Source organism: Syngnathoides biaculeatus, chromosome 5 (genome assembly GCF_019802595.1).
Source record: "Syngnathoides biaculeatus isolate LvHL_M chromosome 5, ASM1980259v1, whole genome shotgun sequence".
Lineage (NCBI taxonomy): Eukaryota > Metazoa > Chordata > Actinopteri > Syngnathiformes > Syngnathidae > Syngnathoides > Syngnathoides biaculeatus.
The window spans coordinates 7,748,715-7,868,775 of record NC_084644.1 but is presented as its reverse complement, the minus strand read 5'-3'; the positions used below and the strand labels follow the sequence as shown (position 1 = coordinate 7,868,775).

Below are 120,061 nucleotides of genomic sequence, written 5' to 3'. Positions count from 1 at the left end.
GCCCCTAAAGGGACATTGAAAAAAAAAAAACAACAAAAAAAAAGGTTTCTCATTGCAATGAGAAAGTTACTCATTGCAATGAGTAACTTACTCATTGTAAGAGTTTCGAAAAATGGCTACCGATGGGTCGTAGCTTATTTACCTGCTAGCGGGCTCACACACACACACATACACACACATGCTCCTGAACGTTGATTGTATATTATTATGTTTATCCGCGTGAACGGATTGACGGGATTTTGAATTTCTGGCGTTTTCAGAGACCACCACCAGCAAGACCCACAACACTAAATCAAATATTGCATGATTTGCTTCACGTCGCAAGAGGAAGAAGGAAAAAAAAAAAGAAGAAGAAGAACTCGGCTTCTTACTCACCCTTGAGTTTCATTTGGTTGCCACAAAGCGGCTCATCTTTCTCCCCACGTTTACCAGATGAGATGTGGTCAAACCTTTTGCGGGATTAGAAGCTTTTCATATTTTGTAATTCTCTCCTGGTGGAAATATGGCAGAAGAAGTCAACTATGTGACAGTCAAGTTCAACTCTCACCGTGAGTGGTTTGCATTTCTTTTGGGGGTTAATTGAAAAGTTTTGATGATATAGAAACTACAGTTCATGAATTTCATGGACGTGATTTTCTATTTTATCTATCTATATTTATCTATCTATTTTAAGTACAAAGCATAATGTTTCAATTGAATTCACAGAAATCTGCTCACATTGAGGTTTTAGAACCATTTGGAGTTTTTTTTTATTAATTAAAAGGAAATATGGATTTACCAGTTATACTGATACAAAAATGACTTACATTATGGCTTCATAAATGACTTGAAAATGAATAAATACTCATACAGTGCTGCCCTGATATACAAGTTTAACTTCTCCCGATGCCTCACTCACTTGCATCTTGAATCAGCCACTGGAAGATCCCAAATGACATCTGTTCCTCCCCCAAGCAGCTCAAAAAAATCAAATAAAATGTAATAACCACCTGGGAGCAGTATAATACAGACGTAAAGAAGGAGAGTCTTAGCTGCTCAGTTCGATGCAGTAATATTAGCCGTCGTTTGCAGACGGTAAACAATATACCTTATGAATATTGTTTTATTTTAGTTTACGTGTGTTGTCGCACCATTTGTGTTATAACAGTGTAACCCCAATGTCATTTGTTAGCCACTTGATGCTGTTTTGCATTGTTTGTTAGCATTAAGTTAAACAGACATTCTTAAAGGTCCACTGTCATGAAATGCGTGATTTTTAGTATATTATTAATGGAAAAAAAGGCAGCCGGAATGGACCCATCCCTTTTTTTCACCACACAACATGATTTTGACGTGTGTGGCTTTTTGTAACTGGATTTGTTTTTGAAAAAGAAGCAGGAAGTGACGTAAAGGGCAGTAGCGCACTCAAGCGTTGTCGTATGTTTATATTTTTTACCTGCTGGAAGGTAGCTCATTGTTCCCTCGTGTTAGCCAAAGTGCCCGCTCGTTGCATTGCTGGATATTGCTCAAGCACTCGGGAGAATGGATTTATCCTTCATAAGTTGCCAAGAGACCCGGTTCGTCGTGAAAAATAGATCACGAGAGCTTCGTGGGTTCCAAATGGCAGGTAGGTGTGTATACAGCTACTAAAAAAAAAAAACAATCGTTTGGGGGGGAGACCACATAATCCGTCTCTCATAACATAGCAAAAGATCCGCGTACGTATGACAGGGGTGCTAAATGTGTCGATGTACCCATTTGCGCCGAGCACGGCTTCGGATGAGCCGCCGCGAAAGCCGTGCCTTGCCCGCCGCGATCACGGCTTCGGCCGGAGTGACTCATTCCAGCGCCGAGCCGGGGTGAATCATCGTGGCTCATCTCCGCCGCGCAGAGGCGGATTGGCCGCGGCGGCGTCGTCGATTGCGGGCGGCGTTGTTTTTATCACTGCCACGCGGAGGTGGATAGGTGGATATATAAAAATATGTCGATGTGTAGCTATACACTATATATTTTATTTAACACCTTTAAAATGTTTAGGAATGTCATACATTATATTTTAGGATGTATATATTTGATATTCTTTCCAGACCTGCCGAGCAACGGCGCCATCTACGAAGATGTGAGGAGCGACTTGGACAGGCGGGCACAGCGGGACTTCACCCAAGGTTTTTGGAAGCTTCCCGAAACTTTCTGAAACGCTGCCATTCACATTCCTCGTCCACTAAGTGGCTAGTTATGATTTACAAACGTACACATTTAATAATAATAATAATAACAAAAATAAAAAATGTATTTTCAGAAAAGTGCGGCGAAGTGGAGGAAATCTACGATGACGTGCGGATCAAGGAGTTACCACGCAGCCTGCTTCACGTGTTTCAAGGTTCTTGACTTTTTTTGTTGTTGGTGGTTTGTCAAGGTTACTCCAAGTGACAAAACAATCATTTATTCCCAAAAGTCATTTTTGTCGCAGCCACTTTGTAGCTATGATTTACCCTCAGAGGGCCATTATGGTGAAACCATACAAATCCTGAATTTCCTCATCATATTTACACATGAAATTGATGAACTAGTTTTGGAATCAGAAATCAAGGCTAAAGGGGTTTTCCAACTATTGTTGTTTGGTAACAAAAAAAAAATGCTTGCAATTTCTCAACGTTATCATTTATGATATATGACAATTTGAAATTTTGGTACAGATTTGAACAAGAAATCACGTAAGTCGATACACATGATTTGCCTCAACGGGCCACATGAAATCATATGGCGGGCCGGATCTGGCCCCGCGGCCTCGAGTTTGAAACCTGTGGTCTATTGTGTTGTGACATAGATTAAAAGTTAGCGCAAGGTCAAATCAAGTTCATCTGGAAAGATTAGAGTGCATTTTAGGTTCAACTTGAAATTTCCCCATCCCTAAATATTTGTGAGTTGTCCCACAAAAAAAAAAAGGTTTGGAAAACCGGTGCTTTTAAACAGGGGTGTCAAACTCATTTTTTTTAATCGCGGGTCATGTTGTAGTTACGTTTTCTCTCAGACTTCCATTATAACTGAAACCATGAAAATCTTCAATTGACCCATCATATTTACACATATTTCTCAACTAGGTTCGGAATCAGAAATCAAGGGTTTTGAGTTTTTCAACTATTGTTGATGTTTGGTAATACAAAAATGTTTGAAACATCTCAATGTCATCTTTTACGATATGTCGATTTGAAATTTTGGGACAGATTTGAACAAAAATCACGGACGCGTGATTTGCCTTCGTGGGCCGCATTAAAATCATGTGGCGGGCCGCATCTGGCCCCCGGGCCTCGTATTTGACACCTGTGCTTTAAAAGGTGGCCCTTCTCAAATCATGTTTGGTCCTCACATTTTTTTTATTTAAATGGTTGGACTGTCGATGTTTTGGATTTACGCATTTGTTTGGCATTCTCGCTAGAAAACGTGTCGAAAGTGTCGCGCCTCACGCCCGCCACCCTGGCGGCAGCCGCTCTGGGTGTCCTTTGCGTCATCCTCATGTCCGTCATCGTCGCCCTCGTCCTGCACCGTGAGTACCCCTCTGTTTTTTTTTTTCGTCCTACTGAAATCGTTTGCAATTGGCAATCCGTAACCGTCCATCCATCCGTTTTCTTAGCGAGTGCTGGCGCCTATGCTGGGCAGATATAAACAATAATTTGGACTCGCATTTGCACATACGGGCAATTTAGAGTCTTGAATTTACCTACCATGGCTGTTTTGGGGATGTGGGAGGAAACCGGAGAACCCGGAGAAAAGCCACACAGGCACAGGGAGGACAAGCAAACGCCACACAGGCGAGGCTGGGATTTGAACCTCAGTCCTCAGAACTGTGAGGCAGACAGTCTAGCTAGTCGATCACCGTGCCACCGGTTTTAGATTTAGTCTAGTTAGAGTTGGAAAAATACCAGAAAATCTTAGAGGACGAAAACTGCACTGTATTTAGTCGACTAAAATGTGAACTCTATAAATGGTATGATATAAACTTTCTGAAAGCAAGTGCATATTAACCCTCATACCATAAAGTTACTAATCAGAGCCCTTGTTGAGAACAAACGCAAACAGCAAAGGTTACCAAAATACCGTAATTCCCGGCCTACAGAGCGCACCATCTTATAAGCCTCACCCTGTACATTTGTAAAGGAAATACCATTTGGTACATACATAGGCTGCAGCTGTGTAAAAGCCGCAAGTGCCCACATTGAAACGAAGAAAGACGGTATACGGAGAGTTTAACGCTAGCACCGCCGTGCTAAAGCTAGCGCCACCGTGCTAACAAGGCCGGTCAAAAAAAAAAAACAAAAAAAAACATACTAGTAAAAATCACTGAGACACAGCAGTAACACGCTAGCGCAGCGTTCACAGGGCCGGACCGGTAAAAGTCACTTCCTCGGCACATATATTCCACCAGTCTCTAACCTTTTATGCTTGAGTGCCCTCATGCGGCCTTTAGAAAAAAATACACAAATTAGGGGCATCACCGCATAAACCGCAGGGTTGAAAGCGTGTGGGGAAAAAAAGTCGCGGCTTATAGGCCGGAAACTACGATAGTTGGAAAACCAGATTTATATTTACTAAATGATCGGTAATTATTTTTTTTTTTTGCAATACTCAAGTGTGCGTGGATTTCAGGATGACTGGCCTGTAAATATTTCTGTAAGTTGGTCGTGTTCCTGACTATTTAAAATGCATTCCGGGCCAAAGATAAGAATAGAAAACTATCGTTCATACAGTATCTACGTTGCTGTTCAAACTGGATATGATTAATAATGGTGGGGTGTGGGTGGGACTCCTTCTTTACCACATCATCCTAATAAGTCCTTGTCAACTCCTCCCACCCCTTCAAACAAAATTAGTTCTGATTGGTTCTTGTCTCTGGCAGACATTTCTCGCTTGTTTTGATTTGTTGACAAAAAATGTCATACATTTTTTCATCGGAACACATTTTTATGTAGCCGTCGTCTTGATTTGTTAGAAAAAAAAAGAGAGTTAACCAGAAATGTGATAAAACATTTTCATCAATCACATTCGTACTGTTTCAGTGATTCTTTTGGAAACCACTGGAGGGAGACTGTGTACCACAGTTGTAGAATCGCTGCTCTAACTCAACATATTTGTCTATGTTCAACATCTGGAGGGATTGTAGCAGCTAACGCGCTAACACAGATTTACTATAATGCGTATTACCAAACTTGTGGGTCACGTAATCCAAGTTCTAGTTTTTACATTAAAATACCTGAGATAGGCTCCAGCGCTCCCGCGACCCTTGTGAGGATAAGTGGCACGGATAATGGATGGATGGGTATTTAAAAAAAAAAAAAATCTGGCTTTTTTTTGCTGTTCATTTTTTTGCCATCAGATTTTACACAAACACAATAACCAATCACTTTTAATCCATGCATTGAATTTTTGACTCCCAATTAAAAATGGAAAGATGAAATGATAGACATATTGAAGAGGGCCAGTAAAGAAGTTTTCTCGCTCCAGTGAACAGCGTCACGGCCAAGCAGCGCCGGCAGAACGTCAACCTGACGGCTGAGAACGGGCACGTGCGGGCCCAGCTGGAGCGGTTGCAGGAACGAGCTCAGGGTCTGAGTTGGGAGCGGGACCAGCTCAACTGGACCGTGGGCCGGGTCCTCCAGTACGACAATTTCCCCGTCAAGGCCTTCTGTCCGAAAAGAGGTACTTCATGCCCGATAATTTTTTTTTTAACATTTGCCAAAATAATCATGTCGCTATTTTGGGGATTTAGATTTTTAATTGTCAATTTAAAAATGAAAAGAATGAAATGGTGGCCTCACGTTTCTGAGAACAGGGATTCAAATCCCGGGCCTCCCCGTGTGGAATTTGCATGTTCTCCCCTCGCCTACGTGGGTTTCCTCCGGGTGGGTACTCCGGTTTCCTCCCACATCCTAACAACATGCAACATTAATTGGACACTCTAAATTGCCCGTAGGTGTGATTATGAGTGCGACTGTTTGCCTCCACGTGCCCTGCGATTGGCTGGCGACCAGTTCAGGCCTCCTGCCCGACGACAGCTGGGATTGGCTCCAGCACTCCCCGCCACCCTCGTGTGGCTAAGCGGCTCTGATAATTAATGGATGAATGAAAAAGTCATCGTTTTTTTTTTTTTTCATTTTTTTTTCCTTATAGTTTTAAGCCTGTGCAAGGCGTGCATGGACGACTGGCTGCTGTTCGGTTCCAAGTGTTACTTGTTTATGAACTCACCTTACTTCAGCGGTTGGATGGACTGGGAGGACAGTTTTGATGACTGCAGCAAGAGGAATGCCCAACTGCTGCTCATTGAAAGCCGGGAAGAACAGGTGGGCATAACCGCTACGATACATTCCTTTCAATGACGGGGGTTTTAGTACACACCCCGTGGGATTCTGTAAAAATCTATTCTAATTTTATCGCGCTCATTAGCTAACGAGTTAGATTGTTACCAGAAGTAGCTCGCGAGAAGACTTGGCAAGTTAAATTTAGCTGACAAGCTAAGTAGCTAATTAGAAAGCTCAGGAAGCCAAATCCAGCGCAGTGACTCACGGGCAAAGTAGCTTGCTACATAACATGGGGAGTCAGATCTGCCCGGTTATCTTGTAAGACCAGTACTGTATTTATCTTCTGTACAAACCTTGGCAAGCCAAAACTAGCTCAGTACCTTGCAGCTTGTGTCTCAAGATCAGTTGAGCTAAGTAGCTAGCAAACTAGAAAACTTGGTCAGCCAAATATAGCCTAGCAGGTAGCACCTACACTAATGCGGCTTTCCAGCGCGTTGAATTTAATGTTGCCGCTAACTGCTGAATGCTGTATATTAAGTGCTATTCGGTGGTTGTTTCAGGAATTCATCACAAACCACACGAGGTACTTCAAAGATGACTTGCACGGCTACTGGATAGGCCTGAACAAGAGCGAACACTCGGAGAACTGGAAGTGGAACGACGGACGCAATCTCACTCTGGCGTGAGCAAACAAACACCAAAATCACAACAAAAATGTCAAGGGAGTATCAAATCAACCAAGTTGTTAGCTGGTCATCTTTCGAGTTAAATTAAGCCAAGTAGCAACTAGGAAACGTTGCAAATCAAATCTATCTCAGTAACTAGCTGTGAAATCCAACTCATGAGCTGCCTGGCTAGTTTACAAGCTAAGTAGCTCAGGAGAAACCTAGCTCAGGATCTACTGGGTTAGCTCGCAAGCTAGGTTGAGCAAACAAGAAAGCTGGCAAGCCAACACTAACAGACTAGAAACCTGATAAATGTAATTCTGTTGCTAGCTGGTAAACTTCCAAGCTCAGTCGCTCATGAGAACGCTCTATTGCTATATCCCTTAAGGTTTAGCTTGAAAATAAGTTGAGCTAGCTCTAAAGTGCTCAAGATAAATCTAGGCTAATAACTAGACAACATAAGAAACACTCATGGAAGACCAATAAACCAAACGACTAGATCTACCTACACGTTCAGCCATCTTGAGCAGCGATGTTTAATTAACTCCATTTTGTGTGGTGTACAGGTTCTGGAGAGATGAAATCTATACTATCAAGAACCGCTGCGCTCTGACGTCAAAGTCGCTGTCATCAACGTCGCTTGACAATTGGAGAAGAGTCAGCTGTTCCATGAAGAACAGATTCATCTGCCAAACCAATGTCTTCACCAAACCTGATCTACACTAATACATCACTTTCATACAAAACAAATACACACCCAATCTGTCCGTCAAGCTACTTGTGATAGCTAAGTGTAGCTAACGAGAATGCTCGCAAGACGCCTCTGGGTGGCTCATGAGCGCTCAGGCTAAGTGTAGCACAGGAACGATGTGGTAAGCTAACTTGCTAAGACTTGCGCATTAATAGTGAGATGGTTCCAAGCTAAGTTGAGGTAAGTAGCTCATGAGAAGACTTTCCAGGTAAACTTACCAAAATCTTAAATAATATAAATTATAGCAGGTGAGTTACTTAGCCAACAGGAAAAATTGGAAAGCCAAATCTATCGTAGTAGTTCCCAATTTAAATATGTACGGTAAGTAGAGCGCGCTCATTCAGTAGCGAGCTGGTTTGATGATGAGCTCAGGAGAAAGCATTGCAAATCGTAACTAGCTAGCAAGTGAGAAAGCTTTCAACCCAAATCTAGTTCAGCAGGTAGCAATCAAGTCGCTCACTAGCAAGTTTAGCAATTTGAATCTATTTTAATAGTTTGCTGATTAAGTAGTAAACTCGAAAATTGCTAGTTTAGTAGCTTGTGATTTAAATAACTTACAAAACATCCCTCCATCTGTTTTCCGTACCGCCTTTCCTGTAACGCGACAGCAGGCTAAGTAGCTCACTAAAATCTTGCCAAGCCAAATGTAGTTTATTTGATAAGGAAAGATTGACAAGTACAAAGTTTGGGTAGCTCACAAGCTACAGTGAGCTAACTAGCTTCCTTGCCAAGTACTGTAAGTCTAATCGGGTTATTACAGCTTGTTAGCAACTACACTAAAACGTGACTGGTTATGGACAGCTCGAAAAACAAACAATGAAAAACAAACAACTGACAAAGCAAGAAGCTTGCTTATTTATTATGCTATGAAATTAGCTTGGAGTGACATTTTTTTAGACAGTGTTGAGTAAGTAGTAAAGTTGAGCGTTTAGCAACCATGTTGCGCAAAAATGGAAATTAATTAGCGCAAGTCTGTGACACCATAGCGTCCAATATCATCGTTGGCTAAAGGCGAGAATAAAAAAAAAAAGTCAACATTTTAATAGATTGAGTTACATTTTAATAGCAAATACAGGGACCATGAAAGATAAGGACTTCAACAAAAAAGACGTCTTGTGTGTGCTTCATTTATCAACAGTCTTCAACACAATTTTTCAACTTCCTCTATTTACATCTCAAAAAGCGATTTTAGTTTCCAAGAAGTTAAGTTGCACAATCTGCCTTTGCGTCATGTCTTTCATTTACCAAATGTCAACTAAAATACCCTGAAGGCATCTGTGAGAATAAAGTATCCTGATGTTTTTCAAAAATTAATCACGTTTCAGGTTAAGAATATGTACAATGATGCGGCCCACCAACCATTTCAAGTATCCGTTGCATTAGTTTAATCGTTTTGTCCTAAAATTAATTAAAATGAATTTATGTTCTCCATTTTATCTCATTAAGTATTCAGTGGTTTTACTGTAATGTTAAAAAATAATAAAATAGTAAAATGTTTGTTTATAAATTAAAATACAATTATCCATACATTACAAATTAGATTTAAAGTATTATTTTAATATATGAAATAAATTATAATAGATCAGACCCGAGCTGTTTGCGGGGAGCAGGGACTGAGGCACACCACAAATAGTCAAAATCTACAAAGAATTTTCATTACTGTAAAATAAAAAAAAAAAATCTTGTCAGTAACTGCAGGATTGAGTTTAAAAAAAATAATCAGGGTTTCCACAATAATGCATGATAGGTCATAATTTACACATTACGGCCCTCACGACTGCATGTCCGCAATATACTGATGGAAGCAAAATTTTAAAATGTATTAATTTATTTTCAGGTATTAAAAAAAACATTTAAAACAACACTTTCAAAATGGAGTTCAACAGAATTTCAGCACCGTTTGTCTGCATTTTTGGGGTTGCTGCTCGGCCGCAAGCTTCCAGCGACATGCTAATTACATGTTCATTTGCAAGGTAAATAATGATTCCAAATGTAATTGATATTTAATTGTTTGCCGTGCTCATATCACACAGTGTGCAACGATACAGTCCATTTCTCGTTGTCGAGGACGAATGATGGGATGGACTTGAACGGCCGTCGAATAAGTCAGTTATCCTTTTATTGGCACAGAGGCTTTAGTCACTGAAGAAGAACAAAAGTTAGTCTTTGGACTTTTTCTTCTTCTTCTTTGGTGGAGGATGTGCTTGTGCTTCCTCGCTGACGTTTGAGTCCTTTTTGCTCTTTTTCCTTTTCTTTTCAAAGTGATGTCCTGAAACGAGTGCCTCCGATTCTCCCTGCTCTTCTTCTACTGCAACTTCCTCCTCTTTCTTCTTCTTCTTTTTTTTCTTCTTCTTCTTCTTCTTCTCCAGCAACAGAGCGCCGTCAAACTCTGGACTTTTCAACTCCGCCGTTTCGTTCTTCTGCTTCCTCTTCGGGGCCGCGTCACCGTTTTCTACCCATCTCACTTGCTCCTCCCTCTCGTTGCTCCTTTTCTTTTTCTTCTTTTTGAACTTGCCGTCGGAAGATTCAGAAAGAGCGCCGTTGAGTTCTTCAGTCTCGGATATCTTCTTTATTTTGAGCTCCTCTTCTCCCCGCTCGGCATCGGTCTTCTTCCCGTACTTGGCCATGAAGTCAGCCTCCTGCTGCTCCAGGCGGGCCAGCTTAGCGCTCATGGTCAAGCCATGTCTGGCTCCTCTGAGAAAATGAACAAAAAACAAAATGAGCATTTAAAATAAATTTGAGTCCTGAAGATGCGTTTCTACAAACGGACTAACTTGTGGGCAGTGCGTCCTCCACAAGCCTTCATCAGGTCGCGGTCAGACAACCTGGAAAGAATCGGAAAACACGTCAAAGGCATTCCTGGTAATAACTGTTTACTTTTTAATTCCATTGGTGAACATGTAGGTAAAGCATCAAATTGTTTTTCTAGTGTTTTGATTCTTATGCTCTGCATGAGAATTAATGCAAATTGAAATATTTGGATGTTTTAACTCTGCTGCTTTACAAACACATCAAAACAAAAACGAGTCCTCACTTGGTGGTGGAGGATAGATCCAGTTTGAAGTCTTCCTCCTGGTCCGAGCTGCTACTGCTGCTGTCGACCGGTGGTTCCGGCTGCAGCTGACCAGACAGCAGAGTGGCCGACTGAAAACGAGAAAGATTCGACCAGCTGCGTCTTTAGTCTGGAACTGTTGCTGGAAAACCTTCGATCATTTCACCTTGACAAAGGACCCGTAGAGTTTGCCTTTAGCCAGCAAGGCCTTTCTGGGCTTTTTGTTCGAAATCATGCCGTCGTCACCGTCCTCAGCCGTCTTCTTTAGCGAAATCCCATCCTGGATAAAACAAGGGTAATGCAACAGACCACTTCTCTTTATATTATGTACCCGTACTATGTTTTTGTGTTTTGTTTTGTTTTTTAAATACCGTAAAGCCTCAGTTCTCCAACGTCCCCGTTTTCGAAAAAAATAAGTTTTCGAACGAAAATTTCAAGATTTTTGCTTCTGTTTTCAAAAGAAAATCGGTACTCGAACGCCTCCCGACAAAACCCGGAAATAACATAATGCGCGCGGCCAGACCAGCTGACCCACGACGCGCTTTGTTGTGAATTCCCACGCCGCCGAAAAAAAAAAAAAAAAATAGAAATAACAAAAATGGGCGGGGCGCAAGCAGCTGACCCACCCGCGACACGTTTTTTTGTCTATTCCAACACGCCCCCCGAAAAAACCTGGAAATAACATCGCACGCAATTGACCCCCCCATGACGCATTTTGTTATTGTCAATTCAAACGTCTCCCAAAAAAAACAAAAAAACAGAAATGACATAATGTGCGCACCGCAACCAGCACACTTCTCTTATTCTGTAGTATTTAAATTATACGTGTATTTCTACTATGCAGTTTATCAGGAAAAGCTAAAAATAAATGCTTAAAAAACCCAAATTTTTTTTCAGGGTTGGAACGTATTATTTCTTTTTCCAATCATTGTAATGGGAAACATTGATTCGGTTTTTGAACAGATCACTTCTCGAACCGTTTTCTGGAACGGATTGTGGTCTAGAACCGAGGCATCGCTGTACCACACACCTGATGGGACTCCACCGTCAGACTGGATGAGGCCTTATTGAAGACGTGATCCCACCAGTTGAAGGTGAACTGCTCTCCTTCCTTATGGCCGACCTGACACGGCACACAAATGGGTCAATTGTCACTGAAAACAAACAAACAAACACAAACAAACTCCTCACCCCGCCTTTGTTAGATTTCACTTTGACCTTGATGGCTTCAGATATGCCATTCTCATTCCGACCCAGTCCTTTGCCTAAGGAGCAATAAAAACAAAATAAACGGTTTGCAGTGGTCGTGATACGATAGATTAAAATAATAATAATAAATAACCAGTAGACATCTGACCACGTTTCCACCCGTGACGTTTCATCTGCTGCTCGGCAAAACTCAAGCCGTGGCCCTTTTCCTGCACAACGTCCCCCATCTGAATGAAGCAAGGTTAGTTCATATTGCTTTCATTGATAAATGACTGGGAAAACACAACAACAAAGACGAACATCACATAACAATCATACAATGGAAACAATTTTAACACGACATTTTTATCAAAACAAAAGTTTCAGAGTATCCAGTTAAATCCACAAACACATTCGTCCCATTGAAATTGAGATAAAAAGAAAGTTGAAACCTTTTGAGAAGTGTCACGCGGCTTCAGTCGGAGGCTGACATGACACCGGAAGTGCGTCCGTGCACAGATATGAAGCGAACCCATACTAAAGTAACCAATGTGCCTACGTGGCGGCCATATTTGCAGGGGCGACTTTCCTATCACGGTAATGCACGGACATTGAAGTCAAATCGTTACTTGCGCAATTATCGATAGATTTATATGAGGTTTACTTTTTCGTCAGTGTCAAAGCACGTGCCATTAAATTTGAATTCCAAAATAAAACAACTCCCTCAATATTTCTTAGCCGTAAAAGGTTATTTCAGTTCTCTCGTTGTTGTGTTCATGTAGCCTCTATGTTTTTACTCAATGGTGCAAGTTTTAAGTCCGCAAATGTGACTTTGCTAAGGGAAAACCTATTCTGTTTTTATGAAATAAATTGTCCTATAATTAGTACTAATATCTGCGGCAAAAAAAGAAAGAAAGCTAGCTGTTTTAATTGATGCTTTAATTTAAAAAAAAATGCTAAAATGACATTTGTAACTCCTGGCATTTTTCATTTTTCATCCACCATTCTATTTTCTTCCGTTTATCAGAGAATCGGGTCACGGGGGCCGCAGATTAAAAACAGGAAAGCCCCAGATTGACCTTTCCCCAGCCACTCACACGTCACGTACTGTGAATGAATATTCTTTACCTATGTTACAAAACTACCCCCAAATGTTTTACTTTTGTTAATGTTTGTTTAAAGTCCTCCACGTGCATGTTAATTTCAAGAAGAAACGTGTCCATCTAAAATGCCAAAATGGGTTCGTGACGTCATGTCATGTCATTATCCAAGCTGCTTATCCTCACAAGGGTCGCAGGAAAGCTGGAGCCTATCCCAGCTAGCTTCGGGCGAAAGGCGGACTACACCCTGAACTGGTCGCCAGTCGGTCACATGGCAGATATCGACACCATCGCTAAGCGGGAATCCATCCCACGCTGCCCACACCAAAGGCAGGCGTGTGTACCACTACACCGTCAGTGACGGTTCGCCACGTGTTGTGTAAAAAAAAAAAACCCAAATCATCTGGAGCAGTTCAGAACCAACAATTTGCAAATAACAAAAGGTAAATAAAATACAAATACAAACATGGACGTATAAAGATAGAAATCTACATAGAGGGGGAACTCTGATTGCAGAAAACGACAACAATGTAACAACAAGAATATTGTTGCGTCCACATGCGCGTACTGAAAGAATCGCAGCCAAGAGAAACCGATCGACTGTTGCGAATTCATGGAATAAATATTGGATTAGAAATTGTTCCACAAGGATGTCCTCCGCCTTTGGCATGCATGCATACATGAGGTCTTAATCTGCAGGAGCACAACAGCTGCTTATCAAGGCCGAGGGAGGAAAGATGTCCAGCTGTTGTCGGGAAGCTCACTGACTGACTGGATGACTTTTGGTCTCACTGGAGCTGCTCGACGCACAGCTGACGCTCACGTCAGTATGTGAGAGAGAGAGACACACACACACACACACACACACCACACACACACACAGACATGTGTTTTTAATGATAAAAATATCACTCTAAAATTGTACTCCATAAAAACACACTGTAATGACAGAATTAAATGAAGCGTAAAGAATTGCACGTTTTTTTCCACTTTATTTATTGATTTTTTTTCATCGGACATTGTCCTGGTGGCTACCTGGGAGCAGTACAACACAGACATATGGATATAGACAGCGCTGGTCAAAACATCGCAGTGATCCACAATAATAATAGTGCCTACGTTACGAAGACTATATGCATGTGAGTATTGAGATATTTTCTGTCTACATGTGTTGCTGCACCATATCTAGACAGACAAAAGGACAAAGATGCCTGCCTCTATCTATCTATCTATCTATCTATCTATCTCTATCTATCTATCTATCTATCTATATCTATCTATCTATCTATCTATCTATCTATCTATCTATCTATCATCTATCTATCTATCTACTATCTATCTATCTATCTATCTATCTATCTATCTATCTCTATCTATCTATCTATCTATCTATCTATCTATCTATCTATCTATCTATCTATCATATACATGTTTACTTACGTACAGGTAAACATTCTTTATACTTCATTCTTTAACACAGAAAGCCTAATTGTTAGAAATGAAAAATAAAATGTGTCGAAAATACACAATTAAATGGAAACTAATCATGTTAAATATAATACAAAATATAATAAAATAATAGAAATATACAGTAAAATTAATACTGAAAAAATAATAAATACAACACAAAATGCAAAGTAATAGATAAAATAATATAACTATATTGTAACAGTATAAGATTATGTATTAATACCACTGGATTAAAATGGGTGTATTATTAATTTGATTTAGTTCACAAATTCATATATAATATTGCAAAAAAGTGAAAACGAATAAACATATTTTAAAATTTAAATGAAACTGAATGAGATAAATGGATTAAATAAAAAAAAACATTTATGTAAAAATCCTGAAAAGCAATCATTTTCAATTATTGTAGTAATATGTTTAACGAATAAAAGTACCATTCAAACATTTTCCAAGTCGCTTATACATTTTGAAATATTATTACATATAAATACAAAACAATAGTTAAAGAAATCTTTGAATCAACAAAAGGGAATTTCACTGTCTAAAATCACACTATCACACATCTAAAAAGAGTAAAAAAAAAACAACCATCTCTCCACCCTTCTCCCTCCCTCTGTCACAGTTTTTCCACTTTGCACAGTCTTGACGACCCTCCCCCCTTTTTCCTTTTTTTTTTTTTTTTTTGGGGGGGATGCCACACGACTCTTTCCTCTGTGGCTGCTTTCTTATTTTCCTCTCACTAAGTCCGCCGGAGCCTCTTTTTCCAACATCTCAACGCAACGTGTGGATCAACTTTTTATTATTATTATTATTATTATTACTGTGTAACAAAGGTGACATTTTATGTTTGGTTAGTTATCCTCGGAGGGGGGTCAGTGGAGACTTTGGAGTGCACTCGTACCCGGACGGGACCACCAGGCAACCAGCAGCGGGGAGGTGAGCACACGAAAGACTTTTTTTGTTGTTGTTGCTGTTGACTTGATGGGATGCCACTGGCTGTCAAAAAAGCACAAGACGCTCCATTTTTAACTGTCAGTGGCAGAGAAGTAATAATTTAACAGTGTTTAATATTTTTGTGCTTGTTGTTTGAGTCACACTGAGAGCTGTGTATAATATTTTGGGTATTTAATTTCACTAGAAGGCTCTGCTTTGGATTTAATTGGATTGTGTGCCTAATATTGTGCCAACTATGTGTATGTAAAAAATGTGAAAAACCACAGAATTATGGATAATGATGAATATATCACCACTATTCGTGAATATGATGGTTGTATTGTGGTAATGATAATTTACATACTGCTGGATATGCATCCGCGTGTATATATTTAACCCCCTTGTCATGTTGCTGGTCGAATTGATCCATTTAAAACTTGACAAATCTAGAAATAATATTTACGATAGCTTGACAGACAGACAGACAGACAGACAGACAGGCAGAGAGACCGACACACAAGCTGTCCTGTGAGGGAAATGAAATTGTCACAGCAGTACTAGTCACACTTCCATTTGTATTAATAGTAATAATGAATAGAAACAAGCCAAAAAGTCAAAAAGCAATACATGTTGAACACAAATGAAAGAAAAAGAAAATTACAAAATTAAAACGTTACATCTCAATATGTGGTTTAGTTATAGTTTATTTATGCCAAAGTGAAAGTTGTGTAATTTGTGCAAAAATGGAAGCATGATATTTTTGTGGTGCCATATACTGTCATGATGAATTATAATACAGTATTGTACACTTATCTGTATGAACATTGTGGAGTCATATTTGAGCAATAAGTGGAAATTGACAGGTAGAATTATTGAGAGGATGACATGAAGACAACAAAATAGGTCAGGAAAAATGACAACTGTTGAGCCAAAGGCTGTCGCCGGTGTAGTGATTCACATAGCCGGAATTCCCGCCGCTGGCCAGGATCAATTCCTGCTCAACGGCACTTCGATTGACAGCTGATCAGCGTTCACCTGCAGTCATCTGGCCCACGGCATAAACAAAATGGAAGATTTTGGGATGAAGCCGAAAAAAATGTCTGCGATCGTTTGCCGTGTTCTTCGTCGTCACACGGCGACAACCTGACAGAATCACGATCCTGTGGAAGTTCACATAAAAAAAAAGCAATATTTTTTGTAAAAAGCTGTAAATCAGTCATATTGTGATACTTGCCAGATCGCAAATTAATAAAAACATATATTAAATAAAATCTAAATGTAATGAGAATTGGGAATAACTGGTAAAGAGGTACTGGGTTCAATCCCGGCCCCGCCTGTGTGAAGTTTGCATCGTCTCCTCATGCCTGCGTGGGTTTCCTCCGGCCACTCCAGTTTCCTCCCACATCCCAAAAACATGCAAAATTAGTGGGACACGCTAAATTGCCCCTAGGTGTGATTGTGTCTATGTGCCCTGCGATTGGCTGGCAACCAGTTCAGGGTGTACCCTGCCTCCTGCCCGTTGACAGCTGGGATAGGCTCCTGGCATCCTCGTGAGGATAAGCGGCAAAGAACAACTTGACCCGCAATATAAAAGGATGTGACACAGACATAGGAAAGATCCTAACTTTAGCGTCCACTTTTCCATCGGTCTTTGATTGCTAGTTAGCACTTAGCAGGGTCATATTTTTAGCGCGTTCACCTGACACGCCCACACTAATTGAGAGCAGCGACAACAACTTCATTTTCCACCTCGTGTTATAAAGATGACTTTTTTTTCCCCATTGAAATTCACTCATTTTTGTGGCGTGTCAAACAAAAATAGAAGAAATTTGTTATTTTCCAGGGCGTTAAAAGATGGGAAATTTTGCTGCACGGTGCGGGGTAGTAGCACCACCTGCTGGAAGACTTGAAACGTAAACAAAAGATCGCCCCGCTCTCTGTTTTTCACTCATCCATCCATTTTCTTCGCCGCTTATGCTCACGAGGGTCGCAGGGAGAGTGCTGGAGCCTATCCCAGCCGTCAACAGGCAGGAGGCGGGGTACACCCTGAACTGGTCGCCAGCCAATCGCAGGGCACATCGAGACAAACAGCCCCGCACTCACAATCACACCTAGGGGCAATTTAGAGTGTCCAATTAATGTTGGATGTTTTTGGGATGTGGGAGGAAACCGGAGTGCCCGGAGGAAACCCACGCAGGCACGGGGAGAACATGCAAACTCCACACAGGCTGGGCCGGGATTGAACCCAGATCCTCAGAACTGTGAAGCCAACACTTTACCAGCTGATCTACCGTGCTGTCCGAAATCCCAACCTGTTTTTTGTAAACATCAAAGAGCAATTTGGTTTCAAAGCACCCAATATTCGTGTTTTCATTAACAAACCTGACGTGCATTTTTTTTTTGTAAACATCAAAGACAATTTAGTCATCAATGAACCTAACAGATGTGTTTTCATAAATATTGAAGAGATACTACATCTGTCATAAGTACATACAACTACGTACATATTTTTGGAAACACAAAAAACCGGGACCTTAGAACTGCGAGGCCAACGCTTTACCCGCGGCTCCACCGTGCCGCCCAATCTTTTTCAAATAGACATTTTTGGTCACCAGGAACAAATGTGTTTGTATGTGTACGTGTGTTGCGTTGCCCCCCCCCCCTCCCCCCAACTTTTTAAAAAGGGTCAAGGGGCCTTACATAAGCCAGCCCCTCACTCTTCTCCATGTGTGCGCGTCATAAATATGAAAGAGGAGCCAGGAAGAGGCTCAGAGACCACAGACTCCTTGTACTGTGGTGAGGGTCTTTCCTGGACTTGCTTACGTTGGCGTACGAGTGTGTGTGTGTGTGTGTGTGTGTTGCAGCCACACTGCAGACAATGCTCGTTAAAACTAACTCTGAAATCCGACACTTAAAATAAGCAAGAAATTAGAAGGGCCCCAAAAGGACGCCAAAGTTGAAATGCAAACTGACTTCATTTTGTGTTGTGGATTTTTTTGCGCAAATCTTACAAATTTCTTTTTTTTGGGGGGGGGTGTTGCTGACTTGCTTTTTTTTTTTTTTTTTGCATGTGAAAAACAAAACAGTCCCAAATCCGCAGTATGTCATGCTTGGCAGAACGCGCACGTGAACCGAGGGAACTTTTGCTGTTTTTCTTGAGCTTTTCTTCTCCCTCCTCCTCCTCTTCTTCATCCTCCCACCAGCTGCGTTCTGCTCCCTGTCGTCCATCTCGCGTTTATGAAATGCGCGCACGTTTCGACGCCGTCTTCCAGGTCCGCTTTTCAAAGCCAAACTCGGCTTGGCCGGCGTGACCGATGATGTCCGTTTGTTTTGCAGAGAAAAAAAAAAAAAAAGATGAAAAACCAGAACGTCACGTGTAAAGCGAAACACACAAATCAAAGTTTGGGTTTTGATGTTTCATTTGACCGCGTTTATCATTTGCCGCCCTGCAATCCTCCTCAACAGTTCCAGTTACATTCATTGCATCCGTGAAAAACTTATTTAATGGCCAATCATAAATTCTTGAAAGTAAACATGAACGTAGGACACAATCCATTTCAATGCAGTGCGTGAAAAATTTTGCTTTTGCAAATACGCTCACTTTTGACTGACACTGTTTCATTTTTACAAATATATATTTTTTTAAATTAATTTTTTTCATTGTGATTTATTTGGTCTTTTATTTGTATCGTAAACAATTTTTTTTCTATTAGTACGTGTATTTCTATTATTTGTTTGATTATTTCCTGCTCCACCATGCCGCCAGATTTTATATTATTTTTCTATTTATTTATGTATAGTTATTTAGTGGGCAGCACGGTGGATCAGCTGGAAAGTGTTGGCCCCACAGTTCTGAGGTCCTGGGTTTGATCCCGGCCCCACCTGTGTGGAGTTTGCATGTTCTCCCCGTTCTTGCGTGGGTTTTCTCCGGGCACTCCGTTTTCCTCCCACATCCCCCAAAACATGGATTAATTGGTGACTCTAAATTGTCCGTAGGTGTGTGTGTGACTGTCTCTAAATGCCCTGCGATTGCCTGGCAACCAGTTCAGGGTGTACCCCGCCTCCTGCCCGTTGACAGCTGGGATAGGCTCCCGCACTCCGCAGGACCCTCGTGAGGCTAAGCGGCTAAGAAAATGGATGGATAGTTATTTAGTTACAGTATCATCCTTTGGCACATTTTATCTATTCAAAAGGAGTATACAGCAGTAAAAACTCATCTGGTCCTTCCCCTTGTTCTTCATAAAATTTTGACTTATATCACATCAGTCTTTAACGTTTACCACGATTCATGTCACGATTCTATTGTTTGAAAAAAAAAAAAAAAAAAAAAAACATTTCTATTTTCCCTGAGAAAATTTGGAGGCTTTTTCAAACTCACAAAAGTTGGCAAGACACTCTTGCCGGTGGCTAGCAAATACTATCGCACCTCTTTTTGCGTTGATTTACTTTGTAAAGATATTCAATATCTCTCGAACCATAATGTTTAATTTTTAAAATCAAAATCACAGGTAATAAAGCAAAGGAATTGGAATACACTGACAATGACATTTCACATTCCGTTTTAATTTCCAAATCATTCAAATTCAAATTTCCGATCACTCACAGTTTTTCTTCCATTTGTTGTTGTTCTTGTAAAAAAGACAACCCTCCACTTTCCCAAGTGTGCCCCCCCGCGTCCTGATCCCAGGATGTCCTGCGTGTGTGTGTGTGTGTGTGTGTGTGTGTGTGTGTGTGTGCATGTGTGGCCGCCCCCGCTGGTCCCCCACCACTTCCTGTTGTGTCCCAACACTAAACACTATGGACGTGGTGCATGCAGCAGACACATCTCCAAAGCGGAAGACAGCCCCACTGCCGCTAATCCGTGCATCCAACAACATTGCAGCTCTGCTTATCTATCGACTTTGACATAACAGCGCTGACGTTTAATCCGTCTGAAGAACGGATGTTCGCCCATCCGAGCTGCCAGCTCACGGGCAGAGAAACTCTGTGTGGGGGTGGGATTATGTAAATTCGTCCACTAGTGACTTCTCAATGTCGCAGCATTCCGAAGGGATGCTCACGGACACGTAACTATTTGTATTGAGGTTTTTTTTTTTTTTATTTTACGCTACATGTCCCCTTTAAAGTAAAAGACAGCGTCTCCTGCGGGCGATGGAAAATACAGCAGTCTGGCGACCAACAAAAAACACGGGGGGGGGGGGGTTCACCTCGGGGGGAGCGCATGTGGCTCTTTTGCCTTTTGGAGTGGAGAAAATGAGCTTTTTGGCTTCCAGATTCTTCCTCAATGGGCCCCATCTGGACAAGGTGGGGGTGGGGTGAGTTTTTCGGGGCTCTGAAGTGATCAGCGTAATAATTTCAGCTTCTCCAGACACGGGCCGCGTACCACATGCCAGAGGTGCTGCGCTAAATCAACGGGCCCCGACGTTGAGCAGTTTTACTGGCCTAGGCTGGACTTCCTGTAAATGGCGAGTGAATAAAAAAAAACAAAAACAAACACAAGTGAGTAAGGTGAGCTCGTGATGCAAACTGCTCATGACGCTTAGACTAAAACGCTTCAAAAACCCTTTGACGATGGGGGGTCTAGTATAACAATTGCACGTTTGTATCTCTTCATCTCACATGTAAAACGATTTGGTTAAATACTTGAGTATTTGCTCTAGGAAAATAATACATTTTTACAAAAATACAAAAAAAAAAAAACCCCAAAAAACAACAACTACCACCAAGTATTCTAACATAAAATTTGTATCTTTTCATCTCACAAGTAAAACAAACAAACAAAATGAAGATTTGGTTAAATACTTGAGTATTTGCTCTAGGAAAATAATACATTTTTACAAAAAAAAAACCCCAAAAAACAGCAACTCCCACCAAGTATTCTAACATAAAATTTGTATCTTTTCATCTCACAAGTAAAACAAACAAACAAAAAAAAAAAGATTTGGTTCAATACTTGAGTATTTCCTCTCGGAAAATACTTTTTCCCAAAAATAAAACAAACAATACTTGAGTATTTGCTCTAGGAAAATATTACATTTTTACAAATAAAAATAAAAAAAAAAACAACAACAATTACCAAGTATATAAAATTTGTATCTTTTCATCTCACAAGTAAAACAAAGGGGGGGAAAAAACGATTTGGTTAAATACTTGAGTATTTGCTTGAGGAAAAGAATACATTTTTACACAAAAAAAAAAAAACCCAACAACTACCAAGTATTCTAACATAAAATCAACATAGTTATACACGTCGAGCTTGTCGAGCTTGTGCTACCTAATTTAACCACCCCCCACACCCCACACCCCAAAACCGTCTTATCCCATGTGTGTACTTTGCTAAAAAGAACATTGATGGCAAGCGTCGCTTCAAAGTGTGGACTTCACCAAGACGACAATGCAGCGAACGCGCAATATTTTCCAGCGCAGCGCATAGTAGCTAGCAGCTGCCATGCAGTCACTTCACAAGTGTCGTCTTAATTCGGAGCAGATGCGCGGCGGTTTTCCCTAAATTGCTTGCGCGGTCGTTTAGCCCCGACTTGAAGACTCGTATTCTAAAAGCCGTCGTATGGGAACCTCCTTCGGTGGCATTTCTCCCCCCCTCCACGCGTGTCCTCCATAAACTGTCGGCCCGACGCAAGCGCGAGAGGGCGGCGAGACGCTCGGTCGGCCCCCGGGACCCTCGGCGACGTGGAAAGGCCGCGCTCCATTGACAGCAAGCGTTCTGGAAGTTCGTCCAAGACTGCAGAATTGACTTTGATCATTTCGAAAACACGTCGTTTAGACTCACGACGGTCTTGGATGCTAGCAGAACGACTAAAACTTCGGCTTTGATGTTTTCAAAATACGTAGGTTTGTTGAGCTTCAAACTTGTCTTCGATGTTTCCAAAAACTGTAAATTCATTTTGACTCTAAATTGGATTGGATGCATACAAAAAAATGCTTGTTCGGTCTATCGCATTTTCTTTTTTAAATAGGTTAAATTGTAGCAGCACGGTGGTGGGGAAGCTGGAAAGCGTTGGCCTCACAGTTCAAAGGACCCGGGTTCAATCCCAGCCCTCCTTGTTTGGAGTTTGCGTGTTCTCCCCGTTTTCTCCGGGCACTCCGGCTTCCTCCCGCATTCCAAAAACATGCAAGATTTATTGGAGACTCTAAATTGCTCATAGGTGTGATTCTGAGTGCGGCTGTTGTCTGTTTCCATGTGCCCTGCGATTGGCTGGCGACCAGTTCAGGGTGTACCCCGCCTCCTGCCCGTTGACAGCTGGGAGAGGCTCCAGCACCCCTTTGAGGATAAGCGGGTAAGAAAATGGATGAATGTAACAAGTGTGTGGCAAAACCCTATAACAATTAATCAAAAAAATAGAAATACATATACTAAAAGAAAAAAAAATCATTTACAAAACAAATAAAAGACCAAAGAAATCACAATGAAAAAACTTCATTTTTAAAAAAATGCCCGCCTGCCCGTTGACAGCTGGGATAGCAACCCTTGTGAGGATAAGCATCTGAGAAAATGAATGGATAGATGGACGACTCTTGCGAGGATAGGCGGCTTTGAAAATGGATGGATAGATGGATGACCCTTGTGAGGATAGGCGGCTTTGAGAATGGATGGATGGAAAACCTGAATGTGTTTTTGTAAACATTATCTTTGTGAGTGCGACTGTTTGTCTCAATGTGCCCCCCGATTGGCTGGCGACCAATTCAGGGTGTACCCCGCCTGCTGCCCGCTGATGGCTGGGATACCAACTCTTGTGAGTATAAGCAGCTTTGAAAATGGATGGATGGAAAACCCAAATGTGTTTTTGTAAACATTATCATTGTGAGTGCGGCTGTTTGTCTGGATGTGCCCCGCCGTTGCCTGGCGACCAGTCCAGGGTGTACCCCGCCTCCTGCACGTTGACAGCTGGGATAGGCTCCAGCATTCCCCGGGACCCTCGTGAGGATAAGCGGCTAAGAAAATGGATGGATGGATGTTATTCGCTTGTTTTTGAGGATAGGGCCAAAGCCCTATCTAATATAAAGGAGTGCTTTGGTGTTGTTTTGTTACATCTCAAGCTTTAGCCATTGTATCACTTGTTTTGTTTTGGGGGGGGGGACGGTTACTGGCATATTTTCACTATTTGTGGCAGCTTTGAGTCGATATCATTGCTGCATATCAAGATGGGACGATGTGAGGCTTTCTTGTCGAATATGCCGAAAACCCAACAATCTCGCGGGTGAAGTGTCGCCTGGCCGCCGTACGCTGGCTCCCGCCCCGTTGTTGCGGCGTGATTTCACACTTGGACCTTGCTTTGGACAACAGCTGGCCGGCGCACCCGTCCTCCCGCCCCCTGCGAGGGTCAAGTGTTAGCAAACTGCGGCGGCCTCCCGTCGACGCCAAGGCCGCATCGCGTCCTTGAGCGCGCCTCATTATGCAACGTGAGCAACATCTTCTGTGTGTGTGTGAGCACATCTGTGTTTATGTCAACGTGAAATTTGCGATGACTCAGCAGTTGTTGTTCTCCCCACGCGTCGCACGAGTGGATTGCAGTCGGCTTAAGAGGCTGCAAACGTTCCACGATGCGTCCATCACTCATGCGGGTTTCAACCACAGCCCAGAGTTTTGTCTTTGATGTTTACAAATACGTGAGTAATAGGAACGTTGGAGACTTTTTTTGTGTGTGTGTGTGCTAAATTTGGCTCATAGACAATTGTGCTCAGGCCCTACAAAAGTGTATTTTAGGTTTATTTGTAACTCAAAATGATCTTTGATGTTTGTGAAAATGTACATTTGGTCCATTGAAGACTAAACTTTCTTTGATGTTAAAAGACATTTCTTTGGTTGAATGAAAATTCCAGTCTATGTGATGCTCACTGAGAATTAATCTGTCTTTGATATTTGCAAAAAGACATTTGTTACGTTCATAATTTGGGGGATTTGTCTTTGACTGCGAACAATCATGCTTCATTGTGAAAAATCCCCTCAATAGAATTTGGTATATTATATATATATATATTCAGTATTCGCGATATGGTGAGGGACGACTGCACATGAAGTTCAAGAAATTGTCTTTTGATAATTTCAAAAAGATGACCAAACATGAATGTGAGGCTCACTGGAGGCATACATTACCTTCTTTAAAGATTTAAAATTGTTTTTGATGTTTACCAATCATTTTTTTGATCTGTTAAAGACTCAAAAATCATTCTTTTTCTCTCTCTCTCTCTCTTTTTTTTTTTTTTTTTTTACACTACTGTTTACTGACTCATAATTGTCTTGGATGTTTTCCATTTTTTAAAAGAAAAAAACATACTGTTAAAAAAAAAACAGCCGCGGAAGCTACACAGTAGCAACATGGTAGCACAGCACTAACAGAGCAGGTAAAAAAACAAAAAACATACCAAAATCACTGAGACACGACAGTAACACAGCAAAAACAGACTAGCGCGGCGCTAACAGGGCTGGTTAAAAACAACACACTGGTAAAAATCACTGAAACACGGCAGTGACACACTAGCATAATGCTAGCGCAGGGCTAACAGGGTCGGTTAAAAAAAAAACTTCTTCTTCTTCTTCTTCTTTTCCTTTCGGCTTGTCCCGTTAGGGGTCGCCACAGCGTGTCATCTTTTGCCATCTTAGCCTATCTCCTGCATCTTCCTCTCTAACCCCAACTGCCCTCATGTCTTCCCTCACCACATCCATAAACCTTCTCTTTGGTCTTCCTCTCGCTCTTTTTGCCTGGAGCTCCATCCTCAGCATCCTTCTACCAATATACTCACTCCTCCGCCTCTGAACATGTCCAAACCATCGAAGTCTGCTCTCTCGAATCTTGTCTCCAAAACATCCAACTTTGCTGTCCCTCTAATGAGCTCATTTCTAATCCTATCCAACCTGGTCACTCCGAGCGAGAACCTCAACATCTTCATTTCTGCCACCTCCAGTTCAGATTCCTGTTGTTTCTTCAGTGCCACTGTCTCTAATCCGTACATCATGGCCGGCCTCACCACTGTTTTGTAAACTTTGCCCTTCATCCTAGCAGACACTCTTCTGTCACAAAGAACACCAGACACCTTCCGCCAGCTGTTCCACCCCGCTTGGACCCGTTTCTTCACTTCCTGACCACACTCTCCATTGCTCTGTATTGTTGACCCCAAGTATTTGAAGTCGTCGACCCTCGCTATCTCTTCTCCCTGTAGCCTCACTCTTCCCCCTCCACTTTTCTCATTCACACACATATTTCTGTTTTACTTCGGCTAATCTTCATTCCTCTCCTTTCCAGTGCATGTCTCCATCTTTCCAATTGTTCCTCTGCATGCTCCCTGCTTTCACTGCATATGACAATATCATCTGCGAACATCATGGTCCAGGGGATTCCAGTCTAACCTCATCTGTCAGCCTATCCATTACCACTGCAAACAGGAAGGGGCTCAGAGCTGATCCCTGATGCAGTCCCACCTCCACCTTAAATTCCTCTGTCACACCTAAGGCACACCTCACCATTGTTCTGCTGCCATCATACATGTCCTGTACTATTTTAACATACTTCTCTGCCACACCAGACTTACGCATGCAGTACCACAGTTCCTCTCTTGGTACTCTGTCATAGGCTTTCTCTAGATCCACAAAGACGCAATGTAGCTCCTTCTGACCTTCTCTGTATTTTCCCACGAGCATCCTCAAGGCAAATAATGCATCTGTGGTACTCTTTCTAGGCATGAAACCATACTGTTGCTCGCAGATACTTACTTCTGTCCTGAGTCTAGCCTCCACTACTCTTTCCCATAACTTCATTGTGTGGCTCATCAACTTTATTCCTCTATAGTTCCCACAGCTCTGAACATCCCCTTTGTTCTTAAAAATGGGAACTAGAACACTTTTCCTCCATTCTTCAGGCATCTTTTCGCCCGCTAGTATTCTGTTGAATACGTTGGTCAAAAACTCCACAGCCATCTCTCCAAATTGCTTCCATACCTCTACCGGTATGTCATCAGGACCAACTGCCTTTCCAGTTTTCATCCTTTGTAGTGCCTTTCTGACTTCCCCCTTAGTAATCATTTCCACTTCCTGGTCCTTCACTCTTGCCTCTTCAACTCTTCCTTCTCTCTCATTTTCTTCATTCATCAACTTCTCAAAGTATTCTTTCCATCTATTTAGTACACTACCGGCACCAGTCAACACATTTCCATCTCTATCCTTAATCACCCTGACCTGCTGCACATCCTTCCCATCTCTATCCCTCTGTCTGGCCAACCTGTAGAGATCCTTTTCTCCTTCTTTCGTGTCCAACCTGGTGTACATGTCTTCATATGCCTCTTGTTTTGCCTTTGCCACCTCTACCTTTGCCCTACGTCGCATCTCGATGTACTCCTTTCGCCTCTCCTCAGTCCTCTCAGTATCCCACTTCTTCTTCGCTAATCTCTTTCCTTGTATGACTCCCTGTATTTTGGGGTTCCACCACCAAGTCTCCTTCTCCCCTTTCCTACCAGATGACACACACAAGTACTCTCCTGCCTGTCTCTCTGATCACCTTGGCTGTCGTCGTCCAGTCTTCCGGGAGCTTCGGTTGTCCATCGAGAGCCTGTCTCACCTCTTTCCGGAAGGCCGCACAACATTCTTCCTTTCTCAGCTTCCACCACATGGTTCTCTGCTCTACCTTTGTCTTCTTAATCTTCCTACCCACCACCAGAGTCATCCTACATACTACCATCCTATGCTGTCGAGCTACACTCTCCCCTACCACTACTTTACAGTCAGTAACCTCCTTCAGATTACATCGTCTGCACAAAATATAATCTACCTGCGTGGTTCTACCTCCGCTCTTGTAGGTCACTATATGTTCCTCCCTCTTCTGGAAATAAGTGTTCACTACAGCCATCTCCATCCTTTTTGCAAAGTCCACCACCATCTGCCCTTCAAAGTTCCTTTCCTGGATGCCGTACTTACCCATCACTTCTTCATCGCCCCTGTTTCCTTTACCAATATGTCCATTACAATCTGCACCAATCACAACTCTCTCGCTGTCTGGGATGCTCAGAACTACTACTTCATCTAGTTCCTTCCAGAATTTCTCTTTCAACTCTAGGTCACATCCTACCTGTGGTGCATAGCCGCTAACTACATTATACATAACACCCTCAATTTTAAATTTTAGTCTCATCACTCGATCTGATACTTCTCTTTCACCTCCAAGAGATTCTTAGCCAGCTCTTCCTTTAAAATAACCCCTACTCCATTTCTCTTCCCATCTACTCCGTGGTAGAATAATTTAAACCCTGCACCCAAACTTCTAGCCTTACTACCTTTCCACCTGCTCTCTTGGATGCACAGAATATCAACCTTTCTCCTAATCATCATGTCAACCAACTCCTGTGCTTTTCCTGTCATAGTCCCAACATTCAAGTCCCTACACTCAGTTGTAGGCTCTGTGCATTCCTCTTTTTCTTCTGACGCTGGATCCGGTTTCCTCCTCTTCTTTGTCTTCGACCCACAGTAGCTGAATTTCCACCGACGCCCTGCAGGTTAGCAGTGCCGGGGGCGGGCGTTGTTAACCCGGGCCACGACCGATCCGGTATGGGATTCTTTAGATGAACGCTCATATTTGTTTGGCACAGTTTTTACGCCGGATGCCCTTCCTGACGCAACCCTCTGCATTTATCCGGGCTTGGGACCGGCCTACAGATTGCACTGGTTTGTGCCCCCATAGGGCTGCATTGGTTAAAAAAAAAAATATAAATAATACATACCGGTAAAAATCACTGAGACACGGAAGTAACACAGCAGGAACACAGTAACACAGCGCTAATGCTAGCACACCGCTAACAGGGCCGTTTATAAAAAAACATACTGGTAAAACTCACTGAGATGCGAAAGTAACACAGCAGCAACACGCTAGCACAGCGCTAACAGAGCCGGTTAAAAAAAAAACATACCGGTAAAAATCGTTGAGACGCGGACGTAACACACAAGCAACATGCTGGCACAGCGATAATGCTCACACACCGCTAACAGGGCCGGTTAAAAAAAAAACATACCGGTAAAAGTCACTGAGACGTGGAAGTAACACAGCAGTAACATGCTACCACAGCGCTAATGCTAGCGCTAACAGGGCTAGTTAAAAAAAAAAAATTACCCCCATCACCACATAACCGGCAGGGTTGAAAGCGTGTGAAAAAGGGTCCTGACTTAAAGGCCGGAAATTACGGTAATTGTCTTCAGTGTTTACGACAGTGTGCGTGCTAGTTTTGACGATGACTCCAAATCGTCTCCCATGTTCACAAAAACACTTCAGTGTTCATAGAAATACTCGACGGTGGCTATTTGGGAACGTGAACTGTTCCAGAAAAAGCACCCAAGTTATTCCTCGGTGGTCACTTGGGGAGGTCCGAGTACTTTTCGAGTCCGGAATGAAGATTACATAAAGCGAAGGCAGGAAAACGAGCATTTTCGTCTTTGCTGCTGTTTATGTAGAAAAAAACACCACGGCCGGTTTATCATCGTCATGAGACGTCAGCGAAGGTCGCGTGTGTTTTCTTAAACTCCACTCGACGTTTCAAAAGCTCTTGACCCCGTCGGCCTCGCTTGCGATTGTGTGAGGGCGACTCCGAGCCATGAATATAAATGAACGTCGTTTTTTTTCCCACAACTTCTACGACCTCCGAAATACAACATCGGGATTGGATTTGACTTCTGGTGTCAGATTCCGCGGAAAACACGGAAACAACGCCAATTCCTCTCCCAAAAGTCAAAGTTCAGGCACGCGTGTACAATCACAATGACCGTTTTGTCGGCGCGGGGGGATGTGCTCGCGTAAAGCCTCGATGATGGTTTGTTTTGAAAACGTAACGCGAGACACATGTAGCGTTTTCCCGGCAGGCCGGCCGACACGCGGCCAAATAATAAAGACCAGGAAGCGCCGACGTGTGTTTGAATCGACGAGTCATCCGTGGTCCGTGCCGAAGCGACGCCGCGGAGGGCGTTCGAGCGCGTCGATCGGGCGATCGCTGGCTGTAGGAAATGGACGGATGGTTTTAACCCGCCGATCGGGGCAGCAAGGCCAGGACGTGTTTGGACTGAGCCTCACATTAATCTTAGCTTGCGTCTCAAAGTTCTCACTTTTATTTAAATTTTTATTGTAGGGTTGGGGTTAGAAAGCACACCACATGTGTTCGGCAGGTATTAAATTGGCTTTGATGTTTATAAAAATGTGCAAGTTGAGGCTTTCTGTCTTAAATTGAGGGCTTGTGAAAATATTCACTTCACCGAAGATTTGAAATCATCTTTAAAGTTTTATGATATAGAACTACATTCATTTCAGTGAAAGCTTTCCTGTCTTTGATATGAACAAAAATATGTACATTAAATTCATTAGTATTTAGTGTCTTATCGAATGCTAATTGTCGATGTTTACAAAAACGTACAAATTGGAAATTGAAAACTGTATCGTTTTTTTGTTTCCAAAAATTTGTAATTATGACAAATGTAGTATGTCTTCAATATTTATGAAAGCACATCTGTTAGGTTCATTGATGACTAAATTGTCTTTGATGTTTACAAAAAAAAAAATCTTGCTCGTCAGACTTGTTCATGAAAACACGAATATTGGGAGCTTTGAAACCAAATTGCTCATTGATGTTTACAAAAAACAGATTGGGATTTTGGGCGGCCAGATGGATCTGCTGAGAAACTGTTCTGAGGATCCGGGTTCAATCCCGGCCCCGCCTGTGTGAAATTTGCATGGTCTCCCCATGCCTGCGTGGGTTTTCTCTGGGTACCGTGGTTTCCTCCCACCTCCCCAAAAAATGCAACATTAATTGGACACTCTAAATTGTCCCTAGGTGTGATTGTGAGTGCGGGTGTTTGTCTCAATGTGGCCTGCAATAGGCTGGCGACCAGTTCAGGGTGTAAGCAGCCTCCTCCCAGTTGACAGCTTGGACAGGTTCCAGCACTCCCCGCAACCCTAGTGAGGATAAGCAGTAAAAGAAAATGGATGGATGGATGGATGGATATTGGGATTTTCTGTCCATCCATTTTCAAAGCCGCCTACCCTTACAAGAGTCATCCATCTATCCATCCATTTTCTATGCCACTTATCCTCACAAGGGTTGCTATCCCACCGAGGGTCAGTTTAGAGCGTCCAGTTAATGTTGCATGTTTTTGGGATGTGGGAGGAAACTGGGTGCCTTGAGAAAACCCACACAGGCACGGGGAGAACATGCAAACTCCACACAGGCGGGGGCGGGATTTGGACCACGGTCCTCAGAACTTTGAGGCCAACGCTTTACAGCTGCTCCACCGTGCCGCTAATTGAAAATGTGACCCGAGCTAAATGATGAAGACTCCTTGTGGCATTTATTTCCCCAGACGGCAGGAAGCGTGCAGGCTTTTACGCGGCGGGATGTCAACCAACAACAAGGTCATAAATCCCAGCAGGAAACGGACACTGAGAATGTCCTCCGAGCCTCGGGAAAGATGGCGGGCGGCGTCTTTACAGAGAATCGTGTTCGGCACAAATTTCGTGGGAGGTCTTGCGTCTGGCCGCCAATAAACTCTACCCAGGCTTTGTACGAAGATTTACGTTCATTTGTTTTTCTTCCCTTTCTTCGCTGTTGTTGGTAACGCAAACGTTTTGACCGCGATCTCCACCTCGGACAACATCAAGCTAGCCAACGCCATGATCGGCAAGAACTCTTTTTCACGCAGAGATCCCGCAAAAGAGCTCCATCAGATCCGAACGCTAAGACCCCAAATACGGAATGCTGACGAGATTCCTTTTCACACGGCCATTTTGTGTGTGTAAAAGTAGTACCACGATTATATTTGTGCTACTAGCCTGCAGAAAGGTTGCAAATTCCAGGCTACTACTTAGCATTATTTTTTGTCGGATGAGTTCTACCCTGACCGGGCAAGGCCGCAATCCGTTCGCGCCAAGTGAGCCGTCACAGCACACTACGCCGGTGGCAATTCTTTACGGCGCGCGTCGCACGTATGTCGCGGGTTTCTCGCTGGTGTCGGTAACGCGGGTGTGTTTATACAGCTGAGCTGTGTTTTCTGGTTTTGGGTTTCCTTCCGTTCAAGTGTCCCCGCATGGATTATGATCCGCAAAGAATTACGCCACGTATAATTACAACCCAGTATGGTCGTGTCCTCTTTTCAAGTCCTCCATTTTGGGTTTTCTGCCATCTCGCCAGCTTTCTAAACGTCGGCGCTGGGGTAGTCCGGTTTGAAATGGCTGCGAATGGAGTCCGTTTGTTAGCTTGTCTCCGTGACCGGCGGAGCCGCAAGTCACGCCGCCCGCGGTTTGGGTCGGCCCGCGTGCGGGCGCCGGCGCCTGGTTGCGTCCAGCTGGCACGAAGCCGGCAGTTTAATGCCCGGCCGCATCTGACGGCACACATCTGCGAAGTGTAAAGAGTGGATGGCCGCGTGAAAGTTATTTATTTGCTTTGTCATCTTCTGGTTTCATTTCCTTTTCGACAGAGATTAATTTATGGCGCGTGCGGTCGTCAGTATAAGCACCATGAGGAAATGACACTTTTCTTTTTTGTTTTTTGTTGCATTAAAGGATCTGACCGTATCGTTTAGTAATTAAATCAATTTGCGAAAAAAAAAAAAAGCGCTAGTTGTTGAGTCTTAAGTTGCAAAAGCCAAAGAGGAAATTGTCCGGCAGAATTCGTGGCATCCAAGATTCGGCTATCATTCTTCTTTTCCTGTCTTTAAACCCACTTTGAAAATTAAAAGAGGAATATTCAATTTTATATTTAAAAATAACTTTCATTGGCGGCACGGTGGTTCAGCTGGAAAGTGTTGACCTCACAGTTCTGACGACCCGGGTTCAATCCCAGACCTGCCTGTGTGGAGTTTGCATGTTCTCCCCGTGCCTGCGTGGGTTTCCTGCGGGTACGCCGGTTTCCTCCCACATCCCGAAAACATGCAACATTAATTGCACACTCTAAATTGCCCCTAGGTGTGATTGTGAGTGCATCTGTTTGTCCCTATGTGCCCTGCAATTGGCTGGCAACCAGTTCAGGGTGTACCCCGCCTCCTGGGGTAGGCTCCAGCACTCCCCGCGACCCTTGTGAGGATAAGCGGCAAGGAAAATGGATGGTTGTATAGATGGATGGATAACTGCATACAACTCAGATTTAAGGATTTGACAGTTGAGCAAAGTTTTATGGTTCATCAAATACTCCAAATTATCACAAAAATAAATGTTGGATTCATTGAATTTCTGCAGTATGGCGTCGGCAGGATAATTAAGGTGAGCAATTTACAAATTACATAATTCAAAATAGTTTGCGAACAAAGTGCTTGTTGAATTCAGGTCTGAAGTTGTGAAGATCCAAGAGAAATTTGTCTGAGTGCAACAATTTCAAGATTGTGGCATAAAATGTTTTAGTTGGCAACTTCACTTAAAATCCACTTTTAACGATGAAAAGAGGAATATGAATTTTAACCACATTTACATTCTATTTCTATTTCCATCAGATGTTGTTGGTAGCAGGGCCTTGCGCTGGTTTTTCAAGACCAGATCTTGTTTGAGTGAAACTTTGCCGTGGGTAGCGTAGATTGTACTATGCATTTTAGCGGGGATTTTTACATCAAGTTTTTTTTCTGTGTGGCTCCACCCACAAAAGTAAATCGCAAAACTGAAGGTGTTGAATATCTTTGCAGACAAAATTAAATCACACCAGATCAGCTTAGCTCCGTACTGGAGTAAGCCAGCAAACACTGTTAGCAAACTTAGCCGTCACAATTGTTAGCGGTGCCAGGAGAATTCTTCATTCTTCTCAGTAACTGAGTAATTCCGGCCATCTCTCTTTCTTTCTTTCTTTCTTCTTTCTTTCTTTCTAGACTCGCTGAACTCTTGTTCTTGCCGTCCCGACACGGGCCACAACACCAGAGTTACCGCGGCAACGTTATCGTTCCGACGCTGTTATCCGCGAGCTCTGTTCTCCATCACGGTGGCGGGAAAAAGGAGGCGCTGACCTCATACGTGTTAAAATCAGGTTGGGAACGGGCGGGAAAAAAAATCTTGTAAAGACCGATTGGGAGACGAGACGAATTTTGTTAGCGATTAGCGTTGATGTGGGACGGATGAAACTTCTGGCTTCCATGAATTTCTGGTCTGAAAACTAAGCCTTGAAGCTTGGGATAAAAAAAAAGTAACCCTTTTAAAAATCTAGAATGAAACCTATTTTACTAAAATTTATATCATTGTATCCTGTAGATAATGAATTAAAAACGCTATTTTTATGGGTTTAAATTGGCCAAATGTGGCCAAAATGGAGCAGAAGCTCCAATTTGACGTGCGCAATATATTATTGATTCATTATATTTATTGCGCTGATGTTGGAAATGACAAAATCCTCACCCTCAGGAACTTTCAATGCCTTTTCATTTACTAAAATTATTTAAAAAAAAAAAAAAAAAAAAGGAACTGAGGTTGACATAAGTGGCCAGAACAGAGTGCAGAAGGGATTTTCAAGGAAGGTCACACAAAGTCCTTGGACTCTGTGGTTTTCGTGTTGCTTACTCTCCCCGGCCTTCAAGGGCAATCACAATTCCATGTGGTCTTTCGTGATCGTGAAACCCGCAAGCTGGCAATTTTTTTTTTAGGGGGTTTTGTTATCCTAGTTGATAAAAAAGCAACCAAGTCACACTGGACTGTGAAAACCTGACAATGAATGAAGCGGAGAAGCCAGGAAGTGAGAAGTCACACGCCGTTTCCTGTTTTTCCTGAAGTATTCCAGCCAGCCCGAAGAGTTGACCCGATTTCATTCGTCCCCCCCACCTACCGACCAACAGGCTGCATTGGGCATCTGACTTTGTATTTAAAATTCTGCCTGCTAGAACTCCAAACCTGCTGCAGCAAAGGGGGGCAAAGGAATCTAGTTGCTAGGCAGAGTTTTTCGGTGCCTTGAGCAAGACTGAGAACTTTGCAGTACTCGGTTTCTTAGATAAAGCTGTGAACTGTTTTTCACCGGTTTAGTTTTCCCGATATTTCGGGGTTTCCCAACATGTAAGACATTGGGCACCTTGATTCGCATTAGCCATTATTGTAATAACAGTGTAATTATAGCTGTCACAATTGTACATACTTTCACAACTATGACGTATTTTCCGCTGTATATATATATATATATTTTTTTTTAATGGCATTCCCGGTGCTTTTTTCCTGATCCGATGGGGGAGCGACCTGTGCTGTTAGTTCAGAGTCGTAACTGCTGTAGAAACTTGTGCCGTAGATGCCATCTTTCTGTCTCTGGATCATCTTTTGTCCCGGAAAGCACGTCCAGAACCATCCAGCTTTTTTTAAAATTTTCCGCTTACCATCATTTTCCAGCGCGGGGGTTCGGCTCCAGCGGCGCGAGGCCTTTTCGGGCTCTTTACCGTAAACACGCGACGATCTGTGGGTGTGTTTGTGCCGCACTCGCATTTCAGGGTGTGGCGTGATGATTGTTTCTCAACCAGTGTGTCGCTAAGGGTCCCAGAAGCCCCCCACCCACCCACCCAACGTGTGTCGGTGCCGCTTGCGGTCTCAATGGCGCCCCTGGATCCAGATGAGATGGATTATGGCTTTACGGTAAGTCTGTCTTTTAATGGGTGGGGTGGGGGAGGCTGCGGTGGTGGATGTGTCACATGGAAGGTGTTCCAGCTCCGGGGACTTGTTATTCCAACAGCAGCATTGAGTCACTAAAGGGAAGGTTATGTGGATTTTTAGGTATTTTCTCTTACATATTTTATCTTTGATTAGTCACTCAGAGCCCTAATGCGTTTAGGCAGAAAACATGTGGAAATGCTTACTGCTGCTGTGGAATATTATGCAGATACAGTGATACTCACAGTTCGCTATTCACAGATCTGCCGATTTGCGATTTTTTTTTTTCTGTCAAACCTGTTCCTAAAGAACAAAAAATTGCATTTTTTTCTTCTGAAACAGATGAAAAATACCACTAGAGATCCAAAGCTCCATCTAAACAGAAAAGTATGCCAAAATTAGTGTCAAGGACATATAGTGAACTGGTACCTCTTGATTGAGACGTGTCGGGGAAGTGCTAACTTTAGCCTGGGTTGTAAGTGGAAGTTTCGCGTGCATATATACTCACGCTTCAATCAATCAATCAATCAATTGGAACTTTATTTATAAATGCGGTACATAATAAACTAAGCATCCAACCATCCTTTATCTGTGTCGCTTATCCTCATAAGCGTTACGGGAGTGCTGCAGCCAATCCCAAATATTTTTGGGTAGGAGGCGGGGCCAAAATATGGGAAGAAAATGGGGGGGGGAATGCAATATGTGTGCGTACTCGAAACACATTTGTACGTACACGCATGCTTCCATACATTTTTGGAGCAGAAAAAAAATACTGATAAAAAGTTGACAATAGTAAAAGGACAAGAATATGAGATTAAGATACATCATTATTCTAGAACAGTTAAAATTAATGAAAAAAAACATGTTTAAATAAAAGGCTAGAATCCACTGAAACCTAAAACTCTCTTTAAACGCTGTTTGGCTGAAAGATATGTATTAAGTTTACTTTCAACACTGCACATATGGACTTGGGGGGGCATTTTTTTTTCTGGATCAAATGATTCAAAAGCCATTTATTTTTAAGGATAATACAGGAAGTTCATTTTGGGGATCACGGTTTGTGGGATGTTTACAGTTAAAAGAACTAATACAAACAATTGTTATTATTTTTAGGGGCGACGTCAATTACTTGATTCTTTCTCTCTTTCTCTCTCTCTCTCTCTCTCTCTCTCTCTCTCTTTCTCTCTCTCTCGTTATTTGAGTCTAAATCTGAACCTACTTTTGAAACTGGAACGTTTCCATCCAGCTAGTCACTTCTTTGTCTTGAAGTAAATTATCAGATTATATTCCCGGTGCTTCATGATATGCTTGATTTATGTGAACATAAAAACTCCGAAGTGCTTCGATTGACTGCGTCTTGCACCTGCAACACATTCCGTAGTTCTTCCCCTGCGTTGTCTGCACAGTTGCCATGGGAACAAAGCTATGGAAAACATAAGATCAAAAGCATTTTAATGCTGTAGATTCTACAAGTGTATGACCATGAAACAGCTTTTGAGTAAGAAGAAAAAAATATTTTACTTTCTCGGCAGAGCACCAAGATGTCAACGTGAACATATTATTATTATTATTACAATATATTATAATAATATTATAAGTTGCCTAACGGCAAGAATTTAATTTCTATTGGTAGACTTCAGGCAACTTTATCAAGCAGCACGCAATTTTGGAGGTATGATTGTCACAATAGGATGGACCATAAAGCCAATGCTCAAAAGTGTACTATGCAGCATCCATTTGGTGAAATGTTTAGATTTTCCTCCGCTGATGCTGAAGGGAGTACTTTCAACGACTCTTCCTGGGAAAATTTGCCCAGACGAGTCTAAATCAGAATCAGAGTCACTCAAGAGATCGGCCGTGATAGTTTGCAAAAAGTTTTAGTTTACACATGAGGGTGTGTGGGCGGAGCCTTTGCTCATTTGCCACAAATGTCAACATTGTAAACTTGCACAGCTTTCATCAAACAAGATGTTAAAACCAGACGGGATTTTCTATCACGACAAGACTCATCAAAATCCCTCAAGAACACGCAGCCTAAAATGAAGAGAAAGTCAGCCATTTTTGTCAAAAGTGGCAACTTTTCTTTTTTTTTCAAATTCCATACATTATCATACTTTCACCAACAAATGAGCCCCAATCAGAATTGACGTACCACGTAATTGAAATAAATCCTCTCTCAATAGTGTGAGGTGGCACGGTGGCTCAGCTGGTTAAGCGTCGGCCTCACAGTTCTGTGGAACCGGGTTCGATCCTGGCCCCGCCTGTGTGGAGTTTGCATGTTCTCCCCGTGCCTGCTTGGATTTTCTTCCAGGCACTCCGGTTTCCTCCCACATCCCAAAAACCTGCAACACCAATTAGACACTCTAAATCAGTGATTCCCGAGCAGTGTGCCGGGGTACATTAGTGTGCTTTGGGAAGTTATCCATTTTTATGTAATTGCTAAGAAAAAATAACATTTATTCCAAGAAATAATGTATCTTTATTCATCTATTTATGCCAGTGAGGCATAATGACAGACAGAAGAAAAAAATCCTTTTCTATTGGATGGCAGGAAGTACATACATGAATGAATCGATCCATTTTTGGTGACATTTATTTTTGTTGGTGTGCCGTGGGGTTTTTCAATTGTAAAATATGTGCCTTGGCTCTATAAAGGTTCGAAATCACTGCTCTGAATTACGCCTAGGTGTAATTGGGAGTGCGACTGTTTCTCGTTGTGCCCTGCCATTGGCTCGCAACCAGTTCAAGGTGTACGCCGCCTCCTGCCCGTTGACAGCTGGGATAGGCTGCAGCACTCCCGCGACCCTTGTGATGATAAGCGGCTAAGAAAATCGATGGATGGATCAATGATGAGAACTTATTTTGTAATGGTATACTAGCACGGTTTCATCAAACAAGTATTGAAAAAGTCTCAAAGTCCAATCCGCTAAAATGAGCAATACAGTCCCCATTGGCTAAGAAGCAGTGATGTTATTTTATTTTATTTTTCAATGTTTGCTTGATTTGAAAGTCACAGAAAATGAACCCAATTCAGAATCGGGACGCATTCTTTGTCGATCTAGAAAAAAATCTAAGAGGACTGACTATCAAATCAGTGTGCAGCAAGATGTCTGAAGGATCCGTGGCCTGAAATTAACACAAAGTCCTAGTTGCAGCCAGTGCTTTTGAATTATTCCTATTTTTGTTTCCATCTCACTTCTGGAGCGATGTCGCTTTGCATTTGCAGCTGCGTGACATTTAAAAACAGGCGACTTAAAAGTGTCAGCGTTGCTCCAAACAAAAGACACTTTTCACGACCGCGTGAACGACTACTCGCTCGTCGTTTTAACTTGACGGGCCGGACATTTAATTCGCTGACTTGATTTACCGGTCGGCTCTGCTGCGTGGGTCGCGGCCAGCGCGTTCGTTTCAGCAAATAATCCAAGCGAAATTCTCATTCAGCTGCTCGCTTCCTTTGACTGCAGTCCAGCCTTCATTCTTCTTGCTCTCAAAATGAATGGAACGCCGAGCTGTCAGTGCTGATGGAAGCGAACGTTGCAGCTACAAGTGTCTTTAGAGAGAAACATAAAACCAGCACGTTTATATTTGGCCTTTGTTGTGGCTCGTCTCCCCCCGCTTACATCTGCAAATAGCATTGCTGTGCTCTTACGACGTGTATATTTGGTGACTTGGCAAAAACACGCTCGGATAGTCATTGTTTTTTTTTTTTCTCCTCTGTGAACTCGTTCGGGGCGTTTGTAATGACTCTGTTGTATTTTGTCAATGCTTAAAATAGCAACGGTGGCCAGTGGGAGGGTGTGTGCTGAATGTGTCTGATGTTTGTTTTATATCATTATGAAGAAAATCAACTCCACATTTTCGTCCTTCTGCGGGTTGTGTCACGTTAAGTGTGTCCATATTTTAGACAGGGGAAGTAGGCATAATTAATGGGGCGAAATAAATATTCAAGGATACTTAGTGATGATCTCTGAGGGACACCGTTGGGCCATAACCCTGATTCTGATTTGGAGCAGCCAGACGTTAAATGTAGTTATCATACTGCTATAAGCATAATATTGGCCAGTGCTATATTTGATCGATGTAAATAAGCCCGGAATTGACATGACGTCTTTTTGAAGGAAAGAACTTGTGGACCCTTTCTAAAAACATCTGATTTGGGTTAAATCTGTCTTGATTTAATTTAAAAGCATTCAGTCCCCCCCCCCAAAAAAAAAAAGCATCTATTATTGAATTTATTATTTATTAGATTCCAGTTCGAGTTTCTGGTTTTTGGAGATCGACTTTAAACGTTTGCCAGATTGTCATTTTACCACACAAGAATACGTGACCACATTTACACCAGCTATCGAAACCAATTTTTTTCTTGCTTTTTCCCCAAATCGCTATCCTGTGTAAGGTACCCTTGTAGGTAAAAATCCATCCATCTATCTTTTGCTCCGCTTAACCTCACTAGGGTCGCGGGCATGCCGGACGCCATCCCAGCTATCTTTGAGCAAGAGTCGGGGTACGTCCTGGACGAACCATTCGCTCTCATGTTGGCGCCTACTGGCAATTTCGAGTCGTCATTTCGCCGAAAATGCGGGTTTTTGGTATGTGGGAGGAAGCCGGAGTACCAGGAGAAAACCAACGCAGGCGCAGGTAGAGCATGCAAATTCATGACAGAAGTGGAAGATCGGTCGTGAGTGAAACACCCAAGACTCACGATGTACTGCGGTGAAAGCAACTGTCACACGTGAAGTGGCATCAACCTTGAGAACGCGTATCAGAGGCCCAAAACACTGACGTTTATCACCCGAGACTCGCAAAACAGTTTTGTGATCGCCGTCAGCAGGTTTTATACAAATGAACGTGGACATACCCTAGCGTTGCACCTCTGATCTGCGGCGTGAAAAAGCGCTTGTGTTAGCCGCTTGCCTGAAAAATGATTGGAAAAACGGTCGCCGCTCATCGCCGGCCAAAAGAAAAAGATCATTTTTCCAAGAAAAACCCTAGCCCGGCTGCTCCGAGAGCTCGCTTTCTTCCACATAATGACAACACCACCTGGAGCTCAGCTCGTCTACCTGCAACCACCGCAACCCCCCCTTTCAAAATCCTCCAAAACTCCAGAACAACAAGTCATTCGAGTTGTCTTTGTCAGCATTCAAGAATCTCGCTTGCGGTTTGGAGCCTTTCTCTAACGAAGTGTAATTAAGAAGAGAAGCTAATGAAAATTTCTGAACCCACCGAGTTGATGACTCCCGCCTAATAGGATCCATATGCCTCCCCTCGTAAAAATCTCCTTTTGTTGTCAAAAGAGTGAATTAGCTCCTCGGCAAGCGCGAGATTCTGCCAGCTGCAGTACCCGTGACTATCGTGCGCGTAAATCAACTAAACGAGGCGCGGAGTGGTCACCGAATTGTTTGCGGTGCACAACCATAACAAAAAGACCGCATCGTGTTGCCCTCTTTTCAGACATATTTAAGGAAACAATAGTGGCAAATCACAAGAGAGGTTGCGAGTAAACAATAGTGAGTCCCACATGACGTGACAAGACGAGACAGGATGAGATGCCACGGACAAGAATACTTTGACCCTTGTTTATAGCACGATTCACCCTTCCCTTGCCCCCAGTTATGGGCCAGTTACTGGTTTCAAGGTACACCACAGTTTTAAAAAGTCACGGTTTCAAAATTGCTAACACTTTCCATCGGCGGCAATAGCTGGTCTTTCATTCGAGTATTACGGAAAGTCAAGAGGAAAAAAATTGCCCCCCAATAGCTGTGTCACGTGCCTGAAAGTGAACTGGTAGTCGGGCGTTTTGGTTTGAAGCAGCTATTTCGTATTCGAGATGTTCCGCCTCTGTCGAGTCAGTAGAGAGTTTCTTTCGGCTTGTCCCGTTAGGGGTCGCCACGACGTGTCATCACAGATGAACGCTCATATTTGTTTGGCACATTTTTTGCGCCGGATACCCTTCCTGACGCAACCCCTCTTGGCGAGCCGAGGCCCCAGTGAGATATGAACTCACGACCACCAAACCAATGCTCTAACCACTGAGCTATGTGGCCTCCCGAGTTAGTTAGTTAGTTAGTTAGTAGTTAGTTAGTTAGTTAGTTAGTTAGTAGTTAGTAGTTAGTTAGTTAGTTAGTAGTTAGTTAGTTAGTTAGTTAGTTAGTTAGTTATCCTGTCTTGTTGAGTTTGTTAATTTGCCGCAGAGTCATCGGACCTTGCTGCATCTCTTTTGAATCCCGCCTAGCCTAGCTTTTCTGTACCTCTGCCTTGTCGGACTGCTGCACCGTAGCCAGTTTTCCATCATAAACCACATTGAACATTATTCCTTTGCCTTGAAGTCCTGCATTTGGGTCAGCGCCTGTACTGGTGGTTCTTGACACTGACTGATTGTCTACATGAAAAAGTCTCAAGGGCCCATGCTCCACTTGCAACAGGAAGTCTGCCATTTTGGTTTGAAGCAGACATTTCAGCTAACCTTGACAAAAATGGCCGAGGCGAAATTGAGACTGAATCGAAATCGCTTTAATGCATTGTTGTTATCATTTGGCCGCGATGTCACAGTCCCGACATGTCACCGATCCGGGCCCCAACATACGTTGTTGACACGTCGTTGCTCAGATGTGCGGTGACGTTCCCCCTCCCTGTTTTTTTTTTTACCAGAAGCCTGACTCCCCTTACTTGAGTTCCTTTTCTGTGGCGAGAAAGAAAAAAGGTGGGGTGGGGGGGATGGAAAAAAAAAAGTCTCCCTCTCGCTCCCTGAGAGCCTAACAGGGTCCCTGTGCCGCTTTGGCTCTCTCGCGGGTTGACGGCGCGTGATGAGATCCAGATGCCGCTGGAGCGAGGAGAGCGAGGAGATGAGCTCCTGATGGATTGAGGTCAGGATCAAGTTGGGAGTCGCATTTCCTTACCTCGCCTCCCTCTTCCTCTTGGACTTGTCTTCATCTGCTGCGTCAGATCATCCGCTGGCTTTTTTGGATGGCGGATTTGGTGGCCAATCCTTCACATAAAAAAATAATACACGATAAAACTGGTGAATCACACAGTTCGAGTTGACCTACTGAAAAGTTAAATAACAAAAAATTATACTGTGTGTGTGTATATATATATATATATATATATATATATATATATATATATATATATATATATATATATAGAGAGAGAGAGAGAGAGAGAGAGAGAGAGAGAGAGAGATAAACAGAAAGATAGAGAAATACTTCTTAAATAAAAAGCTTCTGCTGAACTTGGTTTTTGCTCTTTTTTTCTTTATATCGCATGTATTTTGTTATTAGTTTGTAAAAAAATGCAATAATAACCATGTTGTCATAATGTGGATAAAATTGACAAAGGTTAAACACTCCCCCCAAAAAGTAAAAAACAAATAGATTTAATATTAAAAAAGAGAAAATGTGTTTTTTAAATCAAAAATTAAACTTAATTTAATTTTTTTTTGTTTTTTTTTAATAATGATTTCATGGTGGCTTAACTGGTAAAGCATTGGCTTCGCAGTTCTGAGGACCCGGGTTCAATCCCGGCCCCGCCTGTGTGGAGTTTGCATATTCACCCGGTGCCTGTGTGGGTTTTTTCTGGGTTTCCTCCCACCTCCCGAAAACTTGCAACATGAATCGGACACTCTGAATTGCCCATAGGTGTGATTGTCAGACTGTTGTCTGTCTCTATGTGCCCTGCGATGGGCTGGCAACCAGTTCAGGGTGTACTTTGAAGAAAAGTTGGGAAAAAAGCTTCTGCTGAACTTGTTTTTGGTTTTTTTTGCTCTTTTTGTCTTTACATAACATGTATTTTATTATTCGTTTGGAAAAAATATTTACATGCAATAATAACCATGCTTAATAATAACCACAATTGACAAATTTTAAACATTCCCCCACAAAAATGTAAAAAGGGGAATAGATTTAATATTAAAAAAGAGAAAGTGTTTTTTTAAATAAAAAAAAAAGTAAATTAGGATCAAATGTCTTTTACTGACCTGTGTTTATTCTTTAATATTGACGACTGACCAAGTTTATGCTCCTGTAAATGTAGGAAAACCACATTTTGTCCATGCTTTTTTTTATTTCTGAGTGCCAAATGTTTTGCTTTTGTCCCTGACACGTGCAGGACCATGCGGGCCGCGCAAGACGTGGACGCCCTTCTTCTTCTCTGCTTCCTGCTGCGCGTGGCCGACTCGCTCAACCCGCGAGACCCCAATGTGTGCAGCCTGTGGGAGAGGTGAGACCCGCACGGCTAACGCAAACCGCTTGCAGCGCTGCCGCCACTGCTGCTGTCGTGACAGAAATTATAGAACATATTTTCTCATACACTGCGTGACATGACGGAGAGGCCGAAGGAGCACAGGTCAACATTTTTTGGAATGTTATATCACTTTCTCAGACATTTTAGCTCCTTCTTTGGTGAATTCCGAGCCTCAATGTCAAGATACAGTGCAGTCATCCTCCGCCCCCTATCACTGGTGATATATTTTGCGATATTAAAAAATAAATCTTTGAATAATTTGTCTCACCTAGTTGAAGTTTACTGTAAAGCTAATATGTAAAACAAAAGCAAATTTAATGTTGGGTATTTAAACACCATTATATTTAATGAAACCATTATCTTAATCCGAACATATAATTCAAAAATGTGCATAAAAATTCCAGCAATTCTAAAGCTTCAAACTAGTGCTACATAACACACATGAAACAGTGACACATAAAAATCCTCACAGGCAAATATTATTCTCTTGAATTTATACTTTAGCTTTGCTCTCTAAAAGAGGTAATTATGGTTTAAAAGTGTGTTATGGATAGCAGATAAATACAGTGTATGGATAAAGTGATATGGTAAAAAAAAAAATGTACTCAGTGTGATAAAAAAAAAAAAGTCTGCTTCTCTACTCCAAGATAAGCAATGCACTTGAATTACCTGTAAAATTATGCTACGCTATTGTTAGCATGTTAGCATAAAATACTGTCGCGTGGCATAGTACTACACTTGGCTCTGGATGAAGTCATTTGAATCCATCCCAAAATCAATAAGTGCAACTTTTCTCTGCTCCAACCTAAGCAATGTATTATTTGTAAAGTATACGCTATGTTATTATCTTAAAATGCTAACTTTATGCTGCTAATCTAAGGCCAAGTTACGATAAATGGCTCTGGATAAATCTGGTTAGCCACACCAGGTTAGCACAGTTGTGCTGAAAAATGTGATTTTATTCCAAGCGGCACGGTGGAACATCTGGTTCGAGCGTTGGCCTCACAGTTCTGATGTCTGGGGTTCAAGTCCCGGCTGGCCCAGCCTGTGTGGAGTTTGCATGTCCTCCCCGTGCCTGTGTGGGTTTTCTCCGGTTTCCTCCCACGTCCCAAAAAAATGAATTAACTTTAAATTGCCTTCAGGTGTGATTGTGAGTGTTGTCTGTCTTGTTGTGCCCTGCGATTGGCCAGCAACCAGTTCAGCGTGTACCCGATTTCCCGCCTGAAGATAGCTGGGATAGCCTCTGACACTCCCACCACCTTTGTGAGGATAAGTGGCTCAGAAAATGGATCGATGGCCTTTATCACTTTATTGGGTCATTCATCAAAATGCAACATTATTTATGAATGCGAGAGGCCTGAATATTGCCTTGATTATTGTGATTCCCACCAAAGACCTGGAGGAATATGATTGGGTGCTGTAGGCTACACAGAAAAAATTGAGATTTCCATTGCAAGTATGTATTACATTTGTACAAAATGTCAAACTGGTTAGAGTTGAGGTTTGTTTCATAATAACGCAGCAACACTGAAATCATATTACTGACCAGCCTCCCAGGATGCAGTAGCCAATCATATTGCAGCAGGACGGTTACAGCATCCAATCATTTCAGGGGGGCGTGTCTTGTCAATACTCGGTTATCGAACGTCTCTGTTCTCGAACAAATCGGTTTTCTAATGAAAATTTTGAGATTTTTTTGCTTCTGTTTTCAAACAAAAATCAGTACTCAAATGCACCGCGAAAATACCCGCAAATAACATAACGCGCGCGGCCCGATCAACTGATCCACGGCACACGTTGTTATTGTGTATAACGCAGCCTCTGTGTGCAGAAGCGGGAAATATCGATTCAGTTTTCGAACGAATCAGTTCTCGAACCGCCTTCTGGAACGGATTGTGGTCTACAACCGAGCTTGTACTCTAATGTGCTTTCGCCATTGTCATTTAAAGTCATCAAAAGAGTCAACAGGCTCTTCGTCTGGGCCAAGTGAATCAATGTTCTTGTGTAAAAACAAATTTCGTGCGTGTGTTTTCTTTCTTCGATTCAGCTTCACCACCTCTGTCAAGGAGTCCTACTCCCACCCTTACGACCACGTGACTGAGGAGCCCTGCTCGGACCCCCGAACCAACTACAGATGCCCTCGACACAGGTAACAACGACATCCGATGACGGGCCATTTGGAACGTGGGCTTTCACTCGGGACTTCCCGGACTGAATCCACCTCTGAATCGCTACGATTATGTCGCAGTTGCAGAAAATGTAAATATAGTGATGCCTCCACACATAAGTTGTAAATTTTTCCATAACCATGCTCGAACTTAAAAAAAATAACTCTCTCCTAACTCAATTCAGCTTTGGAATGAATGGAATTGCCATTAATTTTCTCTCAAATAAGACCCAATGGAATTTTTTTTTTTTTTAATTATTCATAAGAAAAAGAATACTCCTTGACCACCAGGTGAGAGTATAATACACACAGAATGATATCAGAATTCAAGGTTGTCCAAATTTCGGCAGGGGGCCATTTACGGCCTGCCATCCTTTTTTTGCTGCCCGTTGCATAGATTAAAATAAATATTAGAAACGGGCCGTGTTTTTTGGCTCTATTGTACTACAGTACATACTTTCCACACTGGGTGCTAAGGAAGTTTGATTCGAAAAAGTCCATTCTCATCTCCCGTGTCCTTGTTTTCGGGCAATTACACATCATTCGGTTTGATGTGACACCAAAGGATTTAGCGGTTACAAAAACATCATCATTAGCCAGCGTGATGTTTTCTGACCCCGCTCTGTTGTTCTTATTCTAAGGATCACCTACAAGACGGCCTACAGGCAGGCCGTCAAGACGGACTACCGCAAACGCTACCAGTGCTGCCCGGGCTACTACGAGAGTCGCGACAAATGCGTTCGTAAGTCAAAATAAACTTTCATCACACAGCAAAGACTGAATTCCAAAGTTTGGGATCATTTCACACTTTAAAAAAAAAAAAAATTGAACGTAAAGTGTTTACTGCTGGCAGGGCTGACTCCCAAAACTGTACGTTAGTCTACGTCAGGGGTGCTCAATACGTCGATCGCGATCAATTGATTGCAACGGGGTGCCGAGAAAGACATCAGCCGTATTTTTTTTAAACTTTAGCTCACCGCGCATGTGCAAACAACAACAGTACAGGAAAACACTCTAATTAGTGAGTTATTAAACTATTTCAAAGAAGACAAAAACATACCACGTTGATCACGAGAGGCCCAGTTGCTTGAGAAGTAGATCTTGGGGTAAAAAAAAAAAGTCTGGGAACCCCTGGTCTACGTTGACTCGGACAGCACTCAACAGGCCTGAACCCATCTTTTAAAGCCACACACATTCAAAGACGCAGTTATTACGGAGTACAATGTGAGGAAGTGGAAAAAAAAAACAAGAACTCCTCACATGCACATTTTGTATCAGTGTTATGCAGAAAGCATTAAACTACAATACATAAATAATGAAATAACTACATGGTTACTACTTTGCGGCTTTTCATCTATCTCAGCTCGGGGGGTTGTGTAACATACTCCCCGTGAGAATCCATGGTCCAGGACTTCACGATGACATCACAAAAATAATTGACTGTACCTGATTTCACCAGTGAAAACATAACCCGTGTTTTTGGGCTAGTAGTAGCTGCTTGCCTCGTCGCAACCCACCAACCATTGTACTGATCATGGTAACAAAAGCTGGTCCCTGCATTAGTCCAACAGGTGGGGTAGGGGGTGGATGGAGGGAGGTGGGGGGGGGGGTTGATGAATAATATGTCTCCTCGAAATGTTTTTGAATGAACACCCGTTATTTTGTTTTCTGCGGCACCAACAATTTTCTGTCCACTAGAGCCAGTCTAAAGTGGTAGACAAAACTGTTATTGGAGAATTTAAAACTGATGTTTTTCAAGAAAGCTTATTTGACAGTTAGGGCTCTCTTCGGCACCGGAGCGTTTTCTCCCTAAATTGAAGGTTTGGGTTCTGTGCGGCTTGTCCCTGTTTGTGCTGGCTGAAGCCGTGTCGCCCTCCACTTGCGAGAAGCCCCCGGCAACGTTCCCGTCGTGGAAATTTCACTTCGGATTTCGGTCGACTTAAAGGATTTTTCCGTATTTTCCAGCGTTTGACCTTACAAAAGAAACTTTGCGTTGAAGATGTGCAAGAAAATTGATGGGTTCACACCTTTATCCACACACAGACACCCAAAAAAATATTATTCCCTAACTTCCTTAGTTCTTACCTCATTGTTTTTCTTTTTCTGTAATTCTTCCGGCACACACAAAAATGTTCTTCTTTGGTGGAGGCGTTAATAACTTCGAATCCCTAAATCGATACTCAATAGCGAAGTATTATTATTATATTATTTTTTTTTTTTTTTGCAAAGGATATTTTCAATTCTTTTAGTGACATTCCATTTGTAGCTCTGCGTGTGTAATTCTCGTACACACTGCCTCATGATGGCTGACTAACCCTGGTTACTTTTATATATAAAGCGAAACCATGCGTGCGCAAACACAGGGAAAGAAAATTGTACCTTGAAATGACTCGAACCCTCTCATACAGCAGTGCCAAATAGCACGACTTGTATAATTGAAACATCACTGGTCAGGACTTCTAAAGGAGCGCTCTTTCCAAACAAAGACTTTCATTTCTGCTTTTTTTTTTTTTTTTACCTTCCAATGAACATGTCATTATGCATAACGACATGTTGTGTTTATTTGATGATGTGTTGTGATACATTTTTAACACACTAAATTGTCATTATTTGCCCGCATCTGTGTTTCATCTCCCCAGCTCGCTGCACCAAGGAGTGCGTCCACGGCCGCTGCCTGGCTCCGGACCGCTGCCAGTGCGAGGGAGGCTGGCGAGGCGATGACTGCTCCAGTGGTACGGAAACTTAAAAAAAGAATAAAAATAATAAAATATTCGCTTTAATCCCAGCGACTAATGGTGCCTTGTGCAAACATTCAACATCAATAAACAACGTAGACGCAACAAGGAACGACGTCCCTGCGTCAGTCAAAGCAGCTCGGCGTCCATTAAAAACATCTGGCTTTTCTCCAATGGAAACAGCAAAGTCAAGTCATGGACTTCAGCCCAGAAAGAGGCTTTAGTGGTCCGATTACACACTCCTCATTAATATTAATAAATATAAAAGGATCAATATTGATAATACACTTTGTGTTGTACAAAATAGGGGACCTAACAGTGATCCCTGGGTAACGCTGTTCAGAAATAGTCTGCTGATAACAAGCCTTCAAGTAATATATGCTAAATTTACTTTTTGTGTTATTTTGAAACTAAGAAAGAAGTACCGTTATTCCCGGCGTACAGAGCACACCTGGTTATAAGCCTCACCTAGTACATTTGTAAAGGAAATACTATTTGGTAGATACATATGCTGCAGCTGTATAAAAGAAAAAACACAAGATTTACAAAGAAAAACAGTACACAGAGAGTTTAATGCTAGCGCCGCCGCGCTAACACTAGCGCCACCACGCTAACGCTAGTGCTGTGCTAAGACTAACCCTAGCGCCGCGCTAACAGGGCTGGTTAAAAAAAACATACTGGTAAAAAAATCACTGAGACATGGCAGTAACACGCTAGCGCAGCGCTAACAGGGCCGGACAGGTAAAAGTCACTTCCTTGGCAAATATATTCCACCTGTCTCACTCTTACCTTTTTCTGCTGGAGTGCCCCCTTGCGGCCGTTCGAAAAAAATGCACAAAGCCGCATCACCGCACAAACCGCAGGGTTGAAAGCGTGTGAAAAAAGTCGGGGTTTATAGGCCGCGAATTACGGTCAACGAGTGATGATGCCAGAAGCAATTTGTGAATAATTGTGTTCGATAAGCGTTTGTGTGGTTTCAGTAATTCCCCAACAAATAGCCAAAAGTTTTGGACAGAATATATTACAAGAATAGAATATTTTTATTGAAATTGAATTCATTATAAATGTTTCACTTGTGGCTTTGCCTGGAGGCCAGTTCAGGGTTAGTCCACCTCTAGCCCAGAGTCAGCTGGGATAGGCTCCAGCACGCTTGTGAACTTAGTGAGGATAAGGTGTAAGGAAAATGGATGGATGGACGTTTCAACTTTTCACAATGTTACCTTAGTAACAAGTTCATCGAAATTCAGTAATGCAGTCTTCACGTAACCTATAATGATTGATGCATTTTAATCATTCATCATCACGTTATGATCCAAAAATCCCCGGGTTTCTAGTAGTGATCCCTGTGACATCCCGCTCGGTGAGCCGCTATGCAATTTGCGATTTTGTGACCTCATCGCAGCCTCTATTGTTATTGTGACGTTCCATAACAAATTGTACAGAACTTCACCGTTTGTTTTTTTTTTCTACACTCATGCATGAATGAGATGCACACATTTTTTGTGCCGGACGTCACCAAAACACAAGCGAGTTGTTTTTCTTTAATCAAGAGCGAAAGTCGAGCTGCATCTCATTGGCCGGGGCGGCCTTTTTCCACAGCCTGCTTCACACGGGTCAAAAGTACGCTACGTTATTATTGTTTTTCCCCTGTGCGGCGGAGCGAGGGAATTAGCTTTAACGGGTAGCAGTTGTCGTCTTGACAGTGACGAAACGGAAAAAAAACTGAGCCCACGATTTTTCAATTTTTTTTCAGTTTCTCCATCTCGCCTTATGATCCCTCTGTACCCGTTCCCCTTTACTTTTTAAGCCTCTTTCTGTTTCCTTCTCCTGTTTTCGGGAACGCTTTGCATCTCAGTGTGTGAAATTGGAGGAGAGGGATCTTTGAGGTGGAGAAGTAAGCTAAAAAACACGAAGAGGGGATGGAAACTGACGGGGGGGGGGGTTGCAAAATATTGCTCCGTATAGAAATCCCGCCTCATGTATAAAATGATGTGAGCTAATGTTCGGAAGCGACTTCTGGTTTTGCACTCAAATCACGTTCAAACACACGAGTAGCAATTAAAATCTCATCAGGAACAAGTTTGAAAAGTTAGTGTAGCGCAGCAGCCGGTTTTGAAGCACTTTCCAAAATGCGCCCCTGCGGTTTGGGATGTCGGAGCCAGAGAGATATTACAGGAAAACGTGTATCGGGGTTAGCAACGTCGGTGGAAAAATGATGAACCTTGTGTGAAATATTAATACCGGGACTTTTTTCTTGGTTGTTTCATTTTTGGGGTTTGGAAAAAAAAATCTGTCGAGCTCTCAGAGCTTCTGACGTCATTAAAAACAAAATAAAAATGACTCATCACCATAAATGGTTTGCGAATGAATGGATAGATAGATAGATAGATAGATAGATAGATATAGATAGATAGATAGATAGATAGATAGATAGATAGATAGATAGATAGATAGATAGATAGATAGATAGATAGATTAGATAGATAGATAGATAGATAGATAGATAGATAGATAGATAGATAGATAGATAGATAGATAGATAGACAGACAGACAGGCAGACAGACAGACACACAGGCAGACAGACAGACACACAGGGAGGCAGACAGACAGACAGACAGATAGATAAATGCACGTCCTGTCAAAATCCTCTCCCCATTTTAGAATGCTTTTTATGGAGGATATGATTGGTTATCTTCTAGGCCATTCACGTTTGATGTCTGAGTACAGGTCCTCATCCAGATCCCTGTGGGTGTGGAACTTTGTTAGCGATTAAGAGTCCTCTTCCATCCACCCTCCAAAAACAAGTTGCTGTCTTGTTTTATAAAAGACATCGTTTTGTGTGTTTTTGCTGCTAATTAGTTGCAAGGGTCATAATACTGATCCCTGCGGGACAATGTTAGCAAATATAGTCTGCTCTACCATCCATCTGAAAGCAATAGTCTGGCTTTGTGGAGAAAAGGATTCTCGGATTCTTGTAGGGGGGCTACTACTGATACCTGCAGGACAACATTCGCAAAACATTCTGTTCCTACCATCCACTCCGCCCGCAAAACCTCGAAATGTGTTTGTGAGGTTTTATTGGAGGACATCATTTTTATTCTAGTTTGTCTATTGTGCTCCTGTCCTAGTAAAGGTCCTAATACTGATCCCTGCGGGATGTCAGTTGAGAATAGAATTAGTTTTATCTTCTGTTCTTCTGGTTTTAGCTGTTATGTTCTTTCATCATTTTTAGCACCTTCAGAAGTTGGAAATTAATTTTATTGGGATAATTACACCAGTTTTGGTGGAGCCAACGCACAAGTACCATTCCCGCCGCCTTGTTTTTTTTTTCCCATCGAGTCACGTCTGTAAATCTCAACGAGAAGGTCTGCATAAACACAATGGTCCGCACCAGCTGAAATCCTCATTAGTCAACGTGACTGCCGGGCCGAGACCCCCTTTCCCAGGTCCGTTTGGATGAAAGAGGAGCAACAACGTTGGACGCGTAAACACTGGCGGCGCAGTCCACTCCGAGCCAAATTTGGATCTGGCTGAACCTCTTTTGGGAGCCGTAACCCTAGGACAAAACGGGGAAAAAAATGCATGGAACGACTCTGGACTTGATCCAGGTTACCGAGTGATTTAAAAATAACATCCACAAAGGTCAACGTGAAATCGTTGGCGGCGTTTTTCCTGTGACTGACGCCCATCCATCACTGCTATCAATGGACGGACAGAAAGCTCTCGGAAACCTAAACCCTGTGTGAAAGTCCGCCGCTGGCTAAAACAAAGTCCGTCTTTTGTGAGCTCCATGAAAATCTCGCTGACAGTTTGAATCTTTTGGGCTGTAGGTAAAACGACACTACAGATTTTAGATGACGGGACTTGGGTGGGTGCAAAACCACTTTTGGTGCAAGACTGTTCTGTTCTTCATTTACGTGTGGCTAAATGTACTCAAAGTATTTGACAGTTATTAATCATTTTTTTCCCCTCCATGACATAATTCTCAAGTGCGCAGTACTAAACGGAGGCCATTACTGTAAATTACACTAAAGGCACTTTAACAGGAAGGTAACTGTTGTTAAGAACGGTCGGAAAATGGCCCAAGTCCCGGTGCCGAGGGAGTCCTTTAAGAAAACATTTTCCCCATTTATTTTTCTCTCTTAAAAATTTCTGTGGCATCCTGCAAAAATCGAGCGTTTTGTTTTCATTGAACTGCGTACAAAGTTTTACAAGAAAACGTCGAAAGATGCCGAAAAGAAGGAAAAAAATGTTAAAATGTTCCTTCAACTGTTCCCATCACGTTGTGAGCATACAACACACGAGCATGTCTTGATAAAATGAAGAATTCTTCCTCAGGGACCTCCTAAGATTTCTGCTCTAGCTCTGAGGGATGACGTCTTACAAAAGGCAGAGGGCTCGCTTGTAATCCTTGCGGGACGCCTTAAGAATGTCAACTTGATGACGATTGAGTTGGATCGCCCGCCGTTTAAATCTGAACAAGTCGATAAAATACCCATCTGTATGAAATGTCATGGATTCAAATCTAAATATTAAACTACATTATAACATCTTTATTTTGTGTTATTAAAATCTGTGGCATTAAAACGCCGAAGCACTCAAAATCATCCACTGTGTCCTTCCCCCCACAGCCTGTGAGGACAAACGCTGGGGTCCAGGCTGCGGCCAGCAGTGCAAGTGCGAAAACGGCGCACTCTGCGACCCGGTCAAGGGCACGTGCCAGTGCCCGCCGGGTTTCATCGGACGCTACTGCGAAGACGCGTGTCCCGCCGGAACCTTCGGCAAGGGCTGCCTGCAGAAGTGCAAGTGCGGGACCGGAGGGTCCTGCAACAAAGCCAGCGGAGAATGCTCGTGCCGGGACGGCTTCACCGGCACCTTGTGAGTACTTCTCAGTCAATGATTACCAACCTTGATGAGAGTAATGCCCTAAAATGCCACAAGAAGAGACAAATACGAAAGGAGACATTGGTGTCAATGAGGTATTATTGAAATGATACATCTCAACCATGGGACCTTTTTTTTTTTTTAGTTTAGCCTAGGTTGATTTTAATTAAAATACGATTTCTGCGTAACGTTTGTGGCCAAAATAACATTTGTTCCTGGGCTAGCTGACTAAATACAGTAATGTAATTTCTCAAGTATAATGCCTCCTGAAGTATAATGCGCACCCCCAAAGTTGACCTAAAAACAATTAGGAAAACCCTTCTACCAATGTACTATGCGCACCCCCAAAGTTGACTCAAAAAAAAAAACTTTTTTTTTAGGAAAACCTTTCTACCAATGTACAATCCGCACCACCAATTTGTTGCTACCCATATGCTCAAAATATTGCAAATTATCTGTGTATGTATTTTGTTTGGTTTGTACTTAAAAAACTGTCTGTACAACAATCATTAATAATAATTATTGCGCATGTGCTGATGGAGCAGTAATATAATCTTGGGACAGGCCACAGGATACACCTGTCCTGGTCCCTGTAATTGATGCCATAGCTTTCCCATGGCGTCAGGGGGCTATCAAAACAACGTGAGTTCAAACTACGTAGAAACGAGGGTAATGGGCCCATTTTTTTTTTTTTTTAAAAAGCGACCATTTCAATTGCCTGCGCTCTCCCGTTTTTTTTTTTGTTTTTTTTTTATGTGCCTATGACACTCGTATTACGTAGTTTGCCCTCACGTTGTTTTGATACCCACCTGAAGCCATTGAGGCAAGCTGTCGTTGTTTCGGACTGCAGCGCAACTTCCGGGTTGGCGGCGTCATCGGCACAGTGATGACATATTTCTTTTAAAAGCAGCTGCACAACTAGCCGTAGTAGTTGACATTTTATGTCTTGGTCTAAATTAAAACAAACTCTTGGGCAGTCATTTTTGATTTTTGGCTCAATCACAACAAACACGCTATGCTAACGATCGTAAAATGCAAGCTCCCTGACGAGGTCACAGAGTTCAGGTTGGGGGTGCACATTACCGTAATAAATATAAATGTGAACATAAGACACCGAATATCATATCGAAATGTATATGTATACCTTTTTTTTTTTTTACCACTCTGTGTACCTATATACAACTATACAATGTGATTGTATTTTTTATTTTTCATCCATACCTTATTATACTACGCTCCCTTACCTTTTTGAACATTTTTTTGAAAAATTTGCGCATTATTTTCGAGAAATGAAGGTACTTTATCTTTGTCTCGTTCTCATGGTCTGGACTTATACCAGAGTCCAAAATGACTCAAAACATGTGATTCAAAAGTTGAAGGTGTTGACTTCAAGCCGGTGCCGCTTACTTTGGTCGCCATTTTGTCGTATTTTTCTTGAGTGAGGCCTCCGTCCATACGACGATACCCACAGGCAAAGCGCCTCCTGCTGACCGGGAGGTGAATTGATGCAGATTTGCGGAGTCGATATGAAATCAGGGATTGAATATTGCAATGTGTTGATTAATTGATATTTTTACTGACCCCTACTTTATACTACTACAACTAACATATTTTTGTTCATCTAACTATGCAAGCGACATATGGTGAGAAGAACCATAAAATGCTCTTCCACAAGATGGCAGAATATAAAATTAACCCAACTAATTAATTAATATTTTTTTATTATATTGTATTATATTATATTATTTAGAAATTTTTATTTATTTATTCACTAACCTCTGTTGCTATTCATAAGACGCAATAAGTTCTGTTCAGCCAAATAGGCCCACATTTATTTATACTGAGTTAGTCCATATCTAAATAAATTCAGACAAAATCACCATTATTTTTAATTTATTTTCTTTATTATTATTATTATTATTTATATATCATCTATATTATTTTTAAATTTGTATTTATTTATTAACTAACCTCTGTTGCTATTCATATGACACAACAAGTTCTGTTCAGCCAAATAGGCCCACATTTATTTATACTGAGTTAGTCCATATCTAAATAAATTCAGACAAAATCACCATTATTTTTAATTTATTTTATTTATTATTATTATTATTGTTATTATTATTTATATATCATTTATATTATATTATTTTTACATTTTTATTTATTTATTAACTAACCTCTGTTGCTATTCATATGATGCAATAAGTTCTGTTCAGCCCCACATTTATTTATACTGAGTTAGTCCATATCTAAATAAATTCAGACAAAATCGGCATTATTTTCAATTTATTTTATTTATTATTATTATTTAGATATTATTTATTCAGTGATATTTTTTGTGTATTTTTTCCAAACTATCTTTTTTAGTAGTGTACAGTTGGATTCGTACTTTTCTCACGTAAAATATGTACCTCGGTCTCCGTAAAGCACCGCAGTAGGTACCCTCGCACGAACGAAATGACAGCTGATAGATATTATTGGATGCAATTTCAGCTGCGAGAGGCCGTGCTCCAGGAAGTGTCCGGCGCGGTGTCCATGTCAAAACGGCGGCATTTGTCGGGGGAAAGGGATCTGTGCGTGCCCCCCTGGATGGACGGTGAGAAAAAAAAATCACATAATTTAAATGTCAAACAAAAATGTTGTATAAATGAGACTTTTTTTGCTCTCATTTTTCATGAGATGAACCTGAAGATGTTAGATGCGTTCTGTCTCCAAAAATAATTGTAAAATAATATTCACAAATCTGTAAATCTCTTCACCTCAGGCTGCCCGCATTAAAAGGCCAAAATGGGAGCAAAAACAAAAGTGTTGCGTTTGTATTGGTTTTCAGACCCTTTTTTATTTTTTTTTAGTTTTTTTTTTCTAACCTACTGCTGCCTTGTAGGGTTCTGTCTGCACGGAGCGCTGCCCCGAGGGACGCTACGGGCCCAACTGCGCCGAGGAGTGCATTTGCCACAATCGCGGCAAATGCGACCCCGAGACGGGACAGTGCAAGTGTGCGAAAGGCTTCACCGGGAACAGGTGTGTAGTTGTCGAGGTCCCCGATTAAAGTTCAAGTGCAGCAGATGCGCATCAACTGAACACGGGACACTTCAGAGACCAATCATGCGTGTTTGCCATGCTTTTAAATGGCATTGAGGTCACCTGTTGCCGGGCGGAATTCATGAGTCGCTGTTGAATCATTTCTTCCTTGTGTTTTTTTTTTTTTTTTTTGGGTGGTCCGCTTTTGTCCCACAGTCCAAAAATTTCTTTTAGGTGTGCGTGTGAGTATAAACGGATGTTTGTCTTCATATGTCCTGACATTGGCCAGCGTCCAGTCGAGGGTGTCCACCTCTCGACGGAAGTCAGCTAGGAAAGGCTTCAGCGCATCCCCGATCCTTATGAGGATGAGCTTAATCCAAAATGGATGAATGGAAAACATACAGCGGTGGCACGGTGGATGAGGTGGTAAAGTGTTGGCCTCACAGTTCTGAAGTCCATGGTTCAGTCCCGGACCTGTCTGTGTGGAGTTTTGCATGTTCTCCCGTGCCTGCGTGGGTTTCCTCCGGGCACTCCGGAGGTTTCCTCCCACATCCCAAAAACATGCAACATTAATTGGACACTCTAAATTGCCCGTAGGTGTGATTGTGAGTGTGTCTGTTTGTCTCGATGTGCCCTGTGATTGGCTGGCAACCAGTTCAGGGTGTACCCTGCCTGACAGCTGGGATAGTCTCCAGCACTCCCGGCAACCCTCGTCAGGACAAGCAGCAAAGAAAATGGATGGATGGATGGATGGATGGAAAACATCCAAAGAAAATATCTTTCAAGAAATAACACCAAGAAAATATACTTAAAAAATAGAATTGTGTAATTAAGCTTTTTTTTTTGCCATCATTTGGAGCTAGTGGGGCCCTTCATTCTAAAAATCACCATGGAAACCTGTCAAAAGCATTGCATACTTGGCATGTTTAAAATGTCATTTTGCCCGCTCAGGTGCAACGAGGAGTGCGCGGCGGGCTCTTACGGCCAGGACTGCGAAGGCGCGTGCGACTGCGCGAACGGCGCTCGCTGCTACAACATCGACGGCGGCTGCCTGTGCGAACCCGGCTTCAGCGGGCCCAGCTGCAAGGACCGGATGTGCCCGCACGGGAAATACGGCATGCACTGCGAACGTGCGTGTCTCTGCCAGGACAAACACACGCTCAGGTGAACTCGCTGGGGGGGACTTGACAAATTACACACGTTTTGCTGAATACAAAAGCTAATTCAGTGTTAGCGCCCATGCTATCCTTGGTTGTAGCCATTCAACTATATACAAGCTTGCATGTAAATAATGCCCCCCTCCTAGCTACCCCCCCCCCAAAAAAAAATGGTGATTGCTCAACTCATTTCACTAGTATAGTCGTTCAAATAGAAGTTAATTTTAAAAAACAAATGGTTTGCATTTTTAATTCAGATAACGGAAACATTAATTGGACGCTCTAAATTGCCCGTAGGTGTGAGTGAGAGTGCGGCTGTTTGTCTCTCCATGCCTTGCGATTGGCTGGCAACCAGTTCGGAGTAAACCCCGCCTCCTGCCCATTGACAGCTCGGGTAGGCTCCAGCATTCCCCGCGACCCTCGTGAGGATAAGCGGCAAAGAAAATGGATGGATGGATCATGAAAATATTTTTTTTTAAAATCTGAGAAACATGAATGATGAATGAATTCATCTCTTTGAAACATTAACCAGAAAGCAACAAATATCTTTTTCAAATCCAGAAAACCAAAACAAACTCTTTGTTTTCTCAATCCAGAAAATAAAATTTTGAGATATTTACTTTTTTGCGGAAAATAATCTTTTTTTTTAAATAGACAAATCTGCATTAAACGTCTAAAATGGTCTAAATTTTTCACATTTTTATTTGAAGTCAGTATAACCTGAAGTGGAGGCACGGTGGCTCAGCTGGTAAAGCGTTGGCCTCACAGTTCTGAGGACCTGGGTTCGATCCCAAACCCACCTGTGCGGAGTTTCCGTGTTCTCCCCATGCCTGCGTGGGTTTTCTCCGGGCACTCCGGTTTTCCCCCACATTCCAAAAACATGCAACATTAATCGGACACTCTAAATTGCCCCTAGGTGTGATTGTGAGTGCGGCTGTTTGTCTCGGTGTGCCCTGTGATTGACTGGCAACCAGTTCATGGTTTACCCTGCCTCCTGGCAATTGACAACTGGGATAGGCTCCAGCTATCCCCGCAACCCTGGTGAGGATAAGCGGCAAAGAAAATGGATGGATGGATGGATAACGTGAAGTTTTGCGCTACTGACCATCTGACTTAATTCCCTTCAGTTGCCACCCGATGAAAGGCGAGTGCACGTGCCAGGCGGGCTGGGCCGGCCTGCACTGCAACGAAACCTGCGCCCACGGTTTCTACGGCGATGGGTGCTTGGAACCCTGCCTGTGCGTCAACGGCGGCGTGTGCCACGGCGCCACCGGACAGTGCCAGTGCGCCCCCGGATACACGGTCAGGAAGCACACTTTGAACGTTAGGCTCAGTGATTCGTTCTTCGACAATTAGGGGGAACCTGCTCAAAAATTTAAGAATCGTTGCACTAGATAGCCGAAGGTCAACACATCTGGAGCTGTTCACAATCAATATTTATCAATACCATGACAAAAACACATTAGATTTATGTCAAATACATCATACTCCTCAGCGATGCTCATTATTGAATATATTGCTGTATGTACATCTGCTGAGTGCACCAGAAAGACAAAGGCCGGTGTGACGGTCTGAGCGCTCCCCCGTGCTGAAAAATGTCCTTGTGATTAATGCTCATGTTTAATGTTTAATGTTTAATGCTCATGTCTAATATTTTGTCAACCTCTGGCCACTCTGAAACATCCCTATCCATGCTTCAACACGTGCCATGCGACAGTTTGTCGTCGAGTGTTCATGTTCGCTATGAACACAGCGAACGTACATATGTGTGTATATCTTTTTATCAACTTTTGTCTTAAGGTTAGGTTAGAACGTATGTTAGCTCCCTCTATGTAGAAGAAGGGGAACTATGAGACCAGGTGATTTCCCAGCAAGCATCTGCTACGTACCCAGCGTTCCCCTGTTAGTAACACGTGCGCATTGATCACAAGGAGACTTTTCAGCACGGGGGAGCGCTCAGACCGTCACACCGGCCCTGTTTGAAGTTCCAAGATTGACTAGTGATCGCGGAGGGCCTGAGCAGATTACATGGACATGGCAACACACACAAGCTGAAATCTGATTGGACAAATAAAGCGAACGTCCCCATACACATTCTGGAAGCAGGAGAAATCCGGCCAAATGAACGCAACACACTGTCTGGAAATGTGAAAAATATATTAATTTTTGTAATATATTTTTTTCCCCACACTTTCATATACAAACAGAGAAAGAAAGAAAAGAAAGAGAAAAAAAGGGAGAGAAATAAAAATACAATTCATTTACATTCATTAACAGTGGGATAATAACACTTTTATAAATGACAGAATAGGAGGGTTTCTCTCATCTCCAATTATATAACCTAGTAGGCCATCCTCAATCAAGTTCATACCCGTAAGTGAGCAAAGAAATGAACCTTAAAGGGAAAACAATAACAATAGTCATACTAGTAGCAGTAATATTAAATATTATGCAACAAATATACGGATAATAATTTCACTTTTTGTGACATTTTTCTTTATTTGGGCTCTATGAGAAAATTGGTGCCTTGCCCCAATGACAGTTGAAAAACACTGCCGAGGCTAAATTGGGGATGATTTGGGCCTTAATGAAGTTTTTCTTTCGACTGCAGTTTTTGCTAAATTGGGATTTTTTTGGCAGGGTGTTCACTGCGAGATTCCGTGCAAAAGCGGCACCTACGGCAAGAACTGCTCCTTGGAATGTTCCTGCAAGAACTTTGTGGACTGCTCGCCCATTGACGGCGCCTGTTTCTGCAAAGAAGGTTCTTTACACACACACACGGCCCGTGATTCTTTCAAACCGTCCTGCCGTAGCGCTCATTATTAATTTTTTTTTCTGTCTTCAGGCTGGCAAGGACGCGACTGCTCAACTCCGTGCTCGAAGGGGACCTGGGGCCGCGGATGCAACGGCACCTGCCAGTGCGCCAACGGGGCAAAATGCAACCCCGTCGACGGATCTTGCGCCTGCACGGCCGGCTGGCAGGGGGCCCGCTGCGACCGGTCGTGCCCGGTGAGTTATGTGAAGTTTTCCACTCCAGGAAAAGAAAGCGTTACGTTGTTAAATAGCAAAGTCTTTGAGTTTTGAATATCTTAGTGGGCGTGGCTTCAATGTGCAAACCGTGACACCAATTATCGATGAACTCTGCCTAGCAACAAGTCTAGACGTCTCTCATGACCAAGTGACTTTTCTGTATTAATATCCATTATTACGTCCGCAGTATTAAACGTTGCTACAATTTCTGGCTTGGAAGCCTTTCTTGTATTCGTTGCTGTGGCAACCGGCCATGCCACAGCACGCCGCCATTGGGGCATTTTGTGTGGCATTTGTCCAGCCGAGAGACTCGCCTGATTGGCTCCGGTTCTTCCTTGCAGATGGGCTCGTTTGGGCCAGGCTGCCTGAAGAGATGCGACTGCGTCCACGCTGACGGTTGCCAGCCTACCACGGGGGAATGCCACTGTCTGCCAGGCTGGTCGGGTCGGTGCCCGCGTGTTGAAACAATTCATTGCAAAAAAAGTTCGACTATACATTAACAATCCTGGTCTTAATCTGCAAAACAAAAAAGGTTGAATTTTTTTTAAACAGAAAAAAAACATCCATCAATCCATTTTCTTGGCTGCTTATCTTCACAAGGGTTGCGGGTGTGCTGGAGTCCATACCAGCTCTCCCCCGGCAGGAGATGGGGTACACCCTGAATCGGTTGCTTGCCAATCGGAGGGCACATAGAGACAGACAATAGCCGCACTCTCAATCACACCTAGGGGCAATTTGGAGTCTCCAATTACCGTAATTCCCGGCCTACAGGGCGCCGTGCTAGCGTTAAACCCTTTCTGTGTATCAAGGCTTATAACCAGGCGTGCTAATGCTAGCACCACGCTAACGCCAGTGCCGCATCCCCGCATCAACCACAGGGTTGATAGCGCGTGAAAAACGTAGGCCGGAAATTACGGTAATGTTGCATGTTTTTGGGATGTGGGAGGAAACCGGACTTCCTGGAGAAAACCCACGCAGGCGCAAGGAGAACATGCAAACTCTACACAGGCGGGGCCGGGATTTGAATCCTGGTCCTCGGAACTCTGAGGACAACGCTCTAACTAGTTGGACCGCTCAGAAACAAAACAACCAAAATCTAAATTTAAACAACGAAACAAAAAAAGATGAAAATCATGTATTTTTTATCTCAGAAAACATCATAAAAATATTGAAAATAATCTATCCAATGAATCAGTAACAAAAGGTAAAAAAATAAATCAAAAGCAACAATCTGGAAACCCAAAAAAGGTTGCCGTTTTTTTTTCTTTTACTTCAGAAATAAAATCTGTTTCTTTTTTTAATCTAAAACAGACAGAATTATCAAGAAATCTTTGTTTTTAATCCAAGAAGAACAAGTGTACCTTTTTTTTAATTGGCATTACCAATGAAAATATGAGTATAAGTATTGTATTTTGAGGTGTAAAGTGATATTGGAAACCCGGGGCTGGCTACTTAGTGTTCTTGATAATAATAATAATAATCATCATCATCATAATTTCAGGGTGTAGTCCACCTTTTGTCCGAAGTTAGCTGGGATAGACTCCAGCACCCCCACATACTTTGTGAGGATAAGCCGCTTGGAAAAGGGATGGAATAATAATAATAATCTCCAGTCTCCCTCCCTGTCAGGTCCACGTTGCAGTGAGCCTTGCTCGGAGGGCCTGTGGGGGCGCCATTGCAACCAGACCTGCTTCAAGCACTGCCCCAACAGCGACACCTGCCTGCGGGAAACGGGGGCGTGCGTGTGCCGCCCGGGATTCTGGGGCGTCACCTGTCAGAATAGTGAGTGTCGCCCAGCTACGCCCATCCATCGCCAGTCGAGTCTTCCACTGACCCGTCTCCGCTTACCCAGAATGCAGATCGGGGACGTACGGCGACCAGTGCGGCTTATCGTGCCCGTCCTGCGGCCAGTCGTATCGCTGCCACCATGTGACGGGGGAGTGCGACTGCCTTCCGGGGTTCACGGGGGACGACTGTCATCAAGGTGGGCCTATTTCGGAACGGCCTTGCTCGGTGCACGGGTCCGACCCAAAGCCCCTTTCGGGCCTGCAACGTTGGCAGCGACCTCAAATTTTTCCAAATTTGAAACGGTGACCAATGACGATTGTGTATTTGCAGATATTGTAAAATTTTCACTCTGACGTTTTTTTTTAAATATTATGTGAACAGATTTTTGTCAATGTGTGTAATTGTTGACGTTGTTTGCCGTGCGTCTTTGCCGCAGTTTGTCCGTCCGGCTACTTCGGCAAGCGCTGCTCCGAAGTGTGCGTGCGCTGCGCCAACAACGCCACGTGCAACCCGCGGGACGGCCAATGCCAGTGTCTTCCCGGCTGGACCGCCACCGACTGCTCCATACGTCAGCGCCGACTCGCCTGGCGATCATCTCCGCCGCAAATAATAATTCAGTACATATTTGAAATATATTTTTATGTCTGCAGCTTGCAGCGCGGGCCGTTTCGGTTCCTTCTGCTCCCAGACTTGCTCTTGCCCCGCCAACGTGTTGTGCGACCGGGTCACCGGAGATTGCGTGTGCGACGGCGCTGATTGTCAACAAGGTATCCTATCGTAAAAAAATCACAATATTTCTGTATTTATTTTTACTCTGCGGGGTGCGCATGAGAATGAACACCTCGAATCTTGGTTTTACTCGATTTCAGAGGCGTCGGAGCCCGGCAGCGTGATGGTGCCGCTCCCTCCGGGCGAGAAGGAATCTTGGGCGGCCATCAGCGGCGTGGTGGCGCTGGTCATCCTGGTGGTTTTGCTGCTGGTGCTGCTCCTGCTCTACCGACGCCAGCAGAAGCTCAAGCACAACAACGCGCCCGCCGTCTCCTTCTCCGCCAGCCGTACCGTCAACTCCGAGTACGCCGTACCAGGTAGACGAGCCCGCGCCACACCCGGATATTGGATTTTCAAAGTAAAAAAAGAAACAAACAAACAAACAAAACAAAAACCAGCATCTGCAACAATATTGGCACCCTAGTACAGTGGTACCTCGGTTTTCGAACGAAAATTTTGAGATTTTTTTGCTTTGGTTTTCAAACAAAAATCGGTATTCTGCACTTTCGTTAATAAAAAAGGTTTACAAGGCTGGGGGCCGAGTTACTACAAATACGGCAATGCACTCCCAGCCTAGCATACTCTACTAGGTCAAACCATACATTTTAAGCAAAAAAATAAATAAATTTCTTAAATGATTTGATTATATAAAGTATTTAAACTATACACGTATTTCTACTATGCAGTTTATTATCAGGAAAAGCTAAAAAAATCACTTTAAAAAACAGATTTTTTTTTTTTTAGGCTTGGAACGCATTAATTCATTTTCCATTCATTTTAATGGGAAAACGTGCTTTGGTTTTCGAACATTTTGTTTTTCAACCTTTCTGGAACAGATTGAGATTGCGTTTGAGAACCAAGGCACCACGGTATTTGGTTGCATACCCTTTAGCAGCGATGACAGCTTCCAAATGTTTTTTGTATCCATCTTTAAACTTTTTGCACTTTCCCCCCCACACTTCCATCCCGGTTTGTTCAAGCCTTTGAATATTTGCAAGGTTCTTTTCCCCAATGGCAGATTTCAGCTCCCCTTAAAGATTTTCAACCAGATTGAGATCAGGAATCACTGCTGGCCTTTTTTTGTTCTTTTTCAACCATTCCTGTGTGCTTTTGTCACGTTTGTTTTCGGTGTTTGTCTTTCTTAAGATGGGTAAAGACATTTCGATCTAAAAGATTTCTGATTTCATGACGTCGTGATATAATCAAGGACTCCAGTACCAGATGTAGAAAACAAGCCCCAGAACATTATGGACCCTCCACCATACTCAACTGGTGGCAGGGTGCTTCTTTCAAGGCCGTCTGTAAACATAGTTTAGGTTCATCACTAAAAACCCATTCACCCCCCCCCCCTTCTGTTCATAAAACATTATCATTTTTGCCTTTGTATCAATAGAAAAATGTTGTTTCACTTGATTCATTTTCTTCAATTTCGTGCACATTTGGTTATTTATACGCACATTACATGTGGAATTTTTGAAATTTGAAAATCTGATAAGTGAGGTCACTGATGAGTATGTGCATGTGCCCAGACGTCCCCCCCAACTACCACCACTACTACTCCAACCCCAGCTACCACACGCTTCGGGACAACCGCCCGCCGCTGCCTCACCTCCCCAACAACCACGACCGCACCATCAAGGTGACCTTCACTCTGCTGCGACCATTCAAGGTCATCCTTTTGCCCCACTTTCTGCTCACTTTAAAAATATATATTTCATTTTATGCGCAGAACACCAACAAGCAGCTGTTCTGCAGCATGAAGAACTCGGAACGGGAACGGCGCGGCCTGTTCGGCGTGGAGAGCAACGCCACGCTGCCGGCCGACTGGAAACACCACGAAGCTCGGACTAAGGAGCCAGGTGAGACGAGACCGCCGCCGCGCCTTGCCAAGTACTCACAGTACGCACCTATTATGAGTAGAATTTTCCCCTCCATAATTGGGTTTGGACTCATAAAAGAAGTTGTTCAACGAATTCACCTTGGCTGGTGCTCCGAGTCTGATGCTCAGTGACGCTTTGCCAACAGTTAAGTATGGCGGAGGATCCGTAATGTTCTGGAGCTGTTGAAATCAAAAAAGTCAGAAATCAAGTCCACTTTGTTTCATGACCACGCTCGTAACATAAATCAAGCGTATCTCAAGTCAACTCCACCCCTAAGATAACAATTATTCTCGTTAAGTGGAGATATTTGGAACTGGAGTAAAGCACGTATGTAACTTCCTACCGTTCCTTTCACGCCGTCAAAGTCAACAGAAGAGAAGAAGTTTGATTTATTTTGGTCGTCTGTTGGATGCGGATCAATGGTCGTCTTCTCGTGTTGCCAACTCTTCTTTTATTCGCAGTTAAACAACTTTTATTACCTACGAGCAAGGTCAAGATGACTTGTTGAACACGGATCTATAAAAACAATATAGAAAAAAAAAAACACGGAGCACCTGGTGTTTTATACCATTTTGTTCCCGAATGAAACGAATCGTTGGTGTTCGCAGGAGCGTTTGGGATCGATCGCAGCTACAGCTACAGCGCCAGCCTCGGGAAATATTTCAGCAAAGGTTGGTCCAACGGTTTTCGTCCTCCTCGGAGTTTCACTGCAGTCGGTGGAGTGCTGCAGAATTCAAAATGCAACTTTGTAGAACTCGCTGACAGCAAACCAAGCTGCAATGGAGTGCCCTACATAAGCCTTGGATTAATTTTCATCCACACAGTAATGATTAAAAAAAATAAAATAAAATTGCGGGGAATTTTTATCTTAAAAAGAACAAAAATAGTTTTTGGAAGACACCCCCAAAATCCATTGCTGTATATTAATAATTACAGAATACAGCCAAAAGATTTTGTGGAGTACAGGAAAAGAAAAAGCATACAAAATAATTTCACTTTTCTTGAAATTGGCAAGCAAAAAAAAAATCTGGATTTTATAAAAGAAAAAAACCCTGAAAATACATAAAAAGCAGTTTTTAATGTTCAGATTTTTAAGACAAATGACACTTTTTAAAATGTAAAAAAAACACTAATGAAATAGCTACTTTAAAATCCAAGAAACAACAATAAACTAAATGTGGTTTTCAAATTTTCACCAGAAACATGGTATTATTTTTATATTCATAAAATAAAAAAAAGGTTTTAAGTTAAAAATATACTGCATTAATGCATTTTGTATTCAGGAAATTATAAAATATTGTAAATCTAGGGAATATAAACTTTTGCATTTTTTTTTAAATGTAGTTTTACTTTTTATTTTACAATCCAGAAAATAACCATTTTATGATTTGGATTTCATCCAGGAAACAAAGTATTGTGATTTAAATTTTTAAAATCTATAGAAAAAAGAACATTTTAAACTTTGAAATAAAATTCTATTTTTCCAATCTGGAAAACAATAAAAACGGAAAATGGTGGGTAATTTTTTTTTGTTAAATAAAAAATAAAATGAGAATGATAAATGTTTCTATTTTTTGCAATTCAGACCACAATAACAATTATAATTATTAATTTAGATTTTTTTTTTTTAACTGTTTAGATGAAAACAGCAATGATTTACTTGCGTGTATTTTGGGTGAACCCCCAAAACAAATAAGTGGACGTTATTTTGCTTTTGATAATGGACCCCCACCCCGCCCCACAAGCGTTGTTCTGATGAGATTCTTGTTGAATGCAGAACTGAAGGACGCGGCGGGGATGGCGAGCAGCAGCTCCCTGAACAGCGAGAACCCTTACGCCACCATCAAGGACCTGCCCGGACCCCCCTTCTGCCCCCCGGAGAGCAGCTACATGGAGATGAAGGCGGCCGTCCCCCGGGAACGAGCCTACACCCAGAGCGGACCCCCGCCGCCGCCTCCGCCCCCGCCCTTCAACGCCGCCTCGTTACGACGACGTGAGTGACAGATGCAACAATGTGTACAGCGCAGAGTAAAAGTTTGCACACCCTTGTTCAAGTGCCAGCTTTCTCTTTTGTAAAATAAAGTAACCCTCGTGAGGATAAGCAGTGAAGAAAATGGATGGATTGAAAGATGGATGGATGGATGGATGGATGGATTCCAACCAACAGGAACGGACAATTGAATCCATTGTAAAGTAAAGCAGACTAAATACGTTCAACCAGTGGAAAAAAAAATCAAAATTCATAGTACCTATTTTTAAGGGAAATGTTTTTTTAGTTAAAAAAAATATTGATAATGTGATTACTAATTGGAAAATGTATTTTATTAATTTCTAAAGATTAAATGTTTTTTACAAATGGAAAACAATGCTACAATTTAATAATCCTAGAATTGAGTGGGAAGTTATTTTTGAATTATTTGATGAAAATGCAATAAATACTTTTGTACCAAATTAAAAAATGAAGACATAAAATAAATGTTAACATTAAAACAAAAAAATAACCTCATTTATGATTAATCCACTTTGTATACATTTTTTATTTTTCAAATTAAAATCACAAACAATGAAAATAAAAATAGAGTACTCATTGTAAAGTGTCATTTTAGTTTTAGAATTTGTTTTCAATCCATCCCTCCCTCCATTTTCTGGCGAGCTTATCCTCACTAGGGTCTCGCGTGTCCTGGCACCCACCTCATCTGACTTCGGGTGCATATCCTGAACTCGTAGTCAGTCCATCACAGATGTAACAAAAAGTCCCCCCACGCCCCCACAATCACTTCTCGTAACCCTCTTAATGCGGAACATCACGTGACCAAACCCGAAAAACAGGATAGCAGATTAACTGTGCATGCGGCGCCAACTACCCGAGTGACCGTCTGATGACAGGATGGTTCAAAGCCCAACTGGCTCAAAGGTGGTTTCTAATTCTCATCCATATTTTTGCCCCCGCAGAACGTCAACATTCAGTAGGCCACGCCCCCCAGGAGGACCCCCAAGGCCACTATGACCTCCCCGTGAACAGCCACATCCCGGGCCACTACGACCTGCCGCCCCTCCGTCACCCGCCCTCGCCCGAGGGGACGACCCACTGACCCACCGCGGACGCGAACGCGAACGCACACCAGGCCCCCAAAGCGCTCTCGGGACTTTGTCGCCCCCCAGTGGATCACGATGGGTTTGACTGACTGGGATGGAGAATCCACTTCAGGCGGGATGCCGTGCAAGTGGAGGGATTTTTTATTGGTTTTTTTTTGGGTGGGAGTGGGGGTGGGGGGATTGGCAGGAGGACGTCAGGAATGTTTGAACCTTCTTAACATCTTCACTCGTTTTTTTTTTCTTTTTGTTTTTACATTGTTTGTCTGGTTTCCTGCAATTATTTTACTTTTACAATGATGCACTTTAGTACAAAAAAAAAAGACAAGTCTGGCTTTTAAATGGGTGTTTTTTGCCAAATTACAAAAAAAATCAATTGTAAACCATTACTTTACAATAAAAGAAAGGATAGTGTGAGAAAAAAATATTTAAAGTAAAAAAAATGAAGTATGAAATTATATTAGGTATGAGGAAAAAAAAAAATTTCGTGCACAAACTGGCCAGTTGGAAGTGCTCACTTGCTCAACTGCAGAGAGTAAAAGCAGCACTTTTTCTATGAATGTCAGCTTTACAGATGCCCTCTATGCTCCGCAGTGGAAGGTTGTCGTATTTTGTTTTTCATCGCTTTAATTTTTTCTTTCTCTCGGCAGTCCCCTAAATGTCAGCTTTACAGATGCCACTTACATGCTACAGGAAGTACGACAAATGTCTTTTTTTTTTTCCCCCGCCGACACATTTACGACATGATCATTTTTAGGTTTAGTTGTACATGTGATTGTGTATTTTAAGGATGTAACCATTATTTTCTTTGTATATTTGTAAATAAAAAGCCATCATAGGTGTGGAGTGTATTCTCATAATTGCAATAATATTGCTTTATGTACAAAAGTCATTTTACAAACTTTGAGAATAAATACATTTGCATTACCCCTACCCCACGTTTTTTCATGGTACTCAAATATGCATTACAATTGCACACGTTAAGTTGTCATTTGCAAGAAAAATTGCCACATTTTCAAGTTATTGTATGATTATCAGAAAAAATATATTTTGAGAGTAAATATCTGTTCTGCTGTAATTTTGCAAGATTTTAAATACCTCAAATCATTGCATAAAAATTCTCAATTCTTTGTTGTAAAAATGATGAAATTATCTGATTACCAGGAAAAAAAAATACATTTTTCAGACGGGGCATATTACAGAAGTTTAGCACTGCAGTACATGATGTCATGTTAGGAATTATTGTAAGTGGATACATTTCATTTTTATAAGTTATGACAAGAAAAAAGTAGTTTTACAACAGTATGAGATATATAATGAGAAAAATGTCAACATTTTAGAAGAAGAAAAAGTTTTTGTTTTGAAAAGTATGAGAAAGGGGTTAATATTTTTGGATTTATTTTTCCACAAAAAGCAATTTTAGCAGAATTTTTGGAGCGGAGAGAAAATTTTTGGTTTCGTGTGTGTGGTGAGGGCAAAATTGTTGGAGATAAAACATTACATAATCATGACCGAGTGAAAAGAATTGATAAAAAAGAAAAAAGTAATTTGATAAAATTTTCTTTATTGATAGAAAAATTTTAGATTTTTATTTTTGGGTGACAATTTGAAAAAAGGTTTTGAGAAATTAAAATCACACAAAAATATGGAAAATGTCAAATTAAAAACACCACCACCACCACCTCAACCCCCCTCCAAAAAAAAAAAAAAAAAAAGCTAAAAATATGACAAGTTATGAAAAACAATTTACATCACCCACCCCCCTTTTTTTTTTTTTAAACACTCCACTGTTATTGTATTTTAGATGTAAATTTGAAAAAGTGCAGCATATTTGTGACGAGCAAACATGAGACCGGTTCTTTTGAGGTTTTATTTGGAAAAGAAGCACAAAAGTAATCCAACATTTATGAATATGGCTTTGATCAGGACACAACCTCTCAAAATGAAACCTTTTCATTTGGCAAATTTCAGAACATTCTAATCTCGTTGAATTGACACCGCTTGTGACAACTCTCTGAAAACTTTAAATCTTTGGATAGGACTTGGAAGGCACTTTTGGGGACCGTAATAGCACCAAAAAATAAAAATAAAAATAAAATAAAAATGGAAAAAAAAAAAATCTGAAACTACAAAATTACAGCCATCAAGTATTTTCCAAAAAGCGCTTGGCTATGCTTACTTTGGCTGACAAGCTGCTTGAATACAGTACAGTACAGATTTTTTTTAATGACAAGTTACAGGAAACAGGAAAAAAAAAAAATCACAAAGGCATGCCAAAAGTATTACGATTATGCTAATAAGCGCTAACATGGCAGCAGGCACACATGAGGACACCCAATCTAAAAGTCGCTGTCACCCCACATCTTTGAGGGTTAGATTTAAAAAAAAAAAAAAATGCTTTTAAAATACTCATGGGGAGGAGGGAGCAAGATGGGAAGTGAAGGAAAAATGACTGTTGTAAAATGAAAAAAAACCCAGATCACAAAACATCAGATGCAATTTAAATTAAATTAAAAAAAAAAAAACAGGATTAATGAGTCAAAAAAATAATCACAAAACAAGCCACATTGGCTTCATTTTCTTTAATGTATAAATGTCTGTCGATAGCTAATAGCATTGTTGCCCATATCAGATCCGAACATTATTAAAAAAAAACAAGAAAAATGTTTAAGCAAGTATATTTTATTAAATATTGCGACCAAGTTTTTTTTTTTTAAAATGACTCGCAAATATACTATTGGGCTAACAATATCAATACGCGCGTTTACAGGGGATCACAATCTGTGCGTGTTGACTTTTGACAGCATTAAAAGTGAACCAGGGGCATTAGCACTAGCATTAGCATTAGCGCACATGCAATAATAACATACAGGAAGTAGATTATGCAAAGGAAAGCTACTGTCAACTTCCAAGCAGCACAGAAGTCCAGAGTATATATATATATATATATATATATTAAAAAAAAGGAGAAAAATAAATCATGTCGTAAGAAAGAAAGAAAAAAAATGAACATCCCAGCAGTGACTCCAACATGTGCAGCCGGAGGAGGCGGGGCCAAGTCTGCTTTCACATGACGACGCAGTTCTCGGGGTGGACGCGACTCTGAAGGACGGACAACAAAACAGCAGCGTTACTACGACAATGACAAACTAATATTTTGGCCTTTCAGAGGGGCAAAAAATAAATAAATAAATAAAAAAAAATGTTAAAACAAAACCAAAAAAAAATGTAAATTAAAAATGTTAAGTTTTCCTGAGGAAAAAAAAAGAAGTGTTATTTTGATTCGTATAAAATTACAATATTTAATTATTTAGTGAAGCGTGAACATTTTCTGAGAAGTGTAAACATTTCCAAAACTGTTCTAAAAATCTTGAACTAAAATCTTTTGTTGTACTGAGAATTTTGTGTGACGTTTTCTTGATTTATAAAATAAGTACATCTTTTTTCTGGATAAAAATGGATTTGCATTTTGTTTTCATTATTAAAACATTTATTTTATAGATTAAAAGAATAAATTATGTTGTTTTCCATATGAAAATGTTCCTTTGAAATAAGGAAAATGTTTTAATTTTACAATAAAAATTGACATTTTTCAGGAAAAATATACAAAATTCAAAACACTTTTGGAAGAATAAAGATTATAAAGTTACAAGTGATAAAATTATTTTTATGTGAAAATGCAAGAACATGAAGGAAAATAATTTATTATATTGCAATGAAAATTTTTAACTTCACAAGAGAAAAAAATGAAAAAAAAGTCATTTTTTCAGGAGGGAAATCTAAATTATAGCAGGGATTTTTTTTTTTTAAAACTCTGGGGGAAAAAAAGTCAAACATGAAAAATATGAGCATTTCAAAGAAATGGTTTTAAATTGAAAATAAAGTACATTTTAATATATATAATATTTTTTCCAGCATTAGCTTAGATGGAAAATGATGACATGTTGTGGCAACCCCTAACGGGACAAGCCGAAAGGAAAAGATATTTTCTCCAGAATTTTTTTTTTAATAAGTATTGTGTTATGGTGTCAAAATGGAAAGTTACAATAATAATAATAATGCATACCACTGATTTAAAAAGTAGGAATTTTAGAAGAAATGTTCTGAATTTTGATAATTAAATTGTAATAAAATAACAATAATGTAAACGTGTAACCTGTCTGGGCTGAGCGTCAGCCATGAAAAAGGAATGTCCCACGAGGCCTTCAGACAGGCCGCCGCCGCCGTGGCCGCGATCCGACGTTTGCCCGCATGAGTCGCAGATGACTGTGCGGCTGCGCAGGTTGTACTCGTTCTCACCGCTGGTGCTGTGCGCTCCCTGCAGGGGGCGGCAGAGAAAGTAAAAAAAAAAAAAAAAAAAAAAAAAAAAAAAGACAACGACGCCGAGGATGACGTCACCATGTCTTCCTCATCCTCCTGGAAGAGCGTGCGGGTCACTTTCCTGCTGGCCATTTCCTGGAGGAGAACAATATTTGGGTTCATTGACATTCCATATTTGACAATCAAAATTAAGTGAAAGTGCAAAAACAAATAACGGACATATTTGGGAGAACATTGAGAGGTGGTCCGGAATGAGCAGAATAAACAAATTTGTATGGGAAAAAAAAAAAAAAGTAGCTATCTCGGAAAAAGTTCCAAATTAAAAAAAAAAAAAAAAAAAAAAAAAAAAAAAAAAACATTCTTTGTCCTGTTAAAAAAAAAAAAATACGAAAATAGTGTATGTGGAAAAAGTTAATTTAAAAAAAATAAAAAATTGGGTAAAGTTGTACTATCAACAACAACAAAATATTCACCAATTTTTATTTAGAAAAATGGTTCACTTTTAAAAAAAAAAAAACTGAAAAAAGTTGGAGCTGAGAAAGAGAATTGAAAAAAATAGTTGACGTTTCCATAATGACAAAATGTCATCAAAAAATATTTTGTGTTGGGAGCTGGAGCGCAAGCTTGAGCTTGAGCTTTGAGAATCACCTCCCCAGCGGCGCTGACGAGAACGGTCTGCAGGATGTCACCGGTGCCCCACGAGTCCTGACTCTTCCACACCAGATCCGACGGGGGGGCGTGGCTTCCGCCGCCCGACGCCGCCCAGATCTATACAAAGGTTAAAGGTCACGATTAGGAACAACAGTCAATCTGCACCCCCAAAAAAATAATGAAAAATAATAATTTAAAGTTTGAAAAACTGCATGGTACTTGCTACAACTACTGCCTTAAAAAAAAAAAATGTAAAAAATTACATCGAGAAAATTTGGGGGGGAGGAGAAAAGCAACAAAATTAGCAAAAAGGATTCATGTTTTAAAAAAAAAAAAAAAAAAAACATTCAATAGTTAAAAAATATTGTGCCAAAGTGTGAATTTTTTTTATAGTAAATACTTCAAAAAAGGCATTATTTTGCAAATAAAATGAAGTATAATTTTCCCAGAAAGATTTTGCCAAAAAAAGTAAAAAAAAAATAAAATAAAATGTTACCAACATAAATCAAACCACACGAAGATTTACATTTGGGAAAAAAAAATGCAAAGAAAATTGGAAATAAAGGTATTTTGTTTTGTTTTATTTTTCAGCACAAAAACAGTCAAACAATACTTATTATTGCATCTAATAATGTATCCTGTATTCTTTTCCAGCTACGAAACAGTTTAATTTTAAAAAGTGTTTACACCAAAATGATAAATTGCTGCTTCAGGCAGACTGAACATTGAACTTTTTTATTCTTACTCTGAGACGAGCAAAATGATTTAATAAGTATGATGTGGTTGGGTTTAGTTTAGAAAAGCAATTTAGAAACATAACTTTCCTTTCCTTATGCCATTTTTCTCTAAAAGTGAAAGTTGAGAGATAAAAGATTTAAAAAAAAAAAAAAAAAATTATATTGTCTCACAGTGACGGTGGCTCCGGCCTTCAGGGTGAACTTGTGGGGGAACTTGTAGACGATGGGGGTGCCGCCCCCGACTTGTCTCTTCAACTGCCAGCCGGCTAGTGATTGGTCCTGTGGGGGGAGGGCCGGAACAACGTTAGCATACAACCCCTTGTGGTATTTCACAAGCAACCTAAATAAAAGGCACAAGAGTGAAGATTTTTTTTTTTGGCGATCTTTCCGGTGTGCCCAGTTTAGCCACTGGGAAGTGCTATAACATAAGCACAGACAAACGAAGAAGAGACTGACTTATATTCTCACCATTTTCAGTGACTCAGTAAGATGCAAATTGGATACAATTTTTTAGAGAATGAATAAATGCCTGTGAGTATTGTATTCAAACTGATGCTGATCGTTAGCATGTCTATGGCGTTTTCTTTTGAGCAATGAGCTACACTTTTCAGGTCGCTCTTAAAATGTTCACCCAATTTTTGCGGTGAGTCACGTATGCTTTAAAGGCATCTCAAACACTGACCTCGTCGCTCTTGTTGCTAAGCTTGACATACTTCCCGTCCTGGTCCACCTCGTCCACGGTGACGCGCCCGCTGGCGGCGGCGTGCTGCATGATGCGCGTCTTGGTGACGGTGCCGCCGGCCGCCATCACACGCTGGAGGTGTCGCTGTCGTCGTCGTTGAGGCGGCGCTTCTTGGCGACGCCGGACGACGTGCGGCTGCTGGAGGCGGCCGCCGGGGTGGCGTGGAGCAGGCGGCTGTGGCTGTGGGACGAGCCCGAGGTGCGCGTCACCGTCACCCGGCCGGGCGGGGGGCTGGGGGTCAGCTGCAACCTGAGGGTGGGGTAGAGCCGGGAATGAAATAAGTCAAGCAGCTCATCACTAATCACAATTGTTTTTACTCTGTTCCGAAACGATTTACGGTCATTTCCGGTCTACAAGTTGCGACTTTTTTCATACACTTTCAACCCTGCGGTTTATGCAGGGATGCGGCTAATTTGTGCAATTTTTCTAACGGCCGCAGGGGGCACTCGAGCGGAAAAATGTAGGGATGAGACCGGTGGAATATATGTGCCGAGGAAGTGACTTGTACCAGCCCCGTTAGCGCAGCGCTAGCGTGTTGCTGCTGTGTTACTGGCGTGAATTAGTGATATTTACCGGTTCGCTTTATTTGAACCGGCACTGTTAGCGTTAGCATTAGCACTAGCTCAGTGCTAGCGTCTTTCTTTGTAAATATCTCATGTTTGAATGTGGCTTTCAATGTGGGTGCTTGATGTCTTTGCATGTACCAAATGGTATTTCCTTTCCAAATGTACTTGGTTAGGCTTATAACCAGGTCCACTCTGTAGGCCGGGAATTACGGTAAATAGTGGAAGCCCAAATCCAAATCCTGGTTTTATTTTCAGCTGGATTTGGAGGACTGGTCCGTCTCACCTCTCCTCCTCGCCCTCCAGCAGTTTCCTGTAGGCGCTGATCTCCATGTCCAGGGTGAGTTTGATGTCCAGGAGCTCCTGGTACTCGTCCAGCTGCTGCTGCAGGCGCGCTCGCATGTCGGCCATCTCGCGCTCCTTCTCATCCAGCCGGCGCCGCATCAGGTCGCGCTCCCGGCTCAGCGTGTCCTCCAGCTCGCGTACTTTGGCCTCGCTCAGGGACAGCTGGACGGGGAACTTTCTGGTCAAAATTATGTATGCATCCATAACAGTATGTGCCTAGTTCTCGTATTTGATAAAGGATCAAATTTGAACACAAACAAAACTCGTATTATAAGAGGTTTAGCATGTGTGAACCCAAGAAATATTTCTTCTATACATTTCTTTTGAGCAAGATAATAGTGATTACCAACGCCCAACTAGCGTTCGCCGAAAATACCACAGCAAAGCTACATAGGTGGAAAAAAATAAAATAAAACCGATATTTACTGTGCAGATGTCAAAAATCAAAACTTAGCCCACAACTAACATGAGGAATAAGAATATTTAATCTGCGAATGACTCTGTCGGCTCCACCTGCTGGCTGTTGTGCGTGTTGCGCGTGCACCTGTTTCTGCAGCTGGCTGAGCTGCGCCGTCAAGCCCTCGACCCGAATGCGCGTTTGCTGCAGCTCTTCGTGCGCGGCGCCCACCAAGTGGCTGTTCCTGTCGGCCGACTGCCGGGCGTTCTCCAGCTGCCGAAAGACAGACCACAGTCCTCGTGAGTTAGCGAACGTCTACGTGCGCGTCCAAATTGTTCAAAAGGCAAAATAATATCACTGCAAACGTAAACTTCTGGTGGCGACCGTGTACATGAACACATTCAGCTGTAAAACCCTGCTCGGACAGCAGGTGGCGCCAGGTTGCAGCTTACCTTGGAGTTGTAAGTCTTCTCCAGCTCGGCTTTGAACAGCCCAACTTGCTCCTCGTGCTGACCCCTCAACTCGGCCAGCGCCTCCGCCAGTTTGCTCTCAAACTCCTGCTGCCGCCCGCTGTCGATTTCCACCATGCGGGACTCGTGCCGACGCTTGGACTCGCGGATTTCCTGCGACACGAGGATTGGTCACAATGGCGTGGCGGCAAACGATGAGCCGGCGGCCCCGTTGGGCCAAAAACCGCTACCTCGTTGTAGATGTTCTTCTGGAACTCCAGCTCCTCCTTCACCGTCTGCAGACGATTCTCGGCGTCCACGCGACGGAGCATCTCGTCCTGAAGCTGACGACGGGCGTCTGCCAGAGCGACGTCCAACTGGAAGACGGACGAGAAAAAGATTTAGCGGCAGAAACGGCTAAAAGCAAACGTTTTCTGGCGAAAGACGAAGCTCCAGTCTTGCTTTTGGTAGCCTCAGTTCAGCGGTGAAAAGATTATTCGATTAATCGACAAAACTATTGAATTTTTGATAATGGGTTAATCGTTTAGAGATCTTGTTTCGGTATTGTAATAACCCATTCATGAGCAGGGTGGCAATTTTTTGCCTTATTGAGATAAAAGTCTCCTAACAGGCCACAATTAAGGAAATACTTCTTTTTCGTTTATGGTTAAATTATATGAAAACTTGAGGCAGCCATCTTGGGTCAGGAAGGAAAGTGAAATAACTAACTTTGACCGATGAGTTATCCATCTTCAGATTAAAACATTTAAATATTTTGATATACTGGAGGATATAATCTGAAAATAATGATGTCCCAAAAATGGGACGCTGCCCACTAATGGGTTAATTTTAATAATAAAGCCTCAAAATAAGGATGATTAATTTGCAACAAAATAACCCACACATGAATCAATTATTAAAATAATCCTAGCCATAGTTTGTTGCTTAAATTGTAAAAAGAACAAAATAGTTGGTCTCTTGAGAAAATAACCAATAATTCTATCCTGTAAATTTATTTTGCAAGCAAATTTTAAAAATTTCCAATAAGTCAACTAAACCAATTATGAAATGAGATCAATGAAAAAAATTTATTTCCCCAGAGGTTATTCTATTTATAGGTTTTTCTGAGCGACTTTTCTATTTCCATTCTTGCCCATAACTGGTTAAAAGCATGAAGTTCATGCCAGGTGCCAGTAGATGGTGCAACTGCGCAGCTTTGCCTTGACTGGAATTGAGCCGCCCAACCTTTGTGTGTCCTCGTGTGTGTGTGTGTGGTGTGTGTGTGTGTGTGTGTGTGTGTGTGTGTGTGTGTGTGTGTGTGTGTGTCTACCTTGGCCACCTGAGCCTTGAGATCCTTGATCTCGACCTCGAGGTTGCGCTTCTCCCCCAGCGCCGTACTGAGGGCGGCGTCTTTGGAGTTGAGCAGGGCCTCCAGGTCCCGGAGGCGGGCCAGGGCCGCATCCAGGTCAGACTCCTTCTTGCTGTTCCTGGGGGGGGGGGGGGGGAGGGGCGTCACAAGGGCGAGCTGCATCGCTACGAAAAAGCTAGCGCCTGCCCGTGGGAAATTAACCGGGGATAATTGGCAAATAATGTCACGTAAAATGGGCCAGGACTTGTTTTAAATTTGACGATTGTTCTTTAAGCACAATATTGTAGGAGGGGCCACACGTCACCATTCGTTGGTTATGTTTTATGATTTCAAATGTCCAAGATGTTTATAGCATTGCCGAGTTCATTTTCTTTGTGTCAGAAGTGTGTCGAAATGGTTGGTTGTTGTAGTTATGATTACAAAAAGTAAAAAAATTCAACAATGTGTTGCGGCAAAACTTGTTTTAAGTCCATCACCTAAAGTGCAATAACACTGGCTATTTGTTAGCCCATCCATGGCATTTCTTATGTTAGCATTGAGGTAGCTGAAAGGAAAAAAAGTGCATGAGCCTCCTGATGTACAGTAAGTCCCCCCCCCCAATTCTACAATCATGGGTTGCCTTACACCACGTGACCCTGAATGCCACACAGAGCCATTTGAACACATGTTCCACATGTGGCTGTCAACACGCAGCAATTAGCCATAAATTAAGCAGCAAGAGGCCATTAAAGCGCAGACCCTTCGCTGAGGCGCACTCGCGTTTACTGCATGCGTGCGGATGGATACAGTTAGCGGGGAAGAAGACAGAAAGAAGCTCTGTGTAATTCCATTTGCGCCGAGGGGAAGCTCTTCATTGTGTCTTATTAGCGTGGCTGAGATAAACAGACAAAGCAAGGAGATAAAAAAAGCTAAGCTATCAGCGAGGTGCTGAATGCCAACAAAACTCCATCGTTTTAGTGCGTTTGCACGAAACGCTGTGCACAGATTTTAAAGGGCATGGTTGCCAACGACGCTCGCTCTAACAAGAGGCGACCTGGCTGCTCTTACCAGTACTACAGACTATAAAAGCAGGTGATTGACGTCACCACGGTAACAAACAACAGCCCTTTACTCCGAACTTCGGGACGAGCAAAAGCTTTTCAAAGCAGATCTAGGAGATGAATAATTTATTTCTTCTTTGGACAAGTTTTTTTTTTTTTGTTTTTTTTTTTTGTTTTTTTTTAAACAGACCGCCCCCCCTCTTCTGTTGTCCACAGAATGCCCCCGCGGACTTGCACTGCTTACACGAACAACATGGCTACAAACAGAAAGACGACGACAACTGTTGTCAATTTCGCAATCTTCCAACTCTGATAAACACATCAAACTGGCATCTTTAACACGTGCTAGGAAACAAAATGAATGATTTCACATTGTTTTGCATGTGATAAAGGAGCCAGGTGGAAAGTAATCACATTTTGAAAAAGAGGACACTTCACATTGGAAAGAAAACTTATTCCCGTGTAAGTTGATGCAAGTTAACTCATTCCCTTCTGTGCATATTTAATGTACATTTCTCGACTACAACACAACCGTTTATTGCCTCTAACGTAAATACTGTGCAATATCCTTGAAAGTAACATTTTTCCAACAGGGAGGTGTGGAAGAGAGTCTCTCCCACAGCTTGTCTGTGAAATTCAGGCCTGTAAAATGCTGCAATGTCCAACAGACGCCAACAGATGGCGGTGTCACGTCACAGGGGGAAAAAAAACGGTGGTGACTCCAACTTCTTACGTCAGTTATGAAGGAGAGAAACACGAACACAGTGGAAATCGGACAAGTTTACCAAGTATACACAATGTATGGATTAAAAAGTATGTGTCGCCATGGTGGGAAAAGATTTTGCAGTTTATGGAGTGAATGATGAACCGAATCTAAAAAGCGACTGACCCTAATTAGCAGTTAGCAACGCACTCGGCGGATTATTTTAGCTGTATGTCTGGAAATGATTTTGACGTCAAAGGCCCTTTTGTCAGTCTTGATTTTGTTGTGTGATAGTCTGATTTGTAATAAAAGCAAAAAAATAAGCCGCAGTTTGACAGGTGTCTTTTTATAATAAGCTAATTTTCTCTTTTTTTGGGGGGGGGGGGTAATAAACCATCTGGTGAAAGCAACCCATGTTCTATGGCTGTTTAATACAAGAAAGAGATAGAAAAACCTTCTGGTGGAAACAAGTGAGTCTCTTGGCAGGTTCAGTTCTCATATTGTCACAGAACACAAGAATCAAAATGATCAATAAAAATTGCCGTGAAGGGGAAGTCGGCACGTGCAGCCCTCCACCACGTCACAGCTGCCAAAAACTAGTCAAGAACGCGACTGGGAACCAAAACTAAAATTTCATTTACTTGCAAAAATTCCCAGAATTCCCCAAGAGGGCTTGTGTCAGGAAGGGCATCTGGCGTAAAACCTGTGCCAAACAAATATGAGCCTTCCTCTGAGATGACACGCTGTGGCGACCGCTAACGGGACAAGCCAAAACAAAGTATACTTCCATATTTCTTCTACGAAGACCCCTGCGAGATTGCAAGACTGCGCAAAAGGACACCTTCCGTCTAACGCGGGTTTGTACAGTTCTTGTGTCGTGCGTTCACTTGGAGACCATTTAAGTGGGTTTCATCCCTTCATTTTCTTTGGCTTTTTTTGTGACATCTCAGGATGAAAAGAGATGGCAAAAATGCGACGTGAAAAATTGTAGAAATCAGAATCGAAACGCAGCAAATTGGTGTAGTGTATTTCCTGGCTGGTCGATATATACAATACAATTGTAGTCTTGGCCCTTTCTGCCCGTGAATGACAAAGAACGTTCAAATGTTACTTAAAACCCAGCCAGTGCCATTATTTGTAGCTGGGGGGGGCATCTTGCCTTTGATGGATGTAACGTTAATGGACACGTCAGTCGCAATCACCAGCCGAATGCACTCCGTACGCCATTGAGGTACTTCATGTGTGCATACTTCAACGTCATCCACTATTTAGCTCACGAATAGTGTGTACGTGCGTAGACGTGAGCGTTTCCCGAGGGAAAGACAGCCTGTTTACATCATCTAAGTCTGATTTGTGTAACGAGAGGGGCTCTGAATAAATAACTCCGTTCCATGTGCGTGCACGTGTGTCACCGCAGGGCCCTGAATGAGACGCCCTCCCAACTGACTCACTAGCGCCCCCTGGAAAGTTGCGCAAAATAGCCCCCCCAACACCAGTTAAACCAATCAACTCGGAATTAGAACTAGAACAGTGGCTGAAAATGAACAGGAAGTCGGCAGTTTGGGATTTTTTTCCATGCCAGAGGTCGTATTTCCATGAACTTTTTCCGCAGTCGTCATTTCACGCGGGCGGAACGTGGTGTCGAGGTCTGATCAGCATTTTTCAGAATTCTGATAGTTTGCACAAAAACTGAAGCCTCCAAAACCAATTTAACCGGTTTGCAGTGTCCGTTTCGGACATAGGGTTTCTATAACAATGTTGCTTTAAAAGGGGGAGGGGGCCAGAGGGGTGGGGGGGGGGGGCGTGAAACTTCAAATGATCATTTCCAGCGTTGACCATAAAAAGACATGAGATCGTGTCTGGTGACTGTAACTTGAGTGCCGAGAGGGACGCTGTTAGAAGGGCAGAAGACGTGCTTTGTCGGAGAGTGTGAACAGAAAAAACAGGAGAAAGAATAAAAGAGGAGAAGGAGGAAGGAGAAGGAATGCGCTGGCTCTCCTCCCGGCCTGAGCGATGACTCACAGGCAGCTATCTTTGTCCGCCATGCCAGCCACAAAGCAAAAACTCGCCACCAGCATTAAAAAAAAAAAAAAAAAAAAAATCCCTTCCTGAATCCCCCCCCCCCCCCTCCGCCCACCCGGGTTGGTTTGCGTTGCCAGGGCAACCCAGGTCTCGTTGTCAGGTCTGCTAGCATGAGCAAAACGCGACATACAGTAAACACCCAGAGAATTTGCATTCATCTATTTTTACTGTACCTACCAATGAATTTGAAAAACTGCATTGTACTTGCTACACTACTGCCAATTTTTTTAAATTATATTAAGGAAAATTTTAACATTGCATATTATCACAGCAAGTCACCTGCATGATTTAGTGCAATTTTAACACCCGTATTTCTCTGCATTTTAGCTTGGTATTAGGGCACTGAGCAGGAATCAAGCCCGCCATTTGCTTGAAAGGCTAAAAAACTAGTGCCGAAATATATAAATATTTATATTAATAAATTGTAAGTTAGTTGTATATTACAAATTCTAAAAAAATTCATTTGTCTAACAGAATCAATTGTACTACAATTAAGTACTGCAATGATACACCATAAAAATATTGAGAAAAAATATTGACACATTTAACAATTACATCCATTGTGGTTAAATTGCAATAATTTAATTAAAAAAAATATTCAAATGACTACAGAAGTAACCAAAAGCATACTCTATTCTTCAAAGTGTGATTATTATTTTGAGGATTCCATGAAAGGAGAAAAAAATAATAAAAAAAAAATGTAAAAAGAAAAATTCTCTAATAGCACCCCCCTGGAAAAGTATTTTTAAAAAATGAAACGAAGAAGTTTCAAATAAACACAAAATTAAGTGGACACTGGTTTATCACTAGGGGAAAAAAAAAAAAAAAAAAAAAAAAGTCTCAACGATCCAAAAGCCTGAATAGGAACAGGAAGTTGGCCATTTTGGTTTCACGCAGCCATTCGAGGTGAATTCCAGAGTTCGTATTTTGCCAAAGTCTGACCAGGAAAAACGCAAAAAATGAGTCCCAAATTGGCAGCAGGGATCCTGGAATGATGAGCGACGCTACTTTGGGACAGCAGCACCATGGAAGGAAGCTGCTGGGTCACGGTTAGAGTCCAAAGAACAAAATTGCCAACTAGTCGTTAAGAGATGCGTGTAAGTTGAATTTTCACTCGCTGGACTATAATCAGCACAATCAATGAAATTGCTGAGCTGATTTCTCTAACAGTGTTTCACGTGGAGGGGTGGAGGGGAGGGGGGTAGCTAGGTAGCGCTTCTGAGCTCACAATTGATTGACAGTTTTAAATTTTTACAGGCCGGACCGCTCGTTCCGAAGGGTGCCCACCGTCCGGACAGCTGCGCCGGGCCGGCACAGAGCGCTCCTGTTAGCGCCGTTTCCTTGGCGAGCAGCTGCCCTGCGGGTCGCTGCAACCGCGTGGCAGCGGCTAGCGTTAGCAGCCATTCATCACGAACGTGTGCGCACATCTGGTGAGCATGTGCGCATGGTTCTGGATATACTGTATATATGTGAGTGGAATTTTCCAATGAGTCACAGTCCAAACATACGAAAAGAAAAAAAGAAAAAAAAAAAAAGGGGTTTCCCCAAATTTCCTATAGTCTCTTTGGTCAAACAAGTCAGGCCTCCGACGTGGAAAAGGTGACAAGATGGAGGCGGTCACATGACCGCCACTCGCAACGCGGAGAACAATGGGCAGCACTGTGCGCGCGCGGGATGCAAAATGCACCCGCGACAAGAACAAACGCCGTCGCTGTTTCCAATTTCAAACGACGGCCGCAAGCCCGACGCTTCACACGCTGCGATGGGCGAGCGCTGGTAGGGGTGCGAAAATGCAAAAGAGAGCAGGTAGGGCAGTCTGCTTGTTGAGAAAAAAAAAAAAAGAGGCGAGGCGGCACACCGCCTTTTGTTTGGCCGTCACCACGAGAAACTCAATCAACTTCGGCATTTGTATGCAAACACCGTAGCCTGGCAAACACACACACACTCATTTGTGTAATATGAGGCGCCATTGTGCTCGTCCCGTGTGGTTTTGCAATGATTCACTGTAGAATGAGTGTCGAGTCCAGACTAGTTTTACACTTTCATTAACACCCTCTTCTTCTTCTTCTTCTTCCCATCATCATCTCACTACTCGGGTGTTATTTTCTATTGAATGATGGCAGATTCCATTCGCCACGCGGGTTTCCTAACACAGGAAAAAAAACACTGGGCTAATTTTTTTGTTTGTTTTTAATGAGGCTTTCCTGCAATTGTCCAATGAGCCCGAGATGGAATTAAATTATTATAAAAATAACTAAACGCCCGTACAATAAGTCATGCGGGCCAGTACTTTTTTTAGGGGGGGGGGGGGACTGCAAAACATATGGGATGTAAAAGATAATTAATTCCAAGTCTCATGCAAATGTATACAATCATTTATTCCCATAAACATTTTTTAGACTTCACTAGCTACAATTAAAAATCGGAAAATAATATATAGAATTCTTAATTTTCATATATATATATACACACACACACACATTTAATAATCCCTCACAAACAATACTACTATAATTATATAATTTTAAGGAATAACAGTACAGAATAAATTTTAAACAAAATGAGAATTGTAAGTCATAAACATTGGTAATTTAATTCGATTTATTTAATGATCACTCACAAATAGATAAAAAACATACTATAATTTTAAGGAATAACTAATAGTACAGAATAAATCATTTTAAACATCAAGTGAAAAACTTATTCATGTAAATTGGTAATTTTATTCAATTTATAAATTATTTAATAACTTGCAAATTACTTTATAAAAAACAATTTTAAAGAATGACTAATCGTACAGAATAAATAATTCTAAACAAAATGAAAAAATGGTCATATATATTGGTAATGTAATTTATAAATTTAATAATTGCTCACAAATTTATAAAAAAAATACTACAATGATATGATTTTAAAGAATAACTAATAGTCCAGAATACATTTTAAACGGAAAATGAAAATTCTAATTGTCATATACATTGGTAATTTAATTCAATAATCACCCACAAATAGATTATAAAAACCAAAATACTATAATTATATAATTTTAAAGAATAACAAATGGTGTCGAATAAATCATTTGAAATGATTTTAAAGACAGTTACAACTTCACTAGCGCGTGACATCCGATACCACATCTCTAAAATTTTGTCCACCATGCCAGCCACAAAGCTCGACACCAGCATTTATTTAAAAAAAAAAAAAAAAAAAAAACAACCTTCCCGATTACTGATATGTATTTACACTATGTATACAAAATTGTGTCAGTCAAATTTTTTTTTTTTTTTTTTTTTTTAGGGGGAATGAGCAGTGATTACAGTACTCAACTTTCACTGTCAAACTTGTGAGCATTCAATAGACGGCAAAACTTTAAATTAATGACTGCAAAAATTCCCGTGGCTCATCTCGCTTGAAGGCGGAGCTGCCGCCGTTTCCAACGCTCTGTGAAAACGACCGCGTCCTCCACGCCTTCGAGCGCTCACATGGTTCCAATCTAAACGTTACATAAGAAGCCGCACAAAATGGAAAATACGCCAGCTTTTACCCGCGGCCCACTGGGAACGTTCAGCCGCCATCTTGACAACGATTTACGGGGTGACTCACAGAAGGGCCGAGCTGGCTCCGGACTTCCATGGAAACATCTATAAAATCTCGCGCACACACAAAGTATAAACTGCCCTGCCAAGAGCTTCACTCGTCACCACGTTTTGGAGTCGGAGACTCTTCATTGATCCTTCGTCCAAAGAAAATCACAGAGTAGCTCGTGGCTACATCTGCTTCGCATGTACAGCGCACAACAATCCCTCACTGTTAACATTCAAAGAAGAAAAATGAAGAGCAAGATATAGACAACGACCAACGGCTTTTCGCTTTTCACTTTTTCAGAGCCGATCCTCAAAACGCTTTGCAAAGTACCCACATGAGAACATCCATCCATTTTCTTCGCCGCTTATCCTCACGAGGAGTGCCGGACCCTATCTCAGCTGTCAACGGGCAGGAGGCGCGGTACAACCTGAACTTGGTTGCCAGCCATTCGCAGGACACATAGAGACAATCAACCAATCGCACTCACAATCACACCTAGGGGCAATTTAGAGTGCCCAATTAATGTTGCGTGTTTTTGGAAAGCGGGAGGAAACAGGAGTGTCCGGAGAAAACCCGAGCAGGCACGGGGAGAACATGCTAACTCCACACAGGAGGGTCCGGGATTGAACCCGGGACCTCAGAAATGTGAGGCCAACGCTTTACCTGCTGTGCCGCCCACGTTAGAACATGTAAATAATAATAAAAAAAAAAAACATTTTACAGCCCACATCTGTCTTGGATAACTACTTTTGAATTGGGCTAATTTGGGGGAGGTCCTAGTAAGAGTTTACCAAAATGGCCGCTTTCTCGAACGTTTCGGCAATGGGTGTTTGAGACTTTTTCCATGAGATTGACATTCCTCTCAATTTTGTATCACTACCTAAAACTGGTGGCAAACCCCAGCACCCCCCCCCCCATCCACAAATCCTCAAAATCGTCCAACTTTGACATCATGCTCCGCCCACATTAGCCCCTGTATGCAAAATATCAACGTTTCCGGGGCTTTTTACGATACCCGATTTCAATTTAGGCAAATTCCCTCGTAGGAGTTTATCAAAATACGAGCCCTGAACTTGCCACATAATGACTCCAATGAAGTAAAATGGCCGACTTCTTAATTTTCAGGCATGTGTCCTCAAGACTTTTCAATCATTCTATTATGCTTGAAATCCTGGTCAATTTTCCAAAATATTGATGTCACTAAAAGCTGCAGGAGAATGTGCAATGCAACATATTAAGGGAACGTTTCCTTGCCGCACTTCAGTTGCGCTCACACTCCTCACACTTAAAGCTTGTCGGGCCACGTCTTGTTCGTAAATCTTGATCACGCCCTCCAGTCCGCCGCCGCGCCCCAAAACCGCCGCCCGGCCCGCCGCTGCGGCAGGGAGGTGATTCCTCCTCGAGCGAGAGTCCAACTGATAACCAGAAAACGTGCTTTTGCATTGCGCAAAAAAAATAAAAAATAAAAACGCCCACTCGCAAGCACGGCCGTGTTGAGCAGGGTGGCCCACTGACATAACAGTTTTATCATACGGCTATATAGAAATACACCTGCAATACATCATTGTATTAGTGGAACTGAAAATTACCAAGGCATTTGAATGTTACAAATCGTTCCGCATGAAGTAGACAAAAAAAAAAAGGCTCCAAATGCCATGCCTAAAAAAAAGGAAGTATTCTTAATTCTCAAAATTATATGATCACAAAAGTAAAAATATTAATCACAATATTTTTCGTATTTAAAAAAAAAAAGAAAACTAATATTTTGTTATTTTTTTTGAATGTTAAAATTACATTTTAAATATTTAATATACACCATGACCAGATTAAATTATATTTAATATTAACAGTGGACCAGCCAGCACGGTGGATCAGATGGTAAAAGTGTTGGCCTCACAGTTCCGAGGACCCGGGTTCGATCCCGGCCCCGCCTGTGTGGAGTTTGCATCTTCTCCCAGTGCCTGCGTGGGTTTTCTTCGGCCACTCCGGTTTCCTCCCACATCCCAAAAACATGCAACATTAATTGGACACTCTAAATTGCCCCTAGGTGTGATTATTTGTCTATGTGCCCTGTGATTGCCTGGCAACCAGTTCAGTGTGTACCCCGCCTCCTGCCCGTTGACTGTTGGGATAGGCTCCAGCACTCCCCGCGACCCTCGTGAGGATAAGCAGCAAAGAAAATGGATGGCTGGATGAACAGTGGACCTCCACAATTCGTGAATTCTCCCCACATATAGATAAAATCTCTGCATAACTGACAGCAATTATGATCTAATTTATTTTATTGTGTTGCTGAAAACAACCATGTGACTAAGTGGGAAATTTGGGAATGCAACAATTTTTTTTAATTTTTTTTTTTTTTAAATACAACCTAAGTATTTTTTTTACACTTCAAAATATAACACCTTTTCTTTGTGTGCAATTCAAGTGCCGTGAAATCCCCAAAAAATATTTATGAAAACAAATAAGGTAAAAACGTACTTAATATTTTACCTAAATAGCTAAAATGAGAACTAGTATGCAAAAAAATATTTTATAGAGCAAGTAATGAATTTACCATCCAAAAAAAAAAAAAAAAAAAAGATTAATGGCACATTGCTGTATAATAGTGAGTCCCACCATCACTCTTCTACCTTGTTTGCATATTAAAAAGTAGTCTGAGTAACGGTTAGCTCCAGCAGCGTGAGGCTCCGAGCGGTGGGGGCCGCGCCACCTGCGTTCCGTGTAGTAGTTCTACATTCACTCATATTAATGGGGAGGGGGGGGGGGGAATCACATTTTGCAATTTCCCGACACAAACTCACTCATCCCAAACTCGGCCAATCAGATCAGACCCGGTCAGTCGCCCCGCCGTCACGAGGGACTGCCCCCGGTCGCCGTGGCAACCAAACACAAAAGCAGCCCGAGGCCCGTCCCGATCGCAACGAAGGGGTGATTCTGGGCCACCCCCCCCCACCCATTGCGCGTCATAAGACACAAGCTGATAACCATCGGTTGGCGTTTACAAAGACCGCCACTGAGAAGACAAAAACTGCTGGGGGGGGGCCACTTGTGAGGGTCGACTGTACTATGTTTAGCAGCCGTTTCCCTTTTTGCGCCTCCACCCGTGCCTGGACCGCTCCAAGACATTTGTGGAATGCCGGCACTACCTGAGGCATCGCTCGTCACAATCCAGCACAAAAATCAAACCCGAGGAGACGTTCACTTGACGACATCCTGCGCGCTTGCTGACGGGGGTCCGGTTTTCCATCGGCTCAACGATTATAAACATATCTGCGTGACGCCGTCAAATTATCGACCGTTTTGGTAGACTTGCTTATCATGAGTACAGCACAAGAAAACTTGAACCCCCGTACAGGTCAGTAGAAGCATTATGAGCCTAAAACATCCGCTTCAAACAAAAATGGCCGACTTCCTGTGCGGGCCAAGGGTTAAATTAAAAAAAAAAAAAATTGGCATGGCTATTAAGTCAGACGCCTGTTTCAAAGCAAAAATGCTGACTTCCTGTCTCTTCTGGGATGGCTTCTTGTGACTTTTTTTGTGAGTCTCATGCCTACAAAGTTTCATGTTGCCAAGTGAAACCTGCTCCAGGGACGTAATCTTTAAAAACAAATTTGGCAGCCATAATTAATGTCTGCTACAAACCAGATGAGCAGACATCCTGTTTTTTTTTTTTTGATTTCTAGAGGAATGACGCATGCCTCCTTACCTGGCTTTGAGCTCCTTGTATTCCTCCCTGACTTTGCTGAGGTCCAGCTGCAGGCGGGCCCGCTCCCTGGCCACCTGGTCCAGGGTCTTGCGGGCGTCGGCCAGCTCGGCCTCGTAGGCCGCCTTAATGCCGCTGAGGTCCCGGCTGACGTGCGACTCGGACTCGGTGATGCGCAGACGCAGGCCCGCGTTCTCCGCCTCCAGCGAGCGCACCTTGTCGATGTAGACGGCCAGCCGGTCGTTGAGGTTGCACAGGTCCTCCTTCTCCTGAAGCCGGGTGATGCGGGCCGGCGAGACGGCGCTGCGCCCGCTGCGTCTCTGGCTTGCCGTTTCCATGGCGAAAGGTTCGGACGGTTGCTGCGGGAGCAACCACAAACTGCTCGTGATCCTTTGGGCAAGGCAACGGGACTTAAAAATAAGCAAATCGTTGGCAAAACAGGAACCTCTGTTGGGATTTATTGAGAACTTTTTAGATCAGCTTCGGAACACAACCAGTAAAAACGAGGCCTCCGCACCCACAGGGGTAGTTTTTGTTGTTTTGTTTCACAAGTCTCCAGATCCAATTCAATTAAACGTCAGTGCGTGTTGTTCTTGCGTTTTACGACCGCCATTATTCTAGCGTTTCCTGGCTCGTTTGCACGAGAACATGCGTGCATCTCCGTGGGTCTTCCTGTTTAAGATGGACAAACTTTGGAGCTCAAGGGACTTTTTTTTTTTTTTTTTAAACAGACAGATGAGGAATTCTCGTTTATTCAATGCAAGCCAGAATACAACTTGGTTGCGTTGGAACAACTGCGTCCCGACTTGCTCCCGACGGTTCAGTGCGGACGCTATGAACAGCGCATAAATCAGGGGTGTCAAACTCGTTTTTAAATCGCTGGCCAAGTTGTAGTTACGTTTTCTCTCAGAGGGTCATGACAACTGTAACCATAAAAATCTTCAATTGACCAATCATAATCACACAAATTTATAAACTAGGTTCGGAATCAGAAATCAACGGTAATGAGTTTTTCAACTATCGTTGATGTTTGGTAACACAAAAAATGCTTGCAACGTCCCAATGTCAATTTATGATATGACAATTTGAAATTTCGGTACAGATTTTAACAAAAAAAATCACGGAAGCTCATACTCGTGATTTGACTTCGCGGGCCACATAAAATCATGTGGCGGGCCGCATCTGGCCCCCGGGCCTTGAGTTTGACACCTGTGGCATAAATGATAAGAAGCCATCTTTTCCCACAAAAACCTGAAGGAAAATGGAAACTACTGAAACCTTCGGAGGTTAAGTCTGCAAATATTTGCGCGAGATACAACATTCATCCAGCAATACAAAGTACACAATATAAGAACTTACTTGCCACACCAATTGGTACACATGCATGAAAGTTTTTTTTTTTTTTTTGAAATCACCAAGTCTCTCTCTCATATATATATATATATATATATATATATATATATATATATATATATATATATATATATATATATATATATATATATCCCGTGTACACAATCATTCCATTGGAGGAGGAAGTCGAGAAGAACAAAAAAAATAAATTCTTGCTTCCATCTGTTTGTCCCACCGAAAAGAGATTCTATTTTCCCAATATTTATTTAATTTATAAAAAAAAAAAAATTACTTACTGGGAAATACTGAAGGAATGGAGTGTTAATTAACCATTAATATATGTTAAATTTTACTAACATTTGGGTGTAAAATATTTTAATGACAAAAAATAGACATTTAAATAAAGTCATTTTGGGGGGGAAAAAAAATGGTCTGATTAATGCAACAAGTATTCCAGCGCTTTTGCTCATGTGCTTGCTGAGTGGGGGCAAACGTCGCCATTACGCAAGGACCCCATTTGCCACCCACAACCACCCAACAAGTTACTGCAATCAGGATTACAAAATACACTTTTGCTCTAATCATGTTGCCAGGGGCGATGCTGACTCATACATTAAAAATAATAATAATAATAATAATACACCCAACATGACACCAACTTCCTCCTCGGAGATCCTTAGCAACGTCATATCTTTGATAGTAAAAACAAAACCCATGTTTGTCGTGTCAGTCACTTGTTGCGACGCATGATTCATGGGGCACAATCTCCTACGCCCCGCACACAAGAAATACTCAAAAAAAATAATAATAATAATGTAACCATAACAGTTATAAAACCCATTCATCAATGCACACTGATTTCACTTTTTAACAACTGCGCAGTATTTGAGTTTTTGGGGGGAGGCCATGTTGCGAGGCGGCAAATTTATGCCCTTTTTTTTTTTCTATTAAACATAATAGCCAAAAATGAGGAATATCATATTCTGGGAAAGGACTATAAAAATCACACACCAGAAACATCCCCTCGGATGCACTCCAGAGTGGGCGGCCAAACTTTTGCCACCTCCCCATCAACCAAGCCCCCCCCCCCCCCTCCCCGACCCCCGACATGTGCACGCACACGCCCACATGAGCAGCAAAGTCATGAACGCTCTCTAAACACACTCAACATGTAAAAGTGCTCATTAATACATAAAAGCGCTCATTTAATACACAAAAGTGGCTCATTCGCGCTCTCATCGCACGTGCGCTGCGCTTTTCACCGGCACCTCCTCCACAAACGCTCCTGAATATTCTACCTTGAAAGTTCCCCCCCCCCCCCCACCCCCACCACACGGAACGCTTCCCGGCACTCTGACTGGACAAAAATTGTCTCGTCCTCCAGACCCCCACCACACACACACACACACACACAAAAAAAAGAACAACAAGTGCAGATCTTACCTCGTCGGAATTGCAAATGGAGGCAGAAGCTTGCTCGACGAGTGCGTGTCGAGGAGGAGGAGGAAAAAGAAAATGAGGAGAGCTCGCTTACTGGTTATGTCAGGCGTGTGTGTGGAAAACTGGGCTAGTTTCCGGGTTAGGGAGGGAAGGAGGGAGGCAACTAGGAGGAGTCAGGCGAGAATGTGCCGAGAGCAGCTGTTGAGTTTTATCAACGCTCCTCCAGAGCGCAGACAGGCAGACGCACTGACGTCAGCAGACGCGATGACACTAAACCGGTCATTAAAATGAACTAAGGTGAGCCCTCGTTTGGGGGGGGGGGGGGGAATATGTTTCACACCCAATGCTGCGTAACTACAACTACACTAACTACGCTGAATAAATCAATATCACAATGAATCATGTTCATTTATCATATTGCGAAACTTCAAATATGAATACAGCGGTTAAAATAATAGATATTGTGATCAGTCAGTTTAAAACAAGCAATTGTGATATGCATCCATATTCTTTGCCGCTCATCCTCACAAGGGTCACGGGAGTGCTGGAGCCTATCCCAGCTGTCAACGGCCAGGAGGCGGGGTACCACCTTGAACTGGTCGCCAGCCAATCGCAGGGCACAAGGAGACAAAACAGCCGCACTCACAATCGCACCTATGGGCAATTTAGAGTGTCCAATTAATGTTGCATTGTTTTAGGGGATGTGGGAGGAAACCAGAGTGCTCGGAGAAAACCCACGCGGGCACGGGGGAGAACATGCAAACTCCACACAGGCGAGTCCGGGATCGAACCCTGGACCTCAAAACAGTGTGGCCGACACTTTACAGCTGAGCCATCACCGTGCCGCCACGATTGTGATATCTTTTCTTAATAGTCATACTGAAATGTTAACACTGTACATCAATAATTTCTGGTTTTGGCTGATGCAGTAGTAATAACCACAAAAATGATTTCGTAATGGTGTCCCACCAGGGATATATATTCGTCCCACTTATGTTTTTGTACAAAAATCTGTATAATAAAATCAAATGTGGAACAAATATTTACGCAAGATACAACATTCATATACGCAATATAAAGTACACAAAATATAAGCACTTTCCACAGGTATAAATGAGTGAGAATCCTCACTTCTTTAAGGACATCCTGTGTACACAATCTCGTAAAGGAGGTTCTGGCGGTCCACGGAATCCAAGAAGTAAAACAAAAATGCAGCCATCTGTGATATTCCAATCATTGATCCACTTATTCCTGTGCGACATCTTCGAACGTCTCAACGAGGAGATTTGGGTTTTGCTCTTATATGAGTTTCTCCCTCTGGGTGGAGTTAATGGAACCATGGAGATGGAAAGGATACAAGGACAAGTAAATACAGTGTGTGTGTGTGTGGTTCAAATACGGTCCAAGACGAGCGAGTCCTGGTTTGGTCTGGCAGTGGAAGGCCTGGTGGAAACCAGCAGTCACTGTTTTAAACAAAACTACTCCCACCCACCCCCCCCCCCCTTTAAATTTTAAAGCACATATGAGAATCATACATCAATAACAAGCTGGACTACAACTCCGTTACCTAGATGATCATTAAAATTTAATGCCATGCCCCATACCCCAAAATTGAACCATCGGCCATTTTGGTTTGGAGCATGTTTTCCCCTTTAGCCAGGGGTGTCAAATTCATTTTTAATCACGGGCCACATAAAAGATATGTTTTCCCTCACAGGGCCGTTATGATTTATACTACCATCTAAATGTATACATCCATCCATCCATCGTCTGAGCCGCTTATCCTCACAAGGGTCACGGGGAATGCTGGAGCCTATCCCAGCTGTCAAAGGGCAGTCGGCGGGGTACACCCTGAACTGGTCGCCAGCCAATCGCAGGGCACACAGAGACAAACAGCTGAACTCACAATCACACCTAGGGGCAATTTCGAGTGTCCAATTAATGTTGCATGTTTTCGGGATGTGGGAGGAAACCGGAGTTCCTGGAGAAAACCCACACAGGCAGGTCCAGGATCGAACCCGGTGCCTCAGAACTGTGAAGCCAACGCTTTCCAGCTGAGCCACCACCGTGCCGCCTAAATGTATACATAATCATCTCGTATTGTAACAAATACACAACAACTAGTTTGGAAACCAAAGCCTAACAGGGATTGGCAACAAAATATGGTTGCCATATATCATTATCAACGCAGATGATTTGCTCTCGCGGGCCTCATAAAATGATGTGAAGGGCCGGATCTGGCCCCCGGGCCTCGAGTTTGACACCAGCGCCCCAAGCAATCCAAAGCAGACGGAGCAAAGAGTAAACTTGATCCTTTTAAGGAGTGTCACAAAAACAAAAAACAAAAAAAAACGCTTTCAGCCAGCGACATAAAACTATCGTGACACGACGGAGAAGAACCAATGTGTGAAATTGAACAAAGTCGGCCATTTTGGGGGAAATTCCAAGGCATAAATGAGTCCCATTGTGAAATGTACATGGAAGTAAACCTTGGACCTACAGTGCAAATCCACCAAAATTGATGCAATTTGTGGATTAAAACATCTATTAATAATGTAAACAGCAGGAAAGCGATCGCATTCGGACTTTCCCGACAGTTTCTAGATGAAACAACCCGACTGCGACGAGGCGAGAGGTGAACGCGGGTCGGGCCTGCAACATTCCAGGCGCAAAAAGGTGTGTCTGTCGTCTTTGAGTCACGACGCGCTCACAGGAATGTAAATGTGTATTTGTTGAAGATTAATTTACTGAGCCACAACCTCTTGCTCCGGTCTGGAAACCTGACTTCCCACTTCCCACCCCCACGTACCGTAAAGAAAAGTACATTCAAGATGATGATGAACATTCCCCCAATGGTGGGAGTAACAGAGTATAAATACTTGATTATATTTAAATAGCCATTTACTTTACAGGCGGCGTGGTCGCCTCACGGTTCTGAGGACCCGGGTTCAAATCCCGGCCCCGCCTGTGTGGAGTTTGCATGTTCTCCCCGTGCCTGCGTGGGTTTTCTTCCGGGCACTCCGGTTTCCTCCCACATCCCAAAAACGTGCAAAATTAATTGGACACTTTAAATTGACCCGAGGTGTGATTGTGCGCACGACTGTCTCTGTGTGCCCTGCGATTGGCTGGCGACCAATTCAGGGTGTACCCCGCTGACTGCCCGTTGACAGCTGCGACCCTTACGGGGATAAGCGGCAAAGAAAATGGATTTACTTTACTGACAATGTTATACTTTTATTGCCTACATTCGAGAATAAATTAGTGTTAGCAGCCATTTTTTTTTTTTTAGACTCCATGAACCATCCATTTTCTTAGCCGCTTATCCTCACAAGGGTCGCAGAGAGTGCTGGAGTCTATCCCAGTTGTCGACGGGCATATTAACCATTATTCCATTCACCGTTTCAGCCCTAGTGTCAACTTTATATTGTACATTTGCCATTTACAAATTCACCCTATTCATGGTTTTATGGGGGATGTTATTCGTAGTTATTTGCAGAAGCCAACTTTTTCGCTTTCTTTACCCGATTCCCCGTTTACGGTTTTTGTTTGTTTTCAACCAGAGACTGTATAGCAGGGGTATCAACTATTTATTATTATACTATTTTCAACTATTCACATTTGGTAACACAAAAATGCTTGTAATATCTCAAGATTATCATTTATGATGTGACAATTTAAAATTTTGGTACAGATTTTTTACAAGAATCATGGAAATTGAGTCACTAGATTTGGCTTTGTGGGCCACATAAAATCATGTGGTGGGCCACATCTGGGCCCTGGGCCTTGAGTTTGACACCTGTTGCTGTATAGGGCGGGTTCACATTTTTTGCTTGTTTCTTTCCCAAGAGTGTCAATTATTTGCAGCGTTTTGTCATTTGGGTTTCCCCAAAAGTAGCAATTTTTTTTAACCCTCATTTGTTCACATAGAAAAGTGTTTTTTATGTGTTGCGATTATGTAACCATTGGATAATTCTTCACAAAACCACTAAGAATGGGTGCTCTTATAGTACCCAAAACTGGTCCCCAGTGCGTACAAAAAGAACCGCAATTAAGTACTGTATGGACACGTTAGATTACAGGTGTCAAACTCAAGGCCCGGGGGCCAGATTCGGCCCACCGCATGATTTTATTTTTTCCAAACCATGCGTCAACTTTCATGATTGTTGTTAAAATATGTACCAAAATTTGCCACATCATAAATGATAACATTGAGATACTGCAAGCATTTTTCTGTTACCAAACATCGACAATAGTTGAAAAACCAATGACCCTTGAGTTCAGATTCCAAAAGTAGCACCATTCATAAATTGCACGTGTAAATGTGATGATTCATGATTTTTATGGTTTTCACAATGATAACGGCCCTCTGAGGGAAATAGTAACTACAAAGCGACCCATGACAAAAATGATGAGTTTGGCACCCCTGCCTTAGATTGTAGAACATTCCCATAATGCAACAGTGTGACACAGCGCTCGCGTTTAAAAGCAGCCCAACTTCCAAGGAACCGTCGCCACGATAGCAACAGCACACAACACAAACAGAGCGACGCGTTATCATTACAGGCACTCTCCTTTCCTGGGTGGGTCCTGGGGGGGGGGGGGGGGGGGTCCTTTCGCACCAGCGAGCAATAAATTCCCTGCTGCATTTTTTTTTTTTTTTTTTTTTTTTTGGAAGCATGTAAATGTGTCAATATTGGAGTGCCTCATGGTGACCACATGAATGATCAATGATGATGTAACAATTCAGATTACGTAAATTACATTTTAATTGGTATTTTATTTATTATGGAATATTTTTATTTAGTTCTTTTGGGGAAACTTTAGCTTGTTATATTTTCCCACTTTTATTCAATCTTTACGTAAATTTTTATGTTTCAATCTTAATTTTGTTTCCGTGTTTTTGTTTTTTTTTTTGCTATTTTAAAATAACACTTTATGAAATTGATTATATTCACTTTGTCACCTTTATCTTTTCCTCCATTCTATATTTAAGTTGTATTCCTGATTTATTGTAGATTTCAATTTTAAGCATTTTTTTTTTGAAACATTCAGTTTCCTTTCAATCACAACTGAAGTTTCTTTTCCTATCCACGAGCGCCACCTATCGGCCGACGAGGAGCCACCCCTCACAATACTAAGTGCGTACACATGAGGTGGCAGAATTCATGACGTCGCCTTAACAAAACGTCGTAATTGGAGAAAACGGCAAAAGTCACATTTGCAAAGGCGCCTGCTGCACATTCCAGTGAGGACGCGGATTACCTGAGTTTTCCAGAAGCTTCCTCGGGGTCGTTTCGCAATTCCGCGTCCTTGCCACGCCGCCTTTTGCCGCAAACAGCAACGGCGCAGTCCACTGTCACATAACAGGGAAAGGAGGGGAGAAAAATATCCAAATCCACGCGTTGAATCCGGGGGAAGAAGAATGCGAGGGGAGCCGCTTCGGTGCAGAGTGACGGCAAAAGTGGCCCGAGACGCCCGAGGGGAGTGCGTGCAATTCGCAGCGTCGGTGGGCCTGCCTGCACCCAAGCAAGCTCGGCTTGATTGCACAGCGCTGCCTGGCGGACGTAATTTGCAATCAGGGAGCTCGCGAGACACGTGCACGCGTGTAAGAACGCTGGACATTTATTCCACTTCCACTTCTACTGATTATTTGATTGCAGTGTTTTTTTTTATTGCATTGTAATTGGGTATTTTTTATTTTTTATTTAAATTTACTGTATGTACTGTAGTTATTTTTTTATCATTTTATTTTTGTGTGGGTTTTTTTTATTCTTACATTTTTCATTTGAAAAGTCAATTTATTTTCATATTTTTTTAAATATATTTTAGATTTCTTTTTTGTTTTATTTTAATTGTTTGACAATTCAACCGATAAGTCAAAAATGAGTTGAATTGTCAAACGTTCTACTAGTGACTAGTAGAATGTTTGTCTTACTAGAAACATCCATCCATTCACCCATCCATTTTCAGTGCCGCTTATCCTCACGAGGGTCGTGGGAGTGCTTGAGCCAATCCCAGCTGTCAAAGGGCAGGAGGCACAGTACACCCTGAAACGGTTTCCAGCCAATCGCAGGGCACATGGAGACGGACATCAGTCGCCCTCACAATCACACCTAGGGCCAATTTAAAGTGTCCAATTAATGCTGCATGTTTTTGGGATGTGGGAGGAAACCGGAGTTCCCGGACAAAACCCACACAGGTGGGGAACATGCAAACTCCACACTGGGAGAGGCCGGGATTTGAACCCCAGTCCTCAGAACTGTGAGGCCAACACTCTAACCAGTTCTCTGTGCTGCTTATGAGAAACATTTTGCCACAATTAATGTTACCTTTGGACCGATCCATCCATCCATTTTCTTAGCCGCTTATCCTCACGGGGGTCGCGGGAGAGCTGGAGCCTATCCCAGCATTCAGTGGCCAGTCGGGACGGTACACCCTGAACTGGTCGCCAGCCAATCGCAGGGCACATCGAGTAAAACAGTCGCACTCACAATCTCACCTAAGTGCAATTGAGAGGGTAAAATTAATGTTGCATGTTTTTGGGACCTGGGATGAAACCTGAGTACCCGGAGAAAACCCACGCAGGCACAGCGTTAACATGGAAACTCCACACAGGCTACTTTTATTCAAATATAGTAGTTTTGTTGCATTACTAATATTGTAGTTTGACTCGTCTGCCAAAGTTGTACTGCTGGGACACAGAAATATAAAATAATTGAAAAGAAAATGACTTGTAACACAAACCAGACAAGCCAGCACACAAGTAAATCTCCAGCGCGAGTGCAGCGCTTTTTCCTCACTAGTTGCAAAACTAAACTTAATGGTGATTGTATTTATCAAAAGGAGGGGAAAAAAAACCTCTTCATAGCTATCTAGCCCGGTGTGCAAAAGTATTTACCACCCTTGTTAAATCATGAATAACTGTGCCGAATCACATATTTTCAGTTTATTTTCGCTGACCTCACGCAAGCCTGATTACTTCCAGACGTTAAATGAAGAAATCAATTAAATAGAACCCGTGCGATCCAAAAAAAAAAAAAATGAAGTCGGATGAAAGATCTCAAAGAGCGTTCTAAGGCAAAAATCACTGCTGACCAAAAACAACATAAAGGCTCATCTTACTGAAAAAAATAAACATAAAAAAAAAAACATCTGAACTTTTGGGGTGAATATAAAATGGACTGGCACGGTAGTTCCGCTGGTAAGATCGTTGGCCTCACAGTTCTGAGGACCCGGGTTTGATTCTAGCCCCTGCGTGGAGTTTCCATGTTCTCCCCGTGCCTGCGTGGGGTTTCTCCGGGCACTCCGGTTTCCTCCCACATCCCCCCAAAAACATGCAACATTCATTTTACACTCTCAATTGCCCATAGGTGTGATTGTGAGTGCGACTGTTTGTCTTAATGTGGCCTGCGATTGGCTGGCGACCAGTTCAGGGTGTTCCCCATCTCCTGCCCGTTGACAGCTGGGATAGGCTCCAGCACTCCCCGCGACCCTCGTGAGGATAAGCGGCATAGAAAATGAATAATGGATGAATCTGAGAGGGGGCAAATACTTTTCCAACGGCACAAGTATTTGTACTTCGTTACTGCTCACCTCCGCACCAATGACATCACAACTAAGTTTGATTGTCAGTGACGTCACGCTGATGTCACCCGCATGAGGTCATCAGCATCCAGGAAGCGAGCGTTGAAGTGAGGAGCCGTCTTCACCTTCATCATCCGTGCGATTGGACGCCGTCAATGGAGAGAGCGAAGAGGTTGGGGCGGGTGGGAGGTTGTGGGCGTGTGTGTATGTGTGTGTGTGTGGGGGGGGGGGGTGCAGTGACCCAATAGCCGCAAAAAGCAATGAAGTCATCCGCGCTGACTCATATTCCCACATGACAGCAACACCAGCAACAGCACTCACAATACCAACGAGGTGAACCAACGTCCTCATTGACACACACATACACACACCAAACTCACCAGACACACACAAGCGTACTGCAAGTCTAAAAAATACACACACACACACACACACACACAGTGTGCATAATTATGAATATATTTTTTTTAAATTCTGAGTTGTAGTGTACTCTGTTGTCAATTGTATATTTGATTTAATTTTGACTCTAACACTACTTCTAGTCTTATTTTAATTTTAATTGACATTTTAAATTTAATTGTATTACTTTATGTGATTATTTTATTATGTACAATTTAATGTTCCATTAAATGAAATGAAACTTTATTAAAATAAAAATTTTAAAAAATCTGGGGAATGTATTCAAGAGATCCATCCATCCATTTTCCGAGCCGCTTATCCTCATGAGGGGTCACAGGTGTGCCGGAGCCTATCCCAGCTAACTACGGGCGAAAGGTCGGTCAGTCGCAGGGCACGTCGACACCGTCACCGAGCGGGAATCGATCCCACGCAACAAAGTCAGGTGTGTCGTGATTTATATAGAAAATTTTAAATTGAAAAATCGAATTCAGAAAAAAATGTTTATAGAATCAATCATGAGGTACATCCTATTCTTGTGATGTGGTGCTAATAAGCACAATAAAAAAAAATGGAGCTCTCTTCAGAAGTGAGCGTTTTGGTCAAATCTCTTTGTTTGTGCGGGTGGACTGCATCAAGTGTCCTGTGTATGTAACCCCCCCCCACCCCACCCCACCCACCACACACACACACACACACACACAAGATCTAGTCTCCTTTACTCTAGCTTGTTACAAATCACAAAACAAACCGATCTGCGTGAGGGCCAAACGACGAAAAACTGCAAAAATCGAAGCCCAAGGTGAGGACGGCGGCGGGTTCTTTGTTGCAGGAAGCCTGACATCATCGGCCCGTTGAGCACGTGCCGCCGCTGCCGCCGCCGCCGCCGCTGGCCATGCTGACGGTCCCTTTGTGCGCCCCACGCGTCTTTCGCGAGCAGAAAAACGGACATCTGCTGGTGGAAATTCAAAAGGGAGACTCGGGGACTACCGTGTGTGTGTGTGTGTGTAGCGTAAGGGCGGGGTGGGGGTGGGGGGGGACAAAAGTGGACAAAGAGAGGCCTCGCATGAGTGTGTGTGTGTTTAAATGTTGGGGTGTGTGTGTGTGTGTGTGTGTGTAGAGGGGGCGGACACAGTAACCCAAAGATGTCTTTCATCATCAGATGGGTGAAAGAAGAGGTGGGCTGGTGCTGGTCGGTTGGGGGCGGGGGGGACAGCGGGGACCACTCTGATGGCCAGATGGTCACAATCAGTAACATGACCTCACTTGTACTTTCACAAGTATCCTGTAACTCACACACACGCACACACAGAAAAAGCCCAAGAATTTTCTCCCCATCTAGATGGATCGCTCAGGCCCGGGCCAGAACCGCGGTCATGTCGTCATGTTTCGTTAGTATGCTCAGTTAGGAAAAAAATTGCTCAAAAAGTTATTTGAGAAGGTATTCCATATACAGTACTTGATATCCATGTAATGGTAACATCGTTGTACTCACTATTAGAACAACTTCAGCAGACTGATAATAATAATTAAAAAAAAAAAAGAGTTTGAACATTTGTTCCAGATGTAGACGATACACTTGAATTTGAAGTATCAGACAATTTTTTGGCATACAAGTAATGTTTTTCTTTGTTTTATATTCATTATTTGATTTTATGTGATTCTATTCATTTTAGAAATGTGGAGTAATTTTTTTGTATTATTTTAATATTTTATTACTTTATTATTCATCATCAGTGTGACTTTTTTGTAATTATTTAATCCTAATGTATGCTTTTAATTACCAAACTAAAAATGAAAAATATATTTTATTTAAAATTCAGGTTTCAGTTTTATTTTCATTAATGTATTTATATGTGTTATGTATTTCTATTAGTTGTACATTTGTAGGATATATTTTGCATTTGCTGCTGAAATAAAATTTAACTGTGTTGAAATACATTTCTTTACTGTGGTTTCATTTGATGTTTAAAATTAAAGGTATTTTTGTATGGTAGGGAACAATTTATTTATTTAGGTTTTGCATAGTGCTTTTAAATATTATTATACTTCTAGTTTTATCACCATTTGAGGGTTTATTCAACGATATTCAGTCGATGTACTAGTGTACTCTATGGCATCGGAGTTACATTTTCTTCCAGCCAAAAATATTATATATTATTATTTATATTTCCTCAAAGCTATTTGACTTTTTAGTTGATCTCAAGCTCAAGGTCCATGTAATACCTCATTAGTAAGACAATTCAGCACACTAGCGAAATGACTGGTGCAAATGATTACAACAACTTGTCTTACTAGTATTTTTTCCCTACTAGTGCCACTTTTGACCTACAAGTCACAATTAAACCTTAGTACAAACCTACCGTGCTGCACAAGTCACACAATGTCACACACTAGTAACCTCCTGGATCCCACTAGTGACACCAAAATTGCCCACTAGTAATTTTGCCTCACTAGTACACCATAGTTGTATCACTAGTGTGCAGAAATATAGTGAAGAAGAAAGTGTTATTAGTAAGATGTGGCACTCTACAGTCGACGTACGCAAGGCAGAAACCCGATCGTGGTTGTTCATATTGATCGGGTCTGTCCTGCCCCTGAGGACCCCCCCACCCGTTTCCCTTCTAATGGAGCGAGGCGACCTCTCGGACAAACTACGCTACAGCCACTGTCCAATCACAGGGTTTGAGGATTGGGGGCAAAATCCAACCCGCCCTCCCCACATTCTGGTCTTGCACGTATCACGCCATTCTGCTCTCCTGCTGCTGCTTTTTTTTTCTTTTGAGGAGGGGGTGGCTTTAATCCCGGTCTCACACCCACATGCACACACACACACACACACACGCCTTGCAGGACGAAAAGCCTTTCCCGGATTGGCTCCGCCCTTTTGGCCCCCGTCTAGACTGTGATTATACACCTGCTCCATATTTACATTCTCCTTTTCTTTTTTAACAGAATCTCAGAGGATCGTTTCAGATTCGGTTGTAATTTTTCCCTCCCCCAAAAATCTTGATTTCATTGGTGACCATCCATCCATCCATTTTCGTAGCCGCTTGTCCTCACAAGGGTCGCGGGGAGTGCTGGAGCCTAACCCAGCTGTCAACAGGCAGGAGGCGGGGTTACACCCTGAACTGGTCGCCAGCCAATCGCAGGGCACACGGAGACAAATAGCCGCACTCACGATCACACTTAGGGGCAATTTAGAGTGTCCAATTAATGTTGCATGTTTTTGGGATGTGGGAGGAAACCGGAAAACCCACGCAAGCACGGGCAGAACATGCAAACTCCACACAGGTGGGTCTGGGATTGAACCCGGGACCTCAGAACTGTGAGGCCAACGCTCAGCTGATCCACTGTTCCACCCCAGTATCATTTGTTTTGATTAATTTCTGTTTAAAGTACAGTGGCCAAAACAAAAAAAGAAAAGCAAAAAAAAAAGTTTTTTCTTTCCAAAAAAAAGTTACCACAAACTGTCACATAAGTGTGAAGGCATAGACATATATTTTTTTTGTAGTTTTAATAGTAAAGGAAGTCACATTTTCCATATAAAAAAAAAAAAAAGGCCGTTCGCTGCAGTTTACTTGTATCTAAAAAGCGAAAGATTCATAAACTATTATAGTGTTTGTATGATTTGGGAGAAAAAAATCAGCGAAGGACGCCCTTTACAGCTATTTATTTAGTGGCAACTGGCCAGTAGAGGGAGCACGGGTGCAGCCCCACCACTGGCAGGGGTTACTGCGGTATTTTCCTAGAAGACAAAATAATGAATATAAACAATAATAAAATACACACAACAAATTCCCGCAAAATATTGATGACTAGGATAACTAGTTTATGGTTAATGATGAGTAAAGTTGTTTCGCTCTGTCTGATTAGTGGCAAATTTTCAGTCTGGTGCGCAAATATCTTGATTAATTTACTTTTGTTAAAAGTTTGACGTGTACAGTAGCTCTTCCTCAATGCAGTCGATACGACAAAAACAATATTTTTATCTGTCACACAAACACAAGAAGTAGGGAGGTTGTGTAAAATGTAAACGAAAAACAGAATACAATGATCTGGAAATCCTTTTCAACCTATGTCAAAAGTCAAGAAATGTACTGTTCAAAGTGAAGAACCTGGCTGCAAATATTGCAAATTGCAAAATATTCTCTCAGTTTGAATTTGATGTCCACAACACGTTCCGAAAAAGCTGCAACAGCTGTAACAAAAGATTGGTAAAGTTGAGCAAGGACAAATGTTTAAAACTATTTGACGGTTAAAAATCTTAGTCGGAAACAGGTGAGTGCCATGATTGGGTAGAAAAGGTGCAACCCCGAGTGGTTCACAAGCAAGGATGGGATAAGGTTTACCGCTATTTCAATTGCGTGAGCGAATAGTCTAAACGTTACATTTCTCAACATACAAGGGCAGGGAATTTGGGGATTTTATCATTTATGGGACATAATATCATCAAAAGATTAAGAGACTCTGGGTAAGTCTGCCAGTAAGCAGCAAGGCCGAAAACTGATATTGCATGCCTGTACCCTTTAAACCCTCCGGCGGCAGTGTATGAATTCAAAAAATGACATCACATATGTTAGTTGCAGCAGTTTGTCCATTTAACTACAAATGAAATTAAAACTCTACCGTGAAAACCGAAAGCTATACATCAACAAGACCCAGAAATGCCACCACCAGCTTCTCTGACCCTGCACTCATATGAAAAGGACTGATGCGGAGAGGTCTGATGAGTCAACATTTAAAATTGTTTTTGGAAATCATGGACACCAATCATCCATTTTCTTAGCTGCTTATCCTCACAAGGGTCATGGGGAGTGCTGGAGCTAATCACAGGTGTCAACGGGCAGGAGACAGGGTACACCCTGAACTAGTTGCCAGCCAATCGCAGGGCACATCAAGACAAACAGCAGCACTCACAATAACACCTGGGGGCAATTTAGAGTGTCCAATCAATGTTCCATGTTTTTGGGATGTGGGAGGAAACCGGAGCGCCTGGAGAAAACCCACGCAGGCACGGGAAGAACATGCAAACTCCACACAGGCGGGTCCGGGATTGAACCCTGGACCTCATAACTGTGAGGCCAACGCTTTACCGGCTGATCCAAGGTGCCGTCATCATGTACACCAATGGAAAGAATTATCTGGACCGTTATCAGTACAAGTTTCCAATGTGCCCAAGCCATGGGTAAATTGGTAACTTCTGTGAAGAAACTATTTGCACTGAAAGGTAAATACAGGTTTTGGAATGACATATGCTGCCATCCAAGCACTGCCTTTTCCAGGGTTGTCTGCTCATTTCAGCAAGACAATGCAAAGCCACATTCTGCACATAACAACTGCGTGGCTTCGTAGCAAAAGAGTATGCGTACAAGACTGCACTGCAAGCAACCCAGACCTGTCTCCCATTGAGAATGTGGCACATTATGAGGGGGAAATTACATCGGCGGAGACCCCAGACTGTTGAGCAACTGAAGTCAGAATAGGGAAGAATTGTAACTGCAAAGCTTCAACAATCGGCGCCCTCGGTTCCCAAATGCTTAATTGTGGGGAATGTGATGTAACTCAGTGGTAAACATTACCCCTGCTACAGTTTTTTTAAGAACAGATTGCAGTCATCACTTTCAAAATGAGTGAATTTTTAAAAACAACGCCCCCCCCCCCCCCCGCTAAAAAAAAATACATTAGCTTCTTTCTAGTGTATTCCGTTGAAAATGATTTGCAAATCATTGCATTCTGTATTCTGGCATTTCTAAAGTTTTGCCGATTGCCTCCCAGAGATGTTTTTGCTGAGAAATTAGCTGACTTTTCCTGAATATATTTAAATATATTTTCTTTATTTCAGTTAAGAGTCAACTGTGTGTTTCAGGTGCAAGTTAAAAACTCAATCGCCATCTGGCAAAACACTGAAAATATGACTGGAGAGCGGTCAAGTTAAAGTTAATAGCCATATATATTAAAAATAAAATAAAATAAACAATTGCTCATGGGAAAATGTTTTTCCAACATAGGAATCGCCATCACACATTCTCACCTTGGAGAATTGTTCATCATCCCGTTTTTGTTTTTGTTTTTTTTTTTTTTACAGTGTGCTGTGCTGAGAGAAGCTTTTTTATTTAACGTGTATGGAGATGGAAAACATTTTAGAGAGGAAGAGGGAGGAGGAGGAGGAGGTGGTGGAGGAGGAGGAGGGAAGGAGGAAGGCTTGAGAGTGTCGTATTCCTCATGCAGAGTTTGCCTTGTCATTCACATCCTCCTGCACACACATGGCCAACCTTGACTTTGACTCTGAAGAATAAAACAAAAAAGATGGAGTAGTCCTCCAGGAGGACCCAAAAAAAAAAAAAAGGAAAAAGGGACATCCGGTTACTTTTGCTAGGAAAAACTGCAACGAGCGAAGTCTTTTGTGTGTGTGTGTGTCGGGGGTGGTGGGGGGGGGGGCAGGGCGGGTCTTTTGTGTGCTCCCACCAACATGCCGTCAGGCGTGGCTTGTGCGAGAGGACATCTTGTTGGGGAGTCTGAAGCAACGGGTGCGCTTCTTTTGTTCACAGGCGTGGCTGCTGCTGCTGCTTCAAAAGCATTTTGGATGGGGTGGGGTGGGTTGGGGACTGGATGTACAGATGGACCTATGCGACCCCCTTTTTCCTGCATAGGGTCTGCAGGCTGCTAACTCCCTTCCCCCCTCGTATATATTAGATAAATATATAAGTATACATACAGACAACCCCCCCACCCTGTGCTTCCATCCATCCCTCCTCCTCCTCCTCCTCCTCCTGTGCCAGACACTCTCTCGTCTATACATAACATCCTCATGCGGAGACGACAACGTGGTGCCGCAAAGCGTGGCTACACGAGGTGGGCGTACACCCCCACATTCCCTCAAAAAAAAAACCTCCATCCATCCTCACTAATCCTTACTAGTGATAAAAAAAAAATAATAATCCAAACACGAGGGTTAGTAAAGTTGACGTCATCATTTCCCGGCATGGAAGCTGATCCCCGGGTTTTTCTTTATAAAAAAAAATCATATATGTGATTTGGGAAATCTTATATATGCAGCTTCTGTTGTGGGCGTATACACCCCATTCATCCTCACTGATAGTATTTCTTATCAAAATAATAATAAAAAAAATGTCCAAATATGAAGGGCACTCAAGTGGACGTCATAATTTCCAGTCTTGAAGATGATTCCTGATTTTTTCCCAATGAATTAAACAAAGAAATTAAAAAAGGTGAGTATCCAAATAATAATACAAGGTTGTTTTGGGCGTGCACCTCCCAACCCATTCTCACTCATTATTGGTATTAATAAAACAAAACCGTAGTCCAAACATTACATCATCCTCACCCAGCACCTTAATTCTATTTTTTTTTTTCTGTGAACAAAATGCTGATTGTCCAAATAATAACACAGTACATGGTTCTTTTTTAGCATGAGGATGAGGAGGGGAGCGGCTCGGAAGGAGCCAGACTGGGTGGAGCGTCGCCCCCCCCCCCACCACCACCACCCTCCGCCTCCCCCCATCCACCCATCATCCCCGACCCCCCGACCAGCGGCGCGTCCAGCCCGGGAGGTGCGCGCGGTGGCCGGCCTCGTTCTCCTCGTGCATCCCCTTCCTCCCCTGGAGCTCCTCGGCGAACGCACTGGAAGTAGTAGTGTGGGGTCCGGGAGGCAAGGAGGGGGCAACGGAGGGAATGAGGAAGGGGAGGCAGGCAGGGAGGGAGGGAGGGGCGGTTGGCCGGCCGGTGGGTCGGTCCATGGGAGGGACTAGCGCAGAAAAAGAGGAGGGGGGCCGGTGGAAGGAGGCGGCTGCGAGGAGGCTGTTTCTCTCTCCAGTCTCTTTCCCGTCGTCTTTGTCTCGCGCCACTCTTTTGTTTAGCCATGCCGAGCCTGCTGGTGCTCGCAGGGATCATGGAGAAAAACGGGGGCTACGGCGCCGATCTGGCCGGCTCCGGCTTCGGGACCGAGGCGGGTCTGCTGGGGCCCCCCGACGATGACGAGGACGACTCCCGAGCCCTGAGGGTCGCGCTCGGCCAGCTGTCGCTCCTGGGGCTCGGCGAGGGCGAGGACGTTGGAGGAGGTGGAGGTGGAGGAGGTGGTGGAGGTAATGTTATCGGCGGCGGCGGAGGAGCTCCGGCGACCGGAGTGCAGGACCGGAGCAACAACAACAACAACAACCACCACAATAGTGCGGGGGGAGGAATCGGAGGAATCGGCGGGATCGGAGGCGGAGGGGACGCGTCGATCCTCCAAGGCAAGAGCAAGTTGTGCGCCCTGTACGAGAGCTCGTCCGGGGAGCCCAAAGGACGCGGCTGCAACATCACCGAATGCGTCCCGGTGCCCAGCTCCGAGCATGTGGCCGAGATAGTGGGCAGGCAAGGTAAATCCCCTCCCCCCTTCCTCCAACAAATTCCAAAAAAGAAGCATGCTTTCCTAGCAAACTTTTCTTCTTCCAATGTTACCTTTAACAAAGAAAAGGGAGTGGTACTGTGTGTGTTTTTTTTTGTACCCCCTCCCCTTATTCCTCCTTTTCCATGAGGCATCAGCCTCCCACTTTTCCTGCCTCACAAGTTCCATCATCACCAAGGAGCTCTTTTGTTTGCTTGTATTTTTCTTTCTCCCCCCCCCAACCCCCAATTTGCTTTATTTGATTATTTGATCCGATTTCCGATTTTTTTTCCCCCTCCAACCGCTCGTGCAGCGCACCCCGAGTCTGCTGCACGATTCCGCGATCCGGTGCCGTCAATGTCACCGGAGCGTCGGCTTCCTTTGTCGTCTGGGACGCGCCAGACTGTTCAAAAGGCAACGTGCTGTTGTGAGGAAGGTGGCGCGGGGAGGGTCGGTGGGTGGCTGAGTGGGTGAAGGATGGGGGGGGGGGGGCTTTGGGGGGTGGGTGCAGTATAATGTGGAGAAAGGAGGTCTGGCTTCCTCTCTGTTCTGGCGGGGGCTGATGTTTTGGATGTTTTCTGGGTGATTGTTTATGTGGCCCACTGACACATTTGGACAATAGAGTCCGGTCAGCCAATCAGTCAGTCAGTGTAGAACCCCCCCCCCCCCCACTATACTATAATTGGAAAAGTCAAATCCATCACATCCATTATTTTTTTTTTATTACGTTTTTTTGGGGGGAGGGGTAGTGAAATAAACATTAACAATATATGATTTTTGGTGAGTTTCCAAACTGCACAATGTTTATACGGTTTGGCCAAAAAAACAAGTGAGAATGCTGGTCAATGTACAATATTTATCTTCTTCTTCTTCTTTTCCTTTCGGCTTGTCCCGTTAGGGGTCGCCACAGCGTGTCATCTTTTGCCATCTTAGCCTATCTCCTGCATCTTCCTCTCTCACCACATCCATAAACCTTCTCTTTGGTCTTCCTCTCGCTCTTTTGCCTGGGAGCTCCATCCTCAGCATCCTTCTACCAATATACTCACTCTCTCGCCTCTGAACATGTCCAAACCATCGAAGTCTGCTCTCTCGAATCTTGTCTCCAAAACATCCATCTTTGGCTGTCCCTCTAATGAGCTCATTTCTAATCCTATCCAACCTGGTCACTCCGAGCGAGAACCTCAACATCTTCATTTCTGCCACCTCCAGTTCAATGTACAATATTTATGCATATTAAATTTTCCAGATGGCCAAATTAGGACTCATGCTCAGTAAGTCAAAGTACGTTAAAAAAAAAAAAAGAAACATTTGTTAGCTTCAGAATTGTAAGACGTTTACAAAAAGATGCAAAAAAATAAAAAAAAAAATAATTTTTTGAAGTGCAGTGAACCTAAAGGCAATAAAAGATGCAATATTGTACATAAGAAAAATGAAAATTGAGGTCAGTATCTCACTGGTATGACGTTTACTGCTGTTTGAATATTCAGGAGTGCCAAAATAACAAGAACTCATTTTTTTTTAAATACGGGGTCCCAAAAGGGTCAAAAGGTGCGATAAAAAATTATTGTGAAAGCATTAAAATTCTGGTATGTGATGGAAAATTTTTGCGCAATTTAGCAGAAAATATTTTTCGAAATTGATCGACATTCAGGCAAATTCACCGCTTTTAACGAACCCCACCCGAAGCCAACTTCCCTTAGCTGATGTCGTGTTCTTCTTCAGATGGCCAACAAGATGTGACTCACCAGTGCCTCTGCTGGTCATGGCCTAGTGGTGCACAGTCATTCATCAAATCATTAATTTAAATTAGCACGAGCAAACGATTGAGTCGTCAATTATTATGTCTATCCATATTTCGATTCTATGCTATCCCTGGATGTTAAGTAAACAAAGAGCAATAAAAAAAGACTTTTCACTGGTTTTGGGCTAAGCCGAACCCCAAAAAAAACAGACTCGACTCGTGGCTTTCAATTCAAATTCCAAATTTTTGATTAGTTATTTCGTCTGACTTTACTGCGGGAAAAATATGTAAATACAACCCATCTTTGCGTAATAGTCAAATGACTACGTAATACTTCATATTTTCCTACACTCTTAACCTGTCTGGTTATATGTACACTTCATGCATTTAGTCACGTAAGTCCCCATACATTTTTTTTAGCATATTTTGGTCATTTGTAGAAATCTCTTACAAATCTAATATTGACCAACATTCTTGAGACTTTAAAAAATATACATTTTTAACCTTTTTGAGCCACCGTACTTACAGAAATTGGTCAAAAGAAGTCCTTGTTGGCGTCTCTGCCTATTCAGAAAGCAACCAAAATGCTCGAGAACAAAAAATAAATTAAAATACATCACTCACACACAAGACCTTCGTATAATTATGTTTTTTTGCCCTGTACAATTAAAAAAAAAAAACACTTATGGTCCACCGTACTCCTTGAAATTAATCAAAAGAAAACTCAGTTGGTTTCATTTTTCTTTCTAACAATGTCGCTTGGTTCAAAATGGACGCTGGCGTCACAATGTAACTTCTTTTGAAAACCAATGAACCCGATGACCTCTTCCTCCCAAACTAAAGAAACGGCGTGAATGAGCTCGTCTTGCTACAAACACGAACAAGGACTGATTTAGGTGGCTCAAAATGGTAAAAATGGCACTTAAAAATAATGATATGTCATATGTGACATGAAATTATTAAATTATGCGCATTCTTAGGACTATTTGTCAGAATCATGTTTGTTGGTTTCGATTAGGACGTCGCGAAGCCACAATGTGTCTTGGTGTGTACGCAAGCTAAGATTTCCTCAATCCTTCTATTTTCTGAGCTGCTTATCCTCACAAGGGTCACAGGAGTGCCAGAGCCTATCCCAGCTATCATCAGGCAGGATGCGAACAACCCGAACTGGTTGCAGGGCACGTAGAAATGAACAACCACAATCACACCTAGGGGGCAATTTAGAGTGTCCAATTAATGTTGCATGTTTTTGGGGTGTCCCGCGACCCTTGTGACGATAAGCAGCTAAGAAAATGGATGGATGTTTTTTGGGGATGCAGGAGGAAACCGGAGTGCCCGGAGAAACCCGACGCAGGCAGGGGGAGAACGTGAAAAACTCCACACAGGCAGCGTCGGGATTTGAACCGAACAGAATTGTGAGGCAAATGCTCCAACCAGTTGCATCACCGTGCCAAGCTAAGATTTCCTCAGAATCAATTTTAAAAAAATGTATGGTGGCCCAAAAGGGGGGAAAGTAAGAACGCTGTCTATTTCCGTTAAGAGCAACTGGCTGTATGTTGTAATCATTTTTAGGAATTTTATTTTTTCCTAAGAAAATTGTTTTGCTCAGAAACGGGTGAAGGTTTTCATTTAGGGGACCGATGAATTTGTGAACAATTTTGAAAATAGTCATCCATTATTACAATGTAAACTGTCGTGGCAGAACGTTTGTAAGATTTTGGGGGAAGACTTTTTTTTACTGTTTGTTATTTGCAAAATTTTAAATGGGTAGTGTTTCTTTACATAGCCAACTAGTGGCCTGGCATGCCCATTACAGCAGCTTCCGTCATTTCACCTTTATGAATAAAAATAATAATAATAATGTAGATGAAAAATAAAAATCACAATACATTGCCGCACCCAAAACCGTGGTGGAATAGACGTTTTTATTCAAACATTTACTTCTAACATGAGTCGTTTAGAATTTTGCAAATGAACTTCCACGAAAATAAAGCGCACTCAAAGTTTTTCTTTAGATCGCCATCTAGTGTCTTGGCATGCATAGTACAGCAGTTTTCACAATTGTTTCAAAGGGGTTGTAAATTTCCGTAGAAATTTGTGATTATTTAAGATTGAGAAATTTCAAAATAATCTTAATGGGGGCACCACGGTGATGAGTGGTTAGAGTGTCTGTCTCACAGTCCTGGAGACTGGGGTTCAATTCCCAATCCCACCTATGTAGAGTTTGCATGTTCTCCCCGTACCTGCGTGGTTTTGCACGGGTTTCCTCTCACATACTAAAAGCATGCATCGTTCGTTAATTGAAGACTCTAAATTGTCCGTAGGTGTGAATATGAGTCCGAATGGTGGTTTAAGTTCAGTTCAACCGGTTTAGTCCCCCGCACCTCCTGCCTGAAGAGCGCTAGGATCGGCTCCAGCACTCCCGTGACCCTTGTGAGGATAAGAAGCTCAGATAATGAATGGAAGGAATTAAATGGAAATTGGTGGATAAAATTAACAGAAAGGATTCATATACTTGAACAAAAATATAAACCTTTTGTTTTGTTTTAAGGACACATGCGTGCAAAATAGCTTTCTTTGCCCACGTGAGGCCATTGCAGTATCTTAATTGCCGTTTTGATTTTTTTTTTTTTACTTCACCCAAAGTATGAGTGACAAGCAAGCTTCAGATACTCCCCCCAAATTTTCACTTGTAACAAATAGAAAAAAATGGACCTTGCATCTGCTCGTAACTTGAAAATCTCTTAAGCAAAGGTATGCTGGCACTTGCAGGTGAAATCTACTCGTTTTTATTAGAATGATGATTAAATATATTTTCCCCAACTATATCTAAGTTGGCGGCGCATTGGCCTCACAAGTTCTGAGGATCCGGGTTCGATCCTGGCCCCGCATGTGTGGAGTTTGCATGTTCTCCCCGTGCCTGCGTGGATTTTCTCTGGGCACTCTGGTTTCCTCCCACCTCCCAAAAAACATGCGACATTATTTGGACACTCTAAATTGCCCGTAGGTGTGATTGTGAGTGTGTCTGTTTGTCTCCATGTGCCCTGCGATTGGCTGGCGACCAGTTCAGGTTGTACCCCGCCTCCTGCCCGGTGACAGCTGGGCTCTGGGGGTATTGTTTTAGACCGGTCCCGCCGTTCCAAACGAAGCGTCTCGGGCTACTATAAATTCTTGTTGTGGGTTCGATTAACCTCTGCCCCTGTAATTGTCTAATTGGGACACTCATTTGTACTGATTAAATGGCGGCGTGCCGGAACGGGTTGCCCCGTGATCCTCTGCGACACGGCCACATAGAGTAGCCTCGTTAAACTACCGGCACGGATGGCTGGGCGGCGTCTGCGGGTGTTTGCAGATGTCGAGCTCAGGTGTAGGGGGGGATGGAGAAAAAAAAAGAAAAAAAAAAAAAACAACAACCCTCAAAGAATCCCTTCCCTTCCGGAGTATGATGCAGAGGTCCCTTTAAGAAAGGCCTGGCCGACAAGTCAATAACTAGGGCGCTGGCTCTCTCCGTTTCTCAACGGCTAGCTGAACGGAAGCATGAAAACGTTTGGCCTCGTTGCGATTTCAGTCATAGGTGCAAATTATCCCAGCCCTCCCACCCCCCCAAATTAAACCAAAAAAAAGCAAGGCGCAATCGGTCCGGTCGCAAGTTCAAAGCGAGGTCAAAAGGATGGCCGTGATGCTGCAAATACATCCGCGGTGGTTCCTCTGGCTCGCCACATCGGTAGTTAAGGATGATTTTGCGTTGGAAGCGCTTGAAGAAACGCTGTAGATCACAATAATTACGCACCAAATGTTTTCCATCGCAAAGTCGGCTGGTTTTTAATCAGTAAATTTACAAATAACCTGTTAAAGTTGAGCATTCGAGGGTAAGGTGGATTCTGTTTTTCCTGGTTGATTCCTTACAGACCCAACCACAATAAGTGTATTGCCTCAATATAGTGTGGTGACAAATATATTTTTGATAATCTTTCACTCTCACAAGTACCTTTTGACAGATTTATCAAAAAACACATATGTATTCCTTTGCGCCTGTTCACTCGCTATTGTATGACATCACATTGAGGAAACAAAAATACTCTCGCTCACACTTCTCCAAATGAGAACTTTTTTTGTCACTCCGACTTCAGGTTTCCAGTGGATTCTGGGTTCTTGACCACAATCCGTTCCAGAAGTGATTTGTTCGAAAACCGAATTAATATTTCCCATTACAATTAATGGAAAAGGAAATAATGTGTTCCAAGCCTAGAGAAATGGGCTTTTTAAAGCATTTTAGCTTCTACTGATAATAAACTGCATAGTAGAAATACATGCATAGTTTAAATACTTTATATAATAAAATAATTTAAGCAATATATTTCTTTTTTGCTTTTTTCCGTATTTGTAGCCTCGTAAACGTTTTTTTTTATTAACAAAATTGCATAATAACTTCAAAAAAGCATTAACGAGGAGGAAAAAAGCAAAAAAAAAAATTACAAAAGGTAACATACAAAAACATTAACTCGTAACTTGAGTTAACGAAATCTTTGAAACAAAAATGCAGAAATGCTAATGGAACAGAGCATTATTAATGTTCAGTGGGTCAGCTGGTCGGGCTGCGCGCATTATGTAACTTCTGGGTTTTGTCGGGGGGCATTCAAGTACAGATTTTGGTGCGAAAACAGAAGCAAAAAAAAAAAAAAAATCTCGAAATTTTCTTTGTTTGTTCGAGAACGGGGACGTTCGAGAACTGAGTATTCACCGTAATTTAAAAGTGAACATTACAATGTTCACACGTGTAATTTTGTTCTACTCAAGACCACCGACTTCATGATAACATATGTAAAATGCCACAGATGGGCGAAAAGCAATCAGCACTGACGCAATGGTCATTCTAAAATCTGTGTTACTTTAAAGTGTTACTTTAACGCACAAGTAGCAACACAAATGGTGCATATAACAATACTCACAGACATTTTCTGCTCTGGAAGAACGACTATTACAGGGGTTTAGTTGAGGACCTTCTCTGCCACTTTATCTCACATTTGTTGTTAGCTGGGATAGGCTCCAGTACTCCCCGTGACCCTCGTGAGGATAAGCGGCAAAGAAAATGGATGGATGTTGAATCTCATCCTGCTGAGGTCAGAATTATCTCCACATACCCTCTAACTGACCAGCAACCGGTTCAGACCAAACGTACCTCGAATTTTTCACCTCCAGACGTTTGTTTCTGTTTAGGAGCGTGAAGACACAACTGCCACGCCCCTTTGTGTTGAATCCAAATCGACGCTGTGGCGCGTCTCACTATCTGACCGCGCGAAGCCGATCAAATTTATGAACGACACAGAGCAGATAAATTCTGCTTCAGAGAGTTTTGTCCAAAAGCGACACAAGGTGAATAATTGCCAGTTGTAGCGTTACACCTCTGATGCGCCAATTTGCTGGGAGGCCAGTGTGCAAACATCTTGTACTGCCAAGTCAAAAACTGCAGAAACCAGGGTTTTGTCAAAACGCATTATCCTTGGTAAATTTGATTAAAAAACTGCATGGTGGACATAAAATAGCCAGCACAGAGTCCAGAATCTAACTTTGTGGTGGGTTGTGGTTACAGCGATGCAAGTGTTTATCCGTAGCCGGTGGTCTCAGATCCATTTTTTTTTTTTTTTTTAACCTTTTGTCGGTGTGCCTCCAGGTTGCAAGATAAAAGCCTTGCGGGCCAAGACCAACACCTACATCAAGACACCGGTGCGAGGCGAGGAGCCCGTGTTCCTGATCACCGGCCGCAAGGAGGACGTGGCCCTGGCTCGCCGTGAGATCATCTCGGCGGCCGAGCACTTCTCCATGCTCCGGGCGTCGCGCAACAAGCTGGGCGTGTCCTTCAGCGGCTCCCCGCCCACCCCGCTCCCCGGCCAGACCACCATCCAGGTGAGGGTGCCGTACCGAGTGGTGGGGCTGGTGGTGGGCCCTAAAGGTTCCACCATCAAGCGCATCCAGCAGCAGACGTGCACGTACATCGTCACCCCGAGCCGGGACCGGGACCCCGTCTTTGAGATCACGGGGTCGCCCAGCAACGCCGAGCGGGCCCGCGAGGAGATCGAGGCCCACATCGCCTTCCGGACAGGAGGGCTGCACGACCACAACAATGAGAACGACTGCCTGGGACCCAACGGCGGGAGCAGTCCCGCGGGGAGCAGCGGCAGCGGGGGCGGCGGCCTGGAGAGTCGGCTTCAGCAAGTGTGGGGCCTCCAGGGAGGCCAGCGGAAACCTCTCACCAGCAGCTACCGCCAAAACTTCTCCGATGCCCTCGGAGGAGGAGGAGGAGGAGGAGGAGGAGGAGGAGGCGGCAGCGAGGGAGTCGGGATCTACAATAAGGGCAACTTCTCCAGCTCTGAGAAGCCCTGCTCCTTTTTCGGTTCTGAGGGCACCCAGAGTTGGGGCGACCCCGACTACCCCAAGCAGATGGCTTTCTACGCTCAGCAGCGTTCCAAGAGCTTCGGAGGGCTCCCGCTGCCCCTCACCAGACTCTCGCCGGGGCTCCCGGAGCCACCCGCCAACTCCTCCGTCACCGGCCTGGCGTCGGGGTCGCCCCACGCGCAGGCCCGGCGCGCCCACAGCGAGCCCACCTCGGCCGGGGAGGGCGGCTTCCCCGGGCGGCTACCCGTGCCAGACTCGCCGCCGGCCGTGCGGGACTGCATGACCTGCTTTGAGAGCAAAGTGACGGCCGCCCTGGTGCCCTGTGGCCACAACCTCTTCTGCATGGAGTGCGCCATCCGGATCTGTGAGCTCAACCACCCCGAGTGCCCCGTGTGCCACACGCAGGTCTCGCAGGCCATCCGAATATTCTCCTAAGGAACCGCGTCCCCCTTTTTAAGCCAGTTTTTTCGGTCTCTCGTTTGTTGGTCGGCTAATTAGTTGCTCTTATTAACGGCTGTTATAATTATTCTTATTCCTATGGTTGCGATACATTTTTTCATTTTTCAGAAAAATTTTAAAACGAACAAGCAGCTATTTTAGAAGGCACTGCTTGCTTTACTAAAATGTATAAGAAATATTTTTCAGTTTTTCTTTTATATACATATATATGCATATATATTTTATAAAAGTTTTGTTTATAAGAGAAGTATAGTACCTTTTCAGGTTTTTTTTTTTTCTTTGATAGGACTGCTACTGTTATTCCTGAACGGAGAATCACAGTGTAGGCCGACATAATGTGAACATTTTTATTATTATTATTATTATTCCAATTTTTTTTATTATATATTATCATGTTACCATAAAGTGGGTTTAAATGGAACGAAGATGGCTCAACTCACACCGTACCATACAATCATCTCGAAAATAGGCTTGTCAATCACACCTTTTTGGATGGCAAATGAATACTTTTATTGGGCTTTGACAATAGAAAATGTGAATAGATTTTAGTCAAAGCACTTCTCCCTTACTCTTCATTTTTTTTTTGGGGGGTGGGGGGGCAGGACATCACACTATTTATTCTTCATTTTATCAGCGCCATTGTTCGAGGCGCCGGCTCCTAAAAATGAGCGAATCACAAAGGGGTGGTCATTGATTACGCATGGCTCGCTGTAATCTGCTGAAAAGACTCAGTCTTTCCGCTTTCCCCCCCCGTAGTTTAAAGCACTGATTTAATTTGCCCAGCGAGCCCCCCCCAAGAGCCTTTTGAATCAGTCCAGTCGGCCACCGTCAACCCCCTTAACGGCGCTCCTCACCATCACCACCTTTTTGTTATTAATACTTTCGTCGCAACTCAATGTGAACAAACCTCACGCGAATAATACGATGATATTTTGGGGGGATCAGGATCGAGCTGGAGCAGGTGTGTGGAAATCTTGCCCCCCCCCCTCTCCCCCCCAACACCACCACCCACCCCCAAATCCCTCCCTCCGCCCCCACTTCCTACTTACAGTGTGACCGTTGTGACCCTCACTCGGATCGAGGGGCGTTATTGTCTGCGGGCGCTCGGACAGCGGAGCCTGGCGGGCACTCTTTCAATAATGACACAAAAGGGCCGGTCCAGGTGTGAACCGGGGACGGGGTGGGAGGTGTGTGTGTGTGTGGGGGGGGGGGGGGTGGACTTTAACCCCCACGACACCTCTCATCCCACTTCACCCCTCCCCACCAACCATCTTTTGTCTCCCCAAATGTATAAGATTTGAAAGCCAAGCTGTTGATGAAACGATGTAGCCATGATTAAAAAAAAAAAAGGCCCTATCACATGAAGTGTAGCGTGACCCCTTACACGCCTCGCCCCCTCACCCGCTTACCCTAGTCTGACTCCCCCCCCCTCACACACACACACACACACCAACTGTGAAATTCAAACAGCGTTTACGTGACAGATCCAAACAGGCCTGCCCGCTGACCCCTCCCTGGCTACTGTTAGGGACATCCAGCAGCTGCCTCTTCACTGCGGGCGCTGGGGCCCCAGCAAATAGTCTCCCCCCAATCCGCCCCCGCCTACCCGCTTCTCCGTCCCCTTGCCCGACTGTGAATGAAATCAGAATTGTAATTGACAGGAAAGCGAAGGAAACGCCCCATTTAACCGGCACTCGCGCTGAATCAAATTACACTCGGGCCCAAGCGTAAAGGAAGGGAGGATGCAAGGGTTAGGGTAAGGGAGGGGGTTTGGGGTCTTAAGCTGTTAATAAAAGAGGGGAGGGGGGATAACTCGGGGTGGGAACGGTCGCGTAACCACGGCATACACTTCTATACCAATGACGTGATCGCGGATGTATTGACAGCTATGATACGTCACAAAATCTACAGCACAATAATAAACACAAAAAGCCACTTTTTTTTTTTTCCTTTTCTACTACCACGAAATACTTCCAAATTTTGATGTCACGACATTGCCGTTAGCGCTTCCTGTCAGCGTCCAATCACATCGCTCGCCTGTCTATGCTGCTCCCAAGCCACGGGGGGGCGTATTTAGATGTTATCTGTGGCCTGCCGGCGATACACCGGAAAGTGGAAAAAAAGTATCAAACGCTTGATGTTGGCGTATGCATACTGTGATAACGATGCAACGTATCAATCGATCGATATGTTCTCCCAGCCCCTTACAGAACACGTATTGCCTCACTTTTTGCTTTCAAATTGTGATACGTGGTGTTTGTGAATTCATACTGAGATAAAAACACGATGTATTGCAATATCACCTTCGAACTGCTTCAAATATCTACAGTGGGCGATCCAGGGAAAATAATACAATATGTTGGGATATCAATACTCCTAGAGAACACGTACCGCCCCTGCTTGAGCCTTCAAATTGTGATACAGAATATTTGCGCATCGATACGGAGATGATGCATCGTATCGCGATATTGCCTCATCTTGAACTTTGAAATGATTTTTAAAAAGGTACCGGGTTTCAATATCTCATGGGGGTAATCAATACTGGTATCCAATATCGCTACGTTGTCCTGCACCTACAGGCACGACCTGTTTTTAATGTATCAAGTATCGACACCGTATTTTGCTTTATCTGCAGAGGGATACTGATGCAATATTTTGCAATATCGATACTGTGGCCAACCCCGAGGGAGCGCATATCGCCTCGGCGTGATTGTTTTAAGGTATCAGGTATGAATAATGTCATCGATCAATGCTGTGATAGCCACACAATGTATCACAGTACTGATCCTTTGTCCCACCCATAGATAACACGTCTGGTCTTATTTTTTTTTTATTTTTTTTAAATTGTGAGCCAGCCCCAAGCCCTCCCTCAAGAGAGACGCCCCCCCACCACCCCTTCCAGACCCCACCCTGATCTAAATAGCCAAACACAAAACAGAGCACGTGCAACACTTACAAAATAAAAGTACCTTACATTCTATGAAGAGAGAGTAGAAATAAATATCATTATATAGAGAAATTGCACATCACAGACAACAACAACAACAACAAAAATAATCTCAGTATTTTTTGTTTCATGCCTTAATGTTACATTTTTTTTTAATCCCAATATTGCCGTTTAGGTTGGTGTGTTGGCCTTCAGTTGCACCATAATTTAGAACAACTTTTCAAATTAACAGAATGTGAATCACGCTTGGCTTAGGAGGGGATTCAGGAATTATTATTATTTTTTAGTTATTAGAAATGTTGTTGGGTCAAATTGACCGGTTTTGACGTGAAAGAAAAACATTTCAAATGTTTTGGGGTTCTGAACGATCACATCATGTTTGTAATTGAGCCAATAATGATACATAATGTTTTTCTCTTTTTTTATTATTATTATTATTCTTGATTTTGAGTATTTGACAGATTTTTGGCTCATTTAACACACGACGAGAAAAACCGACCTAAGGACATTTTCGCTGTTCCTGAGAAATGAACCTAACAGCAGGGTTAATAAAAACTTTAAAGAAAAATAATTAAAAAAAAAATAACAATAAAAACAAACAAAAAAAAAAATAAAAAGTAAAGCACCTTATTTACTAAGAAAAAGAAAAGCTCATTTGATAAATACCAAACCGACCGCTGATGGTGATATATTTGATAGAATTTGAAAGACATGCACATAAGGATTCCCTATCATTTTTGTTTAGGTTGTATTTCTTGTTGCTATGACGACGAGAGAGGGCGGCCTCTTTATATACACGAGTATTCGAAGACTCTTTGTAAATAAATACACATTTATTTGCGCATCGGACATCCTGCTTCCACAAAGCTTTTTGATCACGTCGCCGATTTAGCACAT

At 42.6% G+C, this 120,061-nt stretch overlaps 5 protein-coding genes and 1 long non-coding RNA gene across 16 annotated transcripts; 3 read left to right on the top strand and 3 right to left on the bottom strand.

Annotated features, from left to right (window-relative positions):
- Positions 1-348: 348 nt before the first annotated feature.
- LOC133500302 (oxidized low-density lipoprotein receptor 1) lies at positions 349-9,227 on the top strand. Its single transcript, XM_061818843.1, has 8 exons — positions 349-548; positions 2,067-2,144; positions 2,279-2,359; positions 3,416-3,523; positions 5,479-5,673; positions 6,145-6,314; positions 6,833-6,954; positions 7,504-9,227. The coding sequence occupies exons 1-8, from the start codon at positions 503-505 to the stop codon at positions 7,661-7,663; spliced, it is 960 nt and encodes a 319-aa protein (XP_061674827.1). The 5' UTR covers positions 349-502; the 3' UTR covers positions 7,664-9,227.
- A 174-nt stretch (positions 9,228-9,401) lies between these two features.
- Positions 9,402-12,505, bottom strand: gpatch4 (G patch domain containing 4). Of its 4 annotated transcripts, none has more exons than XM_061818841.1 (8): positions 12,381-12,505; positions 12,083-12,221; positions 11,932-12,005; positions 11,771-11,863; positions 10,907-11,020; positions 10,723-10,832; positions 10,463-10,513; positions 9,402-10,382 (listed from the first exon to the last, which is right to left on the bottom strand). In XM_061818841.1, exons 2-8 carry the CDS (start codon positions 12,174-12,176, stop codon positions 9,848-9,850), a joined length of 1,071 nt encoding a protein of 356 aa, XP_061674825.1. In that variant the 5' UTR covers positions 12,177-12,221; positions 12,381-12,505; the 3' UTR covers positions 9,402-9,847. The 4 variants fall into 4 exon arrangements, with proteins under 4 accessions (XP_061674825.1, XP_061674826.1, XP_061674823.1 ...); XM_061818842.1 differs by having other exon boundaries at positions 12,098-12,221; positions 12,381-12,501; XM_061818839.1 differs by having other exon boundaries at positions 12,083-12,176; positions 12,381-12,495.
- On the top strand, positions 10,443-68,700 carry pear1 (platelet endothelial aggregation receptor 1). Of its 8 annotated transcripts, none has more exons than XM_061818831.1 (28): positions 10,443-10,550; positions 11,704-11,834; positions 13,728-13,851; positions 14,074-14,167; positions 15,354-15,434; positions 22,661-22,726; positions 43,112-43,222; positions 45,294-45,395; positions 46,055-46,155; positions 48,053-48,145; positions 52,781-53,027; positions 55,530-55,632; positions 55,921-56,057; positions 57,009-57,221; positions 58,342-58,516; positions 59,855-59,975; positions 60,060-60,223; positions 60,586-60,688; positions 61,874-62,026; positions 62,097-62,228; positions 62,469-62,600; positions 62,683-62,799; positions 62,902-63,117; positions 64,330-64,439; positions 64,530-64,659; positions 65,289-65,351; positions 66,458-66,673; positions 67,633-68,700. In XM_061818831.1, the coding sequence occupies exons 4-28, from the start codon at positions 14,088-14,090 to the stop codon at positions 67,770-67,772; spliced, it is 3,306 nt and encodes a 1,101-aa protein (XP_061674815.1). In that variant the 5' UTR covers positions 10,443-10,550; positions 11,704-11,834; positions 13,728-13,851; positions 14,074-14,087; the 3' UTR covers positions 67,773-68,700. The 8 variants fall into 8 exon arrangements, with proteins under 8 accessions (XP_061674815.1, XP_061674817.1, XP_061674813.1 ...); XM_061818833.1 differs by having other exon boundaries at positions 22,656-22,726; XM_061818829.1 differs by having other exon boundaries at positions 13,728-13,855.
- LOC133501249 (uncharacterized) lies at positions 35,542-38,532 on the bottom strand. The gene is made up of 3 exons (XR_009795137.1): positions 38,373-38,532; positions 37,158-37,347; positions 35,542-36,428 (listed from the first exon to the last, which is right to left on the bottom strand). It is a non-coding gene; the product is annotated as an uncharacterized LOC133501249 (long non-coding RNA).
- Positions 68,701-69,629: 929 nt separating the features above from the next.
- Positions 69,630-96,892, bottom strand: LOC133500300 (lamin-A-like). Its single transcript, XM_061818838.1, is given in 14 exon segments — positions 69,630-70,875; positions 71,930-72,091; positions 72,172-72,228; positions 72,742-72,861; positions 73,653-73,760; positions 74,164-74,289; positions 74,292-74,472; positions 75,073-75,293; positions 75,676-75,801; positions 75,981-76,151; positions 76,229-76,354; positions 77,308-77,464; positions 88,466-88,821; positions 96,518-96,892. Coding segments are annotated over 14 exon segments (2,307 nt in total). The 5' UTR covers positions 96,878-96,892; the 3' UTR covers positions 69,630-70,839.
- A 10,078-nt stretch (positions 96,893-106,970) lies between these two features.
- On the top strand, positions 106,971-116,424 carry mex3a (mex-3 RNA binding family member A). Its single transcript, XM_061820131.1, has 2 exons — positions 106,971-107,616; positions 115,037-116,424. Exons 1-2 carry the CDS (start codon positions 107,118-107,120, stop codon positions 116,191-116,193), a joined length of 1,656 nt encoding a protein of 551 aa, XP_061676115.1. The 5' UTR covers positions 106,971-107,117; the 3' UTR covers positions 116,194-116,424.
- Positions 116,425-120,061: the final 3,637 nt, after the last annotated feature.

What these genes read in the sequence shown, in the direction of transcription:
- mex3a (XM_061820131.1), top strand. Translation starts at nt 107,118, where the DNA reads ATGCCGAGCCTGCTGGTGCTCGCAGGGATCATGGAGAAAAACGGGGGC. An exon ending in CGAGATAGTGGGCAGGCAAG is followed by an intron (nt 107,617 to 115,036) that starts GTAAATCCCCTC and finishes GTGTGCCTCCAG; the next exon opens with GTTGCAAGATAAAAGCCTTG.
- gpatch4 (XM_061818839.1), bottom strand. Translation starts at nt 12,464, where the DNA reads ATGGGTTCGCTTCATATCTGTGCACGGACGCACTTCCGGTGTCATGTC. An exon ending in TGACGGTGGAGTCCCATCAG is followed by an intron (nt 11,021 to 11,770) that starts GTGTGTGGTACA and finishes TGTTTTATCCAG; the next exon opens with GATGGGATTTCGCTAAAGAA. An exon ending in TCTACGGGTCCTTTGTCAAG is followed by an intron (nt 10,833 to 10,906) that starts GTGAAATGATCG and finishes TCTCGTTTTCAG; the next exon opens with TCGGCCACTCTGCTGTCTGG.
- pear1 (XM_061818829.1), top strand. Translation starts at nt 13,804, where the DNA reads ATGACTTTTGGTCTCACTGGAGCTGCTCGACGCACAGCTGACGCTCAC. An exon ending in GTTACGAAGACTATATGCAT is followed by an intron (nt 14,168 to 15,353) that starts GTGAGTATTGAG and finishes ATGTTTGGTTAG; the next exon opens with TTATCCTCGGAGGGGGGTCA. An exon ending in CTCCGAGTACGCCGTACCAG is followed by an intron (nt 63,118 to 64,329) that starts GTAGACGAGCCC and finishes GCATGTGCCCAG; the next exon opens with ACGTCCCCCCCAACTACCAC.
- LOC133500302 (XM_061818843.1), top strand. Translation starts at nt 503, where the DNA reads ATGGCAGAAGAAGTCAACTATGTGACAGTCAAGTTCAACTCTCACC. An exon ending in CCTGCTTCACGTGTTTCAAG is followed by an intron (nt 2,360 to 3,415) that starts GTTCTTGACTTT and finishes CATTCTCGCTAG; the next exon opens with AAAACGTGTCGAAAGTGTCG. An exon ending in CGTCGCCCTCGTCCTGCACC is followed by an intron (nt 3,524 to 5,478) that starts GTGAGTACCCCT and finishes TTCTCGCTCCAG; the next exon opens with TGAACAGCGTCACGGCCAAG.